Source organism: Enoplosus armatus, chromosome 9 (genome assembly GCF_043641665.1).
Source record: "Enoplosus armatus isolate fEnoArm2 chromosome 9, fEnoArm2.hap1, whole genome shotgun sequence".
Lineage (NCBI taxonomy): Eukaryota > Metazoa > Chordata > Actinopteri > Centrarchiformes > Enoplosidae > Enoplosus > Enoplosus armatus.
In genome coordinates, this window is record NC_092188.1 from 20,512,349 (window position 1) to 20,645,521 (window position 133,173).

At 42.4% G+C, this 133,173-nt stretch overlaps 5 protein-coding genes across 5 annotated transcripts; 3 read left to right on the top strand and 2 right to left on the bottom strand.

Annotated features, from left to right (window-relative positions):
• Positions 1-32,809: 32,809 nt before the first annotated feature.
• Positions 32,810-38,417, bottom strand: gdf6a (growth differentiation factor 6a). The gene is made up of 2 exons (XM_070912167.1): positions 38,057-38,417; positions 32,810-33,804 (listed from the first exon to the last, which is right to left on the bottom strand). The coding sequence occupies exons 1-2, from the start codon at positions 38,415-38,417 to the stop codon at positions 32,810-32,812; spliced, it is 1,356 nt and encodes a 451-aa protein (XP_070768268.1).
• Positions 38,418-45,893: 7,476 nt separating this feature from the next.
• On the top strand, positions 45,894-53,035 carry sybu (syntabulin (syntaxin-interacting)). Its single transcript, XM_070912558.1, has 7 exons — positions 45,894-45,917; positions 46,182-46,368; positions 47,233-47,433; positions 48,963-49,062; positions 49,252-49,404; positions 50,807-50,962; positions 51,835-53,035. The coding sequence occupies exons 1-7, from the start codon at positions 45,894-45,896 to the stop codon at positions 53,033-53,035; spliced, it is 2,022 nt and encodes a 673-aa protein (XP_070768659.1).
• A 3,661-nt stretch (positions 53,036-56,696) lies between these two features.
• On the bottom strand, positions 56,697-61,864 carry ebag9 (estrogen receptor binding site associated antigen 9). Its single transcript, XM_070912037.1, has 7 exons — positions 61,612-61,864; positions 60,991-61,085; positions 60,491-60,572; positions 60,137-60,292; positions 58,558-58,668; positions 57,569-57,660; positions 56,697-57,232 (listed from the first exon to the last, which is right to left on the bottom strand). Exons 2-7 carry the CDS (start codon positions 61,071-61,073, stop codon positions 57,115-57,117), a joined length of 642 nt encoding a protein of 213 aa, XP_070768138.1. The 5' UTR covers positions 61,074-61,085; positions 61,612-61,864; the 3' UTR covers positions 56,697-57,114.
• A 2,329-nt stretch (positions 61,865-64,193) lies between these two features.
• ttk (ttk protein kinase) lies at positions 64,194-72,168 on the top strand. Its single transcript, XM_070912265.1, has 24 exons — positions 64,194-64,281; positions 64,369-64,591; positions 64,751-64,857; positions 64,953-65,096; positions 65,250-65,364; positions 65,454-65,535; positions 65,653-65,771; positions 66,298-66,376; positions 66,513-66,621; positions 66,743-66,965; positions 67,448-67,554; positions 67,754-67,897; positions 67,997-68,169; positions 68,480-68,625; positions 68,770-68,896; positions 69,438-69,530; positions 69,642-69,799; positions 69,956-70,107; positions 70,223-70,347; positions 70,716-70,790; positions 70,876-71,052; positions 71,187-71,283; positions 71,595-71,680; positions 71,767-72,168. Exons 1-24 carry the CDS (start codon positions 64,194-64,196, stop codon positions 71,833-71,835), a joined length of 3,018 nt encoding a protein of 1,005 aa, XP_070768366.1. The 3' UTR covers positions 71,836-72,168.
• A 1,081-nt stretch (positions 72,169-73,249) lies between these two features.
• On the top strand, positions 73,250-121,594 carry bckdhb (branched chain keto acid dehydrogenase E1 subunit beta). Its single transcript, XM_070911643.1, has 11 exons — positions 73,250-73,445; positions 74,807-74,884; positions 75,514-75,582; positions 78,441-78,574; positions 80,871-81,026; positions 82,945-83,053; positions 86,399-86,496; positions 88,068-88,178; positions 111,207-111,293; positions 119,400-119,551; positions 121,131-121,594. Exons 1-10 carry the CDS (start codon positions 73,250-73,252, stop codon positions 119,538-119,540), a joined length of 1,179 nt encoding a protein of 392 aa, XP_070767744.1. The 3' UTR covers positions 119,541-119,551; positions 121,131-121,594.
• The last annotated feature ends 11,579 nt before the right edge of the window (positions 121,595-133,173 follow it).

A 133,173-nucleotide genomic window follows, 5' to 3' on the forward strand; every position in this document is an offset into this window, starting at 1 on the left:
CATAGTATTCAGATGTCTAAAAATGGAAACAAGACTCAGGAGGGATATTAAGCCTGCTGCAACATACTGTTGTGGCTTACTTAAAAATTTGCTTCACTGCAATTTTTCAGTTTAGATATAAATTTACTAAGATTTAAAATATTAATGAGCCCAGACACATTCCATCTGATTTGCATGAAGTACAGCTAAATAAGAACTGATACTGGGCTGTTTTTACATGCGTTGCACATGTCTGGAAAGTAATAGAGCGCAAAAAAAAGTATAATATTGGTTGAAGAGAAGCAAGCGTGTATTCATCCTGCAAAAGGAAGGCTATAAGTGAGGAAATATTAGCCTCATGTTGTCAGCTCAGCTAGAACATTATTGCTTGGGGTGCCCCAGTAGCCTAATGGTTTAGGAGCATACCACAAAACTGCAACTGCCATGGTTTGACTCCCAACTGGCGGAGCTTTGTTGCATGTCATACCCTTCAAAATAAAATCTTTGAGCTGAATGCTAACATCAGCATAACACACTCACATTGAAAAAGCTATCATGCAGATGTTCAGCAGATATAATGTTTACCATGATCGCTGTCTAACTAACATTTGCTAATCAGCACTAAAAAGTATGGACGTTTGATGATGATGGTGCGAGAAGAAAAGTCAGGGGATCACAAAGTGATTACAGTTCATCCTGATGAATGTCAAATACCAAATTTCATATCATGGAGCCAAGCTGCTAGCTGGGCTAAAAACATTGTGCAAGTAAAAGTTGAGCTATTCTGCTGCTGATTATTCTCACAGCTGAAGTGTTTGGATGAGCTGTACCAGACGCTGTATTACACACGTACATTCTCTGAGAGGACAAACAGGACATCACAGGTGAGAATAAAGCCCTCGTGTGAGTGAAGCACAGCCATTATATGACGTACGATTCATCATCCGCTCACTCCACTCAGTTTGAAGCCATTAATAAAAGACAGGTCTGGACTCTGACACCATGACTCATTCCATCTTTGTCTGTTTTATATAGGGGGCATAAGGACACAGGAGATAGATGGGTAAAACACAGTCAGAAATGAGGATCATGTGTGGAACGTTTATTTCTTACAAAAACAGAGAGAAAGAGAGATATCAAAGCTCGGGGATGAAAAAGGTTTTGCTCCCATCCCAGAGAATAGCCTTCACCGGGTGGGTTCATTCCTCAAATTCCAGTGGGAAGCAGGAGCGAGTCTTACCAGTGGCTCATTTGGCATGATTGACATTATTTGCTACCATTAGCCACTAGTATGCGGTTGCCCTCTGACCCTCCAGCAACCATGTTGTTTGAAACAACTTTAAGCAGTACGGTTTAATCTGCATGGGAAAAAAGGCTTGTGGAACCCGTCTTTCCAAGGGCCTCTTAGATCAATCAACAATTAGAGGTGAGATAATGGCGGCCATATCTCCAGGGTCAATGATCGTAGACTCTCCTCCCAGCCCGGCCTGGCTGAGCCGTGCCCCTCCTGCTCCGTCACCGCGGCCATAATAACCCCCGTGAAGGCTGTAGGTGCAGGCGCAGTGAGCTGTGTGTTTCTTTAACCACAGCGGTTTGACGTTAAGAAAAGCAGAAACGCTCTCTTTTCCGCAGAGCAGACAGGCAGACGTTTTCAGCCAAGACGTTCCTGCCTTTTTCCTCATCGGGCTGACGTAAGTGTGAACCAAGCAGCGCAACACAGAGGCGAGGCAGAGCGGGCTTCAAATATGAGCTACGCACGGGAACATTCTGATTGACAACTTGATCCCCGAGTTGAAAGCTTGTTTACCTTCCACTGTGCACGGTCTGTGGCAGCGCTGAGACATTTATGCTCAATAAAAGAAGTCACAGTGAGGTGGTGGTATCACAGTCAAATGAAGGATACCCCGATGACTGTGACAGATTTACTGTGTCAGAGAGTTTTATTTCAGAAAAGACTTATTCTACATTTTGAAACTTGTGGTGTTTCGTAAGGGGAATAAAATGCATGGTTTTGACTAACTGTGCAGCATTTCATCCAACAATAATTCCCTGTTTTGAGTGACCCCGTCTATGTTCTGCCTCCCTGCAGTAACAGAATGCTGTTACAGAAACATGGTCACAGTACGGCCAGTGTATGTCCAAGTTAAAGGGGGCGAGTGGTGTAAAAATTAAGAACACCTGAGGTACATTAAGTTTGCAACAGGCTGAACTGTGAACCGCCCGTATTGAGCAGCTGGTGTGAAACAAGGGTTAACAACATCTAAACCCCCACTTGCCTTGCCTGCGCCCCTCTCCCAAAAAAAGCCCCATCTTCACCACCCCCCTCCCCAAAAAACTGTAGAGGTGGTGAGAAGCTGCGGCCCACATGAGGCAAAGGAAAGGGGAACTAAGAGGGGGGCAAAGAGGACCATGGGGAGGTCCCTAGTTAAAAGCAAACAATCGCTGCACGTTTAGTGCTACAATGTAATCAGTGTAAATGCAATTAGAGGCGACATTCTTTTCTCACAATATACAAGTACTTTAACTCGGGGAGAAACGGTCCAGGTGAACGCTCCTAAGAAGGCTCTCTCTGACATGTGATATCGATTTGCTCTTGTCTGTCAGTAAAGTGACTCATTGTTTAACTTCCTCTCCAACACCCAAAGCCGTCTCTCCACAGGACGAGGAATGTTTGGATGTTGAAGGATGAGAGTTCTACTGTTGGTAATAATCCTCCTCGCTGTGTTGGGCTGCGCAAACACGTTGGATTTATGCATGCATCACACCGATGACAGCTCAAGGCCACACTGAAAGTAAACATATGATGGTACTGGTGCTGTTTGAGTCAAAATATCAAACTACTTACTGGTGTATTTTAAAATGTCTGGAATTATAGCAGTGGTGGAATGTAATTAAGTACTTGCATTCTGTGCTGAGCTGGGCTGAAGTACAATTTGTAGGTACTTACTCTCGTATGCTATTTAATACTTCGACTCGACTACATTTTCAAGGGGAATACTGTACTTTTTACTCCACTACATACATACTGTATTCAGCAGCTTTAGTTCTGAGTGATGATTGATGATTTAAATACATAACAGTATATATAGTAGTTGAAAATGATGCATCTGTAATAACGACCTAACAATATAACATATAATAATACACTATGACAATGTTTATGCATAATACATGCATACACTTTTACTCCTGATACTACAGTGTCCACATATTCCTACTATTGTGTTTATGTACTGTACAAAACCAGGTAGCATCTGATCTCTAGCATAAACACCCACTGTGTGTTAACATTAAACAAGGTAATGGTTTGCATAACGGTAGTGTCCCACTGAGCCAATCAGTCATGGGACACATTTGGAAAAATTCTCACGGTGAAATGAAATAACGGCACTTTTCACGCTGCCAGATCTTATAACCATCTGCTCAGTGATGACTGAGATTCCATGCGTGGTAGACAAACAGGAAATGAATGACTCACATGGGTGAATGGCACCTCTACTGGACTAATCAGTGTGATTTTAAAACGGTCAGAACACGGTGATAGATGAATCAAGATGCATCAACCACAGATAGATCAATACATCAAAACAAACTAACAAAGAGGGACAGTTCTCACCTCGACTTCATCAAACAGCAAACACCCGCTTCAATGAGTAACTTTCCATTCATGCTCCACCATAAGAAAAGCCAAAGTGAAGCCTGAGGCTGTTGTTTATGTAAACATGTTCCTTACTAAGCGAATCTACACATTTTCTTAAGCAGTTTAAGCGCTGCAATTTAGGATGCGTCTTTATGCACCATGGCCTTACAGTAGCCTGATAATTGTTTAAATGTGTTTTTTCTCCAGAGAGCCCTTTGCCTTCTGGTGTGTGTGTTTCTGTGTACAAGGAGGTTAATAAAATAAAATTTCCTTACTTCAGGGAACATTCCCTGTCTAAGGAAGTGTTAATAAGTGCCCTTAAAACCTGTTTAGTATTTCCCAAGTGATACCAGGCAATCGTTCAGCATTCAGCAGGCCTTGCACAGCAGTGTAACCCTTTGTGGTTCCTGTTTGCTTGATGCGAAAGAATCTTTGACACACCAAATATGTGTCAGAAATGATTTTAAGAAGATTCTCCTGAAGCACGTTATGCGTCCAAGCAAGTAAAGCATGATCCTGACGCAGAGCAGTTATGGGTCTTACAGCTGACATGAGGACTTGTACACAGTAGTGGGTAGTTGCTGTGAACACACGTGTCCCGCTTCAGACCTGTTTGTCTCCTCTCTCTGCGGTGCCAGATGCTGCACTGATGTGTTCTTCCATATGGAACCACTCGGCTAAGCAAACAGAGAGGAGGCTGGATCACCACAGTGGGAAGGGAACCGTCCCTCCGAGTAATAATAATGAAAAGTAGGCTAACCATACGTCAACTATCCCACATTTACAACAGTCTCCATTCCTCAAACCCTCCCTCCCTCCCTCCTTACCCAGCCAACTTCTCTCTGCTCCTACCTGCCATAATCCATAACAGGTTCACAACAAGTGCACTTAGCTACTAGCGTTGGACTCGTATGAGGCTTGCGACAGTATTTGTGAATTATTGCAGCTATTTTGTACCAATATTGAAAACAAACCAAACCATAGAACTGAAAAGTTAAATAAATAAAATTACTGAAATGAAATCAAAATGTCACATTTTGTTGTTTAAGTTGAAGGTCTGACCATAGACAACCAGTATGACATTCACCCATATAGCATACAATGGATGTATTAAATGCTGTGCTTTTTTCTACCATAGCAGAGATGGACAATAAATGCTTATATTGATCAATGTGTTATTTGGATTTTTACTTTAGACTGGCAGTGCTAACATCTTACAAATGAAATAGATAATGTAAACAATGGGCACTACATGTCAGTGCCTTCCAAAACAACCCATATGATGTTACAGAAATGATTCATGATAGCGTTTTCTGGTCTGTCCCCTCCCTCTGGTAGTAATGTTTTATACAGTAATATTTCAGTCAATTCTTTGACCAACAGGAAGCATATACCTGAGAACTGGAGTGATGTGATCTGTTCTCCTGGTCTTAGTGAGGATTGTAGCAGCAGCGTTCTTAATCAGCTGCAGCTGTCTCGTGGACTTTTAGAGAGACCTGTAACTTCACTATATTGACTGTAATGAAAACATTGTCACAAAGTGTGACATTTCACCTAGTGCAGAAATTAGGTAAAATGGGAGAGAAAGCCACAACTAGCTAGATACGAAAATTAAAAGACCTACAAGACTGTTTTATAAAAAGAGACCAATGTATCCAGTCACGTGTGAACTAGCCAACGTATGATACAAGGCATTTGACTGTTTCCTCATTAATAATTCAACAATCATTTATTGTTTGTTTTTTTGCTGAGGTGAGGATGGCTGTATCACACAAAAATATGGCCATAAATTATATATATCTCAACAGAAAACTTCCAAAAAGGTTCTGCTGACATCAACACTTGACATCACCAAAGTCAGTAGGCTTCATCCTCTGGGGACCATGAATATCTATAAAATTTCATGGCAAACCATCCATTGTTTACTGAGTTATTTCAATCTGGAAAAAAGTGGTGGATCGACCCACTGACATCCCTTGAGCAATGCCGCAAGCAAGGCTAAAAGCAACAACAATGACTGTTATAGGACAGAATGCAAATCATGGTCTCAGGTGTCAAAGTCAAACACTTTGTATGCTTAACCATCCACCCAACCTCCAGACTGAGAGTTCTTGTGGTGGTACACAAATATCATGGACATCATGGTGGTTCTACCTTTGTCTCTACAGGAGGACGGTCATTTTATAGATTGTTTTAAGCTTTTAGACGCGATGATGTTTCAGGGATGTCTTTTGTTTTTCTGATGAGGACAGTGTCATTTTTGTCCAGTGTGAGTTTTCTAAAGGGTTGCGTAAGCCTAAAGGTCTTTCTCTCACCTTGCAGAGGAATATGTAGTCCTTCAACTGATGCTAAAACCTAAAGAATCCCCAGAACCAAAGCTTTGATATTTTCACATGATAACAGCAATGCACATGCGTGCCCACACACACATACACACACTGGCTGTATCATAATGTCTGAAATGTCTATCTTACAAATGATGATACAGTAAAACAAACTCAATTCCTCGTGGCAGCAGCTCAAAGGATTGGCTTCTCTCAGCCCCTGATGACACATACCTTTTGTGTGTGTGTGTGTGTGTGTGTGCGCGTGTGTGTGTGTGTGTCAGTCTGCCCTGAGGTCCCCTGGGGTAAAATTTGAGACGGCTTCATATCAAGACACACACACATTACTACGCTCCTCGCCAATGTTCCCCCCATCCGCCTATATTACAAAATATGATTTATAGCCCCTAAATACAGCCATGAGGTGCTTTAATAAGACAGGGAGCTTATAAAGAGGGACATGTGATTAAGAGCAGATCCCTGATCCTCTTGGGTCATTGAGGAGCATATAATATGGTTTGGGGGGGTTAGGGGGGTGGTGTGACGGGACAGATGTACAGAGATCCTGAAGGTAAGGCCATGAGATCTTATGTCGTACAAAATCCAGCAAGCGCTCTGGCTTTCTGGGCTCCTCTGCAATTTCCCTCCTCTGTGGGAGAAGATATTACAAAATCGAGAACAATCTCTGTTGTACAATTAGAGCGGTAGTATTTATCTCCTGGTGTAATGAACAGAGACGTAGACTAATGCGCAGGGTCAGGGATTTCAACTAGACCACTGAGAAATAACTAAAGCCTCTCTTTATGGCCCCTCCTGACTGAGCTCTTTAGAAACTGAGGTCGCTTTACTCTTAAACAATTACAAACGCACCGTGTGACATGATCCAGGCTGCACATGCACTAATTGTGGCATTTTAGTAAAAGGGTGGGGTCTCTGGGATCCTCTGTGAGGCTCTAAACACACACACACGTATGCATCTATCCCTCCCTCTGCTCTGTACCTACAGGGAACAGGGTTGAGCTCTGGCTTCAGTCACAGGACCAAAAAAAAGGGCAGTGTCCAACCTGTGCTGCCTGTGTTGTACGTAGACAGACAAAAGTACAAAGATTGGAAGTGCTTAATCTGAGCCAGTAATGCCTGGGGTAAGGAATAGGCTATAAAAGGTCCACCACTGAGAGAAAGGGATGCACGCAACAAGCTGAAAGAAGGACTAGCTCTTCCCACCCACACAACACTAAACAAACCTATATGCAGCTACAGCATAGGGTGAAAATGATTAATGTTAAGATTTAGACATCTTATTTCCTGTATTGTGTTCAATTTTTATGTCATATGGCCCAACACCATTCTCTGAGTGGCCTCATTTGCTGTCTCTATATGTCTGGTAGTGTGATGGTAGACTATTAACCAAGAGGGGGATTTTGTACTGCGAGTATTGCATCAATTTAGCATTTAACATTGTCGGACACACAATGTACAGTTAAAGCACTGTTAAAGCATACATTTCTGTTCCTCCCAAAACCCGGCGCCCACATTACCCACAATGCAACTTGATGACCGCCTACAGTTCGGTCAGAGATTTGGGTGCGTCATCCTTGTAGCGGCTAATGTAGCCTCAAGCCGCTAGCCTTCTTTCTGACTTGATTAAGTTTTTTTTTTTTTCACATCACTTAAGGCAATTTATCCCTTTTGCACAGCTCCCTCTGGAGCCACTAGACTTTATGTAACTTTTTTCACATATGCAGTAGTGCTCTCAAAGACGTGTAAAATCAGTGGTGCTCCCCTTTACATGGACTGCATTTTCACATTATGCACCTTTATTTCAATGCCTCCGATTCATCCATACACACACATGTTCATACACTGATGGGTACAAATATGCCATAAATGCATGTTAGAGGGAGTTAGAAATCCACTCACAAACCCTGTAATCATAGGCTATTTTCATAGCAGACATTTTGACATGTCATAGCAAGAAAAGCTCAGGTGTAATTAATCACATTATTGACGGCTGCATTCCATTTAGATCTGTCTGTTCCAGGGTCCAGGTATTGTGCATGTTCCACAGCTTACCAGGACACTTGGCCACTTGACCAGGAACAGAGGCATCATCTCCAGCCTGATCAACACCAGGTCCATCAGGACAGCAGATTCATAACACTCATGCATCTTATTGTGTGTTGCATGAGTCAAAACAAAAGGAATCCAGACTATAGAGGGAGAAGATATCAATGCACTGAAGTGTCCAGGTGTTACATAAGGTTATATGAGTCACTCACTCGTAATGCATGATAACTTAAATGCATAGACATAACTTTAGTTCATGTGCCATTGAGGGCCAACAGTCTGCAGATTTTCACTAGAACCCAATCACCTCCACAGGTCAGTTTCTCCCCTCTACATGACAGAGCACCAATCAGTGAAATTAGCTAAACTGGGTAATAAACTAAAAGTCGTGAAAATGAAAATTATGTTTTAACATTATTACCAGGGAACTAACATTTTAAATGCTTTTGTTTCACATGCTCTTTTACCCTGGATGCTCTGCCCTGGTTCAGCTGAATCTCAGACTGTCCCTGCAGCTCAGCTGTGGAGCTGGGGAAGCCATTAGCATCAGAGAGACTTTAACAGAGACGTCCCTGCAGCTCCGAGGGACGCTGCAGTCCAGACTCTGATTTGGAGTCGACTGAGGCGTGTGGCAAGCAGGCAAGGTCTGATCATCACTACCACTCCCTCTCTCACTCACAGTCTCTCTCTGGCTCGCTGTGTGGTCCAAAGTGTTGACCATCTGGGAGAGATGGGAGAGGAGGACAGAGTCCCAATCCAACTAACTCTGTCAGCGAGGCAATGCAGTTCCCCCCCTCGACTGTCTGTGCGAAGGACAGAGAAAGGAAGGGAGAGAGAAACAGACAGAGAGAGAAAGAGAGACCCTGTCCTCGCTCCGACTAGTGTCTGCTTACTGCTAACCTCCCCGGGTCCTGCATTGCCTCATCCTATATGAGCTCAAAATGGGCTGGGACCCATGTGTCAAGGGTCGCACTGTGGGGACTAGGCTTGGCCTGAAAGCCTGGGAAACGTGTAGATATTTGGCCATATACATTGTAGCTGCCAAGAGCAAATACTGCATGCATGCTTGTGCACAAATATGGAAATAGACGTACAGTACAATACATTTAAAACACATGGCTAAGTAAGTGGGTGTAAGACTGTGAAAACTGGGAGGAGGGACCTGCTGTAGGTAAACAGGTTGGGAGCATCGTAGTTGTGCAGAGGGGGAAATCCCCCTGCAGGATCCCATCCCCCCGTTGTTCTTCCACCACACACACCTCACAAATCATAGCAGCTTCTCACCAAAGTCCACATTCCTCAAGATTCAACTTCATGAGAAACATATGGCTGACGTGAATCACATTATTCCTGATTAAGTGAGTATTGGGGAAAATCATCCACAATAAATATTTTGGGTATCAAACATGGATTCATTAGATTGCTTTAGTGCATGGTACAGTGAAAATAATGCTCTGCCACAGGTAATTTACTGGGGCGGGGTTTTGCGTTTCCTGGCATGGGATCAATACAATCGTCCAAAGATGGTGAGATAAATGCAAACATAACTCTAATGAGGTATTCAGTTTTTCAGCTAATACCGCCCAGAGTAAGTCACAGCATCAAAGAGTGGAAGAAAGAACTTCTGTCACTTACAATAAACAGAGAGCATTTATACAAAAATACAAGTGAAACAAATTATAAACCTGAGATATAGTTACAGTGTCTGAACCGGACTGTGGACAAGAGGATGAGAAAAAGTGACGGCTTGGTAGGTTCACTACAATCTATAACAAGGTAAAGGCAACATTCTGCCAAAAACAATAATTGTTCCTTCCACATGTATGCAGATGACACTGTAATATTAACAAATGCAGACACGACTGAACGTGACTAAATAGTTTCAACTATACAAACATATATCACTAAATAATTGGTTCTGAATGTGAATACAAGTGGATTCTTGGAAAGTGTATTTTCTTGAATGGATGGCTATACAAAGCGGATTATAAAGTACAACAATTCACCATCTCATGCAAGCTGACACTGTTCTTAGTTTTATATATCTCTAAATGTTTATGATTTACATTCTCTTTTTATCTATTTCATTGCACATTACATTTTAAACATTTTAACACCTGAGCTGCATTAAATTAGCAACTCATTGGTACTATTGATAAACTCAATACTTGAATCCTCATGAATCCTCCTTGTAGCGTTTACCTGAATTAAAAGGTGAGTTCTTCTGCTTTGACTTGTCTTATGTGAATCACAGAGATTAAACAGTGTTGGGTATGAGGGCACAGCCAGCCTGTTTGGCCTGTGGGGATGCGGCTGAAGGCTTGAAGAGTCATTACATGCAGAAGAGAGTGGCGTGTAAGTGATGGCATGTCTTTTGGTCATTGAACACGCTCTACCCTCCAATTCACACCGTCCCACGTTTAGCTGAGAATGAAGATGAAAGGGGCGAGACAGTGACAGCACAGCGGAGAGAGAAAAAAATGTATAGAAAGAAAACACAGACAGGAAAAAAAAACCCTGCCGCAGCTAACATTGTCGGAGGATAATTAGAGGGCAGGATCTTGTCATGCCATGCGATTACTCAATTCCTGTGATATCCCTGAGAAGCTCCAGCCCTCCTGCTCTATAATCTAAAGCTCGGCCAGAAGACACTGCAGAGAAAGAGGAAGGCACAGGAGACAGGCGAATGCTGTTCACAATGCCATCGGTAAATCATTGCCATAAGAGGAATTTGGCACGCACCTGTATCCTGCAAGGTCATATTTACACCTCTGTCACCACAGAAAATATAATATAAGGTGTTCAACGTCTAAGAAATAAAATACATATCGCCATCATCTTCAAAAGAGAATGCCAGAGTTCAATTAAGCCTGCGTATAACAGAATGATACAAACCAAAAAACGTGCTCAGTGCATGAGTCATATTGCCCGAGGGAGCATGGGAGTACGAAACTTTATTAAGAGCCCTGAAAACCCCGGGGCATCTAAATTACACCTTTGATTATTAATTACCCAAAAAGAAGCCATCTATTACAGAAACCACGTCATCCCGCTGTTGGCGGAGCAGCCAGCCAGTGATTCAGAATGGCAAAGCACAGGAAACTACTCTGGCAAATTACACAGAGGGCGGGAAGAGTATGAAGCATGTATAGAGGAAAACATTGAATAGCCTGCAGTCATGCAGACTGGGTGAAGTGGGGGCACAGGATCATTTTCTTTGCAAAAGAACATGTCCCAAGATGAGTGTGTTTGTCCCACAATATTATCCATATTAAAGTGGATTAACTATATTACAACCTTAGTTGTTATTACCTGTGATATCTAAGGTGGTAGCGAGTGACTGGCTGATATGAGGATGTTGATGAAGGACTTAACAAGACACCACAAATTCAAGGGTAATTCCACTTTATTACAGTTTGGGTCTTATTTGGGTCACCTCTGCTACACCAACAGCATCTTATGTAAATCTGCAGGCTTGATTCTAAGCTTTTCGACCTCAGTCAATGAATTAGCACTTTCCCTGAGTAGCTGCATCCGCTCCGTCTGCCTGGAGATTTAAGCCTGAAAGAAGGTAAAGACAGCGAGGGAAGGCACTCTCTGATTTCAGACTCTCTTTTTTTCTTTATTCCTTTCCTCTTCCTCCTCTCAGACCCAATCCCACCTCCTCCACCCTCCTACCGCCTCCCATAACAGCGCTGATCTATGAAAACATACAAACATGACACTGAGCCTATGATAAACACCAGGTCTGTATTCGGGGAGGAGAGGAAATCAACTCCAGTTCAGGATGTGACCACTACCTCTGCCCAGATCAATCATACTCCAGCAGACCTGCATGTGGGGGGCAACCTGCATGTGGGGGGGCAACCATATCAGTACAGAGAGTTGGGAGGTATATACACACAGGCACACAAACACACACACACACACACACATACAAACAAAAGCTCTGGTAGTCTCTGTGCAGTGTAATGCACACATGGGCACAGCACACACAAAGTTAACAAGTCTCCCAGGCAGGCAGGTAAAGAATGAACCCGCTGCAACTGGATTCCAGGGCCGCGGTGCTGGGTTTACACTTTCAACTCCCCCTTCCTTATCTCCCAGATTAGCTCGATAAGAGAATTATGAAGCCAGACGGACATCTAAAGCTTCCTGGGGGGTCAACGGTGTGATGAGAGACAGCCCGGGAGGGGAGACTGCCGCCCCTGAAACGCTTAACCCTCCTGCAACATATACATGCGCACACACACATGTGCACTCATATGCACAGACCCCTACCCCAGGGCTCTACTTATTCATTGCTCCATCATCCCTTCTCCCCTTTATCAGAAAGAGAAGGAGCAGGAAACAAAGGAGGAGGGAAGTAAAGGAAGGGGGTGAGTACAGATAGCCTTGCTTCTGTGACTTCCTTCCTGTGCATTCCAGGTTTTGTGACCCTCTTTCAAGGACAAAGAGCTGAAACTCACTTCCCTCCTTCTTCTCAAAATTCAGGGGAAAAAAACGAAAGTTTCTCTCCAAGTTGCAGGAGACAGAGCAAAGAACGATAAATTATGGAGGTCAGGAAGTCACCTGGTCACAGGAGCGACTCAGCACTGTGCAGGTACAGACATCTGGGTGTGGAATGTCCATGAAATGTAAGCAACAGTGGGAGTAAAATATCCTTGTTCTACTACATTTTTTTAGAATTTACATATTTTTGTATTTTACTGTTTAAAGGACAAATATAAGCAAGCAGAATGAACTGCATCTATTTTTCTGCCAAAGAGCAAACTTTCAATGGAAAAAATGATAAAATTCACATTTTCCTTTTCACAACATCAATTTTTCTGACAAAATGTCTCATAATTGCAATGCTTTTATAATATTTATATCTTAAATAAAACTAGATGCAGCAGTTCATTTGTCAGTTGAAATGTAATTTGGAGAGTAAGAGCTGAAATTTTGGTTAAACTGTAAACGATAAAAATCTAAATTTCAATTGAAATTTTTAAGTAATTGGGAACAATTTAAATAAATGTGCAGTAATATTCATTGTGACGGGTTACCTATCAAGGCAGAATTGATTTTTATACCAAATTGAAATGAATGGAATCAAGTGGTTGTCGGCAACAGGCTCCTCCTGTCCACATGTCAAAGTGTCCTTGGGGAAGACACGAAACCCCAAATTTCTGGGGTTTGAGATGCAGGGGAAACGTGGAGAGGGTTGGGGTATGGGCGGAGTGGTGCTTGTTGTTCCTGTAAAGCCTCTTTAAAACCCTAACCCTCTTGTGGGCCAGCACCCTGTGTGCCATTAGTGTGTGAGCGTGTGCATGACTGGGTGAACAAGTGGCAAAAACCTTGTAAAGCGCTTTGGATAAGAGCGCTGTATAAATGTAGCCATTTCAAGTAGGTAGTAAGTATGAGACTTCTAGTAATGGGCTTAAAGCATTCAAATCACATACAATGTTTGTGCAGAATTACAGTGCATCTACTGTATAGAAGAGATACCAATGAACCTTGGCAAGATGCTTTACAGCAGTGGTTCCCAACCTTTTTGCCTTATGAGCCCTTAAAATGAGGCATTGTCTCACGACACCTATCGCATGTTGCATTATGTCAACGAGTTGTGAGTTTTTTCTGCTCATGTTTTTTTCATTTGAATAACATTTAGAGGCCTGAAGAGGTAAAAGTATCCAGTTTTTACAAGAAACATGCAACGTTGAAATAAATGTCAAAAAAAAAAAAAAAGTATTATGTTTGTATTCCTGTCCTGTAACTTGTCTTGAGACCCCTCAGGTTTATCTAATGACCCCTTGGAAGTGTCCCAAACGCCTGAAAATAAATTTGGTGCTTTTTTTTACCACAAAGCACTAAAACTGTGGTGGAGAACAATGTCTCCTGCAGGGTTTTCTGTTGGCAAAAGGGAATTTGTGCCCTCACTCATCCTCCCTTGGGCGAACACCTACATGAAGCCAGAACCTAAGAATTTTAAAGAGGCTTTAAAGGAACAACAAGCACTACCCCACCCATACCCCAACCCTTTCCACGTTTCCCCCACATCTCAAAACCGGCAAGTCTCGGCGTCCATCCATCCCATGATTCATCCTCCAACTCTGTCATCTGTGACTGGTGACGCACCCTGCTGCCCGGGGCATAATGAAACCTCTTACAGAGATTGCAGCTGCACCGACACCTTCACCACCTGATCCCCTGCTCTGGTATCATCTTCACCTATCAACCGGGCAAAAGTGCCCCTCAGGACCCCTTAACTCCAACCTTCTCCACACTTGTGCCCTCACCCTTGGCTCAGACCAGCCAACCTCTCATGCCATGCTAATTTAATCCAAAAACACTTCCTATAGCAGCCTGTTAATGTCAGAGCAGATTTCCTCTGTGCTCTCCGTAACCCAGAAAAGAGCACCACCCTGCCACTTTGCCAGGAACCTTCCTCGGTTTAGTGTTTCCCAACAAACGGCAAATATGCTTCAAAACCAATAAACCTACCCTTGATATTTATTAGGCTGTTATTCAAGTATTCCCTCCCTACTTGGCCAAATGCACGCACTTGCACACACACATGCAGGCGGTCACACACCTTTCGTCAGCCGCAGACATATTAGTAATTCTAATGAGGAGCAGAAGATTAAAGAGTTGCGTTGTCTAGGGTGTTACAGTACACGTCTAGCTTTACTATGAGGACCAGAGGTCAAGAAGAGCACCACGGAGGGAGGAAATTGAGAACATTTCTTGATTAAAGGCCTCTGGTACATCTAACCTTTGACTGCACACAGACTCGTGAATGGTCTGACTGCATATGCTGCCTGGCCCGAGTCGTTTTTGTGTGTTAGGGACCTCCAATAGCACCTGGAAAGAAAAGAGGATAAAGGAGGATATTCAGGGACTCACTTGCCCAGACATCTGTGGACAAACTGGTAAAAGCAGCAGCCAGCTTGGCAGCAGCAGTTATTGTTTGGCTCATGTAACTGTGTAGAATGACATCGGCATGTAAAGACTGCTCTGTTTTTGTATGGAAATAACAGGCACGCATTGAACATTACTTTTCCTCCTTCAAATCCCTGTTGATGCTTTGATGTTTTCTTCAGAATGTGGTCTTTTTTTGTTGTGGATACATATTCTGAGCGGTACATTATCATTGCACTTATATCAAAAATATACTGAAAGGTAAAACACTCTAGATTTAAGTCTAGAGTTGAACCTTGCTTTTAGCTGACCGAGGTGTTAAAAACAACACTTTCCATGCCGAAAACAACTTTATGGGGCGCATCTCCACCTTTTCCTCTCATTCACTAAAGCCACTGTTTCCTCATGTCCCCTGACCTCACAACTCCCTCACCCCCACCCAGCAGTTTGCTTATCAATCCTCCCTCAGCTCTATCATCAATCTCTCAGGGAAAATCTCCTTGTTTCTGCCAGTTGTTTCCTCGACTGCCAGCATGTTTGTTAAGACCCTGCAAAAGCTCCCCCTTTCCTGCCGGGTTAGTCGGAGGCTAATAAAACTGTCTTGATCAGTCATAAGACACCCTGAGAGAGAGAAAGAGGGTGGGTGTGAGGGGGGGGCGGGTAGCAGGGTCACGGCTCAGAACAGGCTCAGTCAGACCTTACTGGCTCAGCTGAGGGGAGGGCCTCGCTTTTTCGGACCTCCAAACCTGGAGGATGATAAATGGCATTTAAAGGAGACAGTAAAACACAACTATTGCATAAAGTCATCAGTTAAAGTTAATTACAAAATATATGGGGGTTTGATTGAATGGGTCTCCAGGGAGTGATCAGGGAGAGAAGCTGCAGGCAAGCCGTAGACAGTCGTCCGATGAGCGGCAGTGACTCACACACATTCCTTGAACTGGGACCTGGTCTGTGTAAAGGACTTCAGTGAGCTGCAGGGATGATTCATCCTGGGCCGCCATAAAAGCAAAAGCCATGAGCAAATGTTGGTCACTACCATACTCGAACCTTGATGAGGAACCTGGAAACATCCTAGCGATCCATTTAAAGTCATGTTGTTTGAATTATTATAAATATTTAAAGCTGCACTAGGCGAGATTTTTATATCCTACACTTGTTTGCATCAGTGAGAAAATGGCTGGACCTGCTTCATCAACACCACCCCAATCAATGGGAAACTGAGGTCCAATAATTTTACACTTTATAGACACAATACATGTTATCAGGGGTTTGAAATTCTCAGCATGCAGTTTGCTCATACTGCCCCTTTAACATATACAGACTCTCTCTTGCCTCTCACAAGCCATAAAATGCATAATTTACATACTCCAAAACTCCAATTGGACAGTTACTTTCTCGCCTTGCCGCTACATCGGCACATGGTGAATTAGTTCATTTCCAGAGTGATTTGTTTCAATGCATCATATTTATTGTTCAAGTCCCTGCAGCTTGTTAAAGTTATATTAAAGCTAAGTGGGAAGCCACTGACCTCAACAACCAGCTTTTCGAAGCACCTTTACATAGTTGAGTGAAGTGGTATGATTCTGCAAAACCGCTGATTATGATCAGTAGTAATGTCTTTTTTATATCCAATGCCAGCGTTTTTTATATTCTCACTTCTTACTATATTTGCATATGATAACTAAGGTATGGTTAAGGCACTAAAAGGTTCTTGAAAATCTGGACAATATAAATGTAAAATGTATTTCGGCTTATTGCAAGTGGCCAAAAGCATTGCTTCCTTGCAATGCATACATTGCCAATATTGTTCATTTTTGCACCCCCAAAGTGATTCTTGATGCATATGAATGTCATCAGTTTATCGCACTGGATCAGAAGCATCTTTGATAAGCATGCCCATGATGAACCACGGAAAACGAAAGATTATCCACTGACAGTCATACAACAGACACATATAGAAAACATGGTAACAATGGCATAGAGGTTAGTATGCATGCTTTGTGTTAGCTCTCACGTCTGTGTGTGTGTGTGTGTGTGTGTGTGTGTGTGTGTGTGTGTGTGTGTGTTTAGGGGGATCTGTTACGTTTCAGACACAGCGCTTTGTTACTGCTTCTGAGTGTTGGGGTGCAGCCGTGCATGCAATCAGTCAGTGTTTCTTTATAATTTTCAACAATTCAGTTTTTTTGGCCTCCTATACTTCATGTGCCCACTCATCAACACAATCACACATTCCCAAACACACGCACATAGATACAGAGAAACACACACACAAAAAAACTTTTGTACTCCTTTCCAAGCCAAATGATTTAAGCCAGTTCCTCATTCAACCAGCTGACGCCATGTGTTTCTCATGTTGCCCTGACGGTCCCTGTTCATGAGATCTTCATGTTTTATTTCAGAGTAAAAGGGACAGAAAGTCTAATCTCTCTGTATCAAGTACAAATCACATTGAGGGAAAATGCTAGAAAAGAGAAGAATGAAAGGTGGGGGGAGCAGGGCTGGTGGTGGTGATGTATAAATCTTCATGGGGTTTGCAGGGAAGGAAACTCTTATGCTGAGGAACAAGAAGCACATGTAGCGAGCAAGCTACCAGGAAATTGGTATAGTCTTGTATGATTTTATAGGGATCTTGGGCATGCCCTTCACATTAATTAGGATGTGGAGTGCGGAGGTATTTTTTACAGGAAACTAAGTATGGAACCCCTGCTGTCTGCCTCGGGGCTCCAGCTCCTGAGTCAAAAAAAACCTAGAGGACTCTGTAACCAAAGTAAAGCAGGATAATGCAGGTCATATGCACACAAACAGGCTGACACACACCAACAAGCAGGGACACACACATACACAGAAACATACTGTACGCACTCATGAGGGAAACATTATTTATTGAGGCCAAACGAATGAGAAAATTAGCTTTCAGAGGTTTGAGTGGACAGTGCAGGTATTTTTTAAAATGTGGAATTTCAAGTTATTACATTTTTTATTTCACCGCACAACCTGATTTGTTTTGTTTTTGAGTGATGTTGTTAAGGAAAGTTTGCTAATGGCAATCTTTGCTACTCCCCTGTTAATTTAGGTTTACTCACATTGTGGGGACTATGTTTGCATAGTCACATGATAAGGACTCATCTCATATTTGGGGACAAAAACATGATCCCCACAAGCTGAACTTGCTTTGTAAAGCTGAAACACTTCTCCTCTTTTAGCCCAGCGTGTGTGTAAGTGTGTGTGTTGACTGCACATTTGCAAACTCCTCTCCTCTCTGCCCACCCAGGTAGTTCTTCAAAAGTACACAGTGGTAACTTCATCCTCTGTCTACTTAAATATGGCACTGCCGAAATGCCTTCGTTCATTTGCCAACCTAAACGGAGACCAAAGTGAATTCAAAAACATGTCGTCAACTTGTATTTAACGTCTCATCCCAGCATGTGCATATGTATTTCTGTATGTACACTGCAAAATAATCTTTAAATCCAGTCATTTTGTTCTGTGATTTAGTCCTTAAAGTTATAATTTGTATGAAATCAAACCCCGTTTTTGATACTATTCATGGTCAACATATTTTCTGTCGTAGCCATTTATTGTATTTATATTCTGTAATTAACTCGAATTACGTCTCTATAAAGTAGTTTTCAAGATAGTGGCGGAGTCTGCCCCTCCTGTGCTGCATTCACAGGGAATGATGCAATAGGAAGCGATACTATTTGTGATTTTATCTCTCTATCTATTGATATCAGCCTCAGTACTCTTCACTGTCCTACAAATGAATCAGAGCTGTATTATAGTTACTGCTAATGCTAACCCAACATTTCCTCCTGCTTCATATCAAAAGCATTCACCTGGCGGAATACAGGGTGGTTTTTATTGTGAAGCACTCACAGGAAACAGAATTAAAACTGAGCGTGATTGTTCATCCAGAATATGTCTAAAAATCATGACAATTGTCATTTCTCCCCATTGTCTTTGCTTCAGTTTCACCAGCGAATCATTTTTAATAGTGTACACCTTCAACTCCTCAGCAAGCTCACCAACTTTAGAGTGCCTTGTTGTGTGGGACAAAACTACTCACATGGCGCGCAGCGTGAAATGAGATCGCCATCGCAATTATTATTGACCAACTTCTTTATTAAAACAACATTACAGTGTGAGTGTGTTTGGCTGCACTGTAAACAGATACACCAACTGCTCTTTTTTATTTGTTTTATTTATGAGAAATCTGCTGGCACAGTGAGATTATTTCCAATAGAAAATAATTAAAGAATCATTGTTTTCAGTATTTTCTAAATGGTTATTTTTTTCTTGATGTTAGTGCAGTGGCCTGCATTGTCCTTTTTATGCTTCAAGAAATAAACCTGATTTCGAGAAAATCTTTGAAAAAGGTTTATTTCCAGTGGACATGAGTGAAATATCCTTAATTCAATGTGATATAATGTCATAAAATAAACAGTAAGGATGTTAAGACTCATTTCTGCTACACAAAGTTTAACTTTATTAATCTTTGCTCTTTTCTTGTAAAATACTGGGTGATTTTACTTCTTCAAGGCTTTAAAAACTACAGCAAGGAAAATCACTTTTTGGTGGAAGTTGTCACAACAGTGGGCACATGTTTCTGGTGACGAGGGGCTACAAAGAGATATTGCTTTATTTGGAGGGGTCACAAAACCAAAAAGCCTGGGAGTCACTGCTATGGAGGATGCAGTGGCGGTGCGACAGGTTCTCATTTGACCAAAAAAGCGCAGAGAAAATCTCACATTACCTCCCATAAGTATTGCTTATATTCCTGACAATTTGCACTCCCAGACAGACAAACCAGAGGGTCGATCTGCAGTTGCAGAGGAGGAAGAACCATCGGAGTGTGTAGCACAGTGTCAGGACAAGCTGTGTCTAAACGCCTCGCTGTATGTTTACACAATCTAATGCACAAGTTCAAAGGTGAAGGGGAAAAGGCCTTTTAATGTTTCCGGGTTTATTTATTCAGCCTAGTGTCTGGCTAAGAACTAGCTCCCACCCACCCCAACCCACCTACCCCCCCCTCCTCACTTCAGGCCCTCCTACAAGGGTTCCCACCTCAAATGACACCGCGAAGCCAGCGCTATGATTGGTGAAGAGCACAATGTGGTCTGTGTGAGAGAAAAAAAAAAAGAGAGGAGCTGTAACTTCTATCCACATGTTTTCCAAGGCAAGTTAAGTACACACAGTAGTATATAAGGGCAATAAATCAACTAACAGCCAACCACAACAGTCCCGCTCATTTCTGCAGAGGGGCGGGGGGGCTCTCTGTTATCGATTTCAAATAGCTCATGTAATTTTCTTTCCAAGCATAGATCTCGCGGTTTAATGATAAGTTGTTTGATTTTGAGAAGAGAAATTAAATCTGAATTATGCGTGGAAACTTGCATCTGTATTGAATGTGTATTACAAAAAATCTGTGTTGCGCTCATTCTGAGCAGATGTTCAAAATAGTATTAAATGTGCATACACACATACACACACACTATAAAAATTGCTTTAGGTAGGCAGACCCAGTATGCCAAACTTTAACTGTTGTTCCTGTGAGCAGTCAATCATAAACAGTTGAGCCATTTTATTTGGCCAACTCGCTGTTAGTGGAAAGTGTTGGCACTCCGGCCCGAGGCTCATAAAATTGACATGTCTGTAAATTCATGCATTTATTGACACAAATTAATAGATGCAATGCCTCTCTCCGCTATTTCATTCTGCACTTTTCTCTACATTCTCAACCAGATTTTGGACAAGGTTCCCAGTCGAAGGGAAGTGCTTTTTTCTTTTTTCTAAAGAGGCAAGTTTCAAAATCTTTGAGTAGAATGCAGCAGCCAGACTAAACAGAAAACAGAAAAGTTTACTGTGCACAGATGCACTCAAGTTCAGTTTGAGTCCAGGAACTCGAGCCAAGGAGTCATGGCTGACTGTATATTATGGCTATCAGGGGGCTCTCTTCTTCAGACAAGGACAAACCATTACATTATGTAGCGGGGAGAATATTTTTTGAGGGGACAGTTTGAATCTGGTGCTGGTGCTTTCTGTGTGGAGTCTGCATGTGCTGTCTGTGTTTGTGTGGGGTTTCCTGCAGGTGATCCAGTTTGTTCCCACAGTCCAGACGCATGCAGGTGAACTCAAAACTCCCAGTTTTTCAGTAGGTGGGAGGGTGTTTCTCTGATTTTTCTCACTGAATCCAATCCTTATCTTCCACTGTTTCTGATCTAATTCATTTCGTTTCCCAAAACCCTGCACCCTCTTTAACAGCTCAGAGAAAACAAACCTAACATTGTTTTATCACCATCATTCTTCATGACTTTGCCTAATTGTATGAGAATTGCTAATACACGTTTTTGAACTGATAACGTGTTTTCAGAAGTCCACGCCAGAACATGATGGGTTTGGTTTGGGGTCTGGGATCATATTCTCTATATGTGTGGTTGGATTTCACAGTACTTTTTACGCAGCACCACACCCCTCCAAAATCCCAAATACGTCTATTTAGATTTACGTTATTGCACCCTTTCGTTCCGAAGGACATTTTACCGCTTCAATACTTTTTTACATACGAGGTTTTAATGAGGTCGGAGGAAAAAGGAAAAAGAAGTCAATATGACAGGAAGAAAAATTACGATTGTTCTATTTAATTTTTACACATACGGCATTGGGGTCTGTGTGACCACAAACAATGAGGAAGTAAAGCCAATGTCAACACAAGAGTTTAAAAGACGAAGTTATTTCAGAAGTAAGTGTTGCCTGTCTTTTTGGTTTATTCAGCCATATGAGAACATAACAACTGGGCTGAGACCTTGTTCAGAATCAGGTTTCTGATCCACCGGTGATCCCACACAGTGACAGGAAGCACTGTACATGACGGGTTAAACGTGCCATGAATTATGGGTTAAGGTTTTAACCCGGAAGAGAGTCCTTTCATGTCCCACATTGCTGCGCAGTGACGGAAGGAATGGCTCTCACATGGCTTTTGTGGATGAGTTATGGTTCTTTAGTCATTTTGCTGTGTTGGATGTATTGAAATGATGCATTTCTGCAACACAATCCCCCGATTTAAACCAAAGCAAACAGGCTGCAGGCTTGAGAACAAGCCAACTCTGCTTCTCCAACCTCATTTTCTCAATTTCACCCTCGCTCGTCCCCTCCTCCCCGCGCTAACGAGATGTGCCAGTCACAGGACACCCTGCTGGCTGCAGAGAGCATTGCCTCTGTGGGACAGGTGAGGAGTGGGCTTTTGCCGATCAGCCTGGCTGGAAATCAGGAATGCCCTCCTCCTCCTCCTCCACCTCCGCCTCCGCCTCCTTCTTCCCTTCCTAATGGCTCATACCAAACTCACCAGGAGATCTGTGACCGCACCATCCTGAGACCATGAGAAGACTGCCACCAACTTCCCCAGAGGTGGAGGATTATGAGCAGCAAATGCTTTGCATCTGTGTGCTTTCTATCTGTGCAAGCAAAATGTACTTGGAGGCAGTCTTGTGTCCCCAGAGGTTAAAGTTTCATGCAGAGGGCTCTGATGTTTTCCTTTTGCAAGCAAAAAAGACAAGATACTCATGGATGTTATTCATATTTCATATCACTTCTGGGATTTTCTTTCATAAACTATTGATTATGGCCTGTAATGAGGCATTGTTGCAATTGAAATGCATTCATAGACAAGTGAATGGCACTCTTTCATGAAACTGTATCCATCAATGCAGTCAAGAGGTTTTATTAAAAAATGCTGAAAGGATGTTTCACTGCTGCTCTGGTATTTTTATTATTTTAGTTTTATGAGGACATCATCTCTTTTTTTCTCCCTTTCCGTTGAGTTTCTTTGCCTCAGTTTACATTCTCTTTACTGCCTCTTCTCCAGAGTTCAGCTGGAAGCGCTCTGTTTTCTCCACAAGAATTTTACGACTCTCTAACAGAGTGTTGAGACACAAAAACACTTAAGCGGCGCTGGAAAAGGCGGCGGGACGGGACTGACAAACAGGGACACAAAGCCTTGGAGGAATGAGGAGAGAGATGGAGACGGACAGGAAGAGAGAGAGAGTGTGTGTGTGTGTGTGTGTGTGTGTGTGTGTGTGTGTGTGTGTGTGTGCAGCCAACATATTTTAGTGTGATGACAAAGCATTTCTACGTTATTTAAAGTCATTTCCAGATCTCACAGGAAGTGTGCATTTGGCTTCCCGAGGACATATGGTGTTAAATGTACCTGCTCTGCCCAGTTGTGGTCCGATTTGACGTTGATGAGCTACGTCTCACATGCTTAATGGTTCACAGCAGCCCTGCAGCATCTGTTCAATGTCTGTCTGAGGGTGGATATGCATTTTTAGGGCCAATAAGTGCATAAGTGACAGCGGTGGACGGAGTAGTTCGCCCCAGATTAATCAGATTCAGTTCAATAACCCTGCAATCCTAGAAGTCTGAAGAGAAACCCCGGATCTTAATTCAGACTTGCGTTTCGAGCTCCTCTGAAGTAGACAAAGAGGTAATTTGCGAAAGCATCTGGATCCGGTGGCAAAGCAGGCCTGAGCAGCGAAGGAGTACGTTCCCATCCCCAGCCCCTCTCCCAAAACCCCCTCTTTCCCCTCCAACCACCACCCTCGTCTGTTTATCATAGGATCTCCAACACACAATCAAACATGAAAGGATGAGTGCTCGCAAGAGCCTTTTTAGATTTTGTGGAAATGTGACATCTCTGGAAACATTTAGCCTGTCATAGCTGCTGCCGCTCTTCAAAGAGCGCCGAGAGGAATAGATTAATGTCGCTTCTGTAACAAACCTTCTTCCTGTCTGTTCTCCTTTCCTACTAAACACGCTGGCTCCCTATATCTACTGTAACCATGCACAGAGATTACTGACTGTATAGTAATAAGGCAGCAAATCATTTTAAGATGTCTGTGTATCAACATAATACTGGCCATGATTTCAAACTGATAAGGCATTTGTGCTTCTGTATCCCATTATGTAATGTAGATTGAAAGTAATCTATACATGTCTTTGCGTTATGCCAACGAAATAGGAAAGGCATGAGAACACATACCGTACACTTGCATGTCATAAGACCAAGAGGAGGTAGTCTGCGTGTTATACTGTCTGTATCAGCACAGGTCAATGGGAATTGTACAGAAATGAATGAGAAGGGATCTCTATAGGTAACAATCATTAACCTTTACTTCCCCTTCATGTCAGCGTACTGGAGATAGCCTGGAGACACCATTCAAATGCTGTGACAAGGTTTTCATCACATCCTATCTACAATGTAGCCTCTAAAGAGGTATGTCATTTTATATTACATACCGCATACATTTGGGGGATTTGGGAAACACACTTAAAAGAATATTCAAAATCAACGAAGCAGAGATATCCTGGCTTTAAAGGTGTGCTCAGCCAATTCACCCAGGGTGGCATCACACGTGTACACAAGCTGAAAATGTTTTATCTTGAGCATGAAAATGTATAATATAGAGAATATGGCTTTACTACATGAACATGCACAGACGAGAGGGGGAAATGAAACAGAGAGAAGTGAACTGGCGTTACTTTCCTTATAGTGATCAACGAAATTAAGGTATCACATTGTTACTATAACACTTGTTTTATACCAATGTAGCTCAAATGCATGGACAGATCACATCATGGACTGCATCTCGTTGACATTATTTTGTATAGGGAAGACCTGTCTTGACCAGAGTCCCATCGCCAACCCCCAACAATAAATGAAAGACCAAGGAGGTCCTGAGCCTTACCCGTTTGAACCTCTGGCCTTGTTCACGCCTCGTTAACCAGAGGCTGGGGCTGGCCTTGTAGGCGCCGAGTCCATAGAGATCCAAAAGAGGACCAGCTAACATTAGCAGCTAACGTTAGCTCGAGTTGGTCCTCTTTAGCTTAGGTGATGATAGAGAAATTAGACATTTATGTCCGTTACATATCGTTATATTCTCTGTGGAAAAGAGTGAGTTAGCCGATGTTCTACTTTGTACTACTGCTATACCAAGGTCAGTGGACCCCAGACAGCTGATCCAAACTGGGAGGTGAAGTGCTTTTGCTAATATAGACAGACTATAAGAAAGACGAGAACGAGAGACAAAAATAGGAGGCAGAGAGGGTCAGACAGAGAGAAAGGAATGCTGTTTACTCATTGCACTCATCCATAAGAGGGCTCCATCTCAACAGTCAGTCAGCCGGACGTTGCCTTGAGTTCAGCACCACATCCAGCCAGCAACCCCCCTTCTCCTCCCTCAAACACCCCCCCCCCACCCCCAACACTAAACCGCCACCACTTTACCAACACAAAAAGATGCAGCACGGCACTTTCCTTTTCACCCTAGCATGCAACCCCCCTCCCCTCCAACCCCACTCAACACACACACACACACACACACACACACACACCCCTGGCCTCCCCCTTTCCCACCTTTGTATCAGTTGAAAGGCATATGGTTACTGCCATCCGATTCCCCTCGGCTGAAAGTGCCTTTCACTTTACCGCAGTTCACAAAGAGGTCAGACTACAGCAAACAGAAATATTGTGTGAGAGCTCACTTTTTTCTGTGCCTGAGCTAAGGGATGTGAGAGACACAAGAATAGCTGGGGGAAAAGAGAGTCCCTGATAAAGTTACATCTGGTCAAACAAACCTCACTCCATTCTTCATGCCAGAGCGGGAGAATTTATGTTGCAGTGAATAAAGAGCGGTATTTGAGAGAATTGACAGAAACTAACCTCGGACATGGTCAGCCATACATCATTCATTCAACTCCACGTCCTTGCACAGAGATTTCTAACCAGGTCGGATTTCCTGATGTAGTTCAAACTGCTGCAGTAGAAACGCACTGTTTGGAGCCACAAAAGTGGGACAAATTTGGGACTGAGAAGACAAGGGCGTCTTGTCTGAGGTGACCATCACAATGAGAAAATCAATCATCGATGGGCAGACAGAGCTGATAGGAGCGAGGTGTCAGAAATATCACAGTGGCCGGTGTGTGTAACATGATGAGGCGGTGTTTCAGTCCAAACCCCTGGGTCCTCTGGGCTATCTAGTCTCTCCAGCTCTCTTTGTGCTACTCTGGTAAATGATTAATAATGAGTGTTCCTCTGCTGACCTTGTTTGTTAAAAGACTTGTACCTGACAACTTCCCACCGCTTGTGCACGAAAGGAAAACTATTTCTGACTCAGGGACCCGCTCCCATTTCAGAACGTCCCCCTGCGCCGCTTGAACGAGTCATAGAATAAGTTGAGCTCTTTGAAGCTTTGCGATCTCTACCCCAGTGTCCCTATTGTTAACCTTAATAATTGTAGCCATGAGTTGCAGGGTAGATTTTCAGACCGCAGCCCTGTAATTAGACTGCCTATTCAGGCACCAATTTATGACCAATATTTTTCTTGGCATAAAAGCTACTGAGCAAAAGATTTGATTTCCAAACGGGAACTCTGGGGAACCACACCAAAACAGCCTCTGGAAAGAAACCACGCAGCCAAAGAGTCTTCAGCACTTCAAACACTTCACTGCGAGCTAAAACAGATTAATTCTGAAAAGCTAACTGGTGTTTACTTTGCCCTTTATGATGGTTCCTTTTAGTGGGCTAACATTTGGTGAGAAAGTGTCAGACTTGGTTTCATCAAGGCCCGCTGCTTCCCTTGCAGGCCGGGGACTCTTCGAGGAGATCTTCCCCCAGCAACATCCCACCCCCACCCCACCCTTGGGGAACAGACTGACGACCGGCCCTGGAAGTGTGCCTTGTTCCACGGGGCCATCAAACATTTATTCATCTCATAAGCTGCTGCCAACAGCCTCACTCGCTGCCGTGGGCACTGCAGCGAGCCGGGCAGAGGCAGGCCAGGTCAGCCTCCCAGTTCTGACAGTCATATAAAAGATAATGCGGTGAATTTATATGCATTTCAGTTTTGGTGTGTGTAAACGCAAGCAAGTGTGTGTGTGTGTGTGTGTGTGTGTGTGTGTGTGTGTGTGTGTGTTTGTGTATTAGGGAACGCAGTGGTGAGGGGTTTTTACCCCTGAATGGAAGACTGCCTTGCACCATAAATCTGTCCCTCACTGGGAAGACAAAATGAAAATGGCCCCATCATAAAACATCTGTAATAGCTCCATCCACCACCAACACATAATGGGGCAATTACCAAGAAGGGGGGCTGGGACAGCATGAAGCCTTTAGCTCTCTTTGGTACACCACACAATGCTTTGGTGTATGTGTTTGTGTCTCATATGCATATGGTCTGTGTATATACATATGTTGGTGCTTCATTCCAGTTTAGGAACCGCTACGTGAAGGTCTTAAAAGAGTCACGGAGCGAATCATATTGCAAAAACCTCTACTTTTACCTGTTCGTTGACCCTGGACCCTGTTCGCCAAGAAACCACTCCGTCCATTCTGCACAGTGACAGACAGGAACATCTAATCTGAAATTGCATTATTGATGCCTGATCTTTTGCATGGCCCGGCTCGGGCCCGGCGTCTTCCACACCTCGTAATCAAGCATAATTGAGGTTAACTGTACGGCACGGCTGAAACGCTAGACAGGTAAGCCGCAGCCTCTCATGATTAATGTAGTGCGTTAGTGTTCTGGGCTCTGACCTTTTGAGATAGGCCAGGCACCATTTTTAAGTGAAAGCTCTGCCTCTGCCGAGTTGTGGAGTTGTCCATCAAGTCCTCCTGCACCCCGCCATCACCCCCCCTTCCAAAGTCAGATCCTTGTCTTGCTGCCTCGTTGCCCCTGACCCATGTTTGTTTGCCTGCATGTCTCGTTTTACAATACAGAGTCAAAACCTCTTTCTACCACCCAGGTCCCTCTTTAAATCTGGGTATGTGTTATGTATTGGATAGAAAAGGTCAACAGGCATTGATCGAACATGGCTCAGGAGGGAAAGAATGGTGTTGTTGTTTTTTTCTTACCATTGAGGCATAAAGGCTATTCCGTGCTACTCTGGAGCTGCTTTGCTATTTAATTCCTGCCTTTTCCTTTGACACTGCAAGTCAAAACATTCATCGTAGGTCTAACTTGTCCACCCGTGGGCTGAGTGTCCAGACCAGTGAATGCCATTGTCCAGCCCCTGTTGGTCAACAACCCTCCCTCTCCTCTCCTCCAAGCCTTCGCGGATGTGAATTGGCAGCGAGGTCACGTCCTTGCCTTGCTCCCAAACATAAGCATTGTCCAAGTTAACTGAGTAAATTTACTTTTAACTCAAGCTCATTCAGACCCTCACACAAACACACAGAGACACTCGAGAGAGAGAGAAAAAAAGATGAACTGCAAGCGTACAAAAAGACAATCTTCCTTTCTGCAGAGATTTGCGGGAGAATCAGAAGGTGTACTGGTTAATCAGGGACGGCGAGGACCCGGGTCACCATCTGTAACATAGACCAGGGGCAGTAAATGAATGAGGAGGGGTGAAAGGGCACTCTCAGACATTCCTTTGGAAAATAAACAAAATGAAAGCGGGCTTCTCTGGACAGGTATTCCAAGCAGATCTATCAAGTTGACTTTAGTTTTTGCTGTTTTCTGAGTTTATAAATACGATCTTTCCCCGATACAAAAACCAGAAATGCAGGTTAAAGTAAAGTTTCTACTGCATTTGAAATATGATACATGAGCAATGGCTTCATCCTCATATTTCAAAAACCCAGTTGGGAGTGAGTTTAATGCAATTAGCAGGTTATCTGTGGCGAAGTGGAGGTGTCTCTCTTCCTGTTACCTTATGGTCTGACAGGAGGGAGGGACGGCTTTCTGTAGGACCACAGAGGAAGAGACGGGCAGATGCCCCGTTAGAGGAAACACCCTGGTCTTTTGTTACACTATGGCTGCTTTATTATCTGCCTCTGCTTAAACAGCAGCTGCCAAGTGCAACCAACCACCACTCTTCTCAAAAGACGCATTTTTACAGTTGTGGCTGCCGTTCGGGCAAGTGATTTCAAACATTTCTACGAAACACACTCTTGTTTTCCTGAAATATGTTTGAAAACATGGATGGCAGGAGGAAAAAGAAAAGTAGTGACCTCTGGCATTAAGGCACAAGCAAGTGTATTTAATGTTTGGGGCCGCCCCCGCCTTTGTGTCAAAGCCAGTGGTTCAATGAAAGGCGGCAGTAGGGGTCACTTCAGGCATCTGCTGCTCTCCTGCACCACTCATCTGTCCATCTGTGTACGCCGCTGCCCTTCTGTCCACTCATACACACTCACAGACACACAAACATATATAGGAAGTCACACTCCTTCAAGTTACATGTAAATTCACAAACACTGCAGACATCTAATTGATGTAACTGTGCTTCACTCTTATTGACTCTTTATTTCCTTTACATTCATGTTGAGAGTAGCAGAGGACTTTGGAACTGATGCATAAAAACCACAAATTGGTGCATAGAAATTCACCAGAATGCAGGAAATAAAGTGTCTGACACCCAAATGTCATGGTGAAAGCCCCCCGCCCCCCGCCCCTGCTTGATTTGATTTGTTCTTGGCTCGAACAAGGTGTCAAGCTTTATTATAGAGGGAACTACAGTATCTGCAAACCATAATGGGACGGAGAAGAAACCAGGGAAAGAGGGACCCCTCTAGAGGCAAAAGAATAAATAAAATACTGTGAGGGGAGAAACAGTGACTGAAAAATATGTAAGTTCTTGCTGGATTTTATCAGTAGCAGTTTCAAAGTCAGGCCTTGGCAGCGTCCAAGCTCCTCTTTTCTCTTCCTCGCTCTACGTTTAAGTCGCATCCATTCAAACAAATCAAAGCACAAGATCTAAGTCCTCGCGATAAATTTTCTAATGCTCTCTAATGCCCGTTGAACTAATTTCTGCTCGCTGTCTGAAAGATCAGCCATGATTTATGCCTTTCCTGTGGCTGATGAGGACATCACTGATATGGAAGAGGTTAAGTATGAGGAACATTTATGTCTCCATACGAGCCAAGATGTTTTTTTTACATCTTGGAGAGGCTCCCGGGCTTTCCACTCGGAGCAGCACCTAGTAGATCTTCACTTCTGCAGCCTTGCAGATATCCAAAGAGGAGCCTCTATGCACAGATGTGGGGTGTCAAGACTATTTGTGTTTCTGATGAAGAGGACCCGTCTCTTTGCCGATTTGGGTTTGCTTAGACTAATATATTAGGACCCAGTTTCAAATAAACACAACTTTCTTTTTTTTTTTTTTTGCTCTCTCTGCCTCAGCGTGGAGCAGAGGGACAATAAGGCGGTTGTGATGAAGAACTTTATAGGAACATTTAACTTGAGAGTGAGGGATTGAAGCGGGTAAACAAAGCATTCCTTTCCCTTTCATCACCATTTAACTGTTCCCCTAACATTCAGTCTCACCTCCCAGGCCAGTGCCCACCAGACCGGGGGAAACTTGTCAAATAAATATAAATCAAAAAGCAAAGGTTTATCCCAAAGGTTACCGTGAAGTTGCTTAGAGATTTAGACTTGATTGTGCAACATTACAGTATTTCAAATTCAGAATCAGCTGCAAAGACTCATGGTGGTGCACAGTATCCCCCAAAGTGCACTTGCGAGCTAGCAGAGATAGCATGGCACCTGGTAGCACCCCGGCGATGCTGTTCCAGACTTGCAGCCTGGAGGGCCATTTGGTTACACTCAGGGGAATGGTTGTTGTGTCAGTCATTTGCGGCGGCCACTAAAGAGTGCACTTAGCATCCTCTGTTTCCCCCTAGCAAACATGTGGGGAGTGACATGATACTGTACAAGAGCCTGGACAACATATAACATTTCAAAGCAATTTCCTAATTGTTTCCAGGCCAAGGTCGACGGCTTATATGGAAGCAATCCCTCCTTTCAAACTTTTTTTTTTCATCCACAGATTGGGAAACATTAAAGTGTTAAGTAAACTTGACCCAGGCGGGCTAATTCATTGGGAAATAGCTGGGGTTCGTACATTCAGTGCCATATCAGTGACAGTCAGTCAGTGGACTTCCCTCCGCCTGGATGGCCACCATATGTTTCTATGGTTTTTGGGGCGCAATCCTGGGCCAGCCAGTCACTGAAAAATGACATTTGTTGTCTGTGATGAGAGACTGTTTACAAAGGGGAAGCTAGCATACCTGAAGGCAAAGATATATGTGCTCCATATGCGCTGTTCTTATTGGGGGATTCTAGTGTTGACGGAAGCTTAGAAAGTCTCTATAACCACATGGAAAAGTATAAAATCGCCACAATATAGTATTTTTTTCTGTGTAATTTTAGCATATTTAATCATCCAGGAAGAAAAAATTAAAGTTTTTTAAGTATGCGTGGTTGTAGGGAGACTATAGAAAGTTATTTAGGCCTACAGAATCTAAAATACGACTAATGTGATTACATTTTTTCATTTAATGAATCCACTGATAAAAAGACAACTTCTTGGCCTCTCATTCCCTCATAAAGTCATGCCCTATACTTCTTTTTTAGTCAAGTCAAGTCTTAAAAACACTTAAAGCGAATGAAATGAATGCAGAAAGGGTTGCATTAATCATCAGAAGTACCAGACTTTGTTTTGAATTTTATTTGTACAGTAATGGTGTGGAATAGTATCCAGTAATATATGTATATAAATGATCTTATATATCATTGTAAAAGCTCTTTACACTCTAACTGAATGCACCTCAAAACTCAGATCCTATATGCAATGATGAGGTAGACATTAATAATGGTATTTTCCACCCTCTGCAAAAAAAACAAAAAAAAAATATCGAATACACCTTAAATTACTCTTATCAATGTAAGAAATATATGATTATCATGGAACTCTGTACATCACAAATAATAAAATAATTATAGAATAGAAATTATACCGATTTGAGTGCATTTTTGTATATTTACAAAGAAATGCCGCTTTCTCATTTCTTCATTCGTTGCACTTTGTAAAGTTTTCAACTGTACAAATATTTACAGCTCCAAAAGAAACAAAACAAATAATGAACAGCAGTGCATTCAAAGCTAATGTGCATTTAAATATCGTCTCGTTCGCGAGTCTTTCTGTCTTTTATTTTCGTCATCAGAGAAGACAACTCTCGTCGCTGAGCGCGCTGTGTCCTCGGCGCTGTCAGCTGTGGAAGTGCATTTCGTAAAGATGCAGACTTTTGAGCAAAAAAAAAAAAAAAAAAAGTTCGCCTCAGTAATGTGTGCTTTTTTTTTTCCTCTTCTTTTTTTTTTTTTTTTACACAACAGGGCCCCAGTCCAGGCACAAGTCTGGTTTTTGTGTCCTTTCTTGTCCAACAAGACGCCTTTCCCAGCGCCTCTCAACTGGTCTCCAGTAAAAACAAAAAAAAAAAATCTCTTGAAGGCATCACCACCACCATCTTATCTCCTCTCCTCAGACCAGTCTGCGGGTGTGTTTCTGTGTGTGTTTGGTAGGTTAGACATTCGCCCTTTTTTTTTTTTTTTGTTTTTTTTTTTGGAAAACAGGCAACTTGCTCGGGCCTGTAATGACTCCAGCTGGACGGTGGCAATTACGGCCTGGATGCACATACCCAAAAGGGTCCGGGCCTGGCTGGCAGGATCACACGGCAGAGCTGCAACAAAGCGCTGAGCCCACTGTCCTCTGGCCTCGGCACGAACAGGTGCACGGTCGCACTCAATGGGCTCCCATCTCGCCTCGTAGGCTGCCCATCCCACGTCTCACTCTCTGGGAAACAAAAGCCTGTTTGATGAGCGGTGACCACGTTGCATGGATGGGGATGGCGGCGTTAACACTTTAAGGCATCGAGTGTGAGTTATTGTGACTGAATAAATAGCAGGTTGTCGCCTTTGTGTGCATCCCTTTTGAATAAAGACAAGGCGCGTCATGCGTCAAAGCACTCAGACCTGTGAGGACTCTTTCTCTTCAGCCTGGGACCCATCAAGGCTCATCTCTGATTGCTCTGTCTTTATAAAGTTTTGTGTTGTGTGAATGAGGGCCGCTACCTGCACCCACACTGCTCCACCACCATGTCCTCGTACTGTTTGTACACCACGTTGTTGCCCGAGTCTATGTACAGGATGCTGATGGGGCTGAGTTTGGTGGGGACGCAGCAGCTGGGCGGGGTGCTGTTGGGGTCCATGGAGTTCATGAGCGTCTGTATGATGGCGTGGTTGGTCGGCTCGAGGTGCGACCTGAGGGGGAAGTCGCACACCCCCTCGCAGTGGTACGCCTCGTAATCCAGCGGCGCGATGATCCAGTCGTCCCAGCCGAGCTCCTTGAAGTTCACGTGCAGCGCCTTTTTGCTGCACCTGGATTTGGATTTCTTCCCGTGCCTCTTCCCGTGCCGGTTGCTCAGCGCGGTCCTCCGCCGCCGCCGAGGCCCCTCTCCCTTGACCCCCCTCAGCGACACCCCCTCCTCCGCCGCCGCCGCCGCCGCCACCGCCTCCTCCCCCCTCTCATCGCCCGACCTCCGCGACTTGATCTTCTCCTTCATCTCGTTGAACAGGTTCTCCCTCTTCTTGGAGCGGGTGTAGGCCACCAGGATGGCCTTCTCCCGCTGGGACCGGCTGCTCCTGTCCAGCCCCAGCTGCCTCAGGTCCACCTCGGTGTCTGACTTGCCGAGGGTGACGCGGAGCTGGAAGCAGAGCTGGCTCGCCTGCTGCTGCTGCTGCTGCTGCTTCTGCTGGTGGTGGTGGTGATGTGGGTGGTGGTAGTGATGCTGGTGTGCCTTAAACATTTCCCACACGTCCAAAACCTCCCAGCCGCCCTTGGCGGAGTCCAGCGGGTCCAGAGACCTGGAGTCCAGCAGTCTGTCCGAGCGGCAGGGGTAGAGCTGGATGTCGTACAGGCCCGTCGTCTGCAGGGAAGTCTGCAAATCCCCGGGCGCTCTCCTGAATATCCTTAATTCCGCCCCGACCAGCTCCTCTTTGTCTGAAAGGGTTGAGACATCAAACAGATACTTTTGTCTTCGCAGAGGAGAGTGCAAAAGATCGTCTGCAAGGATAAAAGAAGAAAATAATTGCAGTCAGATTCACTTAGGGTGTACAGTGTTCAGAGGGATGGAGGGGTGGAGGGAGGGAGCAGGGGGGACTCACATTCTCCCACAGAGGCCTTCTCTCTCTCTCTCTCTCTCTCTCTCTTGTTTTTCAAATGTCCACCCTCAACCTGCCTGAAACAAACTGCAGCTGACAAGTCCCCAGTTTGGATCACGTTTATTGTTGGTAAAAAAATAAAAAAAAATTCAGCCTCAGTGTCATTTTCTTATAAAGCCTCCAACTGACTTTGATTTGATTCGATAAAATTCAACGGCATCTTCTAATGCTAGAGGCTGAGGGGGGGTTAAGATTGCAAAGCCTGCTTTAAGCCTTCCTCCCTAAAATTGTGGCTCCTCGAGTTTCTTAATTGCATTTCATGCACATTTGTTGCACATGAACAACCTGAAATGATACGGTGTTGCAAAGCACACAAAGTTCAGTTGCATTTAAACTCGCTTGTTCCAAATAATGTGCTTTTCATGTATTTATCGGCTGAAATTCGTTCCTGATATTGCAGCGACAATAATCCCAATAATGCCACGCCACTTTGAATCAAAGCCAGCGTGTTTTAATGAAAATACTTCTGCTTTCATTCCACTTGATGACAGGCTGATTATTAATTCACAGCCCCTTGACAGCGTGGAAGTAAACTCTTCCTTCTTCACGGTCTCAGAAGCTCTTAAATCTAAGCAGCAGTCAGAACATCAGAAATGTGGTGAGTTTTTTGAGAACTCTTGCAGAGTTGTAAGGCAAAGGGGGGAGAAAAAAAAAACAAGGGGCCTAGTGATGTGAAGGCCCCTGGGTGCTGCCAGACACAACGGACCAAAGGCGACATACTGTACACTCAACTGAACAATACACAATTAATGCATTATTCCCTGCTGGAGACCCAGGAGGCCTGCAAATATCCCATCAAGGCGAACCAATGAGACTGGAACACAACAATGCACGAGGAGGCGTCAGCGTTCACAAACCGCATTAAATATCTGCATTTAACCAAGAAGGGGTTCAGCCTGAGGGGGGGTGTTTCTAAATACATTTGGATCCGAACGATTTAGGTTCAACATATGTTGTCATGCACATCAAGCTGCCACTTACAGCACATTAAAGTAGAGATACAATTCAATCTGAAATGGTTTTACTCAACAACAAAAAAAAACGATTTAACAACTTCCTTTTTTTTTCTTATGAAAAACAGAAATAAATAGGGGTGAGAATGTCCCGCACTGGTCCTCTCTTTTCGACATTTTCCCTGCAACAAGAACTGCGCAGAACCCGGAGCAGAAATGAGCAAGAAAATGACATTAAATCCATCAAGAAAAGTCTTGATTCACGTTGGTGCGAGTGAGCAACAGCTTTCTTTTTAAATGTCAAATGTTTCCACTTATTTCAACATCAGGTTTTAAACCTAAACGCGGGATTAGATGGCGCGGTGAGATGGATGGTTTGTAGTCTTTTATTTTAATGAAATAAAAACACGTTTCCTCGGTTGTTTGTCTCCATTTCTGTCTGATTGGGTTAAAAAATAAAAAATGAAAGTGACACCCTACATGTAAACGCTCCTGCGATGTGATTTGTTAAACCCGTCCTGAGGAGATAGTTTGAATCAGTTTCCCTCCGTGAGCCCTGCCGAGTCAAACAGTAAAAGCAGATTGAAACCTGGTGCTCGTTTCAGCGACTTTTCAGCGCGTATGGTCTGCATTAAGATCCTTTCTCTCTCTCTCTCTCTCTCTCCCTTTTTTATAAGACCTCAAACAAATCGAATACAAGTTCACCAAATAATTAACAGTTCTGAATTCCCAACTTCCTCATTAACGCACTTCCCCTCTTATATTTCATCTCATCCTGCCAACGACAACATTCCCCCCTGAAAACGCGCCTGCACGGGCTGACTGACTGACTGAACACACTGTTGGAATTACTGAGAGATATCCGTGCTGACAGTTAAAAAGTGTACAACGTTTTCTTAATTTCATTATTATGTAAAAAGCCAATTTTTTCCATTACGTGTAAGATGCTTGACGGTGGATAATTGGGGGAGAATGCGGCGGGATTTTACTGCTCGGTTAAAGCGGCATCCTGTGCGCTTTTGTTTGACCTTGTTGCTTGTATTTGAACAAATGCAAAACATGTTTTTGTCATCTATGCCTCTGTTTAGAGAGAGAGAGAGAGAGAGAGAGAGAGAGAGAGAGAGAGAGAGGCCGGGCTGCACCATCTGCGCTTTAATGAGTTACCCCAAGTGCCAAAAGTAATTTTCAGATTCGGGTTATTCTTTTCTGATCTTGCCTTTTTTCTGACCTCCAGGAAACACCCTGCCTGCTTTTATAAGCAGATTTAATTTACCTACAAAAGTGGGGAAAGCCAAAGAAGCCGTAGATCATGGGTGCACTCAGTAAGAAAATGCGTAAAAGACGCAAAACCAGTGACTTTACGCGTCGTCAAAAGCTGCCCCCCGCGTGTATTTCTTTCCTGATTTGAATAACGAAAACTGCCCAGCTGAGGTTCATTCTGCAGGTTAATGCAATGCAACACTTTGGGGACGCTGGGAGGAATCCCCCAAAAAGAAACCGAAGGCGCTTGAGCTGAAAGAACGGGAAGAAAAATAATTTTCCGTAATTAAAGTGGCGGTCGCAAAGGGAGGTTGCGCAGTAAAAGAAAAAAAAAATACGAACCACTTCACAGCGGAGGAAGTGCTTTCATTTTTTTTTTCCCCCCTCCTCGTCGTTATTTTGGTGAAGTGCCCATCGCGGCCGAGCTGGGTCATTATGGGAGAATAGACAGTGTTTGATATGTTATGACATGAACACTCAATTAGATCACCGAGTTCAAATACTCCAATCAGCCGTTCGATGCCAAGCAGCTCTCAGAGGGTCCAGCTCGGGGTCAGAGCCAGTGACACATCACATCAAAATCACGGGAGAAAGTGAGGCGTTTTTCCTATCAGATCAGTTCGCGCTGCAAGAAATGGCCTTCTAGCTTCGTGTCCGCTCCTAAAACGTCCCCTTTCGTCTGAAAACCGGCGGTTGTGTCTCAGAGAACAACACTTTCATTTCTTTGAGGAAAACCTTGAAATCAAAAAAGAAATACATTTCCTTGAACACAAGTCTTGGGGGGAAAAAAAAAAAGTTGATTTACCCTGGAAATAATGGCAGCTGCGCCTCAACAAGTAGGCAGACACTCGTGTGATTTAAGCAGCAGACTCTGGACTACATAACTCGCAACGATGGATATTTTTTGCAGCGCGCTGCTCGGAGTGTTTCAGACAGGAGGGAACAGCAAACAAAGATAGCTTTTATTTCTCCTGCAAAGATTAACTCGGCTTATGTCCCCCCCCCCCCACCCCACCCCCCCTCCCTTGTGTGTGTGAGAGTGTGTGTGTTGGACGTGTTTGTGTTTATCAGATTGTGTTTGTCCTCGCGGGCCAGTCAGATCACTTGGTTACACATGTTAACTGACCCAAAACACCTGCTTCTCACACCGACCCAGTGCCCCCCCCCCCCCCCCCACACACACACACACACACACACACACCTCCCAGCTCCCTTTGTCAGCACAAGTTGGTTAAACATGGGCACCATGAGGGCAACAGACTGAACTTTTTAATATGTGCCGGAGTTTCGTGTTTTAAATCTTCGCGTGTGTTTCATTTTGTTGAGATGAATGGGGGGTGGTGGGGGGGGGGGGGGTGAATCACGTACTCACGTAGCTGAACAGAAAGTTTCCTGTGTATATTCACGTGGAGGTTTGGGCGCAGGATGGTTTTAGCTGCAGCCTGCACTGACAGTGATTTACAGCCTTCATTTAGAGAGCGCTTTAATTAGCGTTTTACTGTCGTTCCCCGGAGGTTCATTTAAGTGTAACACAACTTCATACTCGGGAGAAGTTGCATGTTTCGACGGCGGAATACACACTCACGAAACTGCCCGTGAACCACATATAATCCTGCAGCTTTCAAGACTTTTCTTTTAACGCCTCTGTGGCTCTTTTAAAGCAGCACTCGCACCTCATTTCGCCTGATCTAAACCGTGCGTAAAAGTTGCTGCCGCGAGCCTGTTTGTCCTGTTAGTTTTCATGCCTCACTGTGGTTTTTAGCCACATTTTATAGAGATCTATACAAGAGGAGAATATGAGACCAGTCAGCTGGGGGAAATGCTGTGCACCAGAATTATGCAAGACTGAGCTGATGGAGCTGGCAGCGGACTGAAACCAACCTGTTCCTCTGTCCACAAAACTCGTTATGGTGTTGGCAGATTTGGAGGAGCGGAAAAAGCTTGCGTTTAGTCCGAGCTTCTCTGCAGCCGAGTATGTCCTGTATATAGAGAGCATGTACTCATGCGGCACAATAGCGTCCTTTGGGTCTTCTTTGTGGTGGCCCGAGATGGGATGCGAAGACGCGAAGATGTCTTTTAGGAATTTGGATGACCTTTGTCCGTCCGGATGAGGGATCCTGGCTCCCCTGTTCCTCCTCGGCGCAGAGGGGGAGATGATAGCAGCAGACTGGAAACACGGTATATTCCCAAGGAAAACGAGGAGCAGGCCCAGATAAAGCGTCACGAGTCGCGATGCGTCCATGGCTGGAAGAGTCGCCGGGGAGATGTTGAGAAACTCTTTTACTTCCCGCTCAGTTGGAGTTGGATTCGGGGGGCCGCCGGAGTCAGAGATGGTGTGCGCGTCAGGATCGGAGAGCTGCTACTTTTGCGCTCCCCGGTCGCACCAGAAGAAGTGCGTTCTGCGCTCTGGACTCCGCACAAGAGCGGAGGCTGTCGGGCCGAGAGAAACACGCCCACATGGTCGCCCAGAGCAGGGCTTCCCAAACAATTCCATGTCACAGACGTCCAAGCAGACGCGCACTAGAGCCAACGGACCGCCACAGGATACACACACACCAGAGTCCATGTGGGAAAGGTTTGGTTTAACAGTCTCCACTGCCCATAGAGAGCAACGCTTTATTTCATTTTGGATGACAATAACTCAAATTGTGACATTAATTAGTGCCTCAAAACACAATGAAATGAAACTGTTGCTTATTCTTCTTGTAGACAGCTTTAGACTAAAAGCATAGAGCTACTTCCGTCACTACCAAGTTTATACAGTTGACCAGAGTAGCTGTAGGCCCACACCATCTTCAGAAAAACTAAAACAGAGTTATTGTACTCCTTATCACCAAGTCTGTGAGAGCCTGAAAGCTTCCAAGGACACACCAGATCAGATTAGATTAGATTAGATTTGACGCACAGATGCTGGAAAGACTGCGTGCACAAGGGGACCATAAAGCAGAGGCAATTTTTCTGAAGAATCATCATGAATTGTGCATCTGAGTTTCACACGTTATTTAGTAAATGATATGGAATTAATAATATCACAAGGAAGGTGCAATTTCAGTAGCGGGTGGCATTTGAAGAGGAGAGAAGCAACTCCTCAGACGCAGAGACATGGTCGGATAAGCGGGGGGGCAGAGGTCTCGTGCGTTTAAATGTAACCTAGAGGTGTGATCTCAGTAAACTCGAAACTTCCAGCCTGGATGGCGAGTCATTCAAATGCATCAAGCGCATTTTAAATAACGCTAGTGACCTCTAGTGGCCATTGCTATCTATTACAACCTGATGTATCTCGTATACAGAGAAACGAGGACAAATGCTGCATTCAGGTCATGTGGGAAAATCTAGCAGCGTGAACTCTGTGTTCAACAGTTTCCACTGTACAATATAGGACAGATCTCCAGCGTTCAAATGGTTTTGGACCGATTTTAAATTAGAATCATCCATTAGCACCTGGACTTAAACATTTCAATGCAACATACAAATAAAAAAAGTCTAACAATGAGTTAAGGCGTTGTCATCTCAAATGATAAAAATAATTCATTTAAATATGAAGTGAACATATAATTCCCAGCTATTCTGCAGCATTCATTATTCAGGAGGTCAGTGAAAGACAAATCAAGTAGGAAAGTGTTGTCTCCATGTTATCTGAATGCATCACCAGGGCTGTTTCTGGATCACCACAAAGACACACATGCCACCAACAGATCCAAAGATGAAAGTGGGCAGATTTGTAATTTATTTGTACATTCGACACCATCTCATTTTCATATTGCGTCAGCAGTTAAATATTTGAGCAGGAGGGATGTGTTGCCCTACAGAAACACTGACTCTTTAAAGTAGCTCAGCCCTGCTATATCAAATAATATTGTAGTCCTTTGGAGCCCTTTGCCACGCGTTCACATTATTTTGTCAGTCTCTTTGTCTGATCTTGTATTCTAGAAAAACCTCATCAGATGGATTTCTTTTAGTACACACGGAAACAGATCACTTATAATGAGGCAAATCACGGAACATTGCATTTATTTATCTGGCACTTTCATCCAAAGCGACTTATAAGTGCGTATCAACCATGTGGAGACAACCCAACAATTGCGAGAATCATGCAGGTACATCAACTTCATCAAATAAGCTGAACTGCCTCAAGTGCTACGTTTAGAAACAATAAGAGACAGAGAAAGAGGGTTTTTTTTCTTGTTATGGGGGCAAGATGGAGAGAGTTTCAGCTGACCTGAAGTAAATGGGGAGCAAAGAAATGTCAATGTGATTTGTAAAACCATTTTAAAGTTGATTTGCTTCAAGAACAGATAAGGATAGGCCTGGGTGTCAGATGGGTATGGAGGGCTGTGAGGCTTTCTTTGGGCCTAATCAGGGCCTGTTTGCTGTGAGTTGTAATAAATACAAATGTTCAGGTTGCTGATATGATGATATTACCTACGGGAACAGCAGTGATTCAGACCGCTGTGATGAGGATGTTGGCGTCAGTCTCGTTGACCTGCAAGCCCCACTGTATGACACCATCCTGTTGTTCCAGCAGAGGGCCTCAGTGATAAGAAGACACACTGCTGCTCACGGGTCACATGCTGACATTTGACTCAGCACCACCCAATGTGCTTCTTCAGAATCCACCCTTGACACCCTCCTAATGGTGAGCACCTGTGCCAGCCAGGCAGGGCGCAACATTAAGACACGGCCAACGCGTTGTTTCATGGACACACATGACACCGTGTGATTCATCCGGGCCACACAACGACTGTCACTGCACTAGTTTCCCTACTCGATTCAATGGCGCAGTTGTAAACACTGTGATGGTATGAAGAGCAGCGGGTACACCTCCCCGAGTTCAGCACCATGGAGAGCAAACTCGCTGTTACACTGAGAGGAAGTCCGCAGACTGGATATGGCTCCACGCACATCACCGTGAACATGTGTTAGACCTGTATTTTGTCTGGCGTCATCATAATGTGAGTCAGTCGACAACGTAGCTTTGAGGAAATGTCGTGAGCCAGATGTCCATGCAAGAGCTGTTAACGCATCAGAGATGGAGCCAATGTTTTAGATTCTGGGGAAATATTCAAAAAATAGTGAATGAAGTTTGGCGACGAGCACTCACTCGTGTTTTTATCATAACTGGCATTTATGAATAATGTGTCAGATGTTAGAATGGCTCTCTCGGAGCAAACATGGGGACAACACACATTTAAAGTGACATCACACGTCAGCACATGCAGCCTACATAATATACAGCAGCCTGCCTGCAGCTCATGGCTCTGTATGATGGAGGGGGGGGTCATTGCTCGAGTAATGCCTCGCGCGTTATGTAACTCACTTGGGATGGTAGTCATAATGTGCGTGCGCCGTCAGTGGTCTCGCCTCTTGTCCAATCGTGTGTGTCCTCAGTCTGCACACACTGCTCTCCTCCACCCGCCATCCACACGGCAGAGCGGAGGCTGGCACCGCCGGAGCACCAGCAGCGGAACGACCCTTTGTGCTTCACCGCCCGACGCGCATCCTTCTGAGCGGAACCACCATCAGACATCCAGGCAAGCCTCCTTCCGTTTGTTTGTCCGATCATTTCAAACCAGAGCATTATTACCAGTAGCTTCAAAAAAAAAAAAAAAAAAGAAAGAAAAGAAAGGAAAAACACATGGAAGTGATGGAAGTGTTGACAGGGTGGGCGCAGGTGGGCGCAGGCAGAGCTGTTTACAAGTTCAGGAACGAGTCTTTTGTCAAGTCATCCACATGTGCGCACACACTCATACGTGTTTTGGGTGAAATGTGGACACGCTGGGCCTGAAGTTGGGTGTTTACATCCCCGCTGGTCACATCCTATGTCGTCCTTCGCGTGTATTTATTCTAGAGGCATCTGCGCGCCCCAGAAAAACATCCCCATCTCCAGCAGCTGGGGTGTGTGTGTTGGGGGGGGGGGGGGCACCAGATGAAACAAAACACGGGTAGCACATGATAGAATATAAAGCATGCCATTTGAAGACAGTGTGGGAGAAGATGCTGTCATTATCAGGGGGTGTCAGGACACGAATATCTCATTAGCCTTCTGAAACAATGAAAATGTCTGAAGTGTGGTGTGGAAAACAAAGGGAGGCATGTAAACATGTAAACACATGGGTGGGGGGTTGGGGGGGGGGGGGGGGCATTTTCAGGGGTTCCTTGGTTACGCAGATGTTCTATATGATGGCTCATAATCTTAAACATGATTACATTTAGTTTATTATGAAAATTGCATGTATTTTCAAAGAGTGTTAGCACCACGTGGAACCATATGGTGCTACAACACAGAGAAGGGTTGTATTAGGGCTCATCATAGCAGTCAGCTGTGTTGTTCTTTATGATACAGTATCTTGTGTACTATCAGGAAACCTTGTTATGAATGTTGGTATTGGTTTCAGTATTATTTCCTGCTTGACTTAATAATAAAAGGGGGAGCGTTTGGACGTAGATGCTCAGTTAAGCTCACACCTCTGGAACAGTCTGTCACTTCTTCAGTGTGCATCAAATGTCGTCATCACTGAAATGACTCAACTCAACACCTCATTAACCGTCACATCAACACAGCAAACGGACTGAGTGCGCCATGGGTTGATATGAAATAGGAATAAACAGCTTCATGTTAGTCCATGTGCATGAGCAACATTAAAAAGCACATAAACACAGACTGGGGCTGGGATTAAAGGAGTTTATTATTCACGCCCACTCCATGCTGTTTTAAAAGCAGACCATCTGGATAAGGGAAATAGCTTCAGTGGAGGCTTAAAGACTTTTGCCAGTCATGTACATATTATCTCAGCATCCCACTGACAGCTTTTACCAGAGTCCTCCTCTCCCCAGTGCATCCACTTCCTAAATTAGGGACTTTTGGGAGTGACTGTGTGTCACTTACGCAGGTATTTTGGATTGCTTACGAGAACTGAAAATCCCGTGTTTGCAGCTTAGATAGCGCTTAGCCTGTCGCTCAGTAGGTAGCCAATCAACATTGTCTGGGGTCAAGCAGCAGATGCATAATCCTACTTTACGGGGTGCTAGTTCAGTGCAAGCACAATGGCAAAATGTCACCACAGTTAAAAATGAAAACATCTAAGTACAGTAACTGCAGGTAGCAGAGCGTGCACGGGCAGGCGTCTGTATCCAAACATTTCTCAGGGTTTCAGGTTACAAGCTGCTGAGTGGTCATTAGCAGAGGAGGACAATCTTGCACTGGAACAGATAATATGGGATGATTTCTAATGTTTGAATGGTTTGGCTCCTGGATGCTAACGTCAGCTGATCTTGGACTCTTATTCTTCATATTCTCATGTCACCGCCCTCCTGCGTGTCCTCCATATGGCTGCTTGTAGGTGCGTGAATTTATAAATGTCCCTTCCGAAGCAAAAAACCCTCACACCTCTCTCCTCTCAGCCACACCCTATTTATTGAATTATTTCTCCTCCTGTTCGTTCGCCTCGGTCCTAATTTCTTTTCTAGCACTATTAATCATTCCTTAGAGGATTCTTTTTAACATCAATCATCATCTTGTTGTCTTCAACTTTAATTTGTTTTCTTTGTTTTAGATGTTAAAAATTTGATCTGTTGCACTCCTCTTAAGAAAGATCTGTCTAAAAAAAGCAAAATGTTCCATATAAATTCCAAAGTGTACCCTAAGCACACTCTACAAATAGCTGAAATGTAAGTCAGTAGTAATGAAGTATACACAGAAGCTCCCTGAGCGCACACACGCTGGCTCAAGGACAGAATGTTCATTCAGTCTGAGAAAACACAGCACAGCTGAATGGTGAAAACCCCCGCACCACGTCGGCACACTCCAGATATTTCCTCGGTGAAGCAGCAGAAGCTTACACTTTGTGCAGATTTACACATAATTGGCCCCATCTAGCTGGAGACGTTTGTGCAGCGTTTCCCCCCCTCCTCGGTTGCTAAGACTGTTGCTAGGGCACGGCTCTGCTTGGTGCCTTTAATCTGACTCTGCTGTGCCAGTGTGCCAGGCAGCTGTGCATTGCTACAATATGATGCTGCTGCTGTGGATGCCTGAAAATACAAGTGAAAAAGTGAAGGCAAGGTGGTGCTGCAGCCAGAACGCAGATCTATTTTTGTGTCTGATAAAAAGGAGGTGGATGTGTGATTCCCACGACTCTCCGCTCTATTTTTGCAATCCTCTTTGGGCCTCTGTGGCTTGAAGAAAGAGGATTTTGCACGAGTCTGGGCTGCTCTTACAGGGAACTTGGCTTATATTAGGTCAAGTGGTGACCTGTTATTGATGGAGGATTGTTCGGGGAGGTCAGATGATCAAGGCAAGACTGACACAATCTCCTCCAGCCAAAGTTTTAGAAAAGGTACCATCTGGATGAAGCGAGGGAAGACAGGTTCAGACTCACTGATGCGACAGCAGCACACAGGCCTTGGGGTCAATTACATCATTCCCAGTGTGAAAAAAAGGGGGGAAAAAAAACACGTAGGCACTTACGCAACTGACCCCGTTAGGCAAAGGAAATCAACAGGCGAGAGGAAGTGAAGTGATTGTATAAAGTTTATTCAAGCATGAGAGAAATTCTGCATTATTTAGCTTCAAGGCATCAATAAGATATGTTTCTGACTTGTTTAAATGTGCATGTACAAAATGGAAAGTTCAGCACTAGACGAGAGTTCGTTTTCACTTATATATAATATCGCTCTTTGCAGCTGTTCTGCAGGCAGCCCCACTGTTTTGGCACAGAAGGCTGATAAGGAGAGGCAGTGTAGTTCTTGCTTAGCAGAGTGATATACTGAAGTTGGACACCTTTCATCTATTACCGTGCCTCATCTGATCATCTTAATCCGGGATGACTTTGATGAAAGACCAGAATTTGAAAGGAGTTATACCAATCTTTCTCCGTTATAGCGGTATCTGTGTAGACTCTGAACTCTTGTGAAACCACAAGCCGATAATTGAGTTATTTTAAATCTATTCATCTCATAAATTAGCCTTTGTCTTATCTCTTTCACTGTTTTTAGCCACGCTAGCAGCATGGCTCTATGGCATGGTGGGGCCACCACTTTGGTCCAGACTGAAAAATCCCCACAGCTATTATATGGATTGCCATGAAAATGTGTAAAGGCATTCATGGTCCCCAGAGGATGAATCCTAAAGACTTTGGTGATCTCCTGACTTTTCCTAGTGCCACTGTGAGGTTAAAGTTTTCATTCTTATTCAGTGATGTATCTCTACATGTACTTGATGGATTGCCATGAAAGTTTGTACAGGCATTCATGGTTCCCAGACAATAAATATGAAATAAACACATACTTGCTGAATATCAACATGCTAGGATTATCACTGTTATCTCGTATTTTTTTACCTTTTTGTTTTTGCTCTTTAAGTCTTAAATGACTTCACAAATTCAGATTTACAAAAGTATTTGGATGTTTATTTTTAGTGGTGACGTGTAGAATTTGTTTCGTATGGTCATAAATTCAGTGTGTGTTGGTCGCAGCTGGCTCTGGGCTTGTTGTGCCATCTGTACCAGACGGGACGTGTGTGTGTGTTTGTGTGTGTGTGTGTGTGTGTGGTGGGTGGGATTTACTGGCGTAACAGAGTTCAGACAGAGGGCCCTTGTTTGTGAAGGGTTTGAGTGCCACGTCAAAACGCTGCCACATACACAGTCCACAGGGGGAAAAAAGTGACTCACCTGATTTTTCTCCTCTTTTTCATCCATCAGGGGAAAACGCCACGTGAAGCACAATGGGACCATTCCAAGAATATGAGGTGGGTCAGAATCATTGCTGCTGGTCACTGATGATAGATTTGTGGATGTTGAATGAGTCTTTTCTAAATAGAAGTGTTGTTTTTTTTAAAGCAATGTGTAAGAAAAGGAAGTGTAAAATGTGACCATAAAGTTATCATCATAGGGCAAACAACCAACAACATGAACAAAATGTCATCTTTTATTAATATAAAAAGAAGATACATTGAGTTGTGGTGGGTGGCTACATCCCTGCCTGAAGCTCTGACAGATGTTGCTTCGAACAGGAAAAGAAGTCACCGGAGAAAGGAAGCCCCCGCAGCCGCATCCCACGTCTGGTCCTCCATCCCTTCCGACCAAAGGACAAAGGCTCGCCTCTGTCTGATTCACCTTTTTCCGAGGAAGAGGGGAAGGAGTGTGACGTCAGCTCAGACCACTCCAAAAGGACCATCAGCACCAACAGCTTCTGCTCTGGTAAGAAGTTCAGCTCCAGCCCGAGGACAGCTGAGTTTATAGCTGAAAGAGCCTCAGATACTCAGAACACAGTTTACAGGCTGCCAGGTACAAGATTGCACTGCAATGCTCTTGGTATAATGTAGTGCTCTTGGTAATATAAAGTCCTTACAGTATGAGTGATTTGATCCCCTATGCATCAACATTATCATATTGTGTTTATTCATTAAGATAAGTGAAAAAGTCTGGTTAGATTGTTTAAACTTGTTTCTCACAGAGATAAACCCTCTCTAGAAAATGCATAAAACTATTATCTCACGCTATGGCAGATTTTCTTACTCTTATTAGAAAATAAGACTTTTAGGGCTCAGTAATAGACACCGATTACTTGGTAAAATGAAGATTTTGAAGTGTTTGTACGATGCAAAGTTCCCTCTGAAATGTGGCAGAGTAGAATTATGGAAATACAGACAATAGAAATATTCAAGTAAAGCAAAAGTACCTCAAAATTGTACTTCAGTATGATTGTAATTATGTTGAGTAATTATATTTGACCTTTTTTTTTATAGCACAGCATGCTAAAACTAAAAAGTCAGTTACGTTTATTTTATCTTCACCCAAATTTGCTTCGTTAACAATCAAATGACACTGCTTGTGTGTATGTACAATAAGTGTGCATGTGTGTGTGTACACTGTGTAATCTAACGCACAACAAGCACTTGATAACCACTTTATGAAAGGGACAAGCCAGTGTGAAAGCTGCCGTGCTATCTGCCAGATAACACCCGGGCCGGACCTTGAGCTCTGTTCGACTGCTTGTGTTTCGCTGCCTGCCCTGCGCGGCCCGTTCTTGGCTATTACTGTCTGTGTGCCTGTTTACAATAGATGACACCGGCTGCCCCACTAGTCAGTCTGTGTCCCCCTCCAAAACCCCGTCAGGCTCAGAGCAGAGTGCCCGCGGCTCGCCGACACTCCCCGAGCGCAAGACCAAAGTGAAGAGGGTGAGGGTGATGGCCGAGTGGAGCGGCGAACCACGGAGCGCGCAGAGGCACAAGAGGGAGCTGAGGTCAGCCATGAAAACCAGAGGTAAATAAGAATACCTATATGAAAAATATTTCGTTTTCTTTTTTTAGAAAAAGCAGAATGAGGATCAACAACATTTGAAAGGCTTGCACTGTTATGATCTTATCCTATACTGTTTGAACTTTTAAATGCACATACTTATATAGGCTACTTGTGCATGCCAGTAGTTCCCCAAAGACCAAAGTACAATAACTGTGTATTTATCACATGTCAGCAGCTAACAGATTCCCTGGTATGCTGACTTGAACAAACACTGGCTGGGAAGCAGCTGCTTGCCTAAAAGGACAATTATAACTGGAGTGAATTGTCATCTGTGCCTCTGTGCTCCCTTAACATGTATTTCAGAAACAGTGCACTCCAGTCTTTACCCAAAAATTGAATTTCCTTTCTTTTAATCTTGGGGAAGGAGAGATGAGGAGGAAAGCTGATTGGTTGAGGAAAAACAGGTTTGGGAGCTTAGCCAATTAGGCTGATTAGCAGGAGTTTTCTACACTGACTGAACGTGCACAGAGCCTCAGTTGACTCACTCAAGGGGTGGAGGATCACTTAGTTTTGAACTATTTTATTTGTCACAGTCATCACTGGACACAGTAATATGGTTTTATTTGACGGCAAAAGATGCTACTCAGGTAAGGTTTTACGTTTAATCTTTTCAACACAATATTTAGTGACCAGTTTTTCTCACCAAACAATGACGATGGTGAAGTTCTGGGCTTCAGGCCTCTATATACAGTGTCTGTGTTTGACATTTGAGCACAGCAGATAGTGTTACACAAAATGACTGGAAGTATTTCCTAATTCTTGAGTGTTAATGACATTTGCAATCACATGAAGTGGTTTATGTGTATGTCCTGCTCTTCAAACTCACATTAGTGTAACAAAGGGTGTAGATTATGGGAAGTAGTTGCCCATCCAAAAGCTGTTGTATGAGAATATCTGTTCCAGGCTGTGCTACCAGGGAGGCTTGATGGAAGTCCTGCTTACAGAAGCATGTAACATGATAGTCCTGCTTGATTCTGCACTTGATCCTAACAGGCTTAGAAGAGGAGAGGCTAGAACAGAATTGGACCCAAATGCCTGATGTTTTTCATTCATCACACAGTGTGTGTTTGTGTTCATGTTGGGCTAAATGTTGTGATTTGAGCGTGAGAATATAGCTTTTTCTGAACAGCTGCCATTGAGAGTGAGTGGAACAGGACAACAGCAAACATGTTTCCTGGTGAGGTAAAAATGTGTTTACGTCTGGTTTTACTTTTGGTTGGCTGTTAGCACAAGTACAGAGATATTTAAGTCAACAAACTGCCTCAATATCCATCTGAAGTTTGCTAATATTTGCTAACATTTGCCAGCCTCACTTGGTCTGGTGTGACCAGCAAAACCCCAGAGTGTGTTGAATGGAGCAAAAGTGTTTTATTTCTTATTATGAATTCAACTTTTCATGTAAAAAGGAAGATGTTGCATCGTCTCTCAAAAGTCTTGCTGTATGTCTGCTGACATGCTGATGCGGTGATGCTGCATGCTTCTCCCGGCAGGTAGTGAGGCAGACTTCAGCTCTTCCAGCAGCACGGGCAGTCTGAAGGCCAGGGGGAACCTCACTTTCAGTTCGGCTGGAAAGAAAGCTCCTTCACGCAGGTATGAGGTTCATATATTTGTATCGTCAGTATGGTCTGCCGAGTCACTTCTATATTAAGACCGTTCTAGCTGAACTAGAACTAAAACAGGCCTGTTCATCGTGCACTAAAAGTTACATTTATCCTACTTTTTTGGAATTAACAAGTCAATGATTTTTTTTTTCTCCCCTTAATGCTTTCATTTATCAAGTCGTGGCACCCACATCAGACCACTCCCAGTGTTCAAACCAGCCGGGAGCCCAACAGCCAACCGCGATGCAGAGCTCTACGCTCCCTACAGGACGCCTCCCAGAGCTGCCTCCTCCACCAACAGCAGCAGCTGCAACTCCAGCCCCACCTCCAGGTACCAAACATGGCTTTCATGTCATATATTATTAATAATCACAGAACAAAGATTGTGGTTTTAAGATTGAAGGAGAAAAGGTTGTTGATCAGTTGTGTGACCTCCTGGTCTTTCCTAACCTTTCCACATTTCTCCACGTGGATTCATTACTAATCCAACACGAGGGAGAGGCAAGTCGATTTTGGAGACTTGAGAGATTTTTGGGTTGTGGCTCAGGCAATGTGCAGCATAACGATGAGTGGGTGGCTGGACTAAGCTCAGACTGCTCTATCACTCCCTCTCTTGCACCCGTCTGGGATTATATCGGTCATGATTTGGCTGTGGTCGGGATTAATGAGGATTTAATATAGCAAATGCCTGAATATGGTACCCAGACAGCTGGCTGCAGCCGACTCGTAACTGGATTAGACTGAACGTACCTTGGTTTGGAGGAGAGAATGGGGTCATAAATATTTCAGAATGGCAGAATTGATTTGTGAACTGAATAGCCTGAAGCTCAAAAGTGTTTTGGGACCAGGGACCACCATGAATTTCTGACAAGGTGCTCCAGGCTCTGTATTACTTAGAAGGTTTACTGCCTAGACTTTGTTTGTTGGCAGTGCAGCCCGGCTTAAGGTTGAACCTAAAAATCCTCTCCCAGCAGTACAAATGACAGATTCAACTCACAGCTTTTGAGTTTTTATACAGCAGCAGAATCTGCCCTCTTTATCTTGTGTTTGCAGCTTCCATAAATGCATTATAACCCTGTACTCTTGTCACTTTAAGACATTTCCTCTGCCTGGCTAAGTGTCATGTGACGTCTTTTCCTCTCTCATGCTTCCTTCTCCTGGGCTGTTTCTATTTCTGGCAGGGATGCAGAGCGCTCGCATCAAAGCCTCAAGTATCCGAGGTTGCTAGGATATTGTGCTAGTTGCAAGAGAGGGGCTTAGATGCTGCTTTGCATATTGTCCAAATCCACCCACTCATCCTCTACAGAAAAAAAACAGCAATCCTTTTTATCAGTTCTCTTTGAGCACGATAAAACACTGATCATAGGACGTGCAAAGGGCATTTAAATGTTAATGCAATTAGCTTCTAGATTAAGTTTTTTTTTTCCTCTAGTAAGGTTCTTGCCGACTCTACTTGTATTTAGATAAACCAGCATTTTAGGGTCTTTTTTGCCTCCAGTCAACATGCCAGTAATCCTGTGTCAGACAGTAATTCCAAGCTTCAGAGAGCATCTGCCCTGACAGCACTCTCTCAGACAAATTACTGTCTGCAGGGAGCGATTTTACATTTCAGCTGCAAATTGGTTTGTTTTCTGCTGTTGCTTCAAAATGTCTAGTTGGAACTGATTGATAATGTTGGTTCTAAAGGGGTAAACATGGCATTTAACCAACACATTCGTCTCTCTGGCCAACAGAAGGGCGAACCTGGGCCGCTACCACTCCTGTGGAGACAACCATGGTGTCAGACCCCCGAACCCTGAGCAGTATCTCACCCCTCTACAGCAGAAGGAAGTGGCCATCCGACACCTGAAGACCAAACTGATGGAGTCTGAGAACAGAGTCCATGACAGGTTTGTTAAGAATTGGCAGCACAGTAGCTCCTGTAATTGTATCGGTAGCTTTTTATGGTTTTAAGGGAGGATGATAGTGGTTGGTGCAATCATGGTTCTGACGTAATGTGTACATACTGCAGCTCTGCTCAACCTTTTAAAGTGTGAACCCACCGCATGATGCTACAAGTTATATCTTGCAAGAAATATGCACTGTAGGTAAGATGAACAAGGCAACAAGCAGTATGCTTTATTATTCATCTACTAAAGGGAAATAGTTCAGCATTATATTACCCATTACACAAATATTTGCTTTCTTGCCGAGAGTTAGATGAGAAGATTGATACCACTCGCATACTCATCTGTGAAATATGAAACTACAGCCAGTTAGCTTAGCTTAGCATAAAAACTGGAAACGGGGAGAAACAACTAGCCTAGCTCTATCCAAAATCTGCCTGGCACTTTGTAAAGCTAACCATAAACAAAATGCTGTCTTTACTGTTTACCCCAGATTTAACGAATTGAAGTTGAGCTTTGGATGTACAGTTGATCGCATTTTTTGCGGAGGGTTGTATGCATACACTGCAGAAGCTAGCATGGCTAGCAACATTCCACAAGTTGTCAATAAAACGGCTTCATGTCTCACCTTTCTCATCATAACCTCTAAATATCTTTGCAATCACTACAGCCAAGGAGCATCACTCCTTCCCTGCTGCTTGTATTATTATGCCAAGCTAATTGGCAGCTGCTGTAGTTTCATATTTAGCATATAGTTAAGTATATAGTGTGTATATATAGAGTGGTATCAACCTTCTCCTCTAACTCTCGGCAAGAAAGGGAAAATAAAATGTCAAACTATTCCTTAAGTAACTTTTTCGTCCCTCTTTTATTAGAGAGACAGAGATTGAGGAGCTTAAGGCCCAGCTCAGCAGAATGAGGGAAGACTGGATCGAAGAAGAGTGTCACCGGGTGGAGGCTCAGCTGTCCCTCAAAGAGGCTCGCAAAGAGATCAAACAGCTGCGTCAGGTCGTGGAGACGATGAAGAGCAGCCTGATGGAGAAGGATAAGGGAATACAGAAGTACTTCATCGACATAAACATCCAAAACAGGAAGCTGGAGTCCCTGCTGCAAAGCATGGAGCTTGCCCAGAGTGGCGCCAACCTCCAAGATGAAAACACCTTGGACTTCATCTGTGACAGCCCTGATAGTGGTGGGAAGAAGATGGTGGGGGAGGAAGAGGGCGGGATGGAGCTGGGAGACCAAGGGGCGGAGGCGATGGCGGACAGCGGGCTGCTGGTAAATGATGAGATGGCCAACAGAGCGGACATTTTGGAGCAAGTCTTGATGTCCACTGCGGTGGACTTCAGTCAGGACTCTAGCAGTAAGCTAAAGGCAGAGACCGAGTCTGGGCCTGGGGTGTCGACGCTGTTGGAAGAGGGACAGTTGATTGATGAATCTAGTGCACCCCCACCAGATCTACCAAATATGGTTTCCACCACTGTCACCATTTCTCAAAGCACACCTTCTCAGCAGAACATAGAAGATAAAGGAATCCAGACCGACATAATGCCCATGTCGCCAGACCTGCAGGCTCTGCTCCTCCAGCTGCTAAAGTTCCATGGGGCAACAGCAGGGGACACAGCTCTGCAAGCCTCCAGCGGCCTTCTGGGCTTCCCAAACCTGCCCACCTCCACTTCCACCACTGCCAATCTCCCCGACTTGACACCTCCCCCACCCAGCATGCCCAGTCCTGCTCCCCCGGAGAGCCCCGACACCTCCACTGATTCCGGCATGTGCTGCTCGGAACATGCAGAGAGCCGAAGGTTCATGGAGGAGCTGGACTTCGATGTCGGTGAGGAGGAACCTTGTCTGTCGCCGGGACTGGATGTGGTCGGCAAGCGTTACTGGAGCAACAGCTTCCTAGTGGATCTGGTCGCAGTGGCAGCCCCGGTGCTACCCACGGTGGCCTGGCTGTACTCACGGCACGGTGTGGACGGAAGCGCTCCGGTATACAACATTGCTGCTCTTATCAGGGGCTGTTGCATCATGGGATTGCACTCTCTTCGCCACGTCGCTCACAGGCCGGATGCGTAAAAGGCTTCAACCACGCATGCACACGTCTAACCTTGAACTAAAAGCACTTATGCATCTTTTCAAGAGTATTTGTGAGATTTGTTGCGTTTTTGTTTCACACTTGATGACATCAATGCAGTTATTTTGTTTCCAACACTGTTACTTTGCACTGTGCGGTTACCATGAGTTGAAGCAAAATGGTGACACGAAAGGGATTATTTTTAACAGGGTTATTTATATATTTATTTATTTATTCATTTATCATTAACATGTATAAGCTGATCATCTGGGTAGATGGTTACGTGTTATCATTGTCCGGTGGTGTCCCTAGCTGTCCTTTTTGTGTTTTTGGAAAAAAAAAAAAGTTATTTTTTAGGAGGTGAAAGATTGAATGTTAGTTTCTATTTGATGGGTTCTGAAAATTTCAACTGTTTTGAGTTATTGTTCAAAAAGAAACCTTAAACCTTCAGCCAAAGCTTTATTGTGAGTTCACTTGTTATTGTTTTGTGAAGAAGTGTATATATATTTTGTTTTCCTCCCCGGGAGTAGAGCTTTATTCAGTACAGCCTGTGTATTGTTCATAGAAATAAGTTGACGCTTCAAAGCAATTGACACTTGTTATGTGCCTGAGCTATGTGCAATACTGGTGGTTTACATCAAATGTCCTTGTATCTTTATTATTAAAGCATGATAAATTCTGGCCGCGTGTCGTGACTCGTGACGTTTTTTTGATGCAACAGGTTTGTTATGAGGGAGGAAATGACTCAACGGGGACAATTGTTAAAAGTTTGGCTTATGTAAGACTTCAGTTAAAAATGCTAGCGAACACTGGGAGAGCCCAGGCTGCTTCATTTGCACAAGATGTTCACATAAATTAATAAAAGGGGGAAAATAGTGAGTCTGAAACCAAGTGCAACCAAGCGGTGTTCAGATGACTGCTCATCTTACGTAAAAGCTCTCCCGGCCTGTATTTTAGGACCTCCCATGGGTTGGCAGAGCTAACAATGTGAAGTGCATTAGATCCACTTTACTGGGCTCTCCCAGAAGCTGTGAAATGCTGTCTGTACCCTCATACCAATAAAAACTGGGTCAGTGCCAGAGCAAAACTACCAGTGCTTTCTTTAGTCTTTACATAACATCTACCCATGTTCAATGAAAATGAAAGAAAAAGCTGATTAAGTCTAAATGAACTAGCACTTAGCATCTTCACCATGATTACTCCATTTCCCACTCTGCCATATGGCGATGCATCTTCAGTTGCATAACCATGACCTCTCACTTCATAAGGCATCAGACAAATGAGTCATCAGATGTAATCCCCACACTAGTCTGTGGATGCTAGATTAAAATCAGTGGGCAGCAATGGTTGTAAGTCGAACCAGCTCAGAACACACCAGTCTTGTAAAATCAGTATATTTGATTGTCAAGCGTTTCAGGACAATTATTCACCCAAATAGCTTGTTCGCTTTCTGAAGACTGATGACGTGCATTTTCCCTTTTTGAAAGTGGGTCAGTCTCTGAGAGGCTTTGGCGGGCGGGCAGGCATTGTCCCCTGACAGATGGGAGTGACATCATTGTGATAGGGGTCAGATGAGTGACGACAACCGTCCGTCAATCCAGGCTAAAGACCACCTTAGTGTCAGACATCATAATGCTGTGATACTATATATAGACTATAGTGTCTATGCTAGCAGCACTGTCACAGTACACAGTATGGTGCTTTGAGCTAAATGCTAAAATCAACATGCTAATATGCAGATGTATGGTTTCAGGTATGTACCATGTTCATCATCTTAGTTTAGCATGCTAATATTTTCTAATGAGCACTAAACATTATAGCTGAGGCTAATGGGAATTACATAGGTTTGCAGGTGGTTGGTGGTAAAACATGTCCAAGTACTGGACAAATTAAAATTTTATCCCAATGATGGCGCTAGAGGAAAAGTCAAGAACACCAAAGTTATTACATATTTATTCTTAAGGGGACCATGTGTGTGTACCAAATTTCATGGCAATCCATCCAATAGTTGTTGAAATATTTCACTTTCCAATATTTTCACCTCATGGTGGCACTAGAGGAAAAGTCAGGGATCGCTAAATCATTGGGATTCGTCCTCTGAGGACCATGAATATGTGTACAAAATGTCGTGCCACCCCATCCAAATAGTTTTTGAGACATTTCAGCCTGGACAAAAGTGACAGACCGACATTGCCATCCCTGGAGCCACGCCGCTGGCATGGCCAACAATAAGGCCAAAACCCATTTGTTGTACCCATGGAAAAGCTCAGTAACCATGTCATATGTCATCCATCTGTAGTGACACCTCTACCACAACACTTCAGACAATCTTTCCCAAATTACACACCAGGCAGCAGACTCGTGACCAAAGTTACTCACCTCTAGAGGTATGAATCAAATCATTTTATTAAAAACCTGTGTAGGACTAATACAGCAGGCATACAATCTGCCAAACCTTCTGGATTGATTGAGCTTGTGGACTAATTTGTGCTCAACCATGACATTTATCATAATGTGAATCAATGAGTAAAAAAAATGGATGAGAGACAAGGGGTTCTCTGTGATTCATTTTTGGGGAAAACTTAAATGTGCAAAATGACAAAACCGAACAACATGCAGCTTTTCTCAATGAAAAAAGGTGGGGAAAGAGCATTTCCAAAGAACACGAAGGCAGAGACACGTAGATAGTTTGCCCAATCCCCTTAAACTAAACACCTGCTTTGAATTAAACTCTTCAACCTGATCATGCACTAATTTTATCATTGAAGTTTAAACAGAATCAGCACCTCTGAGCGTGTTGATAAATCATTGCTAGATAACATTAACCCTTAATTAGCTTGCAAAGCTTTTCCAGTCCTAACAGTCAGTATAGAAATTTGCCTCCCAAGTCATTTACCAGACGGCATAGACCAGAGACATTTTGTATCATATCTGCACATTTCAATTTAGAAAGGGCCTTTCTGCACCTGCCAATGTTTCCATGACAACAGCTTGCCTATTGGCACTGGTACCAATTCTTTCCAACACCGACTGGTAAGTTCATTATAATGATGCATAACAGGATGCTCAGTCAAAACCATCCACTTCAACCTCACATTTTCAGATGAGAAAAGAAACAAGAATGGATTTCTCATATTGGCCAAGGTAACTGGTCTGAGATTACACTGTGGAGGTGATCAATGTTTTATAAAGACAGCATCAGTTCAGTGAGCGTATCAACTATTTAATGGCAAAATATATATATATATCAATGCCGTGATCACTGGATATTTTCCTTCAATATCAAAAGCTGACAAAGGAGAAGAATGAATGGCAGATCAGTAGCCATGAGATTACCATAGGAACCCACAGCTAACATTTATAGTTGGGCTAGATTCTAGTCTATGGTCATTTATCCATACTCCTATTGACAATCTCTCTCAGCCTTCGTTTTAAAGCAGATTTCCAGTGTAATAAGGGCTGCACAGCACAGGGAGATGATGTGTAATACCAAGCAACATTCATTAGAAAAGAAAAAAAGTTCTCAGACGATGAAAGACATAAATATAAAAACACAATATTTAAGCAAACCAAGGGATGTCACTGGTAAACAGTGATGCTTAAAATTAATTACACTCCTTTGTGGTTATAAATACGACAAAGAAAAAGGAATTGTACTCCCTATTTGAGTTTCAAAAGGTAGCACAGGTAGCTGTTTATTTACAAATGTTCCAGGGAAAAACAAAATGAAACATTTTACGCTACCTGACAGATTTAATGCTGAATCTAACTTTTCACCTAAGATGAACTGGATCGTATAAATACAGCTCTGCCTTGAAGACCAGAATGACCATGAACAACGAGTACACCAGGTGTGTTATCTGCCCTCCAGGATGTTGCGTTTTATACTGCTGCAGCTGGACAACAGACTAAAATGGCTGCTGGTGGAAACAGGGTGGAGAAGGAGGACAGTTTGCTAACAGATGAGTAGTGTAGGGCGATGATCCTGTTCGGTTTGATGACTTTAAAGACAGTAACAAATGATTTAGTGTCTTTGCCTTCCCCCCATCCCTTTGGCTCAAAATTGAGCATTTCTAAAATGTTACGAGAGCTTGACGGCAATCTTCTGCTCCTTCTTCATCATCCTCTGAGCATCTTTCTCCATCTTCTTCCTTTGCTGCTCCATGGACCTCTTTTCTCTCTCTGCCATCTTCTGTTGTCTGTCAGATACAAGGCAGAGAAAATATACGATTGCAAGCAATGTCATTACAGTGCACATCAATGGAAGCTAGGTCAGCTGGGTGTGGGGAAAACAAAATCTTGTTCCTTGATCTCATGTGTTGTAATAATGGCTAACACTGTCACCTGCTGGCCATCGAGGGAATCTACACTACTCAAATGGAAAAATGAAAGTGTTCTTTACATCTTCCTTTCAACAAAATCTACCTTTCCATGAGGAGAAGAGCAAATCCTGTAACTGTTTTACAAGTGGCTGGTGCACTAATTAATGATGGACTGAAACATCCTGACAAACAGAAGCATTCTTGAAATATTACCTGAGCACCTCCTCTGCCTCCCAGGCAGCATCAGACTCGTCCTCCCAGGCATTTGCATCCTCCTGCCAGTTGTCCATTTCTCCCAGTTCAGCCTGTACAGAAGGATAGCAAACAATTCTATCCATGAGGACGTTACCATGATTACAGCATTTCTATTGCAAGAGCTTTCATTCTGAACTAAGCAACTGTTTTGGATGTCTCCTCTAGCTTTACCAGAGCTGAACTGTACAGAGGACGCTGTACAATTTATATTGTTGCATCCCTACTAATAGTTTAGTTAATTACCCCTTAACAGCAATGGCTGCAATGACTGCACAATCTAATGGGCAAGCATCACAGGGAGACGAGTTAACGGTTGACCTTCGACTGTATATCTGTGTGTCTTAACACATCTGTCACAAGCTAGTCTCATGAAAAATAACAGAATTCTACAATGTTTACATCTCTGGTCCATTAAATGCGTGGATTAGATTCCAAAAGGGTTTGATTTGTCATTTACTTTGGTCTGACAAATATCCATGAATGACACCCGAATTTCATTCAGACCACTAGGATAAATAAAAAGTGATGTGATCCTCTGCTGGAGACTCACATTTTGACTGATAATATGGGTGTGTTCTTACATTTAAGTCTTGCCTCCTGCAGCTTCAAAAAAGTTCTATACAAGCCTATCAAGTTACACAAGTTTTACTTTCCTATTATTCCTAAAGCAACATACAGAGTGTATAACCTATATAGTCTAAATTTGCAAGACTAAGACTGGGGTCCCTACACATTGTCTGTTTCAATCTTTACTCATTTTCCAGCCCTTACTTTCTGCTTTGTAATTTGATGATATTTCACATACACATTTATTATGTGACCTTATTATATAAAATGTATGGCCATGTATTTAGACTGAGCTGCATTTCATTTTATAATACTCTACTTGATGCGAGAGGAAAAGAAAAGCTGCCCGACGCTTCAGATGGTATAAAACTGGAACTTACTGAGGGTGGACTGAAGGTCATCATATCCTGAGAGGCTGCCAGTCTGCTGGAGAAACCTGCTGAGCCATCAGGCACCGGGTAGTTCAAAGGCTCCCTTTTCTTCAGTAAAATCTGCAACATGGACACCAGAGAGACAGGGGCTGAAACTTAAACTGAAGCACTTCACGACGCAGCACAATCCCATTCTAGGTATAGATTTATAGATTTAGACGTTTTTACATTAAAATTTGACAAAATTCAAGGCAAATTCCAATGAAATTATGTTATTAGCTATTCACTATTTTGTGCATTATGTCATGCATTTACATTATATTTATATAATGTACATACATCACAAGCATCTCTAGTAAACTATTGCCAGGAAAGACATGCAAAGGGTGAAGATAGACGCATTCCAGTGAGTCAGCTGATATTTCTATTACACTGGAGATTTGTTGACTGACTCAAGTTAAGTGCATTATGGTCACACCCAGCTTATTATATAGTCTATCGTAGCAGGATAATTTTAGTTTACCTCTCACTTGTTTATTGATATTGTTAAAAAAAAGAATGACCAACATTTAGGGAAATTCATTCTTTGCCATGTCGAGACATACATAAGTGGATTGAAATGTATTTCTTCTTTGTGTGTCCACTACAGAGACAGATCAGAGGCGTGCTTTGTCTAGTTTTTCTCAAATATTGGAAGCAGGAGTCTTTGACAGACCTAACCAAGGTCTGTTAAAGATGCCTTTCAACAACTTAAAACTGTGTGCATTTACGGTAACATGCCCAAAAATAGAAATTATGCAGTTTAACAAGCAGTTAGCTCATCCATTGCAGCTTTTCTTGGCCAACAGCTGGAAGCAGCGGCTGCACACAGTATCTCTGAGGTTCAGCCCTTGTGGTTAACTTCCCGGTTTTGAACACTTTCTGAATTCTAATCCCATTTCTTAATCCCACCTGACTCTTGGATATGCTGGTGACAGGCTTGGTTGCTAACAAGATACAAAGTGTACATTAGAGTTGCAGTGTTTTATAGGTGACGGGGGGGGGGGGCAACCTTGTCTGGAACCAAGACCAACTACACTAACAACGTAAAAATGTAACACTTTTATGAAATAAAACATTAACCATTAGGTAAGAAAGACCATGGGCACAATTTGAAACAGAAAACACCACATATTCAATGAAGGTGGCTATTGGTCATGCTGTCATCTACTAATGAAGACTGATCACAAGGTGACATGTCACGATTTGGGTGGCTTAACACCTTAGCTTAAGAATTTCCTAGGAGATTGCTAGAAAGCTTAGCCCCTACTTCCAGTCTTTGTGATAAGCTAGACCTAACACATGAAGAAGTGGTGTCCGAATTATATGTGCAGAGATGATATTTAAGTAGTCTAACAAGACAGCAAACAAACACACTTGTTTTCCTTTAATCAAATATTTAACCTCTTTTAAGCTGCAATGAAATGCTAGAGATGACATGTAACGAATATCACCAACTTGGAAAGCAATGTACTCAGCATATTCAGGATATCATTGATTTCGCTTCTGCTTGGTAATACTGGATCAGCTGCACTGTCTGTGGACATACCTTCTGTGTTTTCCTGATGGTGGGAGCCATGTCTTTGAAGTAGTCTGGCTCCTCGTCCAACTCGTTGGCTGGAGGGGAAACGTTTCCGTTGCCACCTTCGATCTTAATACTTGTAGGAGCCTCTTCATCCCAGGAGCTCCACTCTTCAATCTCTGGCTGTGCAGGCAAGACAATAAAATACTATTTGAAGTCAAATGTATAAATGTGGAATTCAAGAGCACGGGTCTGTGCAGTTTATTTGTATAAGCAAATACATTCAAGTTAATTCTGATTGTGTTTGTAGTTTGCCTTTCCAAACATTGAACGCTAGGCTCTGAACTCAGGATGGGTGCTGTCAATTGGCACAATACTGACCTGTTTTGGTACCGATGATGAAAAATCCACTGTTGTCGGGAGAGTTATTTGATCACCGCTGAGCTTGCGGCCCCTTCCACTCCTGCAGAGCAATACAATACAATAACCAGTCAACAGGGACTAATTTAATGCTGTAGCATTACAGATGCACATGCTTTAGAACATGAATTGAGACCCTTTATAAATTGCTAGATTCTGGTGATAAATCAGCATGCATGTGATCCACCAAGCACTGATCTGGTTACTGTTCCACTAAATACATCATGGTGGGTGGTAGTGAGTACGAAAATCTAATTCATTTACATAAACAGCTATTTAGTTGTGGATTAGATGGATACAAACTCTACCGCTACACCCAGTCAATTTCTCAAAAGTATGGGGTTGGATTTTACAACATACATATTTATATGTTTACTAATAAGTAAAGTAGTGTTGCATTGACAAGATCTGTATCAGGGGTACTGGACATTGCATTTTATTAGGTTTTCAGTTGTGCTCACCTGCATATCAACCTCTTAAAGAAAGAAAGTAAGCTGGCTAGACATGTGCAGATCTTGAAAAGGCGGAACTGAGTGATGGCCATGATGAAACTGAGCTGGTGGGAAAGAAAAGAGAAAAACATTAGCAGTTGGATTTGCAATGATGCGTATGTGTGTCTTGTTTTGCTCCAGAGCACCAGGATGTGTAGTAAATAACTCTCCAGTGGGCTAATATTTATACAGGGTTGCATGAAATTGAGAATAGTTGGGAGCCAGGAGTCACCACTCATATTACCCATAATCTGGAGAGCCGTGACACCAGCCTCATATTAAAATGCTAACGTTACCCTGCTCGTGGGTAATCGGATACACTTAGTTAGCTAGTAGATTGTATGCAAATAGTAACAGTAGATGCAAAGAACATAGTTAAAAACCAATAAAAGCAATTAAACTGACAGATTTATACTTTCCTTTAATACGCAATTTTCACCATAGAGCAAAAGGATCGAGCTAAGGTTAACGTTAAACTAGATATAATGCAAGTTCTACTAATATTTATGCTAACGTTAAGTTAACGCACCTAAATTACGTCTTCACATTAGATTTTTGGACGTCTTAGCTATCATACAAATAGACACTCACCTTGCAAGATGTCAATACACCGTATGCAGAGCAGCTGCTTTCTTCTTGTATGGCAGAAGAGACAAGTTCATTTATTTGCTAACCGTTGCTTGCTAGCTTGGCCCACAGGAAAACATGATATTTTCTGAATCCTTTAATTGTCTTCGTGGGACGACACATTGGCGGTGACAAATGACATCGTTGTCATGTTAAAACCGTGCATGTAACAGCTGTACACACCTAAGCGGTTTCATGACAAAACTCCTAAATTTGTGTCGTCTCTCATCTCTGTCCCATGGCTGCCATCTTTGAGCTGGGAGGAGCAGGAACAGGGAAGTGATTTACAGCGTGGTCCTGCTGCATTCAAGTACTGTCGGAAATTAAGGAAGCAAAAACACTTGTTCTTCCCATAGAGTAATTCCTGATTGTGAACCTTTGAATTTGTGTCTGAACCCATATATTTTATATATATATATTTGTATTTATATACAGTGTATTGTCTGAACTAACTATAATAACACGTGCAAGTGAGAAGGTGGATCAAAACAACAGATTTAGTGCATTTTTATTGTCACCTCGAAGGATGTATTTTCTCCCACCATTATTCTTTTTTTTTCAGCAGACTTTATTTTTTCTACTGGTGGAATTTTCATCCCCTAAAAGATAAATTGATGGAACAGATGGTTAGAGGCTAATCCTTCTTCTTGGAGAAAAGACGTACAGCGAGGAAGGAAGGAAGGGGCACTGTAGATCCAGTGTTGTGTCTGGAGGATAAGATGTGTTAACAGGTACAGCCAGTAATCATCAGGATCTGTTTTGAGAACTCACCAATTCAACAATAGTTAGTCAGAGGGAAAATATCACATTCATGTGGGTCCCAGCACCTTCAATCAGCACATACAATTATCTGTGGAAACGATAAAGCAGACCTACTGGAAAAGAAGCAATCAAAAAAAGAAATCATTGAAATGAATATTTAACTTTCAATAGCAGAGGGGAAAAGCATAGCGTGGAGAACAATAAATCAACAGTGGCACCAGTATTGGGATAACGCAAACAAAAAGACAACATCTACACTCAATCCAAAATAAAGTTGGTTTGGTAAGAAGTAGGGGAACTAGCAGGCAAGAACAAGTAACAATGAGCAGACTGAGACACAGCAATCTTAACATTACACTTTTCATCCAACAGGTCATTGTGATCAGTGTCATGAAAAAGAGACAGTGGAGCATCTTCTAGTAAAATGCAGAAAATATATAGAAGAAAGACAAGCGATGATCACACAATTACAGAATACAGGGCGAGTAGAGGCCAGTGTAAAAAATATATATTAGAGCGTGGAGACAGTGTGAAGGGTAGAAAATGGCTATTTGGATTTATGAGAGCAACTTGACTAATTACATGACTTAAAAATGGATACTGAGGACTATATCCAATATCCAGAAGGAGGCAGCTATGCAATGTCAAGGATGCCAATTGCTGTAAAACCTCAGGGAAGAAGATTCACTTCCTCTGAGCAGAATGTATTTTTATTATTGCAGAACTGTGCAATAACAGACATTAATTTAATTTTGTGAATATGCAAATCACCGGGGTTTCTAGAGGAAACTCATCGGTTGTCCCAGACACACACGCTCACAGCTACCGTCTTTTTACGGAAAATGAATTATGTTAATAAAATATAAATCCTGGAGAGTGACAATACAACATAATGCAACCGTCAATATATATATATAAAATCCATTATGGTGAATCCATTGTAGACGATTTGTTGCACAGTGACTTGTCTGCATGAACAGTCTAGCTTGTAAACCTAACCAACTCTGTCGTCACCACAAACTACCCAATCAACACACGGCTTGGACGGAAGTGGCATATTTGAAAACTGGCAGTTGAAGTCGAGCCTTTTTTCCTGCCCCGTAAGTGAAAAGGGATTAATGACAGCGTAAACACGGTGAGACCTCTTTGGATAGCAATATTTTGTTTTAATGTTATTGAAGATACATTTATACATGTTTAACTTCATCTGAGTTTGCGTGACCCACAGGGGAACCAATTCGCTAACCTAGTTATCGTTGACAACACCGTTAACAACATGTCAGCTAGTTAGCTAGCTAACTGAGCTAACTCGGAGTGTAAACACGAAAGAGTGCATTCTTTTATAAAGGAGGAACGGTGTCTTGAATGTATCATTGAAACGCTCTCTTGCATTGCAGCAAATATAACTTAGCTGACGTACGTAGCTAACAGGTATCTTCAAGAAAGTTAACGTAATACTTCAAGTCTATACATTTCGTCACAGGCGAAAGGTGAATAAGCGATCCTTAAAGCAGCACATCAATGTGGTAATTTAACGTTATTCTGATTACCACATCCTTGCTGGTATGTTAAATGTCACTTATAACGTTAGCGGTTTGGTCTTGTACGGATTTTTAAAACGTCTGAAGCCATGTGTATCACTAATGAACTTTGTCAGACCAAGTAAGGAATCGTTATAGTATAGTAATAAATAGTCATTCCTTTAAACCCAATTTGGTGTCTTGGTGTATATCTTCATTCAAGAGAATCTGGGCTAATAAAACGTATCTGCTCCCCAATTTCAGATGGAGGAAGAGGAGCATACAGACAGAAAGCAGCAGCTTGCCATGCTTTATCAAAAGCTCAACAAAATAAAAAAGTATCTCAATGAAGGTAATGGTATGCCCAGTAGTCCTGTCACTGTAAGATCCACATTGTCTATAGTCTATAGTAAAGTGTGACCCCTTGCACTCGTTACAGATGACACGGACAATATTAACCAGGTTATCGGCTCAAACTCTCCTGAATCATGCCTCTCGTATTTGACGGACCTGGAGAAGAAGGGGGACCCTCACCTGGATCGTAATCACCTCACCAGGCTTGTTGACTTTTATACCAGAGTATTCTCCAATATGCCACTCGGGAAGCACTGTCAGAATGAGAGCTATGCCAGGATGTTGGTCAGATTTGCAGAGCTTAAAGCGTGAGTAACCGAAGTTAGAACTTTTATATCAAAGACCTTTGTCCTCTATATGCTCATCAGTAGAATGAGTAGGCCAGATTAAATAAATCATATTCATGTGCTTTTCAGAAAGCAGTATGGTGGACATTTAGTCTGTTTTCCCTGTTTTTCTTTTATTAGAATTCAAGATGTCAATGAGGCAGAAGCTAACTTCAACGTGGCCAGATCTCACAGCCACAACTTTGCATTTGTTCACATTGCACATGCACAGTTTGAACATTCTCAAGGTAGAGAGATGTGCTTTTTGTTCTTGTTACATATGAGCACATTCTCATGACATGTTATATGGGGTATTTCAGTGTCTCCTATATCATCTTACCAGGAAACACAAAGAGAAGCATTTACATATTGCAGAATGCTTTTGAAGTGGGCGCCAAACCAAAGGAACTGTTGGAGGCTGCCTTGCAAAGCATGCAGACGGGGAAAACACAATTCTTGTGTTCAGAGGATAAGGAAAATGTACCATGTGAGTACTTATTCATGTTTTATTCCATGGTGTTTTATGGTTAGATTACTGGTGTACAGCAATTCAGAAAATCGGAGTTGACTGAGTATTATCATGTGATATATTAACTGCATTGTTTGATTTTCACATTTTGCTGTGTTTTCTTTCTGCCAGTATTGTCGAACAGTAATGTGCACGATTCTGTCAAAAAAGGCTCAGCATTCCAAAAAGTGAGCAGAATATCAGACGGGACAGGGGAATTGCAGCTCTCCAGTAGTTTTGGTTCAGGGTAAGAATAAAACGACAGCCTTCAACTTTTAAGAAGGCATCAGTTTGATTTAGTGAATGTGATATCTAATGCTGATCTCTGGCCTGCAGGGCAGAGCCCCTCTGTGGCTCATCAGATGACCAGCTACCAGGCTGGAGATCTGGATCTCAACGCAAGAGAGCAGTTGGCATGGTGAGAGTTACACTTCAAATCACTTTGCTTTTTTCCCCCTTGCCACTGAATGCATAAAATGTATTACAGAATAGTCCCTGAAGTTATGACATTGTGTTCTGACCTTTTGTATTCCAGCCAGGGAGAGTTCCCATAGTACCTTTCTCTATCCCAGAAAAGGATGATGATGATGACGACTACATGAATGGGAAACCCTCAAAGAGAAGTGATGCGTCAATCCACTCCAGTTTGTCCAGGTTATTGTTTATATCCAAAAATGTTTCATTTGATTATGTCTTGGGGAATGCTGTATGAAAACAGTTGTGTTGCCAAATTAAATATGATATTGCACATAGTATCGAAAATAGCTTCTTATTTTAATGATAGGTTAATATTACGTATACCATCATCCTGCTTGGAACACCCAAGGTGCTTTGCAAGACAGCAAGAGTTTCCCAAATGTCACTTTAGAAAAACCATAATGGAGAACACACATATGGTTTGCTTTATTTTATGAGTTAAATCAAACTATTTTCCACACATTTTATTTAACATGCAGTGCTATCAAGCTGAGAAATGATCTCCTTTCTTGACATAAATTCTAAAGCACTGTTGTTGTCTTTGTTGTTGTTAGATATACTGCTGGTGCGTGGCACCAGTGTAATGTAAGACATCGAATTTTGTGATTTGTTCCGTCCCTGTTCACTTTCAATCAAACGTATAACAGTTCATTTCAAGTGTCGTATGTGTTGTTGATACCAGATTTGTTACATTTTGTCTCAGGCAAACGTCGGGTTCAAATGTGAACCCGGTATTCGGGCTATCATCCTCAAAGAAAAATGCTGTCATTGGGGATGTTCAAGTGAGTATAAACAGGCGACAGTAGGAACAATGTCAGAATCAACACTCAGTTGTTTTCATTGTCAGTGCTCTACTAAGCATAGAAGAGTGAAGAAATAAGTGTAATTTCTTTCTGTTGTATTGCACTGTGTTCTCAGCCACCAGTCATCAGCCCAGAGCGTTTCCCTTGGGAGGACCAGGCAGCGGTGGACTCCACCACCACACTCCTTCACACACATGGCACAAGGGACACCTTGAGAATGGAAGGTACTGTATGACATTACACTTAATGCCCTGCAGTTTAAATCAAACTTTTAGAGCTGTGTGAACAATGTGCATTTAGTGTTTGGACTGTTCTGATGACATTTAGTCCTTTTTTTTCTGGCAGATGTAACGCACAACTTCGACCAGGTCATCAATACAAATTCCCCCGAGTCCTGTTGGACGTATCTGATGAACCTGGAGAAAAGAGGCAACCCTTACACAGACATCAACCTCCTTAATAAGCTCAAGGACTGTTATTCTAAGATCTTCTCCAGGCTGCCAATAAGACAATTCAGCAAAAATGCCAGCTATGCCAGACTACTGGTCAGATATGCAGAACTCAAGGGGTGAGTGTGGATGAAGATCCTGTACCTGGGACTTTGTGGCATGTGTTGGGGGTAACAGTTAAGATTATGATCATTTTCACAGCATTATCAATGTGTCATCATATTTACTGAAACATAAAAAGTACACTTGTAAAGTGCAAAAAGTTTATTCCGGTAAGTCAAATTATTTTTTAGTGTTTTACTGGAAGCTCGGCTCATATTTCTTTTATTTTTGGCAAACCTTTATTTTTGTCATCCCTGACACTGTGGACCCTAATATCACATTACTATTATATGGACAGAAGCAATACAATATTACTGAATTATTAGGTGTGGTGTTGGTGATATAGAGTGACTGAATTGGTGCCTCTGTATGACATGGACATTTCAACCCCTCAAAAAAAATGTTGCCAGAATGTTGAAACTTAATCTTTGAATTTGAACTTCAAAGCTTTGTCAGGGGCTTTTTAAGTGTAACCTCATTTCTTTCTTTTCTTTTGAAGGATCGAAGACCCAGATGAAGCCCAAGACCACTTTATAGTTGCAAGATCCAACTGTAAAGGCTTTGCCTTTGTCCACATAGCACATGCCCAGTTTGAGGTTTCTCAAGGTAGAATGGCTGTTTATTTAAGTTTCCAGAAATCTGATACATGGAATAGATGGACAAATAGCTAACGTTTGTTGTTACAGATGTGCCAGTGTCCTAATATCCTCACAACCACTAACTTTGTTTAGTCAGTGAAGTGAATACTTGATTAGCCAGCCTGTCTCTAAAATCTAGTGAAATTATAATGTTTCTTTTTTTTAAGGTAATGTCATCAAAGCAACTTCAATTCTGCACAAAGCCCAGGCGTTAAATGCCAGACCAGCAGAGCTCCTGGAGGTGGCCATACGTAACCTGAAAGCTGGGGAGAAACAGCTTGTGCCCAGCAGGGAGGAGGTACACCCCACAGGTAGAGCTTCATTAAATAGTCTTTCATTGAGGTGAAAGCACTGACTTGGACATGCTTTGAGACTAAATACTTTTTTGATTTCTACTGTTTTTCTTGTAGATGTGCAAACAAGTGTTCCAGTAAATGTGTCTACTTGTGGGGGAAACCAGGAACTACAGCTCCCTGCTCGGGTACCTGTGAACCGCTTGGTGGAACAGCCTAAACCTACCAGCAAGGAGCCCCTATCGGAGTGGAAGATGCCCACTCTCATCAACCGCCATGTTTCTCCAGAGGTCTGATGGCATCCTTTATCTACTAATCTAATCTTAAATTAGAATTTTGGCCGGCTAGTGTCTGTTACCCTGTTTATTTTATTTTGTCTGCCCCTCTTCGCTGGCAGATTTAGGCACTAAAAACTACGTTCCTTAATTTGTCACTATGATGACAATTTGCCAGATATGGTGAGACGAAAATTTTCAGCAGGTTCCAATGTGATATAATGGTTCTTATTTTTGTGACCACTTCAAGTCATATATCAATTGAACCAGATTCGGTTTTAATCCCTAGTGGTGATCAAATCATTCCAAATTATTGTCTTCCCAGGATAAACGCACAACACCTCCTGACCCCAGACCTGTTCCTCGTATTCTGGAGTCACTCCCCACTCCATCCCTCCACCTTCCGTCCAGACTGAACCCACAAGCGGTCTGTCAGACACCAAGCAGCTACAGAAACCCCTCTGCCAGCAGGTATTATCTTGATTTGGGTGTCTGCTGGTCTGGAACAAAATCAGTAGCACTTGATTTGCTTTCAAGGACATTATCTTGATTCTTTCTGTGCTTCTTTGTACCATCACAACATCTGCTCATCTACTCCATCTTTCTCCCCCCCAGCTTTATTACTCCTATTGTAAAGAGAGTCCCTGAAGTGTCCTTCTCTGCAGTGGCAGCACACAGAGCTGGACCTGTTCAGCAGCCATGCACACCACTAAACCAAGCGCCATGTTTCCAAACTCCACAGGTACAGCATGTTCATGCCTCTGCTGTTATCTTATATACTGTGATCATTTTTTAGACTCAGAGGACATATTAAATGTGACCATGAACAAGTTTTTCCATGACACCACACACCTGTAGTAACATTAGGCAACAACAACATAACAGTGTAAGTGACTTCTAACAAATTGAAAGCCTTTTTTGTGTGGTGCTTTTTACTGTATACCTAGCTGTTACTAGTCAACCACCATACAAAGAAATCTGCCTTTTTTTCCCTCCCCAACAGGTACTGATTCCGTTACAGCTACCACAATACCCATAACCTTAGCTTCCACTCAGAAGGCCCAGATATCTTCTTATGATGTGACTGTGTCTTACAGCATGGATGAATTCAAATGATTAAGCAGAGATGAAATGCGTTTATATATCTGGACATGTAGAGAGCAGTGTAGCTCGTTTTGCAGTATAAGATGCAAAAAGGCCCTTTCCTGTTTTGAAATGACCTACACAAGGAATAATTGTAAACTGTAATAACATTGTATACTTTTGTGTCAATGTCATTTCAGGCTTCCTTAACTGCGTTGTCAAATGAATCCATTACCATTAAGGGCAAGCAGTTCTTCATACTCAAGATGATTGGACGTGGTGGATCGAGCAAGGTAAAACATTAACGGGAAATTAAAATCATCCTCCAGCATTCATACACTTTGCTTGTTGTTGTTGTTGTTTGCAAATTGAATTAATGACCATTGTTTTCTGTTGTCTTTCAGGTGTACCAGGTCCTTGATCACAAGAAGCAGCTGTTTGCAGTGAAATATGTCGACCTTGAGGAGGCCGATGCTCAGACAATAGAAAGTTACAAAAATGAGATTGAACATCTGAACCACTTGCAGCAGTACAGCGATCAAATTATCAAGCTCTATGACTAGTGAGTACACAGCCTGTCCAAAAACAATACATCAATGCACTGTATAGGAACCACTCATGTCATATTTGTATATTAAAAAGAAATGTAAGAGTTGAGGTCTGCTTGTGCTTGTGATTTCAGTTAGAAATACCATAATGGTTGTATATGTGTTTTCAGTGAAATAACCAACAGCTACATCTACATGCTGATGGAGTGTGGAAACTTGGATCTGAACACTTGGTTGCGAAACCGCAAAGCTGTGAATCCGCTGGAGAGGAAGTTCTACTGGAAGAACATGCTGGAGGCCGTCCATACCATCCATAAACATGGTTCTCTTCCTCTACTGCTCTCACTACTGTTTCCTCGTCGTTTCCCGGTGTTGATTACTACATGGCAAATGATCTTCATTTCTAACCATTCCAAATGTGTGTGTCTTCTGTGCAGGAATTGTCCACAGTGACTTGAAGCCAGCTAATTTTGTCATCGTAAATGCTTCGCTGAAGTTGATTGACTTTGGCATCGCAAACAGAATCCAACCAGATGTGACGAGCATTATGAAGGATTCACAAGTAAGATTTACATCAATGACGAGTCATACATTTAACCGACACATTCATGTAGTGTTGACATGCAGCTGATTGGGTCGCAAGTACTGAAAAACAAATGAAATCCAGGTGCAAATGCACTTGAGATACATTGTTAACCCACTCATATGCATAGCTGCAACTGGTCAATACAAGTTGCTAATGCTGTATACTGTGCCTGTTGATTCTCATGGAAGTGCAATTACCAAAATAGATTTTGTTAAATATATGTGAAACCTATGAAATTCTGTGGAAAGAAAAAAACAGATTTGACTGAAAACATAATTAAGCTGTATCAGATCTACACTCCAGGTGGAGAGGGCATGTAATATATGGTTGTTTGTCAAAAACAGGTGGGAACCTTGAACTACATGCCCCCTGAAGCCATCAAGGACACTTCATCACAGTCAGGAAAAGCACGCTCAAAGGTACTCATTACTAAGGTAATTAAACATTCTAAGTGGTCTTTTCTGAAAATCATTTTCTGATTTATTTATTCTCCTCCCCCCAAAGATCAGCCCCAAAGGTGACGTGTGGTCCCTTGGATGTATCCTGTACTGCATGACTTTTGGGAAAACGCCATTCCAAAGCATCACCAATCAGATTGCCAAACTGCACGCCATCATCGACCCTTCCCATAAGATTGAATTTCCCGACATCTCGGAGAAGGATTTGCTGGATGTGTTGAAGGTGAGAGGCCATGACTCAACGATGATAGTGTGACGTGAACACAAAAGATATGTTTCAGAAAGAATTTAGCTTGGGTTTCGTTGAAGTGATGTGAAGTACAAATGAGCTGTTTTTTAATTGTCTGGTTGTTCCAGAGGTGCTTGGTACGAAACCCCAGAGAGCGAATCTGTATTGCAGAGCTGCTGGAGCATCCATATCTGCAGCTGAAGCCACAAGCATCGCCTGAACCAGGTACACACGCACGCACACACACACACACACACACACACACAGATCACTTTTGGGTACATTACATTAACTTGCATTCATTCCCTGGAGACTTACCCTAACCATAACCACTACTTTCCTAAACCTAGCCCTAGCCCTAATCTTAAACCAAGTCTTCACCCTAAAATTTTATGATTTACTTTATGAGGACTTGCATTTTGTCCCCATAATGTGACTGTGTAAACAGATACTACCTACCCACACACAAGCACGCTCATCAAAGTCTGTGTGCTGTTCACCATGTGACACTGGCCTGTTTAATTCCCCTGTTTCAGAACGTCCATGTAACAGTGATCTCCAGAAGATCCTAACGGACCTCGCAGCCCTCCAGTCTCCAAACAGCATCATCCGAGCTGCCAATGTAAGATTTACTTTGTCGAATTTTAGACTTGTTTTTCTCCAGCAACAAGTATCTTAAATACTAACTCTGCTTTCTGCTTTTCACAGAATCTGGCAAAAATGTGCAGCAGCGGCAGGAAATTGGATGTTGCAGAGTGTGCAAAGTCATCAACCTAACCTGGAAAATGTGATGTGGATACTTTTTCTTTTCTTTTTTTTTCTGACCCCACTTAACCACTTCAGTACAGTAACAATGTTTTCCTGTAAGATGTAGAACTAACCAGTCTGTATTTGTATGTTTAACAAAATCATTATATTGCCTCATTTTTAGTTGCGTCCTCTTATATTAAATGTAAGCGTACAGTAGAGTCAAATAAACATACTGTATTGTTGGGAGTTGTTGGTTTGTTTGTCTCGGCTGATGTAAAGGATGGGTAACTGACAAGGTTGTGCCTTTTTAACACATGAATGAATGTTTGTATGTCTTTGAAAATATTCACTAAATGAAAGTTTCTGCAAGTAAATGCTTCTGTTTTTTTATTTTTTTATTTCAATCCTCTCTTTTGGGTTAATTAAAATACATGAATCCCTTTATGTAAATTAGCCCCTAGTGATAAAAAAGATTCGGCAAGATTTCCACATGATCAAACAGATAAGAGTCAAAAGAAGAGTTGTCTCTGTTTGCTTAAGGTTAACATTTGGGCTTTTTAATATGATATATGTTGGGAACTTGCATAACCCTGAAAATTAAACATTTCAAAAGCTATACTCAGATGTGCAAGTGTGCACTCTTTATGATGTAAGAAAAGAGCCATACTTAAACAAATGCAACAAACAACATTTATATCATTTGAAATCTTTTGAAAACTGATCACAGTGCTTGCACACATTTGCAAGGGAGAAAGTAAAAGTGCAGAGTCATGAGGAAAGCTGATGCATACTTCTCCAAGTGAACTGCTGCCTATAAATTAAGTGAATTGGGCCGCTCGCAATAGTATGCGCACTGACCGTATGCACAATCTCTACCACGCACACCACCCTCCTTTTCGGCCAATCACAGCCGTTATCTGCCCATGGAGGCTGACATCGAGAGGAAGAAACAAGAGTTCTCACTCTGACACTATTCCGGGCTACCACAAAGAGCCGTCCTTCCTTTCCCTTCTCAAATGAGCCTGTTTTACATTTTCGACGGTCTTTCTACCACCTCTAAAATGGGCTTTTCTCACCATATTCTAAGCCAAATGGATATCTACTGTAATAGCTCTTAAAATGTTATCACAAAGAATAACCGAATATGTTGTTCGAAAACCCCACGGGATATTATTGTTGAATTTTGACCCGGGGTTGAAATATCATTAGCCACCACAGTAGTGAATTAGAAAACCCCAGAATCGTGTGTCAGGTTTAAGAAAGACTGATGAAAGAAGTCCAGAAATATCAAAATGTAACCCAGAAGCGGGGCGGGATTTCGGCCGGATGCGGGAATATAATCCAGTTTCTTTCTTTCACTGAGGGATGCTGTCTTCGCTTGCCTAGACGATCTTCACACTTTGATTCATTTTGCCCTTCCTGGTCGGCCATAACAACAGTGATGGCGGCCGCAGCACGGTTCCTCATCCGAGGTGCACACTCGAAACTTTCCATCTCCGGCATTGGCACCGGGGCTCAGATCTCTTTTGGTGGCACTCTGCTGAAGTTGTCGCCGAGCTGCAATTCCCGTACAAAAACACAGCGAAGACATGCGACGCACTTTACCTACCAGCCTGACCCCGTCCCGACACAGTATGGTGAGTGGCTGGCTAGGCGGCTAACGCTAGCTGCGTTAAGAGGACACAGTATAACTGGAAGTCTCCATAGTTTAGCTACTAAACTAAAAAGACAAGTGACTTAAGTTGCTTTCATTGTTAACAGTTTCTGGTTGGGAGATATGACAGGGTTGTATTTGCGCTGTCTATTTATTTTTACTGTGTCAGTCACTTAACCTCACAGTCGGGACAGGTTCAACGCACCTAGCTGTCTTAAATATGTAAAGATCCCTAAGCATTTTTAAAGGCACAAAGTAATTTGTGTTTGATATGTTTCTTTCCACTAAAAAGGCCAATTACCTAGTTGAACATTCTTTAATTGACATCTACTTCTTCTCCCTCACTGAAACAAACAGAATTTATGTAAATGCAAAACGTTGTTCATTTTAAAAGTCGAATTATTGAGACACGAGCTGTCTCCTACTTCACTGAAAGTCAGGACTCGGTGTATGTGCATTGGAGCTTTCAGGTTTCCACATCACTTTACACTGCATATTGGACCATGATTATGTGAGCAAAGAGGAACTTCCCCCTCTTCAGCAGATGAACCTCAAAACAGCCTTCTAGTGTTTAAGTCTGCACATACTTCATTCTGCACAGCGAAGTAACAAAAAACACATGAAACGCATGTTTGACTGAGGGGGATTTCTAACCATGATGCCTCCTGTATGGAGTAACGTTGGTCGACTATAGCTAACACCAAACTAGGGCTGAACAATTCATTGAAATATTATCGAGATCACAATATGACCAAGTGCAATATCCGAATCGCAGGACCTGCACTTTTTTGATGAAGGTAAAATGTGCCATAACATACCATTATAAATGAAGCATTATGGTGTTACAGAGATGTCCCGGCCTACAGATCATATTGTCCAGATGTAAGGGAACATGCTTATTTGGTACAAACCCCAGTATAAATCACATCATCTTTGTGAGTGGTAGAAGATGACCTTGGCTTAATTGGTAAAGAGTCAGCGTATGAGGTTATCAACAAACATTTTATCTGTCTTAGCGTGAGACAGTCCCAAACCAGCTTCTTGTTCATCCTGCAGTTCATTTGACCAGAATGTTGGTACTCAAACAATACATCAGTATACATCAGCAGTTTTACTGGATCCAGAAAGACAACCCAGCAGTGAGGAACTACTTTTATCATGCGTTCCTTTCCTGTAACAAATACTTGTGTGTCCCATTGATTGACGGCACTGAATGACTGCCAAGTTTCCTCAATGTGTTCAACAGTGCACTGTTTGTCAAATCCAAATGCACATCAGGTAATTGTTGCTTGTGTCAACTATTTTTTTAAAATGTTTTTTTTTTTATCGTAAAACCCTTTTTAGGTCCCACCCAGAAGATGAACTTGTTCCAGTCAGTTACAAGTGCCTTGGACAACACTCTCGCCAGCGATCCAACAGCAGGTAGGATGCTAAAACAGGATATGGAATTTTATAGCTGTTATTAGATGAAAATCTGTGAAAAATCTTCCCTTTTACCTCATTTATCATCAAGCACTGACTTTTAAATCATAAAAGTAAAGTAATCTTAGTCTGTGTCACAATTGGATGACCGTGTGTCCAGGAGCATCATGATGTTACACATGCTATTCTTAATTATTGTGTTACTGCATTTCAACAGATTTTTAAGACCCATACAACAAGGTGAACCTTATCGTAAGATTACACTATAATGCAGGTTGTGGGGTCACGTTATTTAAGAACACTTTCAAATCTTCAGTTGCATCCTCATAGTAATAAGACCTTGGTGTCTCATTACAATGTCCGATGAGTTCCTCATAAAAGGTAGAAATGTTGCTTGATCAGTTCTCTGAGCCAAAGACTCAAAGATCAAGATCCAATCCGAGAGCTGTAGGCGGGGTTAGTGGCGTGTTAAGAATAATTGTACTTTTCTTTGTCTCCCGTCTCATGATGTTACTTTTTTTTTTTTTTTTGACTTATATGTTCTTGTTTATTCTATTCTTACGCTGGAGCACACAACCATGAGAAAACATGCCATTCTGTCACTGACTGTGTTGTGTGTTTCTCTGCAGTCATCTTTGGGGAAGATGTTGCCTTTGGTGGAGTATTCCGATGCACAGTGGGTCTGAGAGACAAATATGGTAAGATGCTTCATTCTCCTGTGATTCTCCCCATTCAAAAGCTTCTAATGCTGAGTTTGTGAGGGGGGAAAAAGAAGCATCAGCAACCTGTTCTTCATCTGCTTTACGTGATTATGCCAGTAGGTGGCAGCAGATGACTGTGAAAAATCTCTCCACTTCCTTTTTCACTGGCAAGGTCATATTACTGTTCAGTGTTCACCTAGAGGACCACAAGGATCTGTTTGCACTTATGTGTCCATTGTAGTTGGGTAGACTTACAAACTTGATGCAGTAAGCTGATATAGCACGTCAATGCTCACTGCTCTGAGTTTGGTATTGCTTCAATTTGAAACGGTGCATTCAAAATAGCGACAGTGAAATGTAGAAAAGCCATTGTTAATGTCATGAGTTACACCTGAGTTTTCCCTGCAATGACAAGTAGAAATGTCTGTCGTGATAAAGGCTTGTGGCCCTCTTTGTGATGTCAGAGAGATGTTGTTAAAATAGTATTTCAGGGCCATTGAATTGCTTGTTAGGTGTTCCTTAATATGCCTCAAATGTGTGTGTGTGTGTGTGTATGATTTAAAGAGTAAATCAGCTCTGAATTGCATATGACAGAAACTGAGGCTGCTCTGGTCTCTATGGATCCAGCCTTTCCAGCAGATATTAGATTATTACAGATATATCAGAATTGGCATATATGTCAGCTGACAAGGAGCAATATGCCAAAGATATGTTTGAGGCCATTTCAAAGACAGTGTTGTCATTACATGATTTGTTCACCAGAGGAAGTTCATTTTTTTAAACTGTAAAATGTCCAACTCATGGTCCTCACTCTTTCAAGACAAACAGCCAATATACTATCATATTTTACATTGAACTATCAATATCCACCCAAAATGTCATGTAAGGTTATAGTCCCACAGATTTTTCCCGTCATGTGAAATTACTGAGACCTTTATCACAGCAGACATTTTGACTTGTGGGAAAATTGTAGGAAAAAAGCACAGGTGTTACTAATAACATTAACTCAATTCTATTAAAGTGTCCCAGTAAGCCACGACGGTGAGCCAGCATGCACAATACCAGGACCCTGAAACTGAAGCAGCTAAATGGAAGTGTGCTTTTCCTGCTGCGACGTGTCAAAATGCCTTCTGTGAAAAAGGCTTATTGGGATGTAGCTACTGGAACTTGCTTTGACGTTTGAACCCACAGAGAGAGCCGCATCTGCAGTTTATTACATTAGTAATTTATGTTTCTACCCGGTGTTAGTCAGTGAGGATTTGTCCTTCAAAAGAGGCTGGCCGCTGGTTCAATTCAATAGCATTAAGCTGTTTTCTGTATAAAGTAGGCTATGAGCATGCCCAAGATTGATGCAGAGTAGAGGAAAATGTTGTGGTTGTATTTTAAGCAATTTACCTTAGATTTATTAAAAAGTATGCAACGTGTTTGATCAAAATGTTGTTTTTTTTCAGTAAATCTGAGAACAACCAGTTTGCAAGCTCTATTTTTCCCCCTAGCATTAAGCAGCCCGATGTGTCTTCAGCTAAATTCAGGTCCTCTAAAACTGCTTGACGAAACAGACTACAGAAACTGTGCAACAACAGTACTTAATTGTTTTTCTTGTTTATCACGGTAGAAAAGCAGCGTGACCTAATTGAATGTCAGTAGATTGCCTTTCTTGTTTTGAGTTAATTTCCAGTTTATTTTGTATGTTTGTTTTTAATAGCGAGGAGTCTCAAATCCACCCTACAGTAGCCGGCTTTGCCTTTTGTTTTCATTGACGTCAGAAGTGTTGACCTTTTGGAGAGGGATCATTATTTTCCATCTCATCCTTGTGTACAATGACGAGCGCAAAGCTGTTTTTATCCCTCTCACTACTGAAAGGGATGGTGCACACCTCTGCCACCCACAGCCATTATACAGACCAGAGGTTAATGCGGGGCGGACACTATATGAATGGCTTTTTACGAGGCAGATGCATTCACCTCGGTGATCCAGCTCTCTCCTGCCGCTGGCTACTTCTGAGGGCTGTTTCTCTGAAAACAGCACACATCGACCCTACGCTCTCACAGATGTGTGTAGCCTTTTTCACTGAAAGCTGGCACTGACGATAGAAGTTACCCAAACACGTTGTCTGTTTAAATATGTATTCTAGACGATGCATTTGAAGTTATTGTAACATCACTCGGTTGTATTTCTCTTGTCTGACTTACTACTCTTTGCTTGGATGACAGGCAGAAGCACGCGCACATGTGTTATTTGTCACATATGTCACTTTCACATGAAGCTGCATATTTGCGGTTGGCTTCAGTGTGAGTGGCAATGCGCTAACTTTTGATCACTTAATTGTTCATTCCTCCGAGGGTTTGTGGTACTGCGGTTGCTAATTGAACTTTGCAAGCACAGAGCAGGGCACACAAAAGCAAGAGTCTCACTGCTGAGAAGCACGCTTCCCAGCAAAACAGAAAAAGACCGGATTGGCAAGTACACAAAGATGAGAGCAAAAATAACACTCCCGACCCAAATTTAGAGTCCCACACTTGCGGCTCTTTTTCAGATTATAGGGTGGAGAATGGAACTTTTTTTTTTTTTTTTTTTTCCACTGTTTTTACTCCGCGGGGGTTGTGTGTGCATCACAGGCTTGGTTCGCTACAGCTGAGGAGGAGTTGTCATCAGCTTGTCACTATTCAGTAGACACCCTCTACAGTTGTGGTCACTGGTCCCAAATCAGTAATTAGATACAATTGGCTGTTCAGTGATCCATGCCTGGATAGTGGCTGCCGCACTTAAAACCTTAAACCTCTGTGTGAACTTTCTGTGGAAGTTGATTCAACAGTTAGCTTTCCCCCCCCTCCTCTCTCCTACTGTCTCCCCAGGTAAGGACAGAGTCTTCAACACTCCCCTTTGTGAGCAGGGGATTGTGGGATTTGGTATCGGTGCAGCTGTTGCTGGGGCCACAGCCATTGCTGAGATCCAGTTTGCTGACTACATCTATCCTGCTTTTGACCAGGTGAGTAAGGCTGCAACAAATGATTGCTGTCATTGCCCATTCATCTGCAGATTATTGTTTTGATTAATTGATTTATCATTTTGTCTTTAAAATGTCAAACAGAGAAATGACCGGATCAGTCCAAAGATGTTCAGTTGACTTCCATGCATGACACAGAAAATTCTTTACATTTGGGAAGCTGGAATCAGAAAATGTATGGGCATTTTTGGCATTTAAAAAATGATTAAAACAATTATTCAATTATCAAAATAGTTTATTTTTCTGTTGCGCGACTAATTATTTAATTGACTAATCGTTGCAGCTCTACAGGTAAGGCGCACTGTGTTGGTCTGTGACACACGGTCGCAGACTAACACGGTGTCAACACATGGCAAGAGCTGTTGATGTTGTAGATACAAGAAGTCTAAATATTTTTACACTTTGCAAAGAAACACAAAATGTAATTTACAGGCATCTTAAGCTTTAATGTTGATGTGTTCCAGGAGGAACCTCTCTCTGAGCAGCGGATCACATTCTCTGGCACTTTGTAGGTGTTCGGAACGAGGGAAAGTACGCTGACGTAACTCCTCAAACCTGCCGTTTGCATAAAAGAATCCAGTCTTAACTCAGGAAAACCAGGACGCGCAGATGTCACACAGTTATTGCCGGAATCAGCACAGCTATTTTCCTGAAATCTTACTCGTAGCTCAAGGAACCTTTTCTTCTGTATCAACAAAGAGGCTCAGATGAATCCCCTGGCTATCTCGCTGACTCCATGGCAACATTGTACATCCTGTTTGCATCAGCCAACGCATGATGAGAACTGTACTGGCAAAAATCAAAACATATTAATCACAAATGGACGTAGAAGGAAAGGGAAAAACAACATGGATGGATTTACAGTAATACATTTAATGTCAGTACTCAGGCTAAGAATATCCCATCTACTTGGTTTTTAGATATAGTACCACTCACATGCTAAATGATGGCAGATCTGGCCTGACTACTCCTGAAAATAACAGTGTATGCCTAGCCAAGACACTGAGTGACTAAGCCATAGACTAAAAGCTGCCTTTTAATCTATGCGTCAACTCGTGTGAACTTAGTAACTATAGTTTGAAATCACTATGCTACTTTCTACTATGCTGCTGCAGGAATGTAGAGATGGGTTGTACTCTTTATACTGTCGTCCACTAATAGTGCACACCACCATTGTTGCACACAAATAAACAAAGTGTTATCTCCCCCAGCGCTATAAACTGCTTTTTTTTCTGTGCAGAAGTGAGGCCTTCTAGCAAAAGATACAAAATGGAGTATCTCAGAAACTCTTGGCAAAGAAAGAAAGACATTAAATAAATACATTTCCGTTTGCTAGCCTGGCACGCACTAATGTTAGTGATTTTATTTATTTTTCTGACTTGTCTTCCGTCTTGTTTGTATAGCCTGTTCCTTGTTGCATGCAGGCGTTCAATAAACAGACCTGCAATAGTCTATTGTTTCATAGTCCACAATCGAGCTCGGAAAAATGTGTTTAACAAAAGAGGCCCTTTTCCATGCCTTCCTACTCTTGAGTCTTTCCTGTGGAAGATTAATGTGGCATTAAGAGGCTGAGCAGGACAGTGGACGGCGCTGCTGTGTTACCATGCATACATGTTGACACTATGTTGTCATTCTCCACAAGATGAATGGGAGTCCCTGCTGTGGCAAGGCAACAGAATATGTGATAATGGAGCCTGTTTTTAAAGCGCAGAGCCACAGTAGAATAAATCTGATGTCGGGCCTTGAGTGCGCTCCTTCTCTCTCTCCTTCTGCGCTCTCGCTTAAAATGGTGCCGTCCAAACTGACCTTAGAGAGACATAAAAGCTGAATTAACAACCCACCTGAGTTTCAGGGAGGAAAACTTGGGACACCTTGTTGGAGGAAGCCCAGTGTCCAAAACTGTAGTAGGTAAAAGAAACCAGAAACTTGAGGCGATTTTGCTTGTTAAAAGTAGAATAGTTTTTTTTTTTAAAGCTTTAAGAGGAATAGCAGAGAGAATGGCTTGGCACATGAAGCCTAAATCAAGTGTCCACTGGTGTGGCCTTTATTCATAAAAACAAAAGAAAGTGCTCTGTTTTCTAGGGTGCTTTTTTGCTAAATATATCCACAGTTGATTAAACCAGCATACACTTCACCTCCAGTGTTTACATCACGTTGTTGTTGTTACTGTCTGCTTTTGCAACAACCGAGGTGTCCCCGTAAGGATCACTGAAGATCTTCTTATGTCAACTAATAATGTGTGGTCGTGTTAATCTGAGTCATATTGGTCTCTTTTCAGATAGTCAATGAAGCAGCCAAGTACCGCTACCGTTCTGGCAACTTGTTCGACTGCGGCAACCTCACCATTAGGGCCCCGTGGGGGTGCGTCGGCCACGGATCACTTTACCACTCTCAAAGCCCCGAGGCCTTCTTCGCCCACTGCCCTGGCATCAAGGTCAGCCAAGTAGTTTATTACAAATTCTGGCTTGTGTTTGTTTCCCTTTTTGTATTTTTTTTTTGTCATATCTTCCCCCAAAACATCAAGGTGTATGAAATGGTCTGTTCTGATTACATTGGTGAAGCACAGTCCAAGTCTTCATCAGTTATAGTCGTGCTAATAGAACCATAATACTGAAACTAATAGGAGTAGGAGAAATAAGCACAATAAATATAAATTATATTGAAGGTCAGTGTCCTCTAAAAGTAAAGAATGTCTTCAAGCTGAAACAACAAAATCTTCGTTTCTCAGATCACTTTTATTATAATATTGTCAACAACAAAGCACGTGAAGTCTATACAAGTACATGTATACGAATGAATGGTTTCAAGAATGGCCCCAACAAAAGTAAAACCAGGGGCACTTAAAGCATCTTAAATAAAACCTGCACCAACTATAATCTAGAAAGATACCATAGGTTGAGTAAATATACTCTTTAGTTGGTGAGGACTGGTGTGCCACTGGAGGAGATGAGATGGGAGGGTGTCGAGTGTTGGTTAGAGAGAAACCAAGGAACTACTATCTAATCTTCCCTCACATACAGTAGAAGTGTCAAGTTACTCCAAAGAAACGGTTCTCTTCCTCTGTATGAACCCAACATTTCTGACTTTGTTGGCTGACATTACTGTGGTTCTACCCTACCCCACATAACTTCCTGGTGTGTGTGTGTGTGTGTGTGTATATGTATATATATATATGGGGTATATACTTACTTTAAAAAGAAAAGTGTTTTTAGGGATTTGCTGAGATATTTGAACCATAGAACTATGCTTTACAGGGCAGGTAGTCGAGCAGTTTTCACTACAGTTTACTCTCAACTCAACCATACACTCAAATACAGCAGGTGTGACCGTTTGTTGTTTTAAAGAACATCTTGGCAACACCCACCACAATTTAATACTCAAAGGTCGCCCCGCGTATCCAGGTTCAACTTCATGCAGATTTTCTCAAACCATGGGAGCGAGAACTTGGAGACAACCGACCATGCTTGTTTTAGTTCCCAAATGGAAGCACAGCTGTTTTCTACTCCAGCTCAACTAAGTGAAAGTACTTCAAACTCACTGGAGGAATCGCTGATTCAACAGCTTCCTGGTTCAACTTCAGCTTCAACAAGCTACTACTTGAATATGAAAAACGATGTGTTGAAACCGATCACTCAGGGAAATGAGTGACTTCATCGCTCGCCAGTGTAGTGGCAACTAGAAGAAATAACTGTCCAGTCGTATAAACAATAAACAACATACACATTGTGAACTTCATGCTCAAAGCTAAACACACCTGAGAGCCTCAGGCTTGTAAAAAGGCAAGAGAGAGCCTGTTGCTTCAGGTTCGTAGTGTGAACAGGGCCCGAGGAGGAAAATGAGTCTCTCAGACACTCATAGTCTCAGTGAGATGGAATCAACAGCATGTGCTCAAAGTAAACAAGTATGGTAAAAAGGTTGTGATATACTGAGCATCATGAAAGTTTCTCATACACCACAGACTGGGAATGGTTTACAGCTACTATCCACTGTGAGTAACCATTGCTGAGAGCAATAAACATGTTGTCTCCCAGCAAAGGTCAGGCTGATAAATGTTAATCTTTGTGCGTACTATCAGCGCTGTTGGCTCCATCTGAGGGTCAGTCTCACCGCACAGCCTGACAGCCTCGATTCAGCTGTGGCCCAGTGTTGTCATGAGACCCCAATTCTGACCTAAATACCGTTAAGAGATTTCATATCTGGCACAATTACAATACCAGTTTATAATCATTTTTGTGGGTTTTGTGTCAGGCTTAGGTAGTGACCTCATTTAGGATCCCACTCTTTGCAAGGCCTTGCGGTCCTGTTCGGGGCTGATCATTACCAGGTCTAATAAAGTGTCATGTGTTCCGCAGGTTGTGATACCTCGTGGTCCAGTGCAGGCCAAGGGGCTGCTCCTCTCGTGCATCGCTGACCAGAATCCCTGCATATTCTTTGAGCCCAAGATCCTGTACAGAGCAGCAGGTGAGCTGGATTGTAAACGTACAATCTCGGAACCCACTGGCTTTTGTCTGATCGATTTGAATGCAGATTTAAAAAAAGCCAATAGAAAGGTAATCTATTAGGATCTGAGATTGATTTAAAAAAAAAAGATAAATTGTTGGCAGGTGATAGCTGATGAGTTCCAGGATTGCATTTCAGCCAATGCGTTCCGCCTCTTTTGCTCTTCACACGGACTGTTTACCTGCATGCAACCAAAGCCTACTACTGGGACTACAGATTCTGCATTCATATGAGATTAGTAAATATATAACATGTTAGTTTTGTTCAACCCCCCCGATGTTGAGCTTCCTTAGCATTGTGCCTAGCTGGCCCCTGATCTGTTTGCCTGGGTTCTTTTATTGAAAGTGAATGTTCTCCCTTTTTAAAGGTGTGAGGCAAGACAAACAAACAATATGCCCGTCTGCAAACAATGTGAGATCAGTAGGACCACAAGTGTGAAGCAGACCGTCCAAATGGGCTGTGAAGTGTTGACAGTGCCGAGCTGAATCCTCTCTCCCTCCCTCCCCTCTCTGCGTGAAGGGAACATCGGTGAAGCACGGTTAAACTTGAGGCCAGCATGGCTTTGGGCAGGCTGCCGTGCAAAAAGGTGTCCAGCAATGTCGTAATAAACTGTTAACAGTTGTTGGCAGCTGTTGCAAAACAGTGCTGCCTTGGCTACATGATAATAATATGATATCCATGATTAAGACGGCATTTGAGGCTTGAAGATGATGTTTGAGGTCATTATAGTAATGAAAGACAGAACCGGAACAGATTGGTACTGCCAGCCTCGAAGCGAAGCCTTTGATTTTCCCAAATTTTGTTAGTTTCCCGCTTTGACAAGAGCCAGATGAGTTTGTGAAATGTTACAGCCGACTGAGATTGTTTCAATTATAGTTAGCATTGTTCAAAACGCCTAATGTTACATTGCCGTCTGATATTAAAACCACTCATCAGCACAAAGGGAGTGATTCATTCATCACATTGTTTGTTTTGTTTTTTTTAATTAAAGAGTTTTGTTAGAAAAAATATTTGTTTCTAGAAGCTTAGTGACGTCTACTCGCAAAAAATGAGCAACCCCCCCCCACCAGCAAACGTCTGTAGCTGTCGAGCTAGCCGCCAACGTGCCAACGACATGCAAACGCTATTCACAAGAGGTTCTCAAGCTTCTTTCTGTTGTTTCTGTAATGTGCTGTTTACTTCCCCCTGGCATTTTGTTGTCAGGATTGGACATCATTCAATGAATGAAAAAAGCTCTCAGAGCTAACACATTTATACCTGTTTAATAACTTTCATGAGTTCACACAGTTCATTCAAAATGTGTATTTGACCCATTGAGTGCTGTCTCTTAACTGTCTGCCAACCATTCCTCTTTTGTGGAGAAGTTTATACTCCAACAGAGAAGGTTGATTAAAACTGGATGGTGCGACAGAGATGACAACCTACGATAGCTTCCACTTTTTTGGTTTATAAGATAAGCGTTTATTGATCCCCAGAGGGGAAATTTGGATGGTCCAGCTCTCCATTCCCTGAAAGTTTTTTTATTGTTACTATTTTTTTTTCTCTCATTGGCTAAACTTAACCAACCTAGCCAACCTTGAGTACTAGCCAATCAGAGGCAGAGTTCACGGTATCCCTAGTCTTGCCTTTTTCCACTGTTACGAAACACAAAGTGTAGACATGGAACATAACAACACATAGCGGCAGATACTTGATTCAAGCTTTTTTTCATTATTATTGATGTCTTCGTCAGGTCACCACCAGCTGTGAGGTCTGTCAAAACTGTGTAGGATTCAGTGACATTTGATTGGTCCAATTGTGATCATGTGTGATGGGAAATGTATAGCACCGTGTCAGAGCAAGTCAATGGGTATTATTTACTATAATACAAGAATGGTGTGTCAGATGTGGCAGGTGTCGGAGTTCGTAGCAGTGTTTTTGTTAGCATTGTAGTTCAGTTAATTAAAAAAAAAAAAATTATGTTTTGAAAGCTGTATGAAGTCAGTAATCCATCTCACACAGGGGGTTTAGTACTGGTAGCATTTCAAGAGTCATTTTGATATCCTTAAGGGGCAGAGTGAGCCAGTGTCTCTCGTGCCAGGTCCTCATGCCTCTAATGATCTCTGCCTGGACCATGAAGTCATGTTTTTAATTGCAGCGGCCTCTCTTAGGATAAAAACCACACATTTGTCTGGTTGAGGCCGTACTGTTTTGTGGGACCTGAGATTCCACTTATTAAACCATAACCTAGTTTTCATAATTCAATTTTAACATTCTGCAAAATGCTATTATTCCACTCAAACGGCCTATTTTCTGTCTCGTCTGGATGTGATTCACCCAAACCCTTTATGTTGTTTTAACATAGCGAGTCGTCGGGATGGGCAATTTTTCTTTCCTTTACGGCTTCTCGAAGGCTTGAAAGGAGCATGGAAGTCATTCAAGGTTTCCAGAAAGGTCTCAAACCCAGCGTCTCCCCAGAGTATAATTACTCTGTCTAATTGTAATTTTGACTTCATGCGTTGCCATGTAGGAATGCTTTTAGCAGTTTGGTTCCCCCAAAATCCGCTCACACTTTAGGATCCTGTGCTCTGCGTGTTTTGCAGCCAAAGCCATAATAGTGAATGCGATTCAAAGATAGTTAAAACACTACACTGAGTGATTACATGTTGTGTCTGGGCAGTATAAATATTGCTAATAAGCCGCATGTTTAAAAGTGATGGCAGCTTGAGTTTACGATAAGTTTTTACATTGTAATGATTTCCATGATCATGCTTCAGTTTTCCAAGACATTATTAACTATTATTCAAACCATATACTTACACGCACTGAGTCTTGGACTTTGGTTCAAAGAGGGGCTGGCTTTTTGGATCGATGTCCCGTTTATGTGGCCACTTTTCTGATTGATATCCCATCCCACCAATGTTTTGTTGTCCAGATCAATCAGGGTTATGGGCTTGTAGCTGGCAGCAGATATCATTAGGTCATGCATTAGATTGTGCTGATAAAAGCACACTGGGTCTCTGGTGAGAGATGAGGTTCTGGAAAAAAGCATGAAGAAGCATTTGGAATGGGCCAGATAAAATGTTCTAGAGTAGGAATTTGTGTTCATTTGTGTTGTGTCTGTCATTTCACCAGCTTGTCATCTAGTCTATCATTTAGAGGTCCAGTCAGTTTGCGAGTATTTTACATGAAAACCACGAGGCGCATAGTAGAATGATTAGTGACTCGACCCTCGTTTATTTTGCGCGTGAGCTTACATGTAATGTGTTTGCACCTAAGCACTGAGGGAATATTAATCAGTTATTGAATGTGTGCGTGTTTCCTCAGTGGAGCAGGTTCCCGTGGAGTCCTACACCATCCCGCTCTCGCAGGCTGAGATCCTACAGGAAGGAAGTGACGTCACTCTGGTTGCCTGGGGGACACAGGTAGGTGATCCCGTGCATCATTGACAGACTTTCCAGTGGGCGACCCGAGGAGTTTCAATTTGTCATCTATCTTTGGATCATTTTCCATGGCCACAGGAACACAGGAGCCCAGTCTCGTCTCCACTAAATGACATTTAAAGCCACAGAGGCAAGCAGTGGATTAACTTTAAGTCTATCACAAGCCCCCTTTTTGTCCCAGCAGGGTCCCTCAGCCGACAATCTGTGGCTGTATCTGCCCAGACATCTCCACAACATCCAGGCTCTCCATGTGTTAACACTACATGTCTGCCGCACTCTTTCCATTCTTGCCTTTCTTTTCATCCGAGAGGTTTTATTTTCTGCCGCTCAGGATCAATGTGCCTGTAACTCACCAGGAGTCATCCCCGACTATGATTGTGCCCAGCCACTTTAACAGGCTTATCCAGGCCATAATGTACCTGGAGTATGGGAGGGGGGTCTGGGGGCATTGTGGGGAAACTTCTCCATCAAAGCCAGTATTATTGTTGAAGGGTGGATAGAGAAGAACGTGGATCCAGTAAAGTATTGGTAAGCGTGGCTCTCCTTTTCGAAAAAATGCTCTCTTCTTTCCCACCTCATAACTCCCTTCGTCTGTCGGGCCTGTGCAGAGTGAAAGGACGAGTGCCCAATCCTCAGTTTCTAATCACCCACACAGAGGAAGTTCTAGTCTTAACAGTCCCTCTATTAATGTTTTCTCCTTCACAAAGATCCACTTTATCTGCTCAAAATATTCCATAATAAATGCTTACGCTTATTGAGCTTTATTTGTTAGCTTGAGGCCGGGGCCTGTATTTTTCAAACTGGCTTGACTGTTGACAACTTTTCTAGTTGTGATGATTCAGATTTATCACAGCAAGTCTTATTTAGAAGCAGCCAACAATGACTGCCAGTAAACATGGACTCAGTGAACTCAAGTACTTTATTGATGAATAATGATGAATGATGAATTAATAACTTGCAAGCCATGTTTCAAATAGCTGTTTTCAACTTTGTTTATTAGGCACTGATCTGTGAGAATCTGTGTGTCCCCCAGAAAGTATAATAAAAATCAATACTTTATTATTATTATTATTATTATTGTTATTACTACTACTATATACCTTTTTTACCTCCTGCACGCCAGCATAGTGCTTAAAAAGTAGCTAAATGTAGTGTGTGTGGGGGGGGGGTAAGCTTTTGTCTTGTCGAAACACCAAATCTAAAGGAAACGTTTGTCAGTTTTGTTATTAAAAATGGTGAAATCTCTTTGATATATCAGCATTGCAATTGCATCACAAACTGCAATATTTTACTGTGTTTAATTATGATGCATTCACATGATTCGATGTTGTACAACTAAATAGTTGTTAGTTTGTTTTTGACATTGTATTGTATTGCTGCTTGTGTTCAACATCTGGAGGTAAAATGAAAACGCGTATATTGGCAGTCACCTTAGATTTGAAACGCAGCAAATGTAGGAAAGAATTTATATCGTAGCAGCTGTAAGATCCTATCCAAAGTGCAGTAGCTCATTAGATTTAAAGGCATTCCTTCCTTTTCCTCTTTCCATTTAGATCCATGTGATGAGGGAGGTGGCCAATATGGCTCAAGAGAAACTGGGAGTATCTTGCGAGCTCATCGATCTGCAGACCATCCTGCCCTGGGATGTTGAAACTGTTTGTAAGGTAACAGACACACACACTTTCTGCATAGAACAATTTTTTCTATCTTTGTGGCATTCCTTTCTGGTGCCTATTAACCAATATTCTACAATCAGTTTTGTATCATAGTTTATATCTCTACTTTCATCTTTGGTCACTGACTGTGTACCTTCTGCATTCCCAAGTGATTACTCTTCCATAGATCATTTAGATCATCCTTTGGCATACATAATCTTGTCATTGAAGAGCTGCTGTTCATTGGAATCATCCTTCTACTGTCGATGTGTTTATTGCGGTGCAGAGGCGCTGTTCCTCTGGACTGTGTGGCACTCTTGATGGTGCTTGATAAACAGGATTCCTTCCACAGCTGGTAAGACTCAACTACTAGTTTATGCCGGATGTGGCACTCAGCAAAACAAAACGTTTCATTTGGGAGGGCTTTGAGGAAGAAGTTGCTTTCCAGTGGGTATTCCATCTTTATTTAGTTTTGAAATGGGGGTGTGGAGCACGACGCAAGACAGTTTGGAGAATAGTGGCATAAAAAGATTGTTTCCTGGTCACCATGGCAGTGCATCATGTCTCAGTAGACTAAACCACCAGGAGACGTGTGTGTGTGTGTGTGTGTGTGTGTGTGTGTGTGTGTGTGTGTGTGTGTGTGTGTGTGTGTGTGTGTGTGTGTGTGTGTGTGTGTGTGTGTGTGTGTGTGTGTGTGTGTGTGTGTGTGTGTGTGTGTGTGTGTGTGTGTGTGTGTGTGTGTGTGTGTGTGTGTGTGTGTGTCCTCAAGGAGCTTCACTTTCAGGACGCTGCTTTTTAAATGGCCCTTGAATATGTCACATCCTGTCTTCTGTTGTAAACACGGCGGCTTTTTGCAGCTGAATCACCAGAAACGTTTTAGTTTTGCATATTTATTGTTTGATTTCCATGCTCCCCGGGTGAAACATACAGCTTTGTCAGTAAGCAACATGCTGCCAAGCAACTCTTATAACCAACAGTTAGGGGCACAGGATTCAACTGCGGTAGGAGGGTAGTAATTTAATAGGGAGTCAATCGATGCTGATGGCAGAGACTGTAGTATTGTGCTGGCGCTGAAGGACTTGCAGCTCGAAGTGAGTGGTAGTAAGTACAGATTGTTTTTCCAAAGAGGGGGCACCAAGTGAATGTGGTACTTAATTTGTTTTTTTGAATTAGTGCCCCATTTAATCAACTGCCATGAAATTGTGAAAGTGTTCATGTGCTGCTTAGTGGGCATAATGCCCGGCCTGCCACCTCGGGCTTGTCAACAACATCTCTCCTTGTCATTTCCTCCAACCAAATGCCCTCTTGAATGTCTGTCGATAATAAAAACCCATAATCCAATTTCTCCACAACCCACAAACACACACACACACACACACACACACACACACACACACACACACGCACTCTCTCTCTCTCTCTCACAGATCCTGTTCCCTCTTTCATATTTGCCAGTTAAGGCACTGTTGCATTACACTGCTACACTGGTATCCCTGGAGTGTTTTGTTTTTTTCTTTCTCCATCGAGACCCTTATTTTTCCTGCTGTATTCTGCTGGCTGAGCACAGAAAGAGCCGTCTTAATCAAGCTATTATCAAATCTCAGTGAAGGCGCAGAATTAATTCCAGGCTAAATCATGATTCTTATCACCTAGACTAATGCATAGGAATACACATTAAGGCCTTTTTATTTTATCTTTTAATTAATCTGAAGTGCATAGGCAAATATCCAGATGTGCATTAGTTGGGATGAAAACAAATGTGAGTTCTATGGTGGTGGAATCAGCACTAGTTTGATGCACAAAGCATCAATACAATATCTTGTTCTGCTCCTTTGATGCATAAAAGGTGTAACACTGGGATAACCTCTGGTGTCCAAAGGTAGACCTGTCTGCCATTGTTTATTTGCAACTCTTTAGAATTAATCTACAAAGCTCACAGATGCATTTGGACTTGTGTAAGAAGGGTTTGTTTGTGTGCTCCTGGTGTATATTTAGCCTGTTTATAATGTATTTATATTTAACATATTTATTTAACATATTTATAATTGACAGAAATTTCATCACAATAAACTGTTGATAATTGATTAGTTGTATGAATTCTAAAAAAGTCTGGATTAGCTGATTTTCTGTTTTTAAATCATTTTAAATGGACTACCTTTGTCTTTTGGACTGATGGTTGTACCAAACAAGCAAACTGAAGATGTCGCCTTTGGCTCTGGGAAATTGTGATGTGTATTTTTGACTATTTTCAATTAATGTGGAAAATAATAAATAGTTGCAGGCTTTCATACAGTGTAATTCTGATGTATATTATACTGAAAAATGATGGAGGTGATTATATTCTGTCATTGAGAGAAGTAGTCGTTCTAGCCCGTCTCAAGGCTCCAAAATGGACATGTGGTTCTGTTATACTACTATACATTGAGTGTCTGCACAGGCGTACATGCTCACACGTTAGCCTGTGCGTGCAGTCACTTGCAGCCATGCAAATGCCAAAAGTATAATTTGTGCTTAAATCCATCGTGCAAAATAATTCTTTGAATCTCCCAGAAATGGAAAAGTTTAATACTAACTTTTCTGCAGCAATGAAGAGAAAGAGCACAAATACATAAAATGAGAAACACTGCTCCTCGTGTCCTCAGTAACCCCCCTCAGTGGTGCCGTAACTACTGGGTGCTGTGCAGCTGCTCTGGGCTGGCATGACTTGTAGATGATTCTGTGGCTGCAGCTCTGCTGAGGCTCAGACATTAAGAGTTTTGTCACATAACAACCCACCCATGCACAACTAGTTTAAGTGGAATATCTTTATACAGCACCATTTCAGGGCTGCAAGTAATGATTATTTTCATTACAGATTAATATGTCATTTATTTTAAAGATGAATTGATAAATTCATGCCGTTTGACATACAATATGGTCCCTGGGTTGTGTTTCTGGAGTCAAGACCTCTGGAGACGCTTTCAACTCGTTTTCACTTCATGAATTTGTTTCCTCTGTGGCAGCAACACGCACTGCATGATCCCTCAGAAACTCCTGTAGGTTAAACGACGCTAACCAAACATTTTTAGGACCAGCTAATTGTAACCAACACACTGTAAACAAGCCCTCGATAGCCCTCGATTAAGGCTGCAAACAACCGATAATGCAATACTCTCTGCAGGAGACACTCTTTGCATTCAAAAAGAATACCTATATCTATAGTACAACCTCAAACATATCCTGTGTTTGAGCAAATAATGTATTTTGTAGAATGCCGTCTAGGCTCTGAGGGGGAAAAAAGATCGATCAGGTATGTGTCCGATTAGTAATTGATTGATCTGTTAGTCGTACCCATCCCTAGTGAATGTACGGCATTTGTCCTCAGCAAATTACTGAAACGATTTATTGATTACCAAAGTTGTAGTTAACACGTCACATGATCATAACGGGAGCTATTCACATATAGAGCAGGTCTAGAATGTACTCTATATAATATTATTTACAGAGACCCAACAGTTCCCACTATGAGCAAGCACTCTGTGACAGTGGCAAGGAAAAACTCCCTTTTTAGCAGGCAGAAACCTCGAACAGAACCGGGCTCTGGCTCTGGGTGAGCGGTCATCTGCCCTTAAGAAGTGGTGAAGCCTTTTGTACAGGTCTTTATCCTCCGATGAATAGATTCTTGGGACCAGTGCTATTCTTGGCTTTAGAGAGGGAATAACCAAGACATTGTGTCAATTTCTTAATTCAAAAGATTGTACACCTGGTGTCCAGCATTTCCGTCATGCACATCTCCGTAAAGCAGGCCTTTTGTACCGCTTATTAACTGGCCGTCAGATGCGGCGAGGGTGCAGACGGTGAGATAGGCCACAGACACGCATCCGGCTCCTGGCAGCCAATTAAAATTTCCTGTGAGTCACATTTACCTCGCATCTTTCAGTCAAGGATGTGTGTGTGTGTGTGTGTTGTGTGGCGAGCCGATTTATATGTAGCCCGCGTGTTGTTTTTGAGCATGGATGTATAAAATAAATTATGTGTCTTTCAGCATGAGAGATCATTAAGGCAGCACTCTGGAGGGACATGCCATCTCTCTGTTTCCTGAGGGATCCATTCTGGCAGCCACCAGCTATACTTGGATCTAAATATATTCAACCCTCTCGTTGACAAAGGGACTCATGGGCAAAAATTGCTGTAAACGTAGAGAAAAAGTGAGTGTGTTTTATTTTGTCCGGCTGTCTAGAGCGGTCCAGTAAATGTAATAGTTGTTCTTTAAGGGATAAACAAAATGGCTGGTTTACCTCTGCCAGACCAATGGCTCAGATGATATGCTGTGGAAAGTCTCCCTGCCGTGCTTGGTCAGACGTGTGGAGATGTACTTGTGTAAAGATGCTCATGCTGCATAAGAGCTCCTCACTGAGCGGTCTGCTTCACACACTGCTATCGTTTAATGGCTTTTGTTGTTGTTCAGATGGCCAGTTAGCCAACATTTCCGTACGTTCTTACACGGATCTACATTTGTTTGACTTGGCTTTCAGTTGGCCAGTCAGCAGTATAAAAAGGAAAAAAAATCTCTGCTCCCATTATTGTATTAGTACATCGTTGGTGAGTCAGCCTCATTCTCAGGTTTTCCAGAGTCCACATCCGGACAGTGAGGAATCAGAGTGGCTCGCCAGGGCCAGTTCGTAATACAGTCACTTACAGTTCTTTAACCATGATTGGAGACGGCACTCCCACCGCACCGCACACAAGTCCTGTTAAGCAGCAGCTCGTGCACCCGGGATACCTCGTGGACCTCGACAAAGGGCCTCTTTTCTTCCCCTCACTGGTTCTCTACTGACTCTACTTGACTTTGTGTCTGCTCAAGCACATCTGCCCTTCTAAACAAGTCTGTCCAAGACAAACCGGTGACAAACCTTGATGTGGCCAAGATGAAGTTGCAATGCTTAGGAAAGCCCGACTAAAGGGCTTCTTTTTCTTATTGATGTATTCAGTCAACTTAATAGCACTAATACTTTTACTAAAAGGGAACTGCACAAGAGTGGGCCAAGAGTCTGTCACTGTAAGGAGCGGTAATATCTTGGGGGGGGGGGGGGGGGGGGGGGGGGGCTGTTTTTATAGCCTCTATTGTGTTGGTATCTCTTAGTTACTCGCTGAGTACAAACCTCGGTCCCTATTATCTCTGCCTACCTCACTCAGTATTATTAGACTCTCACAGAATTTTGTTCATTTCAGCCACAGGGAGCAAGTTAGTCTGGGCATGTCCTCTTAGCAGGTCTGTGCTAGCCTGTAAGTTTGCGAGTCCCATCTGATCCTATAAAAGAGCTAAAGTCATGTTCCATCCAAAATCTGTCTTTGAGTATTAAACACTCGCCCCCCTGTGGGCTTGAAAGGTGGACGTAAAACTTCATGAGTACTGGCTGTGGTCCGTTTGGATTCTTGTGTGTCATGTCCAGCATGATTCATATCTCTGCTGTCCACCTGCACACTTAGTCTGTGACCTTGTTTACCCAGCATGCATCTGTCTGGCAGGGTGAAGGCAGTCAGGAAGACCCACTGTTGAATTGGAGAGGTATCTCGACCTTTCATGAACACTTATGCAAAGAACATGGGTTGAAAAATGAGAATTCATGCATTAAAATCGTTGTACAATTGGAACCATTTTCAATTACTACCTGTTGGTGACAGTGAGTGTCCCTCACAGACCAGCTCTGTTAGGAACACTGTGGCTGCGTGACTTCTTCTGAAACTTAAGTTCAATGAGGACAATCACATTGAATTGGCTACTTCAGATGCAGAAATATCATATTATTCACACTGTATTCATAGTCATTTGTTTAAGATGATGCATATAGCCCACAAGGAATTTAACAGGCATTACCAAACCTAATGTTTAAAACAAAAGCTGCCTTGCCTGTGAGTTGCAGCTATGGTCCAGACCTCTTAGAATTATGTCATGTCAAAGCAGATTTTTGAGCTTATCAAGTTGTGTAAAATCCTGCCAAAGTGCTTGTCATTACATTTTTGATATGAGGAAATCTTGACTGGCGGAACCAACTGTATGAATATTTGGGAGCAGTGCTGATTCCGATGCTATGCTACCAGGACTTGAGATGGCCTATAGGTCCCTGCGTACTTGGTGACAGTTTTTCGCCTGCTCATTGTCTTCGCTTAGATGTGTGTAAACTTCCTCCCACAATAGATGTGTCTCTTGGCCTGCACTCCCGCTGAAGTCTCTGTGACTGCAGCGCTGCTTGGATCTCAGCCCTCGTAGTGATGCAACCAATTTGGCTGAACCTGTTCAACCCTCAAAAACACATGCAGGAGGAGTCACTTAAGGACTTGTGGAGCACAAGTGCACCAATAGCTCAAGTCGTGTAGCATATAAATACATTTCTGTCCAGGTCAAAGGCAGAATTTAATGGATGGTTGATTCAGGAGGAAGAGATGTAGGAGGGTGCTTTAAAGAGGAATGTACAGCAGCATCTGTTCTGATTCTTGGAAGTGATGCAGGTTGCAATGTCTGCGTGTTCTGAGTGCTCTGGCGTCTGTTGACTCACTGTACAGATAAGGCCTCCTTATCAAGGCTCTGCTTTCCCCCTCACTCTCTCCTAATGGTTTCAAGCTGTAATGTGTGTCCCGAGCCAAAGACGGCAGGTAAATACAGTGTGTGGAAGCAGGCCGGAGTCAGGCAGGACATGGTACGCTCAGATATGTTTGTTTGTCATGTAGTGAGGTGGAAAAAGACATGAAAGCAAATAGACTCAGGCAGCCACCAGTGTTTTCTGCTCTATGTCAAGTTCAACATGTTGTTCTCGTCTTGACGGCTGTGGTTGTAATTGTTTTTAATACCACCTACCATAATTATATGGGGGGGGGGGGGGGGGGGGGGGGGGGGTTCCTGTCTTTTGAAGTTAAAAAAAAAGTTAAAGAGACCTTAGCAGAGCCGTGCACTATGGACTGATGGAAAATATTCCAAAAGCGCAACCACACATTAATATGGAACACAATCATTAAAACATATTTGATTGTATGTATTTACGCAAAAATGATCCTGGCTTCCTCAGATGGAACCAATCTTTTGCTAATGAATAATAAGCAGACCCAGAAGCAGTTTGTTTGCTTTAAACATTTAAACCTTAAGTTTTAATATTTATGACTAATAAAGTAGTCTGGCTGTTGCTTTCAGTGGGAAAACCGATTTTTCAATTTCAATGCACTGAGTTTTACCCCAAACCCCACTCTTCTCAACCTCTTCTGAACATGTTTTGGAAAATTTGATCTAATATCAACATGTTTGAGAGTCAGAATTATTGTGGTGAAGTGAGCTTTCAATGTGATGATCAGTTTTCCTCATGGCAAGAATCTGCCAGGGGTTTTTACGTTTCCCTCTGCCACATCTGGCCCGAGCGTTGTTTAATAACTCCATAATGAAGAGTTCTGCTCAGTTCAGAAGAGAGCTCAGTTACAGAGTAAATGATGATGATGATGTCAGCTTATTAACGATTCCACGACTTGAAGCATTTATTTTTTGTCAGGTGGTCAGTGGAAAAAATAAACTGATATTTTTAAAATTCTGATTGTGCAGGAGCCAGAGAAAAGTGACAATTTTATATTTTACAAGGGCTGGATACTTTTCCTATCCCCCCACTTAAGACGTCTGCTTTGACATCTACCACTCAGAGCGAGCGGCCTCATTATCCTCGTGTTTCAGCTACAATCATGTTGAGTTATGAAAATGTGTGGAGCCCGTCCAATGAAGCCAGGGTTCTGAACGGCCACATGGAAATTTGTTTAAACAAGTCTGCTGGCAAGTGCTGGTCCAGAGCACGCTTACTTGATCCGATTTTGCCTTTTGCATATGAACACGGCACAGCAGGTTTCATTTAAGTTGTCACCACACTGATGTATCCCACCAGTAGAGATACACCTCTCCTCTTCAGATAAGACACAGCAGCGTCTCATGACATAATCTCAACCTGGAAACGTCACTTCTCACCCTGGTTCCAGCTGCAGTTTCCTCCTGAGCTTTTTGCATTTCCATGAAAGCCAACTGAAGAACATACAGTAGAATCCACGGCCAATCCTCTTTGCTTCATTTCCCAACTAGAAAGATGAGCCTTGATCTTGTCATTATGATCAAGGCTACCAACAGGTGGCCTCCAGATGATGGCCCAGGACCTGCCTGTTTCTGCTGTGTTTAGGACCAGTGCTATTATCAAGAAGGGCTTGTTTCCACTGTATTTTAGACTTGTGTTCATTAAAATAAGAACAAGGCTACAGGAGAGATGTGCTGCCAAACTATCTGGACAGTAGTTATGGCACATACATAGTGTGAAATTGTAACCATATGATTTGATCATGATATTTCTGATACTTCCTAAACTTTTTCTTGCAATAATTGATGAGTATGATAAAATGATAATAGACAATTCCTACCAAGAACAACAAAAAGTAATAATGTTAAAGCAATAAAAACATACAAATAATAGAGCACATCATTGCTTCAATGTGAATCTATTAAATACAATTTATGAAGAACCATAAAACATTTTAATGATTTCTATTTTGTAATTATGTTGGATAACATTGCAGATAAGGTTTTTTTCTCATTTTAGTAGTCTTTTTAATATTGCATTTGAATCCATAATAATAAAAAAGGCCAAGGACATAATTCAGCCTTTTTTTCTTTGCTTTTGATTTTTTTTTCTCTTCTTGCCTATACTGATAGCACCAAACTTAAGCTTAGATTTGTTGATTTTGTTTCTGTTTTTAAAGCTTGTGAAGTTGCTGCAGAAAGAAATGAATTAATATTAATTTTAAGACTCAACTGCTATGTTTTTGTGCTTTTGTTAATCAGAAATTACCAAAATGATTGATAGGAGGATGGATCTTTACAGCAGCGATTTCCAACCAGGGGTAGTGGTTCCATAGGGGGTACTTCTGCAGTTGCCAGGGGATACGTAGAAAGATATTGGTGGCTCAGCTAAATGTATATATGAAATGTATATATGGTGTGAGGCTGATTTTTTATCTACCAGCCACAACAGGCCGACTGCACAGAACACGCCTCTCAACAACCTGAGTCAGTTATAACAACTTAACACCACATGCTGTGATTGAGAGTGTATTAAACTAGTTAGCAAATGAGCCAAAGTAACAGAGAAATTGTTGAAATGTCCAGCTTTGCCACTCCAAGTGGTAGTAGTGCCAATGCAATCTTGACCAAATGTACTAGGGAGAGAAAAGCACAAACGTCTACAATTCCAGGATTCCTATTTCCTGTATGAGAAAGTAATTGTAACAATATTCACGTTTATGTTAGTAATTGTATTAAATAACATCCAGTTTAAAATCCATTCAAAAGAACACATTTGGTTAGTGTTGATGAAGAGGTACTACATCTGATAGCACTGTGGGGGTACATCAGACAATGACCCCATTTACACTTCCTTAATGCGCCTTGGATAGCTATCTGATCTCAAGTGTCAGTGTATCCAAGAAGCATTCAAGACGGATTGAAATCCGAAGGTGGTTTGGATTTGGATATTATCCAGATATGAGACCCTTGAATAATGACAAGTGTAAGGATGGTTATACTCAGCATTTAACACACTAGCAAATATAGTAGGATACAAACATTGTATAATTTGTTGTGCCAATTTAGCCTTTTCTCAAGCAGTTACTCTTCTGTTTTTTTTAAAGCAGAGCTATATCATTGTTCCGTTGTCTAAATATATTTAAGATGGCAATATGTGAATTATCTTGGTGTAGAAATGTGTAATTAAAGCTAATAAGAGAGGGAGAGAAGGGAAGAGAAAAAAGAAGAAGAAATCAAGTAGTGTCATGAAGTTAAGCACTAACTATCTACAAACACGCTCATGTGCGTGTCTTAGATCTCATGACAGTGATTGGCCATCATGTCTTAGCATCTAACTGTTCTCAAAGTTGGCTATTAACATGTCAAATGTTTGCAAATTCAGCAAAGAGAATTCCACATCGAGATCATTATTAATCTGTACGATGTTGGAAATGTGCAGGAAAATGATTTTTTGAAAGGATGGGAACACCCGCTGTGTGCCAGAGGATTGTTCCCAAGAAAAACACACTGGTTGTTGAGAACAGCAGATGTAAAACCTTTGATGAACTGGCTGTACATTCGATCGGTTTTGGTATATCAATTGGTGGGAGATTCTAAAATGGATTTTTGTTTAATCAAAATGTCGTGGAATATTATTGTGAGCCTACATATTATTGAGATAAACGTCGTAGATTTTGCCTTGGTGAGACCTGGCCAGATTTGACACCCAGCGCAGTGAGCAAACTCTGCCTTTATCTGAATCTGTGGTCTGGAGCCGGGCCAGCGATCGGGCAGCCAGGCAGCCTGCGAGCGATTAGCACTCAGACGGACCGTGCTCATGCCTGTATTTCCCTTTCAGTTGAGAGGTTTCAGCCAGTATCTGCCCACTGGCCCACCACAACGCTCCTAATATCTTTGGCCCACTGTCACACACACACACACACACACACACACACACACACACACACACACACGCACTGGAAACAATCAAAGAAGAAGAAAAAGGCACAGGAAGAAAGTGGCCAGAGGTTTGGGCCCCACTCCCCACATTCTTATTATTGTAGCCCACGTCTGTAATTACAATGTTAACACTGAGCTCTGTGGACCAAACCAGCAGGACTTTGTGGAGAGAAAGAAAGAAAACATGTGGGGCAAGAGAGAGCCGGATAAGGATTGGAGTCAGGAGAGGGGGGATTAGGGGCGAGGGGTGGGGGTGGGGGGGGTCATACGTGCCTTTTGGCCGATGTGTGTGTCTGTCATAACTCTGTCATGTGTGCTGCTGCAGTCTCGGTGGTTATATCAGTGGAAAATTACTCATGGTTGTTTTTCGGTGATGGGTCCAGCTCCTCGATCTCTCTCCTGGTGGCGTTGGTGAAAAGTATAATGTAATGCAACACTGCAGAAAGAATAAATCCTTGACCAGCATTTCACTTTACAGCATTTGGGTAATTTATCTACATTAGATGCAATGTTTCACATTAATTACTTTTCACAATGAACTGAATATATTTTTTACATTTCTCATAATAACATAAAAGGTCTCATAAAAGAACATTGAGTTTTGCGCCACAACTTCAGCAAAGCCTCTCTTTCCAGTCAGCCACATTATCAACGTACGACAGCAGACGGATAACTGCAGAAGTTATCATTAATAATTAACGTTAGTTTATCTTAAGCTAAGTTTAACCAGTTCAACACAGGTAACCACTTGTCTTCTGTGATGGCTCAAATGTATGATCTGGAGCATAAAGTTCTTCATACATCTAGCTTCTTAATTTTGCTCTGAAAATGCACCAGATTGATGTGTTTAATTTAAAAATTAAAATAAAATGTACAAAATATTCTTGCGGGGGAGCATGGCCCTGGACCCCCTTAGAGGGTCTTAGGTCCACCAACCACAGTCTGACAAAAATCCTGTCGGAAACACTGAGATGTGTACATCACAAAACGTGTGGTTAATTAAGGCCATTAGTGGTTTACCAAAAATGTTTATGGTATAGTTATCTCCCCACTGGGTCTCTCCAATCCCCCCACCCCCCACTTGACTGTCTGCTACTGACTTATTTTCCAGTCTTTCTCCTGGCAGTAGCTAGCACTCACATTCCACAGCTAGGCACTGGAGATTTCTCAAATTCTTCCCAGTGTCACTCACTGGAGAAATGTGGCCAAATCCACAAATCATATAGGCTCATGGTTCTGATAGACACTGAGAAAAGAGACACTGTCAATATTAGCCAGTGTTGTTGGCTGCTGTTTTTGAAAGAGACAGACCAGTTTTTACCACAGATCAGTCACCCAACCCATGCTGTCTCCCATACAGATAAAACAGATGAGATTAATCACCAGTGACTGTTTGAAAATGGGCGCAAAAATAAAAATGAGACAGGGAAATCACACTTTTCTGTTCCAGCTCTCTCATGCAGTGACTGTTGGCTAAACACCGTTACCATACCATATGAAAATGACGATGATGATGGCGGTGACAATTTGTGTTATGAAACGAGCCCTCTAAAAGCAAAAGGCACTTTCGATTGGACCGGTTGTAGCTTGTTTGGGCCAGGTCGTCAGTTTTCCATTGGAGAGGACGGTTTACTTAAGGAGCCTTGGCCAGAGGTGTGGGCAGATTGAGATCATCGAGGTCAGCCGGTAGGCCGATAGCAGGACTGAGTGGAAAAGGCAGAGTTTGTGAAGTCACATGGACACAGAGACATCCAAGAGGTCTGCTAAGATACAGCACACACCACCAGATAGACTGTTGCCCAGGGATTCTCCAGGTCCTTTTAAAGTCATCCAGGTCCTTTTTTACAAGTCATTTATAAATCATGAAATCAGTTCCAGAAACTGAAACGTAACCAAAAAGTAATAAAAAATCATCAATCTTTAACAGAGGTTTTTATGTTTTTCTTTTCAAGACAGCTCTTAAGATTAATAGAAAACACATTTACTAGTGTCTTTCTCGCAATATTTTGAAATTGCCTTTCAAACATGATTGGGATTTGTTAACAATTAGTTAAACTTTTTAATTATTGTCATGTTTTTCTTTGACTTTCAATTTATTGATTTTGAACTTTCATTGGCTTTTGACAACTTTTTTGACAGCACTTCACAGAGTTTGCAGTTTGGCCAGCATTCTGTCTTTTATTCTGAAGTTGCTGAAGTTAGAGTTTTCTTAAAGTTAAAGCACATTTTTCCATTTTTTCCCAAAAAGGAAAATATTGTTTTTGGACATATTGGTGTAAACGGTGCCTAAACTGAAGTCCTCAAGCTGGGTGTTTCCCATGATATCTGCCGGCGTTGCTGGGAGATGAAGCTGTCTAGCCCTGTGCCCTTTGTTCCTGTGTAGCATACGAACCTTGATGCAACATGTTTTACCTCCTTTTTCAATCAGCCCACATAGTGTAGGTTGTGTACCACGCAATTTAAGATATTTGTCCCTTTACAACATTCAACATTTGGGAGGACCCATTTAAGCTTGTTTCCACTGAGACAGTGGAAGCAGGCCAGCTAGGCTAACTAGCCCACCACTCAAACAAAGTTTCCCAGCTCCTTCACACTGAGTGTTCGTCCCACGTTATACAAAGGAGAGGAGTCCGTCTAGCATTAGCTCTCTCTCTTTAATGGATCCAGCTGTGGTGACGGCAAATAACCAGACTGCCCAAAAACTCACTGCAGCACGTAGTTCTTTAACCTCAGCACTCCATACGTTACACTGCGATGTAAATTACGACACCATGTACAAAAGTCATGGAGTCAGAGAGTAACGTAGTAAGTGCTAAAATGACAGATGGGACTAAGCAACAGCTAACAATGCCCCCCTATTGCCTGCCCACACAGATATTGAACCAATCAAATCAATGCAATCAGTTGGTGGCAAACATTCACACCTTCTGGACAACATTAATATAAACAAACAAATAAAACTTTTTTCTGTGCCTGTTCAGCCATCACTGGTCATACATAGGACCCATACTATCCATTCAAACAGATCTGCCAGTTGCTGCCAGTGAAAACATCACTGTCTGAAAAGAGGATCTTTCCAAGGAAGGATCCACCTGACTTTAGATGTGAAAGCTTTTATGGATTGAGTTTAGTTTGAACCATTACTGTGTTGTACCGGTCAATGTAAAAGTCTAAGATTTGGCCTGTTTGAAACTGCAGTTAAGAATGCTCTGACTCATCTGAACCACTGTATGTCCTTGGCAGTCTTTGCTGGAGCTAGGTGCCGATATGCAGGGCTACAAACTAAAATGGTGATTGAATTTAAGTGACCCTTTTCTTTTTTTGCCCTTACACTAAAGATATGTCACCACATTTCAGAAAAACAACACATTTATATTTCTTTTTTTTAAAACATTGTATATGCACAATAGCATGATGTAAAAAAAAGTCATAGACTTACCCAAGAAAATGGGCAAGACAATGTTTGCAAAAGAGACCATAGATTTGGGACATGGATGATATTTTTCAAAACCTCATTTTGCACAGGATTGATGGGAGCCAGATGCAGTTGCCTGTGTGATGTCCCTGTGCTCCTGTAGGAATGTCAGTCAATTGTGGTATTGTCTTGTGATGCTACTACCACCATAAAGTACCACTGTTTGCATTGTATTTGCTTTTGATTATTGTCTTTATTTCCATAAAACTCAACACAATGGAATGAACCATTTTTTTCATTATCCAACACTGAGTTATGATTATGTGGGCTGGAGACATTTCTTTCCTCATCTTGGTTACTCTGATGGTTTGACTCTGTGGTGAACAGTCATATCAGGAATGTATTAACACCGCAGTAATGTTCCCTGCTAATAACTTCTGCTTTTTCATTCTATTTATGACTCACAATGTAATTGTAAAGATTGTCTTTATTTAGAAGTCATCCAAATGCAAATGCTGCAAATCGACGCTGTCAATGATACGATATGAAGTAAGCTTGTCATCATAGTACACCAATGTGAGTTGTCACACGCCACTGCCAAATACTGCTGTTACAAACTTTTTAAATTCCCCTTAGGTGAAGAAAATTGGCTTTACTCTTAGATTTTCATATTTAACATGGAAACACAAGTTTTAAACACAAAGGAAAAGTTACAAGAACATGGCCAACCACAGTTTAACAGTTTATAGAAAAACAACATGGACTTTGCAGGTCTAATAACTGATTATAGTTATAGTAAAATTGATCATTTCAATGATCAGTTAATGGGCTGCTTATTTTTCTTAATGAATCGTTGTCGTCTATGAAATGTAGGAAAACGGTACAAAAAAATGTTGCTGATTTTTTTTTTTTTTCAGGTGATGTCTTAGATTGCTTGTTTTTTCTGATCAACAGAACAAAACCGCAAAATATTCAATTAACAATGATGTAGAAATGAGACAAGCAGCAAATCCTCACATTAGAGAGACAGGAATTAGAGAATGTCTGTCATTTTAGTTTGAAAAATTACTGAAACAATTCATTGATTATCAAAATAGTTGGCCATGAATTTTCTTCCAATTGACTAACGGCTTGTGACTAATCAGTTCACCTCTGGTGGAGACAAATCAACACTGCCACTTGACTTTGACCAAACTCGGAACTATAAGCTTCACAATGGTAGTTTTTATTGTACGGATATTTATATGATTGAACGATTCAATTAAAGAAAACCATTTGGCAACAAAAACATATGTATTAACATATCAACATATACACGAGTGGGACAACATCACGCCACCAAGCCGGTCCGTCCAAACCAGCAAAAGATTCCTTTCCTGTAGACGGGCACTCTGCATACAGCTGATTATCATTCATGAACAACCGCTCTCCTCCGTGTGGTCGTACTAGCATTCAAAAGACAAGAGGACAAAACTCCATAAAACCTCCACAGCAGCTGCAGCCACTGGAGAGAAAGTTACAACAATCTGCGAGTTTGTAGTTGTACTCACCTGTCTGAATGACATTTTTTAGCTGTGAGAGGGATTATTGACAAAAACAGCAGACAGGCCTCACACACCTCACTGAAGGTAGAAGTTCTCAAGTGAACGCAGAAGTCACACTGGAAGATCCACCGTGAGCATTTTAGCCAGACCCAGCTTGCACCTGTTGGTCACACAACATTGTGGGTGTGTTTTGATTTATGGTGCGGTAAGTTATTTATTTATTTATTTATTTATTTATTGTACCTATGCCGAGGTACAATTATGCTAACCTAAACCACAACCCATTGTGACGCCATCCTTCATTTTATTACGTTGTTATGCATTTCTCAGGAGTTTTCACAAACTGACACACTAGCAACTTCTTCTCTTTCTCTGCCGCAGCTGCTCATTTAGCTCTTTCCTTTGGTTCCATTCTCACACGGTTTGCCATGCCACTGTTTTATATGACCCTATTTATATAACCCCCCCCCAATATGTATGTTCATGTTATTCTGTCCCTCCTCGGTGGTGTACCTCTCAGTCATTATGATAAACAAGTTGTGTGGCCTTACCAGAAAGGTCACTGCAGAGTATGATGGTGCTTTCAGATTGACTTGCTTTGGAATTTTCGACTTAAGATGGAAAACATGTTAAACACTCTGTTTCCGTCAAATAATGTATAATTTCACTTTATACAGGTTATCCCACTGAACATCCACAGAACCCACCCTTATGTTATACACCATTTTATAGGGCCTTTAAAAGCCATTGATTGATTTTTACTACCTTACTGTCTGCTCGTGCATGCGGCAGCCTGTGGGATTCTCACAAAGCGCTGTCATCACATTGGAGTGTGTACAGTAATAGTAGCGTGTCTGTTCGTACACACTAATGCACAGTTGGCGGTACCGTGTGGTTGCAGGGCAGAAAGGTAGAGGGAGAAAGAGAGAGAGAGTGTGTGTGTCAGGGAGTAATTGAGATGAATTGGTTTTAATGGGTCTTTATGGGATGTTTGGAGTTATTTCTGTCTGAGGTCTCCTCTGGCGTCCTGGCTCCTCTGGAGGATGGCTTGGCCCGCCGCCCAGCGCCGAGGCTGTTCTACACGTTCTCCTCTGCTCTTTCATTCTTGTGCTCTCTCACCCCCCCTCCTCTCTCTCTCTCTCTCTCCCTGGTTCTCACTTTCCCTCTCTCTGTCGTGAGAGAGAGCGAGTGATTGTATGGCACAGAAAGAGTGAGTGAGTGTTTGTGTTTCCTCCCGCCCTGCTTCCCCCTCAGCGCTGTGATTTAACAGGGCCTCCAGTTCGCCGAGCACTCACCCCTCTCCGCTAATCGCAGAGTGCCACTTTAAAGGCCAGCGAGTAGTCGAGCCTCGTCCCGACTCTCATTTGTCACGGAGATCACATGGTGGCGCATGAGTTAGGACCCCGCGGTGACCGCGCAATTACAGGGTCGGCGGAAGGGAGCAAAGCCAGCGGGTCCAGTGGCAAGGACGACTCCTCGGTGGCGGCACAGAACTAAACTTTCTCTTCCTGTCGCAATTTGATGGACGGCCTGAGGGAAGAGGAGGCATACTATATGGGAAGGCGGGGAGTCTCTTACAGTCTAGCGTGTGTGTGTGTGTGTGCGCACGCTTACAGTACAAGCACAGCAGATTTTGTTTTTGTCATCACTATTTTTAAATGATTCTTGACCAATTTAGTGGCGTAAAAATACAGATCCAACAAATAAGTGTTGGCAACTTCTTCTGGAAAGACTCTTGCATGTGTTTTGAAAACTTTGAAAGTACATTATGTGATTCTGCACCAGTCAAACCGCAGCCCTGTTTAGCTCCAAGTATGGACTGTTTTTATTCACTTCTCATCCCCATAGTCTGTACACTGTCCTTTTAGAATGAGTTAGTGCTCTGTGATAACTACATACTGTATAAATATGCCACTGTTTTTCTAGATCTCTTGTATTCCCTGCACGCATGTGTTTCCTTTCCGCTAAGATGACACTTTCATGTCAGAATACCATGATAGCATCAGCAGCAGGAGGAAACCTGGGCAAGTAACTCGCAGTCACTGTCAGAAAATGTAAATCAATCAATCCTGAAAAAGCAATGTATGAAAAGTTGCGTGTATACTTACGCTATATACATGTGCATATGTGACTGTGTGTGTGTGTGTGTGTGTGTGTGTGTGTGTGTGTGTGTGTGCGCACATGCCTTTGTGGGGGCCCCCCCATCTGCTTCTTGTGAGTATATATGCCATGGGAGAGTGACAGCTCTGACCCCAGTCTCTGAGGCCGTGCCAGGTCATTGGCCGCCAGCCTCTAAGTGGTGAGGCTGCATAGTGGGGAGCGCTGTGACTGAGAGCATAGGCTTCATGAAAGCAGAGTTGGATAAATGGATGGAGGGATGGAGGAAAAGAGAAAAAATGGGTGACGGGATTGAGATGAACCACAGCATGGAGGAGTGATTGAGTCGGGAAGGAGTCTGATGGAGGAAGAGATGGAGCTAAGGCAGGAGGACGAGCTCCACGCTGCTCATTAGGTTTGGGTGTGTATGGGAATGGCAGTAAATATGACATTTCCCCTGCAGCCAGCGGAACGACTCCGGCATCTAATGACAGCCCTGCAGCACAATGAGTAGTAAAGCTGCAGCCACCAGAGCTGTCGCCCAGCCCAACTACCACCAGCCGCCACCAACCAGGAGCCCTCGTAGTGACTCTGAGCCAGGGCCGAGGCAGGGAGGAGGATGCATCAAGCCAGAAACTTGACAGAAGTGAGATGCTGGCTTGATAAATACAGAACCGTAATCAACCTCAAACATTCCACCAACTAGGAAAAGGGTACACTCTAATGTTAGTGCGAATGCTAGCCAACTTTTAAGTATGGCCCCATTTTCTTACTAGATTGAATCTCTAACCTGAGTAACATTCAGGCTTTTTCAAGTGTTTTCTCTTTTTTTAACATAAAGTCAAATGCTGCATGAAGCAATTACAAGTTTGTCTACTATCGTTGGCAAGTGTCCACCCTCCACTGGTGTCATTGAAGTGATGCCACAGCGTCCTAGCTGGCACTTAAATCGAGCACGACTCCGGGTGTGTATCCCTGTTCTGTGGTGTAATTATTGTCTGGGAAAATTTTCGTAGTGAATGATAAGCTGACTGATTTATAGCCCGACTTCTTTGGAGATTGTTGGCTTTTCTCAGAAGCTAGACAGTGTTAGGGGGAAAAAATGATGCTTGACTTAGTCCAAGAATATTGTGCAATACAGCAAATGAATCATGAATCAAAAAGTAAAAAAGTGAAGAAAGGAATGTAAATAGAATTCAAATACATTGTAACAACACAAATCACTTTGCTGTTCCATGGAATTGCAACTCCACCACTCATTTTGCTCTCTTTACTAATTTCATCAGTTTCCCAATTTCCGGTATTTTCATGCTTATCCATTTGTCATCACTCATTACTCTACAGCTGTTATTTACAGTAACAATTCCCACCCAAAAAAGAGCTCTGCCTCACTAGCAGGACAGAATCCATTTCAAACTGAACCCACATTCAGGACCTGTTCAACCTCACACTCAGTTTCAGCCTCTGTCCTTAACTCATCAACTCGTCACTAGAGTTTCTTTTTAGATCGTTTACCCTTTTCCACTGTCACTGTCTACCTTAATATTGGAGCATAGTCTGCAGTTTGCCCTTCTCGCTGCTCTTACTTTGGTATGGGGATGCTGTTTGATGCATAGGACACGAGTCAGTAATAAACTCATCAGGCATGAGTCCATGGTGGGAAACCATAACAAAGAGATCTCCCCGCCAGCACGTCTTTCTGAGGCTGTCTTGAAAGATTCATGACCTTTTTAACTGGCCTCACTCAAGGCATATCATTTCTCCCCTTGGATGAATCTAACTGATCATCTTCTTACAGTGTCCGATGTACTTCCTGTGGCTCCACCGCTGTTTTAAAAGTAACGGCTTTGCCCCTGTTCAGAGTCCCAATTTTACCGACATGAACGGTGGCTGTCATGGGCAAATAAGATGGCTGGATGACTTTTGGAAAAAAAGGTCAAACCGCGTGATGAGAGTGAATGGTTCTGTCTCCTGAAAACCCATCCAGCAACCGGAAGCAACTGGGTTAAAGGCTACAACCACAATTACTATGTAGCAGTTACAGTGCTGTCACAGTCTCCTGTCAGAGATGTAAAAACGACTCAGCGCGAGTGTGTCTGTTTTTTTTGTCTCTTGAAACTGCGTATAATTGAACCTCAGGCAGTGAGGTGAATTGAATGAGTTGGACAGTTGAGGTGTAAGGTCGGCCTTGAGTAGACTGCAATCTGACAACAGAGGCCATTACACTTGCCCTTTTGTATAGATTGCGGATACAGTGAATACATTGAGGTGGAGAGGTTCATAGAGGGAAATGTAAAACAGCTTGTGCTTTTTTCTCTCGCATGAATGGCATGAATTTTTAGTCACGCTAGCTGCGCAGCTCAAAAGATGGCAAAGTGCTGTCTACTAGAAGACGCTGCGCCTAAGTACAGCCTCACAGAGCTCGTAGTGTGAGCTAGTGAGCTCTAGACTCTTATTTAGGCTTCTGGGTTGATGTGTAGCTATGCTCTAGACCATGCCGTAGCTGACCTGTGCCTCCTCAAAAATGTAACTAAAAAGAACTGTGATTGGTCATCATGGGCAAATTTTTTTCTTCCAAGTTTCCAATGTGCATAGAGATTGTTGAAAATGAAGATTACATTGAAACAAGTTGAAAAAGACACCTCTAGCAAATCCATCCTCACTGCAAACCTTCTAGTCATCACAATCACCACTCTGTATCACAATGAACAAAACAACTTTAAATACGACTGTCTTACATTCAGTAATGAAATAAGGCAAATAAGACCTTCCCACCAAGGCATGTATCACTAAGTCAATGAAAGAATGTAAACACTTACTGTGGGAAATATATTTAAAGCACAACACGGCCTAATCATGTACGCTGCAGATGCCTTATGTTGTGGTGGAGCTATCAACAGGAGAAATGCGATTATAAACTATTGTATTCAACTATAAATCAAAACTCATGCCATAGTATACCCCACTAAGTTCATAGTGCAATACGTAATATGTTAACAGCAGCAGTCCAGTGAGAAAATGCTGCTAATTTAATTTAATGGTGTGTATTTTTTTCCTTTTTCCTCTGTGAATGCAGTGACTTCAGCTCATCATATGAACTGCATTACCTACTGTACCAGTGCACCCGGTGCCACTTTGCTGCCCCAGACATTACCGCATTTTGCCTTTTTTTGAACATATTGTCACATTATGAGCTGGCATGCAAGCACTACTTCTAGAATAGCCCACTGAACTAGTTTATGCCAGCTAGTGGAGGCTTTGCCAGCGAGTGTCACTTGTGTTTACGCAGCAGAGTTGTGGGACAAGTCCACTAACTGGGTCATGAGTTTTCCCCCGGCCCCAGAGTCTAAAATTCTATCCCACGATATTGTAAAAACAGTGGCAGGCTCCTTTTGTGTCAAAAGCATCTGAAGAATGCACTCCTGATGCAGTGAGTACTATGAATGGATATCAGGGTGATGCTGGTGTCACTGTGTAAGTTATGTTTACGCTGTCTTTGTGTGTGTGTGTGTGTGTGTGTGTGTGTGTGTGTGTGTGTGTGTGTGTGTGTGTGTGTGTGTGTAAGATGAGGAATGGGTTCAGCATCAGGGCGGGGTAGAAGATTGGGCAGCACCGCACCTGTATGAGTCATTGTGCTAAGGCGAACCTAACAGCAACATGTCACATCAAGACATCGCCCTACTCTCAACTCCTCGCTTGATTCCTCCTCACTGTGCAGATTGCCAGCTGTTGTTATTGTCTTCCAGTGTTATTAACTTCCACATTCCTGAAGATAGTGTCATATAATCAGTGATTTTTGCACACTGAACTCATTCACCTCAACTGGTTAAAGATGGCTAGATATGTAGCCTCGGTAAACTTACATGAGCGTGAGCTGAGTTTAGCCTTTCTACGCTAATGTTGAATTTTAAAATCTTTGCATTCCGGCTTCTTTACAGCTCAGCACACAATACAAGGTCTTCCAGTGTGCCCCACCAGGAAGAGGCATGTTGGCATCGCATCAAGTGTTGGTGTCCTAGAGTTGCACAGTGCTGACTCATTTAGCCCCCGATACTAGTGTGTGATAGTGGTGCAGTTTGCCACAGTCATTTAGTGCTTCACAGCCAAACCCAGGACCTCAGCAATGTAAACATTCGCCTGTTTAGCATCAGCATGAAGCCCCAGAATGCCTCTGTGTTTGATACTATGTGGTCCTGTTGGAGGGAAAGAATGTCAGGCCTAATTTACAGTGCCTTATGGACATGCAATGCTTATTTTCAGCATTTAGTATTTAGTTATGGTGGCTGTTTGGTTTGTGGTTTTGAGGGAGAGGTATCTGATATTTACCCCCAATTTGTGTAGTGATATTTCAGTGGAAACACATATTCCTTAACATGGACCAGGGATTCCACTCTCACTTATTAGTCTCGACACAAGTCCTATTAGAAGAAAATCTCTAAATAATGAAGCCAATAATATGCACATCCCTGTAATGATTCTGAGTCGAGTTTCAGAGGTGTTGACCCAATTTATTGCTGGAAAAAAACAGAAACACACCAACTGGGTAGAGGAGAGGAACGCTTTGCTGAAGTTGCAGAGAACAGACATAGCTTTGGTCTGGACCAGTGGCTGAGTGGATGAGATTATAGTATAGTATTGGTTTTATGCTGCGGTAGATAACGGGTGGAGCAGAGGCATCCTTCTGCAGTAATGTCAGGTTACAGAAAACCCAAATGCAAATGCCTGGGAGTCCGAGACCTCTAATGTCCATGATTGTCCCGTTGGCCCTGTGTACCAGCCTAAATCAGCCCTCCAGCTCTTACTGTTGTGTCATATCCATTTTATACATGCACACGCAAACACAAGCAGCGACACAGCCAGACACACATGCACCCAGAGGGTAGTAAGCAGATATAGCATACCACAGCAGGAGGTATGTGAACCACTCCAACTTGGTAACACCCGTCTCCCGGCCGACATACAGCCTCAACATGGCACCTCCAGTAGTGAAGCGCTCACCTCCGCATTGTCTGAGCACACATGTGAGAGCAAGCAGTGACGGCTTTCTTGGAGCGCGCAGTGAAAGCTTTTTGCATGTTGATAAAATCTCTTATTCCTTTCCTAGTTGCCTACCTGTAATTATGGCACTGCCTGAGTTAAACTTGAAATGCCTTCGAAATGTTCACACATTACATGAGTACATTAAGCCTTTGCTGCACATACAGGAATATAATGAGATGATCAAGTGTAAATAAATGAACATTTTGGATGTGTTGTCACCACCAACATTCAAAAAAGGTTTACTGTATTTGAGCGATGTTTGGTTTCACAGAGGATCTTCGATGTCCATGAATTGGCCGACTTGCCCTGTTTTAATGTTGCAGATAATGCCAAACGAATCATTCCGAGGCACTGCTGGTTTGAAACCATGGAGGAGGAGCACGCCGAACCTTCTCTAATCATCCGCATGTGTCTTTGTTTTTCAGTCGGTGGTGAAAACTGGACGTTTGCTCATCAGTCATGAGGCACCAATAACCGGAGGCTTTGCTGCTGAAATCAGCTCTACAGTACAGGTGAGTGTGTGGCGTCTGTGTATGAGAACATACTGTATTTGATGAGGTTTCATTGGGATCTGTAGCTCTCCAGGGGTAGGAGGTGGTCTTCAAAGGTATTGGTCTTTATAGGTTGCAATGGTTTTGTCGATAAAAGTCCAACTTCGTAACAAAGCTAAAACAGGCTTTCACTGAATGCCCCAGAGCAGTGGCTTTAAAACTGTGAGGCCCTCCTCCCCAGGGGGAGAGGAGAGGAGAGGGGAGGCACGGAGGGAGCGATATGAGGCAAAGATACTGCGAGAGGTTAAAGGGACAGGTGCATGTCTGTGTTCTAAACACGAGAATCAGAATCAGAAATACTTCATTGATCCCCGGGGGGGAAATTACACAGAAGTTAGTAACTCGCCAACACCGTCAACAGTTGCATCAGCGACAGTGACACACAACTCATGGAGGTGATTAAGATCCTTTAAAACATAACTCAGTCAAATCTGATCACACAGACATGATCACATTTTTTTAGACTGAGCGTGACGTACACTTCCTGAGTACACTAAATTGAATTTCTAGTTCATTGAATTTTCATTGCGCCAATAGGACATGAACATGTGTAGTACCACTGACATGCAAACTAATGGAGGGAGGTAAAACCAATAGTTCAAAGGGTTAATGAATACTAGAGGAGTCAATAGATTCTATAGAGGAGCAGCTTCATTCTCAACAGTTGTCTTTTGCAAGTATGTTACTCATTTGAGATTGTTGATACAGTGACTCTAACTCCCCATATAAGGTTTACAAAATATTGCTTGTTGCTAGCAATACAAGAGGCCTGGACTCTGTAACCAAGACTTGCCAGCTGATGACAAATTCTGAGCTAAGTGTGATGCACGACTAAATGAAAAGTCTTCCCCTTCCCAGCATCCGAATGATAATCTATTTTTGCGTGGTGAGATAATTATCTTCAGTATGTAGTGTGTTTTTCTCCCTGTGAGGCTCTTAGCAGTGAGTACCACTCTGTTCTCAATGAGCAATTTGTGTTACAACAAAGACAGCCCCTTTTTATACCGCCTGCTCAAAAGTCATCGTACTGATTGTATGCACAACACTGTATGTGTTACCCAGAGAGGTTCCCTTGTTAATGTGCATAAACACACATCGATTCTCATCGATGTTGCTCTCTCCCCCCCGTCAGTGAGGGCTTAAATGGCCGGTGAGTCATCCCCCTTATTTCCATGTTTCCATGTTTTCACATTGTGTACGGGTGATGTAAGTTGTTGGTGTGTTCACTGATTGCATTGATCTGCAGTTTTCAAACGGCCTCAGGCGATTTGGATGTATTCGCTGGAAAGAAAACCTTGGACTGGCTGATAGTTAGATACAGCTTGACCTACAGGCCTCTGTCACACACATATATATATTATATATATATATATATATATATATATATATATATATATATATATATATACACACACACATTCAAAGAGAAAGTGATATGCTTGTTTTTGCCGATTAATCGGCGGAACTTGGCTCCGATAGTGGCCGATGGCTGCGTGGCTTCCACCAGTCACGCGGGGACGTGCATCACCGTTTTTCTGGAGAGAATGCAAACAAGCTCTGTTTCCTCCATTATTATAATATCAGCCTTCTCAACTGGAATTGCTGACTCTGAGGGAAAATAATAGCTCAAAAAATAAAAATTGCTCCCACCTCGATTTTTTTACGGTTAGTTTGATGTTCAGTGATCCAGATTCATTTATTTATTTATTTATTTGACTTAAATATTAAATTCAACAGTTATGCAGTTTCTAATGAATTCATTTCCGACAGTGTCAATTTCTTTTTTCGCCTGTGTTTGTGATATCAGCAATCGGGTATCAGCTTTTTCCTGCTCCAAACTATCAGTATTATCGGCCTTTGAAAATCCACTATAAAATACAAAAATACAAATGTTTGGTATATAACAAGCACGTGGATGGACAGAAGAGAAGTGGATAATGCTGCTTCAGTGGTTTGAGAGGATTTTGTGGCTGTTTTGATTGTTTTTCCTTCACCATGAAACTGGGTCACCATTGGAATCTATCGTAACCACTGAATCCAAGCTGACTACAGCCACCAATGTCTGCAAAGGACCAAGCTAAATCAAGCATTTCAAAGAACATCTACAGGGGGTGAGTGGTTGATATAGATTTTGGGTGTAGCATTGTTTTAACTCTTTCCAGATACAAGAGTGAGTTCACAACCACAGTGACTCACCATAAAATAACTGGGATGTGGTGCAGGCTGCACATTTTTGGGTAAAAAATGAGATCATGAGTTTCTCACAATTCTTAAGGAAGCAATTTTTAAATTAAAACATTTATTGAATTTTCTCTTGATACCGTTGGAAGTACAACAAACAATATGATCATGACCAGTGTTTTTCTATTGTTTTGTCTACCACCATTTTAATGCGGTACTAATATAATAACCAGTTAAATACAACACCAGCACAAACTGCAGCCTCAAGATTTACTATAGAGAAAAATGCCCATCACAATTACCCAAATTTCAAGGTGACGTTTTCAAATTGCTTGTTCTGCCTGATCAACAGTCCTAAACCTAAAGATGTTCAGCTTTAGGTCACATAAAACAAGGAAAAGCAGCAAATCCCAATAAAATTGGCTTATATTTAAGATGTACAGGAACAAACAAAACTAAACAAAAAAAGGTTGCAGGCATTTTAATGAGACATGTGAGCCTGCTAACCCAGCCTTCTCATTTGTAAATGCAGCTTGAGTTTAAATCTTGGTTTCACTCAGCTTACGTTGCTAACTCAAAAAAACTAACAAACAAAATGGCAGTTTTAATTTGACTGTGCAGTCCTGCTCAGCTTTGATAATGGGATGGGACGCTAATAGAAATACAGCTTTAATACAGCTTTTAGCAGGGAGATTCTGTGTCACATGTCCTCATTAACTACAATAACAGTTCTGGGTTTCAGGATATTGGAGTCGGACTACAGATCAACAGCAGTGTGGATGTTAAAGTAAACTTGTACCACACTACCTTGTTTATTAGTGTGACCTTATACCCCTCCAAGGCTCAAAATCAGGGGACAAAGAGATAAACTGGCTGTCAGTATAGCCTGTATAGTCCAGGCGCTGGGAGGGCTTTAAGCTATTATTTCTGGAGAGAGTGGCTTCAACTACTACCTATCCACCACAGGCCCTTCCATAAAGATCCATTTATGGATTGATTTTCTCTTTTGTATAAAGAGCAGAGGGGAGTTTGGTCGGGCTTGGCAAGTTTCCTTTGTCATGCTTTGGCTTCAGTCCTCGTGATTTAATAATGTGTCATTGGTTGGCCCCCTTTCCTGAGTGTTTGGCTGATGACTGGATAGGACAGAATAGGGCAGAATGAGATGTGGCGAAAGACGATGCATTCATGGACCTCAGGGATGCACAGAGAGAAATGGTGAATTGCTCCCCTCCCCTTAATTCTCCAAACCACGACAGACTTAACTATAGCTGATTCAGATTTCGAAAAGTACACACTTTTGCTGATCATTTGGTTTAGAAAAAAGATTTTTTCCATTGGTTGTCAATGAGATAATGACATGTTGTTTAATTGTAACCATTTTGTATTCCAAGTATTGTATTTGCTGCGTAGAATAATTAGAAAAGGTGCAGTATTAAAGATGGTTGTTTTGTTGTTAAAGTTGTCTTAACTACAGTTTATTCTCCACACAACCATATATCACACTGCATTGAACGGCATTGCCACACAGGAAGCCTCAGAGTTATCTGTGGGGCCTTTTGGATTGCCTGGTTCTAGTTCCACTGATAGTATTTGTGTGTAATTTAAACCAACTTACAACATCCAACCCTGCACATCCCACTGAGTTGTGGTACTGTTCAAAGACTGCTGACTCCACTCTGGCTCAGTTGGTTATAGCTAAAGATGAAGGCTTGCACGTTTTTTGCCATAAATGCCTTCTGAATCAGGATCAGACTACTAGTTGCCTGTCGGGCCTGCTCTGCTTCTCATTCAGACAAGCCTAAAGCCTGGGGCATCGTGCACCACTGTAAAAGTCATGGCAGTCCCTCCCCATGTCTTTCTCCATCAGGGGATGCACTAAACTGCCTTCAAAAGAGAGTGTTTATACAAGTGTGCTTCTTTAAAAGACTTGAGAATTGGATACAGGTACCACCATGTTGGGTAAGGGGCTTGTGGAGGTTATATAATGGCGGTCTGCTGCTGCTCGTTCCCGTCAGTTGCTCAATAGCCTAAAGCCTGATTCACTCATTAGCCATTTCTTACCTTCATATAACTGCTGCGTGTAGCGCAGAGTCATTTCTCAACCTAAAATCAAGTCGGTGGCATTTTACCTGCTGAGATCAGTTCACTCATGCCAAGTCTTTTGACATTCTGAATGTCTTAAGTAAAGAAATGCAAGTCTTTTATCTGGACGTGATGTTCTGCAGAAATAACCTTGAGGACTGAAAATGTAACCGCACCAGCAGCCCAATGAGGGCTCATCACACACCAGAAAAGTCGTTTTTAGGACAGTGAAGACTCAGCTGGTCAGGGGTAGCTCTACACAGTGAGCCTGAGCTGTACATTGTCAGACTTGGCTCAGCTAACGTCAAAGATGAGCCATCTAGGCTGCGCTTTGTCATGAGCTGAATGCAAACATTAAACTGACACTTTGCAGATTCAAATGCATGCACTTGGCACAGTAACACTCACAATACGGGCCATAAGTGATGAGTGCTGTTTGATCACAACATCATTTAGAGAGCATGTTGAAGAATTAAAACTAGTTTCAGCTGGTTCTCAGTTGAAATTAAGCTGCTTTGGAAGCCTGGCATTGTATTAACTGAGCAAGTGATGTTGGCACTTTCCCGCCCCTGTCTGACTGCAACCCCCAATCTTTGGGTGTTTCTGACAAACTCTGATTTTTGTGTGACAGAAAACACAATATCATCACTGTGACTATAAAGCCCCCGCCGTGAAGTATTTAAAAAATCCTGTGCCACAACAAGATACAAGCTTTGTGGCACTGCAATGGTGACATATTTTTATTCTGACATTTAAGTATGTTACATATAATGATGCACTTCCCAAAAGATAAACACCGATTTGAATGAAATCTGAGTTGTGTGGCCTTTCTCTGTCCAGCTGTGGTGGCAGGCAGTCAGAGTACTGTACTTTTCTCCCACTTTCAGTAAATGTATTTAGAGGAGATTACAGATGTGATCCAGACAAAAGAGCAAACTCCCTGGTACTGTCTGACTGGTTGTCTGTAGTTGGGCAGAGAATAGATCCTGAGGTTTTAATCTCACTGGACACGGATAATCACATCGTCACTTTCATCAATCCATTGGAATGAAAAGAAAGCACCCTGTGGTGTTATTTTGGGTCATTGGTAGGAACTTTTTGTCCTATTCACTCAACTGCAGAACTGTTCAACATTTCATAAGGATGAAAGGAAGGATAAGAAAAGGATAAGGATGATATCCATCATCCAGCTTTGCTCCAGTCTATTCAAGTACACTCATGTTCAACTTTGACCAAGTTTGTATGTTTCCAGTGAATAAGACTGAACTCTGCCCAAGAAAACACCATTAACTGTGTATGCTAGGCGCCAGTTATGGCATGCATTCATGATGCTTAAATGATCTTTTAAACAAGACTGAACTGTTTTAGTGAGCTCATGGGTATAGTATCAGTCTTTTAATTACTATCCACTTCTGGAGATCATGACCCAAAGAAACCTATGATGTAGTCATGATGTAGCCTGCTGGAGGCTATGTGAGCAGAAACCCAGAACATGCCTGCAGTCTGCAGCATGCTGTAGCACCATGCATTTTCAAAGAATGAGCTTTTCACAATCCAGAACCACTGACTTTTTTTTTTTCTCTACTCACACACTTTTTTAATACACAACTGACTTTGAATGCACTTCATAGACCCCAAGGGCATGGACATTTGTCAGCACATGAAAGCAATGTGCTCAAGCAAACGTTAAGGAAAGAAAATTGGGAAAATACTAGGATTAGGCTTTCACGTCACCAGTAGTACAGTATCTGTTGTCAGGATCTGTCGCAGCCTGTTGGAGAGAACCAGTCCCTAGTTGTCCTGAAGTCCACAAGGAAGGAGGAAACGGCGCAGTGAAGAGGAAAGAGGGTTTGTTGTATTGGTTATCTCCTTTCAGTGTACATTCATTAAAGCTAATCACAGTTAATTAGCCGGGTGGAGCAGACTGCAAGTTCTAGGGTGCAGGAGTCCAGCTGCCAGGCAGATAGCAGTGCCAGCAGCATAGAGTCCTGCACAGCAGATCCGGTGGAGCTCCCCCTGGTGCGTTTAATTCTTACTGGCACCAAAATGAGAGACCTCATGACTATTGGGCTGGCATTTTGTGTGAAAGAATCGAATTGAAGATGTTACTGATGACTTGACTGATTTTAACACAATAATGGCTGGTTACTTCATACGTCACAAAGTGTCAGACAAAATAGCCTCCACAGCCATCCCACATTGCCGCATATTCCCCTAAAATCCCCAGAAATATATGCTTGATATTGTAGCCATGCTAAAGACATGACTCTAGGGATGGCATTGTCGGACTTTGGTCCAGACTGAAATATCTCAAAAGCTATTGGATGGATTCCCATCAAATTTGGTGCACACGTTCATGTTCTTCTTGAGATTAATCTTTACAACTTTAGTGAGCTCTTCACCTTTCATCTAGCACCTTCACCAGGTCAAAATTTGTATTTGTCTTTTGATGTATGAGGAAAGCTAAGGATGTTCTCATCAGCTGTACTTTGTGTTTATTGCTAATCAGCGAATGTTAGCATGCTAACAAACAAAACTATGACGGCAAACATGGTAAATGTTTATACCTGCTAAACATCAGCTTTTTAATTGTGAACATGTTAGTGTGCTGAGGTTGGCATTTAGCTCAAAGCACTGTACAACTGTGCCTCAGTACAGCCTCATAGAGCTGCTAGCGTGGCTGTGGAACAATTCTGTGGCGTGCAGCCTTGTTCCCTTCTTGGTTAATTGCTTCTTGCATCCAAACTTGATCATTCTGGATTTGTCTTCCTACTTGGCAAGCCTTTGAATTCAGTGATACAACCCAAGACCTGTCGTCCAGGCGGGAAAGCTCTCACTGTAACAAGTCAACTCCACTGGCACACAGAGCTGCAAACGTCTGCTGCAGTCTCTCTTTCTCTTGTTGTGTTGTATTTTTACAGGCTGTGAAAAAAAAAAAGTACCAAAGCACAAAAGGCTCCTCATCAAGTTGGACATTCCCTTTGACTATGCCAGATGTTTTTATAAGAAATGAAAAACATAGTGTGAAACATACAAGTTCAGCCCTGCCAAACGCCAAACTGCTTCATGGCAGCCAATTGGTGGGCTCGTAATGTGGGATTACATGGACGGTGATGCTGTCCGTTCTGTGTGTCTGTCAGAGACAGTCTGTGCAAGCACAAACAGGCAATACACAAAGAGGGTGCTGTGCAATTTCTTCTAAGTTAACTAGTATGCTTTTATTTTGAGTTGTTTGCAGGTCAATTTAATGGGAAAGAGGGTACTTCAGGTCTGTTTCTGCAAATGTGTGTTCATGCGTCCAAGTGTGTTCATTTAACTCATCGGGGGGTTTGTCCCATTTGGAGTGTTTTGGCCAACTTCATTCTGCTTTGTCTCCATGGGAAGAGGTCAAAAGCCAATATAGAGACACGAGTCATGGCTTGTTTTGCACTCCAGCCAAATTGCCTGAGCACTTGTCTGCTCTGAGGAGCCTGAATGAACCGTTTTGGCTTGTAGCATACAAGTCAGATATGGCAATAAAAATGAAATTAAGTTGTCAGGTTGGTCCAAAGTTACAATTTTGTACTTTTTTTTTTGTTTCCAATCAATCTCATATATCCCCTCTTGATAGTGTTGGAAACTGGGGATAAACTGGGTAAGCCTATTTCTTTCTGTCAACATGTTCATGTGTGTCAAACACAGGATCAGAGCTGTTGCAGTCTGAACATGATAGCTTGGCTTGCCCGCCTGAATGAATTATGTTTTAGCGCTGACAGCATTCAACCAATAGTTTGTCCTCATCTGGGTTCTTTTTTTTCCTTGCAGGAGGAGTGCTTCCTTAACCTGGAGGCTCCCATCAGTAGGGTCTGCGGTTACGACACCCCCTTCCCTCACATCTTTGAACCCTTCTACATCCCAGACAAGTGGAAGTGCTTTGAGGCAATCAGGAGGATGATCAACTACTGAACTCCTGTCAGGTAGGAAAGATCCGACAGCTTCCTTTGAAGGAAATTGATCAAGGGACGCTATGTCATCAAACACTTACTGTATATTAAGGCCTGTCAACAATTTCCCTATAATCTGCATTATTTATTCCAGTAATGTAGTTCAACTAACTGTGACCTGCCATCAGTAACAACAACTGACATTAGACAGAAAATTGAATTGCATTTTTTTTCCTCACACTTCTTTATACTTATCGGTTTAATATAATCCTCCACTAGACATCCAGACATCCCAGGATAATGCACATTCCAGCGCCCTCCTCAGACATAGTGTCACTTACATCTGAAATGCAGCTCTAGTAACACAGTGGGATTGTATTTTATTTCCCAGCTCACATTGGATTTTATCAGTGGAAAGATGCAACTGCTGAGTAGAAGAAAATGCACATTTGCGCTTGGCCAAGCTAAAGAAGAACAGGCGAAAAACTGTGTGGGTGCTTTAAAACTTATCCATTCTACAAATTTGACTCGTGGTTTGGGGGGGGGGGGGGGTGCTATAGCTACCTTGGGCAGTTTACTCACATTGACTTTCTGTTCATCCACCTTCAGTGAATAATGTAATGGTGATTTAACCCTTTGAAAACAGACGTCCTGTGGGCGGCCACAAACGGGCCGCAGGACGTCATTGTTTGCATAATCCTGTTTAAATTGATCTAAAAATAAAACCATAACAGCTAGAGCATTCATTCTTTTCTGTTACGCGTGATGTGAAACGCCATGACAACAACATGCAGTTTTAATTTAATTTAATTTAGTTTCCATCATTTTATCAGTCATGGTTTATTGACTTACATAACCTTCTAGTTTAGGTTGTACAGATTTTAGGGATATAAAGTATGTAAAGATATTTCAAGAAATGACATAACGGTAAGCAAGACTGTTGCAGAGTTCAAAGGGTAAAGTTTCTGTGAGTCATGCAACATTTTGTCCAGAATCCAACACCAAGGGCTTAAGTGCAGACCAAATGATTAATCAGTTAATGAAGAAAATAATGAGCAGATTAATCGACAGTGGAAATTACTGGTTGCAACCCAAAGTCTGTCTCAGTGACAGAAATTTTGACATCGCTCAGCCCTACAAGGCCTTCACTGTGCCCCGGGATGTTACTCTGCATACTGTATGCGGACATGCTAAAGCCTCCCAATGTGAAGCTTGAGTGTTTAGAGGATTCTGAAGCATCTGTTTTGGCTGCATTCACACCTGTATTTAGAGCTGCCGACTTGTAATCAGACCACCCAGGACTGATTTTAGTGCCAAGTGTTAACAGGGCCTCCATGTCATGGATATGCCCCATTTACTTGTGTAGCCTCATACTGCTATGTCATCCTGTAGGCATGTTATTGTCTTTCATTGGTTGCAGAAGTGTTGAATAATCCTTTGAGATGGGACAGTCAGTCTGCCAGACTCTTTCGTAATCCCTTTTTAATTGTCAGTGTCATCTTGAGTTACTGCTCACCACCTCCATCCAGCTCTACTTTTCCTCCTCATCTGCCATCCCAGACGAATCGCCAAGATATTCCCTTTAACTTATTGAACCTCTCTCCTCTTCCAGAGCCAACTTCTGGTAGCCCTGAACTCCACGCTCTCTCCTTTTTTCTTCGTTCATCCAATCAGTGGAGAGCAGCCGGGAAAAGACACTTTGTTGACCATCCAATCAGGAACCAGCATCCAGATGGGCTCCATGTCCCTGTGTGTCCTCCAGCTAAGAGACTGTTACAGTACCTCTGGATCAGGGAACCTCATTCTGTTGCAAGGGGAAAATGACTTCATACACACTATATGGTGAAACTCACAACTACATAATGCACATAATTTCATTTCCTCTTAAATAAGAGTTGGATACTGTGGGGATTATTTGGTTGGATTTGTGACTGTCTGCCTCTCTGTGCTGTTACTTTTGATTGAATGTGTTCACCTCTGCCATAATCTTTATTTAGTTTGACATGAACTGGCCCTTATTGTACTAATATAATGGATATGTGGTTTTTAAGGAAAATAAAGTAATTGGTTTGGTGATTTGCGTTTCTTGAATTTGTTGGGATTTATGTCATTTTGGGAGCAAAAAGCAAAAGTTCCCTGTCCTAAGGGGTTGCCACCAAGAGAAATGTATACCAGACTGGCAAAGTCTGAAAATTTGATCTATCTTCTGATGCAGTCTGGGAATTTTACAACCCCAGGACATATTTTTAAAACTTGTTGAACACATTTATTGCATTAGACTTAGATTCTTAAAGAAGTCAGTTTCAGTTACAGTAGCACTTTGATTTGAAGATGTAAAATAGTAAAACTGCTGAAAATAATTTATCATCATCAAGTTTTAAGACCTTTTCATTTCATCAGTGCTTCCATGAGACAATGTCCTCGTTAAACTTCTTGGCCATCTCTTGCCATCTAAAAGTTTGATACAGAGAGTCATGGAATCAATCATGTCCTTCTGCTGCACGGCTCTGAGAAATCTTGAATCATAGGTAAACTATTACCTCACTGACAATGAAAAAAATCCATTTTTAATATAACAATATTGACTAGTGCATCTTTAATACATGTTTAATGGGACTGAATTGGCATCAAATGACAAATTCATCCAAATGAGTTTTATTTGAATGTTACACCTGCAAATCAGAACATCTTCCCATACTGGAGGTGCTGTCAATGTGTCCCAGGTGTTGTTCAACTATTCACACTCTATGGAGCAGCTGCATTTCTCTCTGGATTACATCATGACTACTAGTATCCTACATTTAAGGAGAGACTCCAGATTGACAAATGGAATTAAGCTGTACAATGTTGAAACAACTTTTATTTCCTGGTGGATTTCCCTGTAAAACTGCTTAAAGTCTGCTCTTTATTTTCTCCTAGCATTTTATAGATTAGCGTTACAAGTAAATACTGCTTTAGCACCTTTGCACCTCACTGACACTTCACTCCCATGCAAGGTTTTTTTTTCTATTCATGCCTGTTCATTTTATTTGAAGAGCATGTTAAGACACAGCACTATCTCATTCTTCTGGGGTCTCCTGCACGCTCTCAACCCCACACTGACTGCACAGGAGAAAACATTAACATGTGGAAAGTGCTGTTTTGTGAAATGTAAACCTAAAAGCACTGATTTATTCCTTATTGTGGTACTGCATATTTTCTCCATCTGCCAGTTTAACAATCCACAAACAAACATGCTAGTAGTTGTTGATGTAGCTTTGACAGCTCTCTCATTGCGTGTCCTCACTGTGAACAGTATTGCTGCCTTGTGGTCATTTACTCCTCGTGCAGTTTTAAGCCTGTGGGGAGAGAATAATCAGCTTGCTAACTAAACGTTTACAGTGGAGGCATAAGACAGACTTGCTAGACCAGATGGCCCCCGTGCCTCGAGGTCTTTGCTTTTAATTTGCGTCTCAAGTACTGAACTCAACCCATCAGTGGAGTTTAGGAGAAAGGTGAGAACGACTTCAAAGTGGGACTGAAGAACTAATGAACAAATGAACGGAGCGATTTTTTTCCCCCATGGCACAGACTAGGCGAGTATAGTGCAAACATCTTGACAGAATGGCTTCAATTCAAATCTGGACACCAGAGAGAGTCATATGATTTGGTAAGGAAGTAAAGTTTATTTATTTATAGCACCTTCCACAGAGCAAGGTCACAGTGCCAAACAATAAAACAGCCCTTAAAAACACACAGAATTACAAACACCAGACAGCACAAGGCAAGACAAAGGCCAGTTTGAATAAACGAGTCTTCAGCTTCTTCTTAAAGGCGTCAACAGAGACAGCAGATCGTAGATCTATAGGAAGCCTACCAGTAAGCCCAAGTGTGATGTGAGTCGTCCTGCTGGACCTGGTCAACATCCTTGCAGCAACGACTTGCTGAGGCAGATGAAAAGCAAATTGCAGTAGTCAAGCCGCGATGATATGAAAGCGTGAACGATCATCTGCAGCTCAGGTTGTGATACAACGGACCTGAGTTTGGCAATGTTTCTTAGATGGAAGAAACTCCTTTGTATATGCTTCCCTTGGGTCATATTATTAGCATATTTAAAGGTATATCATATCACTGTTAAAGCTGGTGATATCCAGCTGTCTCTTTTAATCCTGATGAGATGAAATGACTGTTTTGCACAATTTTGACTGCCATTAAGGTGTGTTCACCCAAAACGGTGGGGCAGGGTGTTTAAAAGGAGTGGACGAGACGCCGTCATGAGAGGACAACACTGCGCAGAAAACGTCTCAGCTGAGAGGCGATTTAAGATTTGAGAGCAATTTACACATTTACTGGGCAGAGAATCTAAATTAAAAGACGGGTTGAACAAAACCGCTCATGGTCAGTAACATGCAGCGCCTCAGAGCGAATAGAATCCATATTTAAACCAGGCATAAAAACAAGGTCCAAGGTATGACTCCTAATGTGTATGGGGCCAGACACATGTTGGGTAAAATTAAAAGACTCCGTGACATTAAGAACAGCAGCAGCGACGTGAATATTAAAATCACTGTCCAACCTAATGATAGAGAGTAAGAAATCACTGAATTCAGACACCAAAGAACTATCAGAACCAGGGGGTCGGTGAATTAAAATCCAAATAAACAGATTTGAGCGACCAACTTTGCTCATCTGCAGTTCATTCCTGGTCCCATATGACACAGCCATCTGGAAAACCTTCTGATAAAATCATGAACATTACTCAGTTTATACTTTTGGCTTTTTCTTGTGTGTTATTTGGAAATATTTTTAGAGTATAGAGATCAAGATGTGTGCTGCATTGCACTCAACTCAACTCCAACCCATTTCTTGGAGCAACTGCTTTCAGTATGTCACTTTGTAAACAATTTGTGAAAGTGATGGGAACAGCTTTGTGTGCAGTAGAAGAAAACTGCATCACTGATGTTTTTTTGGGTATCCAAGTAATACATTCTGCCGCTAAGTAGAACCAGTTGGCAGCGTGTATTTTGAATTGGGGCTTGTAAAAATAAATACATTTGGAATGGTTGTGATAGAACTGAACTGTTGTGTTTCTCAGTAACAACAACCAGACCTTTTCTGTAAGTCATACATGGCCCCTCACCATCTGAACTTTCAAAGGGAGACATTTGTAAATGTCTTTGACTGGCTCAAAGCTGGAATGTAGCGGATATGTGCCTCCGCGCCAAATGCTCACTCCCTGTTTCTCATAATCGCTGGGCTACAGTATATTGGACTCCCTCTCACCTTGCCAGTGTGACACCTATCATAACATTTTGGGCAGTCTGCAGCACCCGTAATCGGCAGTCACGGGCGAAAGAGAGCAAAGATCGAGATGGTTCACCCAATGTGGGGAAAAAAATTGAAACAATTCCACTAATCAGCGAGTATCTGCTAAATCCTTGTGAAGTTTCAGATAGGATTCTCAGCACTCTCCACCACAAACCCTGCTCAAAATGTAAAGATAAAATCACGTCTGTCATTTTGGTCTGGGTGAAAGCAGGGCTTTTAACCACGGTGGTGAGGCGGCCCCTCTTTTGGGCGGGGTGGCAAAGATGACCTCTGCTTCGTTGGAAGGCCATAATAGCATCTGTGCTCTGACACTGTGTCATTACACACTATATTTACATGAAACACAAAAAAGCAGGGGTGGTAGGTCACGACGTGAAGCTACGGGGGGTGAGGATGCTCTGGTGCATGTCGGACCGTACAACCAGAGATTACTGAAGATTATAGAACCGCTTGGCCTGTAATGTGGCCTTTTGTGCATTTGAATGCTTGTCAGGGCATGTTTTACAGCATCATTACACATTCATGGGATTGCTATGATTGTATTTATCCAACATCCATTGGATACTTTATTTTGCTAGTTAATTATAATAGGTACAGCCTGGGATAGATTGTCCTGTGGTTAAAGTGGAAAATTATACTGATGGTAAAAAAAAAAAAAAAAATGATGTGGTGGACAGAAAAATTATACCAAATCAGTTCATGTCAGTTCAGCATCACTGAGGGTTGTTTGCCTTTTTCTTACATTGTTGCAATAATTGAATTAGGAGCTCATTCCTGAAAAACATGTTCACTTTCACTGATAAGAAAAACACCACTAGGAAATGAGCAGTACACAGTATCACACCCACAGCTTTTGACGGTTCAGATTTATATTGACATATTTGTGTTCAACATACCTGCAGTAATGACTGCCGGCACTGGCTTTGTCAGTCATTTCAAATCAAAGTCACCTTGCATTGGTCTTTGCAGAGAAATCCTCCAAAGTATTCCTCAGTAGCCTGCTGCACCAGCTCTTCGTGAGCCTTAGCCCGTTTGTTTGTTTTATTCTTATTGTGGAGGTTTATGCATCACTATTTGAAATCGGTTGCACCTCACAAACTAGTACTTATGTAGAGACTAGTTGTTACTAAATATTTACACACACACACACACACACACACACCGCCAGCTTTAACTGTTGCAAAGCTAACTGAACCAACCAACAAAAGTTACATTAACTTGTTAACGTTTTAGCGAGGTCTAAAATGCTGTTTGATATTAATTTAAACTGGGAAGGTTTTAAATTACATTTCACAAAAGTAACACAACTTACCTCAAATTACAAAAAGCTAAATGACCTAATAACGTTAGCTAGGTTAGCATAATAGGATATTGCCAACTGATTCGAAACTGCATTACTACTCACACTGAAACACAAAGATTTTATGTATGCCTATATTTAAAAAACGGTCATATCTACACTTTGTTTGTTCACCCCATAAAATTTGAACTGGAAGTTATGCTACAGTTTGTGCCACAGTGTCTTCCTGTTTGCATAGTTGATTGCTTTTGATTGGACTGACCTACAGGCGTTTCCTAGCAACCAATTTACACATTAGCAAAGGATGGAGAACACCGGCTGTTTTTGTTCTGTTTATCCAAAGCGTCATTACCCCATCAAACATTTACCCGCGCGCGCTGTGCTTTCACAAGTCTCACACAGGCATACACATGCTTACAAGTATGCACTGTACGTTGGCTCACTGACGCCATAGGATTGAAAGACTGCACAGCATATAGTCTTTGGGTTTCCAAGCTGTGGTCCACTGCCTCTTTAAGCCCATACTGAGCACTCACAACAGCGCTGAAACACAAAACACATGTACATCTGCCTGTCTGACTATCAGACCTTTCCATCACACACAAATGTAAGAGCTGGATATTATGAATTTCTCTTCCTTCACAATCAGCATCCGTTTCTTTAAAAGAATAAATAAATAAATCAGGTGAGGGTTGGTTTTAATTCTGACTGTTGGGGCAGACAAATGGTTGCTAAGGCGAGGGGGTGGGGGGAGAGACAAAAACACTCTTGGTCCAACGGAGGTCATTTTGCCTGGCCGTCGGCTTGACAGGGTGTTTGTGTACCAGTGACATCCTGTTAGACACAGAGGGTAGTTCAGGCTCATCTGACGTAAGTGGTGCTAGTTCGTGTGGCAACCAAACAATTTCCAGCCCTAATTGAAGGAGCGTTGCATGTCAGGCTCACACGCTTATACCCTCCACGGCAAACAGGCAGTCTGTCTCAAAGTCAGGGATGGTACTTTGTTTTCCATACAACAGCATTTCTACTCTCCAGCTTGGTGCGAGCAACACGTTATTGTCTGTGAAAGCTGATACTACCCAAATGCATACCATCTGTCCAAGTATGACTGTGAGGGGAACATGATGTTTGTAAAGCTCCAGCTCGCAGTTGACTTTTGTAGACCCAAAAGGCTCTTGGTGAAGGGAACATCATAGTTATTGGTGAGATTATGTCATCATTGGTTGCAATAGAAACAGATTCAGTTCTATTTTTGAACTTGGTCCTTTGGGACAGTTAATTAAAATCCCTGATAGAAGACATTTTGTGTGCTGTACCTATAAAGGAAAACATGCAGAGTCTCTGACTGCTTGCTTCTTGAAAGCCATCTTTTCAAGCAAAGCTTCTTAAAGTTAGTTTCAACTCAAGTATTTTCATTTTATCCATCCAGTTTGCATGGTATTTTCCATTCAACTAGCATAGCACAGCTTTTGACTACCTGATATAACATCTAAAACTATCACGTCACAAACTTTAAAGATCACAGATCTTTTGTGTATGAGTAGAGCTGCCATGCCAAATCGGTTGGAAACAAGCAGGATTGGGTTTTGATAGCGTATTCCACTTTGCGATCCGGTTTTTGGTTGGCAAAATGCCCAGATTCACTAAACTCCAATGCTAACAAATGTCTTATCTCAAACCTTTTATCTCTCCTTTTATCAGCAAGGAGCAACGCACAGAACATTGAGCTAATGTTAGCATTTTTTACTGAGAGCTCACCACCACTTTTACAGATAGAAAGGTCAAACATCATCAGTGGCTAAAAAGAACCTTTGGCTGTTGACTGGTTAATGTGCTCTCTGCAAGAAGTTGATTTTTCTCGGCCTGAGATAGCTAACATTACTATGGGATGACTAGATGACTAGTGGCATGTGCTTCCATCAAGACTGACAGGAATAATCTTGCTGATCCCGACTCCTGGTCTACCAGTTGCACCTTTATGGACGTCATATCAATCTTTTAGGCATGTCAACATAATAGTTCTGAATGAGGACCTCCAGATTATAGCTATGAGTTGCAAACATTAGGTACATTAAGACTAAAAACTACAGTGTTTCTGCGCTCTCTCATTAAAAAGTTGGTTACACATCCACACTGAATCTTCAAGGCTTGGTTATTTATACATTTAGTTACTTGCAACTGTTAAAAACTAAACCTACTTAGATCTGATAAGGGATTGGAATGGATTCTGAGTAGCAGATGAGCAGATTTGAAACTGGCTTCACAGTATTTCTACCATGTCGCCTGTGGAACTTGAATCGAGCTGTTTACGCTGCTATGTCCAGACCTTTTATAAGACGATAGTATCTTTTAAAATATTTTAAAAGAGCCACCGCTGTCACAATCAGTTTTTCTGAAAATTTTCTTTTCCTTCCTTCTGGCCACTTCCACAGGTTTTATTAGACACGATGGTTCCACCAGAACATACGGTGCAGACGTTTACACCGTTTCAGCTTTGAGTGATTGATGAACTGAACTCGGTGAAATGACAGAGTGGGGGTATCCCATTCTATGTGCGATCCCTTTTGGGATTAGACTATTAAAGCTAGTTTATTCTTAGGCCTGGGCTTTCAGTTGGGGGTTATGTGTCAGAGAATGAATGTAGTGTCTGTGAGTGAAGCGCTGCCAGGTTTTAAGTATATTATCTTTTTTTGTGTGTAAACAGTCCCATTCAGCACACTATCTGCTGTGTGTGGTCAGCTGGTGCCGACTCTGTTCAGCAGCTGTCGGTCGGAGGGAAGTTAAATGGATAGGTAAAAGAGTGTGGACGCGCTTGATAAACTGGGCCCCCCCTGCGCTTCATCTCCATCCAACACTTTGATGTCCATCTGTGGAAATGCTCACACTGAGAAGGACAAGTGTAAACCACTCCTATCACTCTTCACAAAACGCTGTTTTGATTTCAGTTGCATGTCCAAGATTTATATTTGCAGATGAACAAAGCTGCATCTTTCTTTTCTTTTTCCTGGAGCGTTCCAGAAGATAAAGAGCTTCCATGGGGAAACTGACTCATTTTGTACTGTGTAGTTAATCTAGTTATCTACAAAAGGGGGAAAAGGCGGGGTGGGAAAGTTCAATTTACATTAGGATTCAAACCATCAGTCTGATTTCATATTATTTTCTGTATTTCATGTGCAGCTGTAGTAGCTCCAGACAACAGTGCTCTCACAATGTTGATAGTTTATGAGAAATTTAACAATGTCCAGCACTCATCACTACAGAGCATTTATTATAACACGTTTGTTATAATTTTAGTCAATCAGTAGCTTGCAATGGCAGCTTCACCAAACCATTAACACAGCTTGATATTCCACAAGACTCTTGGTTTGCCTTCAAGCTCATAAATATGCTGTTGTGCTTTTAAGTTCTTGCTGGTCCCATATTTCCACAGTTCGAACATGCCAGTTGGGGCTTGTGGCACGGCTTCCATTCTTCAGCCCCTGACGCACTCTCATTTTTCAAAAAACACTTGTAGACACAGAGCACTTAATCCAGTCTTGGTTCCCAGATGTGTCAGATGCGCTGTTGAGCGACGGTGCTGAAGGATCTCAAGGAACGCTATTTTGCAGGGAGGGAAGAGAGGAGTTTATTTGAGGTCAGCGAGGGGGAAATGTGTGAACAGTAAAACATTTCACCTTCCTGGAGGCTGAGTCAGAGCACTTCTATCTGAGCTGGGAGCGAGGCAGGAGTGGTGGTGGGTGGGGGGGGGGGGGGGGGGGGGGGGTGATGGCAATCGACTGACCCATGACACCGGCGGATCGCACTGGAGGACTAAATGAGATTATTACCCTTCTGCTACTACTCACAGGCAGACATGTGAGCAGGAAAAAACTGGAGACTTCCATGCCTTTACCGTCTCAGATGCCAGTATTATTGCTGGATTTTGGGTGTAGCAGGGGAATCCATATATAGCTGGTGCTTGGGCGAGAAGAAATCCAACGGTTTGCAAAATATCTTAGCTAGCAATTTGAAGCTTTCCCATGGTTTACACTCTCTCTTGAATAATTTGTTAGTTCGGAAATTCTTTTTAGCTGAACAACACTTTAGACCCCAGACGTACTTTGGTATGCTCCTGCTAAGAATTTCTCTATCATGCAGCGCCAACTTTCCTCAGAGGCATGTCATATGAATTTGAGTCTGGCACTGGTTTGCAGGGACACATCCAGTATAAAGACATTTCACAGGCACACTTTACTTCATAATTGACTTGTGTGATATCTCATAATACTTGGTAAAAGTATTCTTTTCTTTTTGTCAGGGAAAAAGTGGAGTAGAGCTTAAGCTAATTTCATTTAGTAGCACTATTTAGAATGCCTTTAAAGCTGCACCAATCAATGTTTTTATATCAACAATGAGTCAAGTGACTGTATAATGTGAAAGGTGTTGCTTGTGGCGATGAACTCACAGATAACTGTCATCCAACTCTGCAGCCTCCTCGGCTCTACAGAGCGTCTTTCAGCTCATTGTTTTGGTTTTAGGACCTGCAACTTTACTGTATTGGTTCACTCTCACGGCTCTCATCAACCTGTTTCCAGCAGCAGCAGCAGCAAGTGGTTGTTTAATCAAGTGACGTGACCTTAGGTCAACATGTAAAGTGGAACCAGTCACATTGTTGCAGTGTGGCTAAAATCTGAAACCAGCCCTCTAAATTGAGCCATTGTTAAAACCAGAGGAATGACTTTTTCTTGTGTCTACATTGACGGTGTCACCTTCCCTGCCTTTTAAAGTCGCCAAGTCAACCTCCACGGTCACGTTCTCACAGCTTGTGACCAAACCACTGACTCCTTCAATAAAACAAACACAAAAAGTCACCTTTCCAGTTATATTTGCTTCTTTTTTTTTCTCTGCGACTTTCTGTCTAAATGTTTATAATTTTCCGTTTGGAAGCTTTGTTTTTGTTTTGGTATATTTAGCCATTCCTCGTCCTGGGCTCTGTGCCCGCTTGACAGACAGTCTCTAATTAGCACAGCAGAAATACATATTTAGAGCTGTGTGGCTTTGGAGACTCTCTTTATTTAAGTCACCAGGGAGAACAATAGAGGAAACAATGGCCGCCTGCAGCAGGGAAGGTCTTCACAGCACTGACCCAGTGCAGATCTTGTCAAATATGACTATCCAGTTAAAACTGAGATACTGTAAAACAACCCACTCATTGCAGAGGCTGAAAACTAGTTTATTTTCTTCAGTGACAGGGAGTTGATTGTTGTTCTGCTGGGTTTTACACACAATATGAATGGCTGTGGTACCATGTCTGGTAAGGATTTAGTTTAAGCAAATGTTTTTGGCACATTCGTTGCCTAAATAATAATGAATCATAGCTTAAACGATGAATATTGTGGCTGCTTGTAATTAAGACAAGGGTTTGTTCCCCCTAATCATGGGTGACACGGGTGATTTAAGGCGTAATAATAGACATTTTGGGAACAAACTATTTTAATCTCCCTGCGGCAGTGTTGATAAGAGGAAGCTGTGTCTTAATACTGATAGCTGTTTTGGGTTTGTGTCCTCCGTGGAGGCAGGCTTGTGCAGGAAGTGTGGGTGCGGCCGGCAGACATTTCCCTTGGCTCCCTGCTTTAAAAGTGAAACTGGAATCAAAGCCTCTACACATTCACTTGTCTGCGGTTCACAAATGAGTAAGCAGTAGGGGACTCCACTTCTACTGCGCTATAATTTGGGCAATTAATTCACATACATTTTCATTTTCGTGAAAACTGTATGGCAGCTGTGCAGTAAATGATACCCCCAAGTAAGAGCTTAGATTTCACCCTGAAATAAAAGGGTGTCAAAATAACTACGCAATGTGTAGGTGGCTGCATGACAACACAATTCTTCATGAGCAAGGTTAAGAATCTAAGAGTCTACATCCATGCTAGCAGCTCTGTGAGGCACAGCGGAGCTTTGAGCTTACCATTAATGTCAGCATGCTAACATTATCACAATGACAAGGCCAATATTCTGATGCTAAGCAGGTATAATGTTCACTATGCTCATCATCTTAGTTTAGTGTGCTAGCACGCTAACATTTGCAAATCAGAACCAAGCACAAAGTACATCCGAGGCTGATGGCAATCAGAGGGTTGGTCAAAAATTTGACCTGATGATGGCGCTAAATGAAAAGTTATTGCAAGTCATCCTGAGGGGAACATGACTGTCTGAACTAAATCTCATTGTAATCCAAACAATAGTTGTTGAGATATTTCAGTGTGGACCAAGGTGGGGGACCGACAGACTGTCAAGTTTTGACACCCAGACTCTGCAGGATCCACCTAACTCTTTTTTGTACGTGGCCGGAGTCAGGCCCCAAGTCAGGTCTTGGGTCCTAGGAACCTAGTGGACCTCTGAAGACCTCTAGTGAGTGCAACACTTACCCTTGCTGATAGCAGACTACTGCTGGTTGCAAGCAGACATGGATATATACTGTATATGTATTGTAACACACCATTTTAGTTGAAATATGTGCAGGATGTGTGTCTATGGACTGATATGTCAAAAGAAATGCTCAAAAATAAATTGTTGATGGCAGATCAAGAAATGATGTCCATTCCCAACTCTCGTGTGCATCACTGAACCAGCAACTTTAAAAATCAATTAAAATATCAAGGGAATAAACTCCTGTATGATAGAATCAAAGAAGGGGTTAATATTTTGGATGGAGGCCATCATTGTTTGGACCATTCATCTTCCATTCCATGAATGGAACCTTGTTAAAACAAAAACTGTGGCATTTATATGCATTTATATGGCAAAATATTTATTTTTTATTTACTTCATCCCAAGTAACGTATCTGTAAATAACTTCAGTGTTACCATGATGATTGACTGCCACTAAACCTCTTGGTCTACATGTGTTTTCAACCCTGGCTGAGTGAATGTGTTGACCTGCTCCCATGTACTCCTCCATGCTCCCCATCACTCAGCAGACGGCGGCGCGGCCCAGATGTGTAGGTGGAAACATGCTGGTAATTAGGCCAGAACTCGCTCTGATCTCCTTTCAAAGGCACTGACTGCA

Bases quoted from the DNA above. Each gene is read 5' to 3' on its own strand.
- gdf6a (XM_070912167.1), bottom strand. From the start codon at position 38,417: ATGGACGCATCGCGACTCGTGACGCTTTATCTGGGCCTGCTCCTCGTT. The intron at 33,805-38,056 runs GTTGGTTTCAGT...TTATCCTTGCAG, and splicing joins TTTTGTGGACAGAGGAACAG to ACGATCTTTTGCACTCTCCT.
- sybu (XM_070912558.1), top strand. From the start codon at position 45,894: ATGGGACCATTCCAAGAATATGAG. The intron at 49,063-49,251 runs GTATGAGGTTCA...TCATTTATCAAG, and splicing joins AAGAAAGCTCCTTCACGCAG to TCGTGGCACCCACATCAGAC. The intron at 50,963-51,834 runs GTTTGTTAAGAA...CTCTTTTATTAG, and splicing joins GAGAACAGAGTCCATGACAG to AGAGACAGAGATTGAGGAGC.
- ebag9 (XM_070912037.1), bottom strand. From the start codon at position 61,073: ATGGCCATCACTCAGTTCCGCCTTTTCAAGATCTGCACATGTCTAGCC. The intron at 58,669-60,136 runs GTATGTCCACAG...TCCATGTTGCAG, and splicing joins CCATCAGGAAAACACAGAAG to ATTTTACTGAAGAAAAGGGA. The intron at 57,661-58,557 runs GTAAGTTCCAGT...CCTTCTGTACAG, and splicing joins TGACCTTCAGTCCACCCTCA to GCTGAACTGGGAGAAATGGA.
- ttk (XM_070912265.1), top strand. From the start codon at position 64,194: ATGGAGGAAGAGGAGCATACAGACAGAAAGCAGCAGCTTGCCATGCTT. The intron at 65,536-65,652 runs GTGAGAGTTACA...TTTGTATTCCAG, and splicing joins GCAAGAGAGCAGTTGGCATG to CCAGGGAGAGTTCCCATAGT. The intron at 66,622-66,742 runs GTACTGTATGAC...TTTTTCTGGCAG, and splicing joins GGACACCTTGAGAATGGAAG to ATGTAACGCACAACTTCGAC.
- bckdhb (XM_070911643.1), top strand. From the start codon at position 73,250: ATGGCGGCCGCAGCACGGTTCCTCATCCGAGGTGCACACTCGAAACTT. The intron at 73,446-74,806 runs GTGAGTGGCTGG...AACCCTTTTTAG, and splicing joins CCCCGTCCCGACACAGTATG to GTCCCACCCAGAAGATGAAC. The intron at 88,179-111,206 runs GTAACAGACACA...TTTGTTTTTCAG, and splicing joins ATGTTGAAACTGTTTGTAAG to TCGGTGGTGAAAACTGGACG.